The sequence below is a fragment of the Prunus avium genome, chromosome 8 (assembly GCF_965620075.1).
Source record: "Prunus avium chromosome 8, drPruAviu1.hap1.1, whole genome shotgun sequence".
NCBI lineage: Eukaryota > Viridiplantae > Streptophyta > Magnoliopsida > Rosales > Rosaceae > Prunus > Prunus avium.
In genome coordinates this window covers 11,664,580-11,808,758 of record NC_142291.1, presented here as the reverse complement: position 1 = coordinate 11,808,758, position 144,179 = coordinate 11,664,580, and the positions used below count along the sequence as shown (strand labels likewise).

General features: G+C 41.5%; 1 non-coding gene across 1 annotated transcript; it reads right to left on the bottom strand.

Annotated features, from left to right (window-relative positions):
• Positions 1–114,755: 114,755 nt before the first annotated feature.
• LOC148292273 (small nucleolar RNA R71) lies at positions 114,756–114,862 on the bottom strand. Its single transcript, XR_015827215.1, has one exon. It is a non-coding gene; the product is annotated as a small nucleolar RNA R71 (small nucleolar RNA).
• Between the last annotated feature and the right edge of the window lie 29,317 nt (positions 114,863–144,179).

Here is a 144,179-nt window from a genome sequence, read left to right as displayed (position 1 = left end):
AGCTTCCACCATTGATGACCTTGAAGCTCTCATCATTTTCTCAAAATCTGTAAACTCTTTCTAATTTTATTTTGAGTTTGTATTTGGAATAAGTATGAGCAACTAAACTCCATTGCTAGGGCTTAGGTTGAAGCCCTAAACATGATTACCTTATTGTTTTGATACTTGAGTGTATGAATTTCTAGATATTGTTGATGAATTCCAATTCACCAAATTAATCTATCCTTGATGTGTGTTTTTCCTTGGTTGGCCATCTTTGAAAGCATGCTTCTTGAGATTGTTGGGATTATGTGTATCTTCATGTTATCCTAAGCAATAAATGGATGAAGTAAGAATCATCCATGTGAATTGGTTTCTTGAATACCTAATGTAAACACCATGCTATTAGGATTCTTGTGATGTTCATATTCTCTTTGAACTTAATGGGTTCTCCTTGTAATTGAATCGAAGTACGAACCATACCTAGGTTCGGTTATGGGGAGGGCACAAGTATTGTAGCACGAACCATGCACTTTACGTATATTAGAGAGAATCAATGCGTCTTGAGCCACGACCCATGGTCTTGATTGCGAACATCTTCAACAACATGTTTAGAGTTCATCACTTGAGTATTCATGAACATAGGTAGAATTGTTTAGGGTGGATTCCAAAACCCTAGTGTTTGTTACATCTTGATTCCACTCTTTGATAATTCATCTCTGCCATTCTCATTTAAATTCAAAGTCCATTTACTTTCATGCATTAGAATTAGGTCACTTGAACCAAAACCAAACCCCCCCCCCCCCCCCCCCCCCAATGTGTGTGTGAGTTGCGTGTTTGACACGTTATGTGTCTTTGTTACTGAAGTTTATTTGTTTCCGTAATTGTTTTGGACTTTTGGTCCGCGCTGTGTTCTTTGTTTTTGTGTGCTGAATCCAACCGTATAAAGAACTTGAAATTTGGACAAACGGTTGGAAAGTTATAGGAAAAACACTGGACAGAGGTCGAAACTGGAAAAACAGAGAAACGAATCTGCCCAAAAACGACCGGTCGTCACTGTTCATTTTTCACAGGTGATAAATAGGTGATAAAATGGTGATAGAAAATGCTGTTTGTGTTTCTCTTTAGTTTTCTTGTGTTGTTCCATTTCTTTTACACTTCTTTACTCATTTCTAGTTTCCATTTTGCATTTGTGCATTTGTGGTGTGTTAAATAAGTGTTCTTTACGTACTCAAATTAGAACTTATAGGAAGCCGACAAGTTCTTCGTGGGATCGACCCCATACTTACATAATCTATACTTCGATAGATTCGTGCACTTGCGGGTATTTTTAATTGGTTGTTTGCACATTAATTTGTGTCCTTTTAGGAATGCAACAATTTTTGGCGCCGTTGCCGGGGAACTAGCACGGTTGCTTATCTGTTTTGTTTGAGTATGTTTAGAGTACTTAGTTTTATTTTTGTTTATTGATTGTTGTTTCATTTTATCTTGATTTGTTTTTGTTTCTTTTTCTTATAGGAACATCCGAGGAGTCACCTCCACCATCTCCAATGGCAGCCGCAACTGAAATTGTGGAACTTACTATGTAAGAATACTCCAATAAATTTGTGATGGAGGAAGCAAATGTTTTTGGCTCATTTCATAATGAGTTGCCTATGAATGAATATTTCCGACAAACATACAATCCGGAGTGGATAAATCATTCAAACTTCTGGTGGACCGACAATCCAAATTTTCAACAAGGGTCATATCAACCATATCAAGGCCAACATAATACTTGTCCACCTTATGGTCAACCCCAATATTATAATCCACCACCACTTAGTCAATCTCACCAACCACCTCAAGGACCAACTTTGGAAGAAATTGTTGCTTCAATGGTTAGAAACACAGATAATTTCATCATGCAAAGGAATGACACCCACATGCAGAGGAATGATACCCACATGCAGAAAATGGATAAGGCCATTGCCAATCTAGAAAATCAAGTGGGGCAAATTGCTACAGCTTTGAGTCAAAGGGAAGTTGGGATGATGCCTAACCAAACAGTGATACCAACCGGGCATGAGCATGTTCAAGCAATTATCTTGAGAACTGGTAAGGTAATTTGTGAGGTTAATAGTTCTGAAAGTCTAATTCAAAATAATGATGAGATGCAGGTTGAGCAAGTGATTGGGCCTAAGGAAAAGGATGAAATCAACAAGGGGGAAGATAAACAAGCAGCATCTTCACTTGAGTGGATCCCAAAGCATGAACTTGCAAGAAGGGCAAGAAGGGAGAAGGTATGTCGTGAACCTACTGATGAAGATATCTCACGTGCTCCTTTTCCTCACAGGTTGATGGGTTCTAAAAAAATTCAACATGCCAAGGACATATTGGAAACTTTCGAGCAAGTGCAAGTGTTCCTTGGATGCAAACAAGCTCAAGGAATACGAAACTGTTGCATTAACGGAAGATGTTTCTGCTGTTTTGCAAAAGAAGCTTCCTCCCAATTTACAAGATCCAGGAAGTTTCACAATTCCTTGTATAATTGGTGATAAATTGTTTGAGAAACCTTTACTTGATTTAGGTGCTTCAATTAATCTAATGTCTTATTCTATTTTTGAAGTACTAGAGGAAGACAAGCTGAACATCCATGTTCTAAGTACCAATCACATGGTCAATGTCATTCCTTCTACTCAAATGAGAAGGCCACCCAATCCTAAATATGTGCCTCATCCATCTAATCCACGTATTGAAGAGCGCTTAAAATTACTTTTGAAATCTACTCACGCGCATAAAAAGAAAAGAATACGAAATGGGTTGATTAGATGGCAAAGAGATTTGAAGAAACTTCATGTTCGGCACAAGGAGGCGATTGAGCCAAAGCCCCCCAAGTGACCATAGTATGTTGGAAGTCCAGCAAAAGACTTTAAACTTAGCGCTTCTTGGGAGGCAACCCAAGGTGAACAGAGAAGTTTGTTGTCGTCCTAATCGCTTCAAAGTGGAGTTTCTCTAGACTCAAACTTTCTTTTATTTTATTTTTATTTTTATTTTTATTTTTTGAGTTAGGGTTACAATTTTCCAACCAAGGTAATTAGGATTTTCTTGTTGTTTCTCTTTGTTTTTCTTACTTTTGCTTTCCTTTACTTGTTTGTGTTTCTAACTTGTTTTTCTTTGTTTTTCTTCTTTATTGAAGTTTGTGGTTGTTTATTTTCTTTTTGTCCATCCCAATTTTTCTATATGACATTGTTTAATCTTCAATCTCCTTTTTTTTTTTAAACAGTGTTTCATATAAGTTTGGGAAGTGTTTTCAATTCATTAATGCACAATCAGAATTGGGCGTGAATGCTTATTTTATTTTATAACATGTGATTACAAACACATTAATGAAAAGCGTACATAAAATTCCTAATCACATGTTCTTTGTTGCATTCTGCGCCACCTGAGGCCTCTGCTAATTGCCTTTGTCTGTTCTTGCTTGTAGAATCTGCAGCAGCTATACATGATCTTCATTCCTTTTTTGCAGCATCTCTACATGCTGATTGGCACTGTAGAGCCGCTTCTGCAGGTCCGCCACCAGAGCTTTCAGGGCCGCCACCTCCTCACTCAGTGCCCCGCACTCTCGTGTTCTCGTCAGTAGGCGCATGCCCAAATTTGTTGCCGAGACCGCGTTGAGCACGGTTAGATTGTGGGACTCGTCCACTGCCATCCTGTCAGACCTCTGCGCCACATGCAGATGATCTGCAACTGTAAGTCTGCTGACAGTCATGCCTTCCGGCAGTACTGCCCTACATGGCACCGCCTCAGAGAAGTTTGAGGCCGAGCCATGATGGTATGAGGAGTTTGGGAAGATAGGGTTTGGAGGAGCCCTTATCTCTGCATTTGGTGGTGCGAGCGACAACTCAAGGTTAAGGTCATCAATGAGCATAGCTGAGGATGCCATTGATTTTTATATCTGGACTATTTGATGGTTTTTCTTGAGTTTGCAGGATGAAATGCAAAGTACTCCTCCTTTCAACCGAGAAGTGGTTTAAATAGACTTATGCTCATAAGGGAGCCGACACCACTTTGCATTTCCGGAGCAATTTGCGGTTGCGTCAAGTTAAAAGGGAAGCATTTCTGCTTTCACTTTACTTTCTTTTCCTTCCTGTTTTCTGGTGCATTGTGTTTTGATTTCTTTTTAGTTTGTCGTCTTTGTTTTATTTCAGTTGGGGAACTGTGATTTGTTCTTTTTCGTTTGTCGCATTCCCTTTATTCCAGTTTGGGAAATGCGTTTTGTTTTTCTTCTTTGTCTTTTGCAACTTTCTTTTCTTTTATTTCATTTTCGAAAACGAAAAAAAAAAACAAATACACAGAAAGGGCAACGACAACCAGGCACACCACTAATACATTAGGAATTATTTTTTCTCAGTGCTCGGTGTCTCGACCATAGGACCTTTGAGTTTAGCCCTATGGCTATCCTCTTCCGGGGCTTCACGCACAGCCTCTTGGGGCTCATCACTCGAGCTCCCAAAGATCGCACTCTTAGCTTGAGCGTAACGACTCTCGCGATCTGTTTTCTTGCGCTTACCCGGTTGGTCCAGGTCCTCCAGCTGCTTTCTCATGTCATGGGCGTAAACACTTACCATCTTTGAGAGATTTTTGTTCTCTTCCCGCAACGCCTCCAGCTGGTGTGGATTCACCTCCACTATCCTTGCCCTTTCCCTTTTTAAGCTTTTAATAATACTCTGGCACTCTTCCACCATACTTCGCTCTGCCGCCAACTGACCTCTCAACACCTCTACCTCATGGGACTTCGCAAGTAGGCGATGACCCACACTTGCGACTGTTGCGGTGCTTTGCACGCTTAGTGCCAGAGCATCGCTCACGACCCGGTTGTCATCCCTTGCTCCCAGCACCCGTATATCCTTGGGAGTCACTAGATTTCTAGCAACTCCAAGGGCAACATCGTTGTCCAGCAGTATCGAGTCATTCACTGTCACGTGCCCCCGTGCGGAGGCAAAGTAGGGCATCCACACTGGTGCCACTGCTTGGCCCCGAGTCTGAGTCGGTGGAGCTAGGTTGAGATCCAACGAGAATGGGTAGGAAGAGGCCATTTGAACTTTCTTTTCTTTTGTTCTTTCTTTTCTCTGTTGTGTGTTTCTGAGTTTGTGTGTTTTTCCCCAACTCTTTCTCTTCTTCTTTTATAGAGTTAGTTTCTACGTAACCCTAGCCACTGCGCTTCTGCGTCTCGCGCGGCCCTTACGGCCTATCCCCCTATGTCACCTCACTTGTTCCCCAACCCCTTTAATTGCATTCCTGCCTTTCAGCGCTTTCGAGAAACAAAAGTCGTCACACCTTCCTATGAAGCCAATAATTCTGGCTTGGGAATGTGCGGGGGACCTCTGCTTGTCGACACGTCCCTCGCTTGGTTGCCCGTGACTCACAGGAGCCGAGACATCAGGGCCCACTTTTTTCTATTTTTCTGAGTTCTCGCTCTTTGTGCTTCTGACTTGGTTTCTTTGTTTTTTATACTTTCTTCGCTTTTGGGTTTTCGTTTGGGTTGGGCTTTCATTTTGGTTTGTGCATTTCTTTGGGTTTGATTTCTGCGTGCGTAGGACTATTGTTAGGGCTTACTGTTCCGTTTTATTTTGTTTTGTTCTGTTTTATTTTGTTTTGTTTTGTTTTGTTTTGCAACCGTGTTGTAATTGTATTTATTGTTTGTTCTTGTATTTACTTGCTTTATTCCCTTTATTTCTTGTTATAACATTGTTGATGCCTAAATTCTTTAACATTGAGGACAATGTTTATTTCTAAGTTTGGGAAGTGTTAGCAAGTCTTTTTCGTTTCACTTAAATTACTTTCTTTTATTTTGTTTTCTTTTCAGTTTTGAGTCTTTTTGTTTTCAAGTCACTTTCCGGACATATATGATGAGATTGTGATGAATGTTTATGTTGGCGCTAAATCTTGAACAGATAGAGATGAGTGCAACTTACAAATGGGATGGACGATCGAGAGATCGATTGAATATTGGATGCCGATTCTTCCTGTCCTTGGATGCTGATCCTGAATAGAAAGAAGTCGAGACTCGTAAGGTCTATGGAACCGGTGTGGAACCAGCCTAAGACCCTCCGATGCTGAAGTAAGTTTGTTGTTTTAAGAGCTCTTGCTGTTGACCATATAGAAGTATAAAAGTCAAGCTGAAAAGTCTTACCCCTGTATTGTAGTGGAAGGGGCCTATTTATAGAGGGCATTTAGTATGCTCTTAGTGCTCATTTTCGATGTGGGACTCGTGGGAGGGCCTTCTGAGGTTGACACGAGTCTTTAGATATTTTGGGCGGGTACTTCGAGGTTGATTCTCTACAATCGGTAAGGGATGCCGATTGTAGACGAGTTGGGCTCGTAACGGCTGTTCGCAGCTTTGAGACAATGCCATCGGTGCCCGATGCCGATTGTCCGAGGCCTTGGGTACTTGGGCGAGTTTATGAGATCCACGTGTCGTTGCACGAGTGGAGGGTCAGATATGGTACAAACAGTAGTCCCCCAAGTTGCCGATTGAGAAGCTTCTCGGTTGGGGACTTGAATGTGTATTCGGAGTTCTGACCCGGACACAATGGTCCCATAGTTGCCGATGGTGGTATGTAGTCCCCCAAGTGCCCAAGGGAGTGAGCTTGGAGAAGAGACGGCATGATGTGCCGATTGTTGCAAGAGGTGAGTGAAAACTCGTGAATATGCGGCTGTCGTTCGGCACGAGAGGTGAGTGAAAACTCAACGATGTGCGCCTGCCGTTCGGCACGAGAGGTGAGTGAAAACTCAACGATGTGCACCTGCCGTTCGGCACGAGAGGTGAGTGAAAACTCAACGATGTGTGCCTGCCGTTCGACACGAGAGGTGAGTGAAAACTCAACGATGTGCGCCTGCCGTTCGGCATGAGAGGTGAGTGAAAACTCAACGATGTGCGCCTGCCATTCGGCACGAGAGGTGAGTGAAAACTCAACGATGTGCGCCTGCCGTTAGCTAGTGGAGTTGTGCTCGAAGGTGGCTAGATCCGCCACGTTCGGGAAGTTGAAGCGTCTCTGAGGATTGGAAGCGTTGCAACTGACGTTTGGGCTCCCCCATGCATGCGTGACACGTGTCGGCATGGCTGTGAAGAGCCGCGGCATTTCGTATCCCGATGCGTCGCTTCGCTTCCCGATGCTAAATCGGCTCTATAAATGTGAGGAGGGGACGAGAGGACAAATACTTGGAATATTTGAGAGCGAAGAGAGCTTGTGAGAGGCGATTTTCGGCAACCGTGCGAAGGCTGAGCAGGCGATTTCCGGTGAGTGTGAACAAGGCGGAGGCGATTTCCGGCGAACTTGAACCACCGTGCAAACAAGGTATGTTGCCGTGTTTTGGCATTTGTATGAATCAAAGTGTTGGATTCGTTGATTTTTTGTTTGAACAAAGTATGAACAAGCATGAACAAGAATGAACAAGTATGAACATGAGTGTGTAAGGGTAGAACATGATTTTGATTCCAGCATAGCACTTAGTTTCCCTTCGTTTGTGTTTGTAGATGTCAGATACCGAATCCGAGGGTAGGCGTAGTCCGAGGGCTTATGAGGACGAATCGTCCTTGGGGAGTTCGTCCGAGTGGAGTGAGAGTGCCGATTCTGGGAGCTCTTCAAGCTGTGAAATAGTAGAGAGGGCAAGAGTGCGTGCCGAGGCTGGGGGCACTTCGACGAGAGTGCCTGAAGATGGGGAGCCTTCGACTTCGGGTCGGGAGGCCGATGGAGGTGGCGTGTCCGTTGCCGTCCCAGGGGAAGGGGTATTGAGGGTTGTGAGGGGGAGGCAACGGATTCCGATGGCGAAGCCCACGGAACCGTTGTTCGGAGTAGATGATTTAGAGCCGAACACGCTGACCGAGGCTGAGTTGGCGAAGATTCGGGCGGAGTTCAATATTCCGGAATCGGTAGGGATGCGGATCCCGGGGCCCTTGGAGTCGCTCAGTGATAATGACAAGGGCGTGGTCTTCTTCACTGATGTCTTCAAGCACGGGCTTCGGCTGCCATTGAAACATTCGGTGCAGAAGATATTGGCTGCGATCGGATATGCACCAGGGCAGTATAATCCAAACTTTTGGATTACGTTGCTTGGGACGATCGCAGCGTTCAGCTTGGCTGGCAAGGGGGAGCCGAGCTACGAACAATTTGCCCAACTATACAGTGTCACGAGGGCGAAGAGTGCCGATAATGGAGGGTGGGTGCAGTCCAACTGTCTATCGGCAGGTCAGCGTGGACACTTTGTGGTTGGGGTGCCGAGCTCCCAGAAGACCTGGCGTAAGCGTCGGGTCATTGTCTCTGGTGACTGGGAATCGGCACCAGGGGTGATCGTGGAGAGGAGGATTCCTACGTCTTTCCAGACAGTGGGTAGGGTAGAGCCTGCCGTTCGGCAGTTGGTTTTTTTTTTTTTTTTTTTTTTTTTTTTTTTTTTTTTTTGACCGTCTGATGTTTGTGTTTCAGTGTCCTTGAAACGGCCGTCTGCACCGATCAGAGAAGTGGAAGCGATCGAGAGGGTGAGGACGAAGATTGCCGAAGAAGATCGCTTCTTCAAGGAGTTGCTATACTTCCGGAACCTTTACAAGGCGGGCTTGATCGGCAAATCAGAGCACGACCGAAGGTTAAAGGAGGAAGAGGAAGAGGAGAAAAGGCAAAGTGAGTGATGCCGTTCGGCAGGCGTCGTGAGCGTCGCCCTTTTCATATCTACCGTTTCTGATATGACTTGTGTTTTTGCAGTGGCAGGTGGGCGTCCAATGAGCGAGGCGACCAGGAGGCGGCTGGAGGGTCATGGGGCGCCGAAGCCGAAGAAAGGGCAGTCCCCCAGGCCGAAGAAGAAGGCGGCAGGGGCCTCAGGTGATGAGCAGACGGTGGCGGATCGCCGCCGGGAGAAGCAGGCGGCTGAGGCTGAGGCTGTTCGGGAGGTGCACCTCCAAGTAACCGGAAAGAGGATGATTGAGGGTGCCCTCGACGCAACCCCGTTGCCGAAGCGGCCAAGGGGGCCGAATGAAGGGACATCGGTGGTGATTCCCGATGATGAAGGAGAGGGAGAGGAGGGGCCGGTGAACATTGCTTGCCCTCGGAAGGCTGTGCCGTTCATCAACAGCATGATCGATGGCGCTCAGATGGAGCTGTCAGAGATTGAGCAACTGTCGTTGAAGACGTTGCGCGAGCAGACCGGGCGAGCCTTCCGGCTTCAGGCTGCAGTAAGTGTTTAACTTGTTGTTTTTGGTTAAAGTGGTTATGCGTTCGGCATACTAACTTTGTATGTGTTATCAGGCTGATATGGAGATGTGGCTCTGCGTGAAGCGAGCCATCAATGCTGCCGAACGGTAGCAAAAGAAGTTTGAAGAGGGCCGTTCGAAGATCGCTGAAGCCGGAAAGCTCATTCAGGAGGCCGACCGGCGTGCTGAGGAAAATGCTGCGAAGATAGCGGAGCTGACATCGAAATTGGCAGCAACGGAGTTGGATTTGGTGGCGGCGCAGGAGGCGAAGGCAGCGGTGGAGGTGGCTATGGATGCGACCGAACGGTCGCATGGCAAGGAGGTAGAGGAGGCGAAGGCGAAAGCCGTAGCTGACTACCGAGCGTCGGAGGAGTTCACGCTGCTGGTAGACAAAGAAGTCATGGAGCAATGTGACGACTTCGTCTACCGATTCAAGCGGTACAATGCTGACAAAAAGCTGAACTTGAACTTCCTCCGGGATCCACCACCGCTGCCGGAAGGGGTGACCGAAGAGATGGTGGAGGCCTACAAGGGCGAGGATGCCGAGGCCGAGGAAACCGACGACACCGATTCAAGCAGTGGGGAGGAAGAAGGTCATCCCGGGCCGAGGGCTGCCATTGCGTCTACTGCCGAGCCGTCGACTGATCCTGTGCCTGCATCAGCTGATGCCGATGTTGTAGCGACCGAAGCCGATCCACCCACCTCGTAGACTTTTTGTTTTTGTTTCTTTTTTTAACCCAAGTATTGTTTGGGAATTGTATAACATTTTTTGAGCGTGCCGAATGGCATATTGTAAAGACAGATGGCCCTTCTGTGGCCTTTTATTTATCGATGGTAAGTTTGTTTTGGGTTAATGTGTTATGTCCCTTAATTCTGTATGTGTGCATGTCGTATGTAGAATATGTTCGATATAATATTGCTGAATGGTAATGCCGTATGTATAGAATAGGGAGTTCTAAAATAAACCGATTACAAAAGTGGATGACCGAAGGTGACGACCGAAGGTATGACCTTTGTGTACAGAGGTGATGACCGAAGGGGCGTTCACTTGTAGTAATATTTGAGATGTTCTACATTCCAAGGGTGGCCGAGGGTTTGACCATCGGTACCGCGCAAACGGTAAGTTCCTGGGCGGAAGATGGTGACAACTTCGTAAGGACCTTCCCAAGATGGACCAAGGGTGCCGTCGTTGGAGTCCTTGGTGGCGAGGGAGATTTTACGTAGTACCCAGTCCCCCACTTTAAATGATCGGCGTCTGACGCGCGAGTCATAGTAGCGGGAAGTCCGTTGTTTGTAGGCGGCATTCCGAAGCTGAGCCTGGGAACGGTGTTCCTCAATGAGGTCCAGGTTGAGAGTGAGCTGGGCTTCGTTTTGCTCTGGCTCGTAAGATGCCGTTTGGCACGAGGGTGCGTTGATCTCGACTGGAACAACGGCTTCGGAACCGAAGGCAAGGGAAAATGGCGTCTTGCCAGTCGACCGTCGGTAGGAGGTATTGATGGCCCATAGTGCTTCCGGCAGGAGATCGGGCCATGCTCCTTTAGCCGTCCCAAGCTTTTTCTTCAGCGTCCTCTTGATGATCTTGTTGATGGCTTCGACTTGGCCGTTCGACTGTGGATGTGCTGGGGAGGCGAAGAACAGGTTGATGCCAAATCGGTGGCATAGGTGCCGGAACTGAGAAGAGTCGAATTGTTTTCCGTTGTCGGTGATTATTGCGTTCGGGAGGCCGAATCGACAAATGATATTCTTCCATACGAAATGTTCAACCCTGGCTGCAGTGATTGTTGCCAAAGCTTCGGCTTCGGTCCATTTGGTAAAATAGTCGACGGTGACGGTGGCGAATTTGACCTGTCCCTTTCCCTGGGGCATAGGGCCGATGAGATCTAAACCCCATTGGGCAAAGGGCCATGGGCTAACAATCAGAGAGAGTGGTTCGGCAGGCAGCTTTGGAACGGAGCCGAAACGCTGGCATTGATCGCACTTCTGGACCAGGGTGGTGGCATGGGCATGGAGAGTCGGCCAGTAGTACCCTTGCCGAATGGTCTTGAAAGCCAATGATCGGGCCCCCGAATGGTTCCCACAGGCTCCCTCGTGAATCTCACGGAGGACGTAGTTTCCCTGCTGCGGGGTCACGCACCGAAGCAATGGTAAGGAGTGACCACGCCGATAGAGAATCTGATTCAGAAGGAGGTATCGTGCCGATCGGCGGCGGATAGTCGTTGCTTCAGATTTGTTGTCAGGCAACGTGCCGTTGGCGAGGTAGGCGTGGATAGGATCCATCCAACTGGGATCCTGCCGAACGGCATGTACTTCGAGGTCGGTGGTACTGCGCCGAGTGAGGACCTCGATCGGCACATGGCGCCCTATGTTGTCGTCGATCGCCGATGCAAGACGTGATAGAGCATCGGCGTGGCTGTTCTCGGATCTAGGGATCTGTTGAACTTGGTACGCAGTGAAGTGGTGTAGTAATCGGCGAGCGTGTGTCAAGTAGGCAACCATCGAAGTGTCCTTGGCCTCAAATTCAGTCAGTATCTGGTTGACGACAAGTTGTGAGTCGCTACAGATCCTGAGTTGTTGAGCGCCCATTTCTTTAGCGAGCCGAAGGCCTGCAAACAGAGCTTCATATTCGGCTTCGTTGTTGGAAGTCCGGAATTGGAATCGGATGGCATATTCGATGGTTGTCTGGTCAGGGGTCTTGAGTACCAAGCCGGCTCCGCTGCCCTGTCGGTTGGACGAACCGTCCACGTAGAGAGTCCAAAGTGGAATCTACGGATTAAAGATTCCTTCGGTCGGGTGGGCGACTGGTACCGTCGTAGATGAATCGGAGGCGGCGTCCTTCGGAACTGGCCCTTCGGATGTGGTAAACTCGGAGATGAAGTCGGCTACAGCCTGTCCTTTCTCGGCTGGACGAGGGTGGTAGTGGATGTCGAATTCGCCGAGCTCGATGGCCCATTTGACTAGCCGACCGGATGTCTCCGGTCTCTGGAGTATCTGGCGCAGAGGCTGATTGGTGAGGATGGTAACGCTGTGAGCCTGAAAATATGGCCGAAGCTTGCGTGCTGAAAGGATGAGAGCGTAGGCGAGTTTTTCCAGCTCGGGGTACCGAATCTCAGCGTCTTGCAAGGCATGGCTAGTGTAGAAAATGGGGAGTTCGATGCTGTTCGGCTTGCGAATGAGCACAGAACTAAGTGCCGTTGCCGAAACCGAAAGGTAGAGGATGAGTTCTTCGCCGGGAAGAGGAGTGGATAATAGGGGTGCTCTGCTCATGTAGGCCTTGAGATCCTGGAAGGCACGATCGCATTCGGCAGTCCAGACAATCTGTCGTTTGCTTCCTTTGAGGGCCTTGAAGAATGGAGCGCACCGATCGGTAGCCTTGGAGATGAACCGTTCCAGAGCGGCGACGCGCCCAGTCAGACTCTGAATTTCCTTCTGTGTCTTTGGAACCTGCATGTCGAGTAATGCCTTGATTTTTTCAGGGTTGGCCTCGATTCCTCGTTGGCTGATCATGAAGCCGAGAAATTTGCCCGAGGAAACGCCGAAGGCACACTTGCTCGGGTTGAGGCGCATGTTGTACTTTTTCAAGACGCCGAACATGAGCGAGAGGTTGTGGAGATGAGAATCGGCCGTTCGACTTTTGACCAGCATGTCGTCCACATAGACTTCCATCGAGGTGCCAATGAGGTCGGAAAAAATTTTGTTGACCAATCGCTGGTATGTCGCCCCAGCGTTCTTCAGGCCGAACGGCATGACTTTGTAGCAGTAAAGTCCCTTGTCGATGATGAATGTCGTGTGTTCGCGATCGGTAGGGCTCATGAATATCTGGTTGTAGCCTGAGTATGCATCCATGAAGCTGAGAAGTTCATGGCCTGCCGTGGCATCCACCATCTGATCGATTCGTGGCAGAGGAAAGTTGTCCTTTGGGCAAGCCTTGTTTAAATCGGTATAGTCTTGACACATTCTCCAGGCGCCGTTTGATTTTTTGACTAAAACCGAATTTGCCAGCCAAATTGGGTAGGTTACTTCCTGGATGAAGCCAATGGTCCTTAGTTTGTCCACTTCGAGCCTCATTGCTTCATACCGTTCGGCATCGTAGGCCCGCCGTTTCTGCCGGATGGGTTTGAAAGTGGGGCAGATGCTGAGCTTGTGACTGATGACGCTCGGGGCGATACCGGGCATATCGTCGTATGACCAGGCAAAGACTTCTGCATTGGTGCGCAGGAAGGTGATAAAATCGGCCCTCAGTGCCGAACTCAGGGTGGTACCGATTCGAACTTGTCTGTCCGGTTGTGCTTCGGAGAGGGTGACTGATTCTAAATCTTCGGCGGGTTGCACTTGAGGGGTTACGGCCTCATCTCGGGGGTCATCTGGTTTGTCCGTTCCCCTGCCGTTCGGTACGCCCAAGCCGGAGGCGACCGAGTATGTTTCGCGAAGCGCAGCCCTTGCCGATTCCTTGGTTGCCGAAACGTAACACGTCCGTGCACTCAATTAGTCCCCTCGCACTTGGCCGACGCCAGCGTGTGTGGGGAACTTGAGGAGGAGCATGTGTGGTGACAGCATGGCCTTCATTTTTGTGAGCGCCGTCCTGCCGATGATAGCGTTGTATGCCGTTGGGCAGTCGACTACCAAAAAATGAGTGTAGAGGACCGTTCGTCTGGGGATGGTTCCGACGGCGAATGGGAGCTGGACACTGCCGATCGGTTCAACCACGTCGCCAGAGAAGCTCAGGAGAGGGGTGATATCCTTGTTCAGATGCCGAGGGTCCACGCAGAGGGCGCTGAAAGCGTCGGCGAATAGCACATTGACTGAACTGCCGGTGTCTATGAGGATTCGGCCTACGTCGAAATCTGAGATATCGGCCCGTATGATCATAGGATCGGAGTGGGGGAAAATGATGCCTCGCTCTTCTTCTTCAGAAAAGGTGATAGGTTCCCAACCGTTTCGTTGAATTTTGTCATTGCGTCCTCCCGCTACGCTGAGGATCTGTGGATGCCGAACGGCACGAACGTAGTTTTTTACGGATCATTTGCTGGCTTCGGCAATAGGCGCCCCTCCACTGATCATATTGATCTGCCGATTCAGTGATTTATCCGTTGCTGGCTTGGTGTTTAAATACTGATCCAGCTTTCCGTCATTGATGAGGCGTTCAACAATTTTGCGCAGCGCGATGCATGATTCCGTATCGTGGCCGTTGTATTGGTGGTACCGACAGAAGACACCGGTGTCTTTTTCGCTCTGGCGAGGGAGTTTTCGGTTGTTCGGCTTCGGTATCATATCCCCTTCGGTCAGGAGAACATGCTCATAGGTGGTGTTGAGCAAAGTGAAGATTTCGTCTGGCCGATTCCCCTTGTGGTTACCCTTCTTGTTGTTGTCCTGCCGATCCCGGAAGTTGTCCTTCCGCTTATTTCGCTGAGTGGAAAAAGCAGGGACAGGGGGTGCCGTTCGGTAGGGGGCCTGGTTGGCCGATCGATCGACCGGGAATCGGTCGTAGTTTTGCACTGTAGGCTGATCGGTCGATGCCGTTTTGTTTATTGGGGTCGAAGCCGATCCCTTGGAGTTGAAGTGCTCGGCCTTGGCGTGGATAGCCGCCTGTTTCATTAATTCGGAGTAGGTGGTCCAGTTGCTGCTGTGGACTAGATACCGAAACTGAGACGACCGAAGGCCGCTTTTGAAGGCGCCGAAGGCTGCTCTGTCGTCAGTTTCTGGGCATCGGGAATACTCGTGGCTGAACCTAGCCGCATACTCTCTCAATGGCTCATCGTCCTGCTGCCGAACGGTGTAAAGGTCATCGGCAGAATATAGGCGATCGGTCTGAATCATAAAATGGTTGAGGAAGGTTTGCTTCAACTGATTAAAGGTGTCAACCGTATCTGGCTCCATCCGATAGAACCAATTCAGAGCGGCTCCGGTCAGGGTGGAGGGGAATAGCAAACATTGGCCTTCGTCCGTCAGTCCTTTGCAACCCAAAGCTGATTGGAAGGTATGAATGTGGGTAACGGGATCTTCCACCCCTGAATAGAACGATATGCGGAGTGCTTGGACCTCCTTCTCGTGTCTGAATGTCCGGATTCGATTGGTGAACGGCCCTGGCTGTACCGTTCCCCATGTTGGTGTCCGAGCCTGGTCTTGCTCCTTCTCGATGCGATTCATCTTCTGTAGGAGGAGACGAATAGTCGGATCGGTAGATGGAAGATCGTCACCAAAAGGTTCGACCGCTCGGTTCCCTGTGTGTTGGTCAGCATTGTGACCTCGCCTTCCTTGATCTGCCGTTCGGCCGGGGCTTCCCTCGTAATTTCCTTTTCGCCGAGCGTTGTCCTGGTTTGATCGGTGGCTGTGGCGTTGTGCAGGGGGCCCCGCTGATGAGATTGTGGTTCCTGGAGATGTTGGAACATAATCTGATTCGTCCGTCTCTTCCAGGCCGATCGCGCCGTACCTCTGGCGTAAGGGGGATTTTGGTCCAAGTACCTCCAGGCGTGGATCGTCTAGCTTCGCCCGGACCTGTATGGGCGATGACTGCCGTTCCCTGCGCCGATCGTTGATCCTCTCGCGGCAATCAGAATAAACGCGATATTCGGGATGGCGTTCCTTTGGAGTGGGCACGAACAGTCTTCGGGAGACAGTTGGTCCGTTCGCGGCCTGCTGCTTCCCTCTATCCTGGAAAGTGGGCTTTCGTACGCTTTTAAACGATTTCTCCTGCCGAAGCTGTGTGGTTGGTTCCCGATCGTTCTGCAACTGGGCGGAGAGTGTTTGTTGTTGATGCAGTTGCCTCTGGGTGTCATCCAGTTTGGAGGCGAGAACATTGTTGTGCTCCTGGATTCTTTCCATATCCTGCTGTAGGGTCTCCATGCGAGCCTCCAGGGTGGTCGGTCGAGCAGGTGTCTGAAGCAAGGGAGTTGGATTTGGCTCGCCACCGAGGCCGAGGATGGGGCCATCAGTAGGGAGGGCCGAAGATGGATTCATTTTTTGGTCTCAGAGTTCTTTGTTTTGAGATATGGGTTGATCGATAAGCGATTCCCACAGACGGCGCCAATCTGTTGGCGCTAAATCTTGAACAGATAGAGATGAGTGCAACTTACAAATGGGATGGACGATCGAGAGATCGATTGAATATTGGATGCCGATTCTTCCTGTCCTTGGATGCTGATCCTGAATAGAAAGAAGTCGAGACTCGTAAGGTCTATGGAACCGGTGTGGAACCAGCCTAAGACCCTCCGATGCTGAAGTAAGTTTGTTGTTTTAAGAGCTCTTGCTGTTGACCATATAGAAGTATAAAAGTCAAGCTGAAAAGTCTTACCCCTGTATTGTAGTGGAAGGGGCCTATTTATAGAGGGCATTTAGTATGCTCTTAGTGCTCATTTTCGATGTGGGACTCGTGGGAGGGCCTTCTGAGGTCGACACGAGTCTTTAGATATTTTGGGTGGGTACTTCGAGGTTGATTCTCTACAATCGGTAAGGGATGCCGATTGTAGACGAGTTGGGCTCGTAACGGCTGTTCGCAGCTTTGAGACAATGCCATCGGTGCCCGATGCCGATTGTCCGAGGCCTTGGGTACTTGGGCGAGTTTATGAGATCCACGTGTCGTTGCACGAGTGGAGGGTCAGATATGGTACAAACAGTTTACATGACTTGATTGAAAATGCTAAAAAAATATATATAATAATTTGTTATTCACTAAATGGCATCGTTCTAGCATGATATGTTTGAAACTCTCTATGCACTTGCCATTTGTTTCATAATTCTCCAGTTGAGGGACTTGCATGATCCAAAGAATTGTATCAAGCATGAATTAGACTTGTATGGTTATACAAGTCTAATGTGAGCTTTGAGCCTTTTGCTTCAATTCATGAGTGTTATACACGTATTCTTTTTTTTTTTTTTTCTTGTCATCCGAGTTGTTGTTTGATCTCATTATTTATTGACTTGGTTGAGCACTTAAAAGACATTCATTATTGTGCAATTTGATTACATGACATTTGAGAAATGATATTAAGGCCCTCTTTGGACCGTTTGTGCCTTTCAAGCTAACCCTATGCATGCTTAAGCATGATCTTCCATTGTTAACCACCTTGAGCCTATATGTATGCCTTTTCTTTCAAGTAACCAATTATTACTTCTAGCCTTAGCCTGAAAAACAAGAATTTACCTTTCTAAGGAACTAGTGAGCTTTAATTTAGATGTGTTTTTCATGCTAAGTTTGGGAAGGGTTATTACATTTCGAAAAAAAAAAAAAAAAAAAAAAAAAAAAAAGAGTACTTCACTCAAAGGGTGAAAGAAAAGAGAAAAGTTGTGGTTAAGTGGCAATGGTTTCAAATTCAATTCCATGTTTCTTGGTTGTTCGAATGGAAGGAAGGAGTGTGAATCAAATTTTTGTGGAGGTATAAGACTATGTGGTCTAATTGATCACACAAAAGAAAATGAATGAAAATCTCAAGCGTGATGTTTCAAAGTCTTTTAGTCAACGATTATATGCTCTTACATTATGAGTTCCTTGGACTTTGTTGTATCCTTATCCTTCATTTCTTACTCACCTTACACCCTTAGCCCCATTACAACCTATAATAAAGACCTAAATTGATCCTAAATGTCATGTGGTTGAATTGTACACATTCTGCTTTTAAGTGTTTGGCATCCTTCTTGAGATCATATTCATGCATGTTTTTCATCTTGCCAATTGTGAGTTAAGTCCCGTATGGTTTAACTCTATTCTCATATTTACTATTGAGTGATGCATTGTACCCCTCTTCCGAGTGATTCATTTGTGAGAGGACAACTTTTGTGAGATTTGAAGTTACATTTGTGCTTGGTATGATTTTTGAAGTTGTGTGAAAACTGAAATTGGAGAATGAGTTCCATTTGGCCATCACACTACTACACTTTGAACATGTTGTGTTCTGAACTTTGCTGCCATGTGAATAATGTCTAAACTAAGTTTTTCTTGTGAAAACTTTTAAGTCATTTGCATAAGTCGCTCTCTCTTTGGAAAGTGTTTGGAAAGTTTTGTTTCGAATCTTGTTTTAGTTTCTGTTTTGCTCGAGGACTAGCAAAAGATAAGTTTGGGAAGTTTGTTCGGTTCATTTTTACACATGATTTTTCATGTTATTCACCCACTATTTTGAGTTAGTTCTTGACATTTTATAGCTTTTTACTTCCTTTTTGTGTTTTCTTAGATTTTACCTTGGTTGGGATGAAAATGAGCTAAAAGTGCATTATTAGTTATAAATTCTGTTTTTGTTCATTTTCGTAGGTCAACTTCTTGGCCTGGGATCAACATACTCTGGTGCTCGGATGAGGTCATGATCTTCATGAGACTTGTTCCAATGGATATTAACTACAACATATCCAAATTTGAGCTCCATTGGACAAGTATTTCCTATCCAACCAATCCAGCATGTTACCACAGCTCTGGAAATCCGGATTTGGCCAGCTTTTACCTCCTTTGTGTCATCTTAATTTCTTGTTACCATAACTCTTGGTAACAAGGAATTACCTTTGTAAATGAGATATTTTCTGAAGCTTTTGGCATCTTTGTGAAGTCAAAGCTTCATCATGGCAAGGGGACAATGGGCAAAGGCTTTAGAGGAAAGAATGAGTTTTATATTAAAAGTGTGAGCTGGAAATGATGGGCAAAGGAGCAAAGGGAAGTGCAATCTGAAGTGGGAGAGGTTTTGAACGTGGGTAGCCTATCCATTCTATCATTCTACACATTGAGAGCAGATTTTGGAGAGTTTGGAGCTAGGAGAAAGCCAAGGTGCAGCCAAGCAAAGTGGAGAAGAAAGCTTCCACCATTGATGACCTTGAAGCTTTCATCATTTTCTCAAAATCTGTAAACTCTTTCTAATTTTATTTTGAGTTTGTATTTGGAATAAGTATGAGCAACTAAACTCCATAGCTAGGGCTTAGGTTGAAGCCCTAAACATGATTACCTTATTGTTTTGATACTTGAGTGTATGAATTTCTAGATATTGTTGATGAATTCCAATTCACCAAATTAATCTATCCTTGATGTGTGTTTTTCCTTGGTTGGCCATCTTTGAAAGCATGCTTCTTGAGATTGTTGGGATTATGTGTATCTTCATGTTATCCTAAGCGATAAATGGATGAAGTAAGAATCATCCATGTGAATTGGTTTCTTGAATACCTAATGTAAACACCATGCTATTAGGATTCTTGTGATGTTCATATTCTCTTTGAACTTAATGGGTTCTCCTTGTAATTGAATCGAAGTACGAACCATACCTAGGTTCGGTTATGGGGAGGGCACAAGTATTGTAGCACGAACCATGCACTTTACGTATATTAGAGAGAATCAATGCGTCTTGAGCCACGACCCATGGTCTTGATTGCGAACATCTTCAACAACATGTTTAGAGTTCATCACTTGAGTATTCATGAACATAGGTAGAATTGTTTAGGGTGGATTCCAAAACCCTAGTGTTTGTTACATCTTGATTCCACTCTTTGATAATTCATCTCTGCCATTCTCATTTAAATTCAAAGTCCATTTACTTTCATGCATTAGAATTAGGTCACTTGAACCAAAACCAAACCCCCCCCCCCCCCCCCCAATGTGTGTGTGAGTTGCGTGTTTGACACGTTATGTGTCAACGGCAGTTCGTTCCTAATTGGAGTGGTTGGTGTATTCCATACTTCTAGCGATTGGATTTCACTCAAAACACACCAAATGACTCCTCCCACCATATTATGATGTTGCCCAAGTTTTGGGCTCGATCCGAAATCAATAGGTGTTCCAAATTGGACAATTCAAGTTCAACGGCAGTTCGTTCCTAATTGGAGTGGTTGGTGTATTCCATACTTCTAGCGATTGGATTTCACTCAAAACACACCAAATGACTCCTCCCACCATATTATGATGTTGCCCAAGTTTTGGGCTCGATCCGAAATCAATAGGTGTGAGAAATTGGTCAATTCATGTTCAACGGCGGTTCGTTCCTAATTGGAGTGGTTGGTGTATTCCATACTTCTAGCGATTGGATTTCACTCAAAACTCACCAAATGACTCCTCCCACCATATTATGATGTTGCCCAAGTTTTGGGCTCGATCCGAAATCATTAGGTGTGAGAAATTGGACAATTCAAGTTCTACGGCAGTTCGTTCCGAATTGGAGTGGTTGGTGTATTCCATACTTCTAGCGATTGAATTTCACTCAAAACTCACCAAATGACTCCTCCCACCATATTATGATGTTGCCCAAGTTTTGGGCTCGATCCGAAATCAATAGGTGTTCCAAATTGGACAATTCAAGTTCAACGGCGGTTCGTTCCTAATTGGAGTGGTTGGTGTATTCCATACTTCTAGCAATTGGATTTCACTCAAAACTCACCAAATGACTCCTCCCACCATATTATGATGTTGCCCAAGTTTTGGGCTCGATCCGAAATCATTAGGTGTGAGAAATTGGACAATAAAAGTTCAACGGCAGTTCGTTCCTAATTGTAGTGGTTGGTGTATTCCATACTTCTAGCGATTGAATTTCACTCAAAACTCACCAAATGACTCCTCCCACCATATTATGATGTTGCCCAAGTTTGGGGCTCGGTCCGAAATCAATAGGTGTGAGAAATTGGACAATTCAAGTTCAACGGCAGTTCGTTCCTAATTGGAGTGGTTGGTGCATTCCATACTTCTAGCGATTGGATTTCACTCAAAACTCACCAAATGACTCCTCCCACCATATTATGATGTTGCCCAAGTTTTGGGCTCGATCCGAAATCAATAGGTGTGAGAAATTGGTCAATTCAATTTCAACGACAGTTCGTTCCTAATTGTATTGGTTGGTGTATTCCACACTTCTTGCGATTGGATTTCACTCAAAACTCACCAAATTACTCCTCCCACCATATTATGATGTTCCCCATGTTTTGGGCTCGATCCGATATCAATAGGTGGGAGAAATTGGACAATTCAAGTTCAACGGCAGTTCGTTCCTAATTGGAGTGGTTGGTGTATTCCATACTTCTAGCGATTGGATTTCACCCAAAACTCACCAAATGACTCCTCCCACCATATTATGATGTTGCCCAACTTTTGGGCTCAATCCGAAATCAATAGGTGTGTGAAATTGGACAATTCAAGTTCAACAGCAGTTCGTTCCTAATTGGAGTGGTTGCTGTATTCCATACTTCTAGCGATTGGATTTCACTCAAAACTCACCAAATTACTCCTCCCACCATATTATGATGTTGCCCAAGTTTTGGGCTCGATCCGAAATCAATAGGTGTTCCAAATTGGACAATTCAAGTTCAACGGCAGTTCGTTCCTAATTGGAGTGGTTGGTGTATTCCATACTTCTAGCGATTGGATTTCACTCAAAGCTAACCAAATGACTCCTCCCACCATATTATGATTTTACCCAAGTTTTGGGCTCGATCCGAAATCAATAGGTGTGAGAAATTGGACAATTCAAGTTCAACGGCAGTTCGTTCCTAATTGGAGTGGTTGGTGTATTCCATACTTCTAGCGGTTGGATTTCACTCAAAACTCACCAAATGACTCCTCCCACCATATTATGATGTTGCCCAAGTTTGGGGCTCGGTCCGAAATCAATAGGTGTGAGAAATTGGACAATTCAAGTTCAACGGCAGTTCGTTCCTAATTGGAGTGGTTGGTGTATTCCATACTTCTAGCTATTGGATTTCACTCAAAACTCACCAAATGACTCCTCCCACCATATTATGATGTTGCCCAAGTTTGGGGCTCGATCCGAAATCAATAGGTGTGAGAATTATGAAACAATTCTTTAGGTCATGCAAATCCTTTAATTGGAGAATTATGAAACAAATAGCAAGTGCGAAGAAGGTTTCAAACATATCATGCTAGAACGATGCCAAATTAATTTTTTTTTTTTTTTTACAATAAAAATTTACAGGGAAAAAAAAATAAATAATAAATAAATAAAATTCAATTTTCATTTAAGTCATGCAAACATTTATCACAATCTCATCAAATGTGTTCGGAAAGTGAATAAAATCAAAATCAAAATCAAAATCAAAACAAGACTTAAACAAAATAAAATAAAAATAAAAACAAGCAAATTTAAAAAAAAAAAATTAATTAAGGAAAAACCAAATTTACATGCTAAACTCCAATACCCCCAAACCTAGAAATGAACATTTTCCTCAATGTTTAAAATTTAGGCACAAGCAATGTCAAAAATAACAAATGAAGGTATTAAAGCAAATAAAAATCACAAAACACGCAAGAATTAAAATACAAAAATAAAATAATTACAAAATAAAAATTACAAAACAAACAAATAAAAGAAACGAAACAGTAAAACACTCGAAACAGAAAGCCCTAAACAGACAGTCTTACGCAAACAAGAACCCAAACGATTGAAAGCTCAACCCAAAAGAAAGTTAGCCCACTTTGAAACCTAAACAACGGTGAAAACCCGACCCACAAAGAAATCCGAAGCCCACACGTTTGTTATTATTATTATTATTATTATTTTTATTTATTTATTTATTTTTTTAAAAAAGAACGTGGGTCATGATGTCTCGGTTCAGTTGTAAGGGACCAACTGACAGGGCGAGACACGTGTCGACGCGTAGGGGCGCCGCAGACTCCACAAGCGCAAATTACGGGCGCCATGGAAAGGCACGAAGACTTCTTTGCTGAACGCGTCCGTTCAGAAAAGACACGTCGTGATAAATGAGTTGTGGGTATGGTTGGAAAGCGAGAAGGTTGTGGGACTCAAGGAATGCTGGAGATTCAGAAAATGCTCAAACGCTGCAATGGCTAGGGTTTGTCAAAGACTATGTCTATAAGAAGGAAAAAGAAGAAAGGGTGAAAAACACAAACTCAAACACACGAAAGAGAAAAGAAAGAAAGAAGAAAAGAGAGTGAGAAATCAAATGGCCTCTAACTACCCATTTTCGTTGGATCTCAACCTAGCTCCACCGACTCAGACACGAGGCCAAGCAGCGGCACCAGTATGGATGCCCTACTTTGCTTCCGCACGGGGGCCTGTGACAGTAACTGACTCAATACTCCTGGACAACGATGTTGCCATTGGAGTGGCTAGAAATTTAGTGACTCCTAAAGATATACGTGTGCTGGGGACAAGGGATGACAACCGGGTCGTGAGCGATGCCCAGGCACTGAGCGTGCAGAGTACGGCAACAGTCGCAAGTTTGGGTCATCGCCTACTTGCAAAGTCCCATGAGGTAGAGGTGCTAAAGGGTCAGTTGGCGGCGGAGCGAAGTATGGTTGAAGAGTGTTAGAGTGCTATAAAAAGCTTGAAAAGGGAGAGGGCAAGGATAGTGGAGGTGAATCGACACCAGCTAGAAGTACTACGGGACGAGAATAAAAACCTATCAAAGATGGTAGAGTTGTATTCTCGCGACATGCGAAAGCAGCTGGAGGACCTAGACCGACCGGGTAAACGCAAACAAGCAGATCGCGAGAGTAGTTACGCTCAAGCTAAGATTGCGATCTTTGGGAGCTCAAGTGATGAGCCCCAAGAGGCTGTGCGTGAAGCCCCGGAAGAGGATAGCCAGAGGGCCAAACTCAAAGCTCCAATGGTCGAGACACCGAGCACTGTGAAGAAATGATTTTCTACTGCATTATTGTTGTTTTTATTTTATTTTTTTGGTTGTTTTTGTTTTTGTTTTTTTTTTCGGAAATAAAAGAGTAAGGTTGCAGAACGAAAAAGAAAAAGAAAAAAAAAACACACTTCCCAACTAAAATAAAACAAAGACGACAAACGGAAAAGAAAACACATTTCCCTAACTAAAATAAGACAAAGACGACAAACGGGAAAGAAAACACATTTCCCTAACTAAAATAAGACAAAGATGATAGCCGAAAGGGAAAGGCAAAAATACAAAGCACTAGAAAATGGAAGTAACGGACAAAAACATAAAACACCAGAAAACACGGAAAAAAGAAAAGTAAAGTGAAAGTAAATGGTGCTCCCCCTTGAAGCGATTAGGTCGAGCATGCCCGGGAAATCCGAAATGGCGTTGGCACCCTCATCAACATATGTCTATTTAAAGCACGCCTCTACAAGCGGATGATACCCAGCATTTCTTCCTACAAACACAAAGAAAAACATCAAAAAATCCTGAAACAAAAAAAATGGCATCCTCATGCACTCACCTTGATGATCTCGACCTTGAATTGTCCCTTGCACCTCCGAATGCCCAGATAAGGGCTCCTCTAAACACTGTCTTCCCAAATTCCTCTAAACACATCCACTAGAAAAGATCATTTCCCCTTGCCTTTTATTGATCAAATGCTTGAACGTTTATCTGGCCATGCTTACTATTGTTTTCTTGATGGTTTTTCAGGTTATAATCAAATTCCCATTGCTCCGGAAGACCAAGAGAAAACCACATTCACATGCCCATTTGGTACGTTTGCTTATAGAAGGATGCCATTCGGTTTGTGCAATGCCCCAGCAACTTTCCAAAGATGCATGATGGCAATCTTTTCAGATATGGTGGAACGATTCATTGAGGTATTTATGGATGATTTTTCAGTTTTTGGTTCCTCTTTTGATGATTGTCTTCACCACTTGTCTCTAGTGCTTAAAAGATGCCAGGAAACAAATCTGATTTTGAATTGGGAAAAGTGTCACTTCATGGTGAGGCAAGGCATTGTGTTAGGCCATGTGATTTCAAGCAAGGGAATTGAAGTGGATAAAGCCAAGATCGATCTCATCTCAAATCTGCCACCCCCTACCTCTGTGAAAGGAGTTAGAAGCTTTCTGGGTCATGCTGGATTTTATAGAAGGTTCATCAAAAATTTCTCAAGCATTACAAGGCCATTGTGTAATCTCCTTGCTAAGGATGCTGTTTTTGAGTTTAATGAAGCTTGCATGGAAGCCTTTACTACCTTGAAGAGGGAGCTAACTTCAGCCCCTATTATCATAGCTCCAGATTGGTCTTTACCATTTGAAATAATGTGTGATGCCTCTGACTTTGCTATTGGTGCAGTTTTAGGTCAAAAGAAGAACAAGCTCCCCCATGTGATTCATTATGCTAGCCGGACCTTGAATGATGCTCAAATCAACTACTCCACAACAGAGAAGGAGTTCCTTGCTGTGGTTTTTGCTTTAGAAAAATTTCGTTCTTATCTTGTTGGTTCTAAAGTAATTGTTTATTCTGACCATGCAGCTCTTAGATACTTGCTCACTAAGAAGGACGCCAAACCGCGCTTGATTAGATGGATTCTCTTGCTGCAAGAGTTCGATTTGGAAATTCGAGACAAGAAGGGATGTGAGAATGTGGTAGCTGATCATTTGAGCAGAATTGTGGTTGAAGAAAAAGGAGAAGCTGTGCTACCCTTGAATGAGACTTTCCCTGATGAACAACTATATGCTGCCCAAGTCAAAGAACCATGGTATGCTGATTTTGTTAATTATCTTGCTTGTGGTGTTCTTAGAAATGATCTAACTTCTCAGGACAAGAAGAAGTTCTTTTCCATGGTGAAACATTATGTCTGGGATGAACCTTTCTTATTCAAGCATTGCCCGGATCAACTCATCAGAAGATGTGTTCCAGAAGAAGAGCAAGAAAGCATACTTAGGCATAGCCACGAATTGGCTTGTGGAGGTCACTTTGGAGCTAAGAAAACAGCACTTAAAATTCTCCAATCTGGTTTCTTTTGGCCCACTCTATTCAAAGATGCGTTTAATTTTTGAGTTAAGTGTGATAGGTGTCAAAGGATGGGGAACATAAGTCGCAGGAACGAAATGCCATTGAATAGCATACTTGTTGTGGAGCTCTTCGATGTGTGGGGTATTGATTTCATGGGACCATTCCCATCTTCCTTTGGTTGTACTTACATACTTGCTGTTGATTATGTGTCTAAATGGGTGGAAGCCATAGCCACCAAAACCAATGATCATAAGGTGGTGCTCAAGTTCTTGAAGGATAATATTTTCACAAGGTTTGGTACTCCAAGGGCTGTCATTAGTGATGGAGGCAGCCACTTCTGTAACAAGCCATTCGAAGCACTCATGAAGAAGTACAACATCACCCATCGAGTCTCTACACCATATCATCCGCAAACTTCTGGTCAAGTGGAAATAAGCAATAGAGAAATTAAGCACATCCTGGAGAAGGTGGTGAACAATACAAGGAAAGATTGGGCAGCCAAGCTCAATGATTCATTATGGGCTTATAGGACTGCATATAAGACTCCCATTGGAATGAGCCCTTATCGTCTTGTGTTTGGGAAAGCTTGTCACCTGCCAATGGAGCTTGAACACAATGCTTTTTGGGCCATCAAGAAGTTAAATTTTGATCTAGACAAGGCAGGCCATGCAAGAAAGTTTCAGCTCAATGAATTGGAAGAAATTAGACATGAGTCTTATGAGAATGCAAAGCTTTACAAAGAACGAACCAAGAGTTACCATGACAGAAACATTCAACGGAAAGAGTTCTCCAAAGGTATGTCAGTTCTTTTGTTTAACTCACGATTGCGTCTCTTTCCAGGAAAATTGAAGTCTAGATGGCAAGGCCCATTCACCGTGGTCAATGTTTCTCCCTATGGAGCTGTGGAGATTCAAAACCCTAAAGATGGCTCGACTTTCAAAGTAAATGGACAACGTTTAAAGCCATTCTATGAGGGAGTTTCAGCTGGCATCCAAACTGGCCATGTGGTAGATCAACTTCCCTTCGTACCATCAACTTAGCTGATTGCACAATGTCTTGCCAAGACAGTAACTAAGGCGCTTCTTGGGAGGCAACCCATGTGTTCAAGAAGAAGGTGCTTGGTAGCAATCGACCTAATCGCATCAAGGGGGAGCATTTCTATCCTTTCTCTTTACTTGTTTTGTTTTTATTTTAGTCATTTTAAGTTTCTGTTTCTTTAAATAAATAAATAAATAAATAAATTGAAAAAAAAAGAAGATTATTTTTTTTTTTTTCATATGAGCTAACTTTTGGTAACCCCAGTGAGCACCTCCGTCAATACAGTGTCTAGGAGTTCTTTAGGCGACACCTTCGGTGTCTAAGAAGTTTGGGTTTTAAGCGGGACCATTGTGACCCCTCCAACCTTCCCGAATCCCCTGGCTGTGTTTTCTAAAGCCCTTAACTGGTCGTCCGTGAGTTGCTTGTATATATATATTTTTATTTTATTTTATTTTATTTTCTAAACCTTTTTCTTAACTTTTCCCTTTATCATTTACTTGTTCTCAATCATCTTTACTTTGCTTTAACATTGAGGACAATGTTCAATTCAGGTCTGGGGGGAAGGTTTTCAAATTTCATTCATTTGTATTTTCAATTTTCGTTCATTTGTCACTAATTTTTTTTTTTAATGTCATACAATCGATGCTATGGAGCTGCCATTGAGGTTTCATATCAGAATTTTGCACTTCACAAAGCTTTGGCTCTTAGAATTCTGGTGGCTAAAGTACCATGCTCAAATTCTCAAAGGAGAATAGTGGAGACTACCCTAGTGAGCTATATTGAGCCTAATTGCTTTCTTGAGAGGGTTTAAAGTGTTTCTATTTCTCATCCCAATTTATTTTCTTCATTTCACTCTAAATGATCTCATTATTCATTTTGATTGAATACTAAGGATGATTCTCTTTTGCAGATATCATGTGCTTTCTCTCATTCATGAATGAACTCATTGAAGTGATGCTAGGCTATGTGTGCAAAATCATTCGATGTGCTTTCTTTTCACCCTACCTATATGTGTGTTCCATCAACCCTCTTGAAGCCAAACACTTAAAGCCTTTTCTTCTATCACCCTCATCATTTCCCTACCTTTGTATCTCAATCTGAGATACTTGACCTATTGTAGCCATACCCTATAGCTTAGAAATATACAAAGGTGTGCCAAGATAAAGTTTGAAGCAAGGAAGTTGCTGTCATGTGCCTAAATGAAAGATGGTGTGAATCTGTGCAATGAAGTTAATGAAGATGCAGATCAAATCAACGAAGATGAAAGTGTTTCGATTTGATCTAAGTGTAAAATAAATAAATAAATAAATAAAGTCTATGCCAGGTGGTACCATGAAGTTTGCAGCCATGCCATTATAAGTCAATGATACCTTGCAGATCAATGAAGAATGCAACCTTGGTATGTTCTTAAGTTACTTGTTTTTCCTTCCAATTCTTCCATTTCCCATAACCTTAGCCTTTCATTACAACCTTGTGAAAGACCTAGCTGATCTTTGAGGATGTATTCATGGGTGCCGGTAAGTATGTGTGTATCTCTATTCTTAGTATTTGATTCCCTTCTTGAGATCTAACCAAAACTTGTGTTTCTACTTCATACACTCACTTATGCTTTCTTGAGAAAATTAAACCTTAGGTTCTGAACGATTGAGTGTTATCTGTGAGAATTAGAGTCGAAGCATGTTCTTTCCTCAAGGCTATAGCTTCCACATTACACACTGATTGATCACCTATATTGGCAACTCTATGGTGTTGGAGGTATGACTAAAGTTTTCTTTCGTTCTCATTAGTTGATTTCAAGTTTTACTAACCACTTTGTTTTGTAGAGTTAGTAAAGCGTTTGTGGGTATCGTTTCTGTTAAACCCTCAGGAGACACAACTCCTCCTACTAGGGATGCCTAGAGGTTTAAAGGCTTGTTGCATGCGCTCAATGCAATCGAGTTACCTGCGGAAGTGGTTTAGTTAACTTCTTGTTTTGTTTTTAACTTTGTTTTGTGTTGTTTTGCTCGAGGACTAGCAAAATCTAGGTATGGGGGTATTTGATCAGTTCATAATTGTATATCATTTTGTACCCCTCTAGCTTATGATTTGGTTATGTTATTGAGTTAAACTTGTGCTTTTAATCCCTTTTCTGTTTATCATTCAGTTCATTGGGCCTTAGATAGCAATGGTGGCTTTGGATAGGAAAAGATGCAAAATGGTGCAAAAACAAGCAGACTGAGTTAGCAATTTGTTTCGGCCTTAACTTCCTCCTCCCAACATGTATTGGCCCAATTAATATGTGGTTAGAAAGAAGAGATTCTGAACTATAAGATGGACTGCTAAAACGTATCAATTGATGAAGCCAATCTCAATCCGTGGGCCCATCAAAATGCACACCATACATTCCAGTCTATTTTCGGCAGTCAACTTGCAAGGCCCAAAATGTACACTTGTATTGCTCAGATGGGAAGACATTGTTCATAGAAGTTGTTCCAATGGGTGTCTAGTATAACATATCCACATTTCAGCCCAATTGAACATATCTAGAGTCCTCAGCCCGTCCAACACTGAACCCTGCTCAGGAGGATTCGTTTTTCCAGCAACACATGTGCAACAGCAAAAGAACTTTATTAGCCAGCAACAAAGACTAGCAGCACATGGGTTGGCAGCAAATAAAGAGCCAGACCTCCATGCTAAAAGAAGAAACCAGCAATCCCATGTGAAGAAAGCTTGAGGTGCAACAAAAGAAGTATGGGATGGAGTTGATTCCAACCACACTAACATAGGCAAGATGAAGTAAGAGTTATGGGTTGTATTAAATGAGGAATGGTGATGTTGGATTTCATCATGATGTTCCTTCCTCTTAGCCCTATAAATAGAGAAGTCTTCAAGCTTCATAAATCACACCCCAAGGGGGGGAGCTCTCAAACACTTCTCTAGAGCTCCCTTCCCTTCTCTCCCTCAAATTCTCTTAGTTTCTCTTTCTAAGTTTTCAATTGTTGTAATGAAATTCTGAAATTTTGATTAAGTTTTTCTTAGTTTCACTTTACTTTTCATTGTAATGTACATTCTTTCTTAAGTTTCAAGTTTAATTAGTTTCCAAGTTTCAATTATGGTTTTTGTTCTTATTCATTATGCTTATAAGTTAATAGGCTAGTTTGAATGATTGATCACCATTTAGGCTTGCATGTTAGCTATCTTGGTTTGAATTAAGAGTAGACACCATGCTTTAATTCGAATTGAACTATGAATAGGAAGAGTATGTATGGACATTCGACAACAGGGATTAGATACATGCTTGGTTGTTTAAATTGTTCTTCTATGCTTAATGGGTTCCTAATGCTTAATTTTAGGATAGACAACAAATGATCAAATTAGGGAATTAGGAACACAAGGTTAGGACCAAACACCATGGCCTAATCATACTTTAGCTAGAATCAATCTTTGAATCTGAATTAGACTTGTTACTTGACTCCTTATAACCCAGAATTGAATTGTTATGGTGATTCGAATGCCCTAGTCTCCAAATCTTTTTTCCATCACTTAAAACCACTCTTTGTTACATTTGTTTACTTGTTTTTGTTTGCAATTTCATTTTGCTTATTTTGTTCAAGAATCACAACCACTCTTGCTTTAAATTCTGTTTTAGACATAACCTCCTACTTTCTTGAATTTGGTAAGCTACGAACATAACTAGTTTTAACTTCTCAGTCTTCGTGGGTACGACCTCGTACTTGTCTTGCTATACTACTAATTGCCCCGTACAATTGCGAGTTAACATAATAATTAACAACAATGATGCCCAAGTTTGGGGCTCGGTCCGAAATCAATAGGTGTGAGAAATTGGACAATTCAAGTTCAACGGCAGTTCGTTCCAAATTGGAGTGGTTTGTGTATTCCATACTTCTAGCGATTGGATTTCACTCAAAACTCACCAAATGACCCCTCAAACCATATTATGATGTTGCCCAAGTTTTGGGCTCGATCCGAAATCAATAGGTGTTCCAAATTGGACACTTCAAGTTCAACGGCAGTTCGTTCCTAATTGGAGTGGTTGGTGTATTACATACTTCTAGCGATTGGATTTCACTCAAAACTCACAAAATGACTCCTCCCACCATATTATGATGTTGCCCATGTTTTGGGCTCGATCCGAAATCAATAGGTGTGAGAAATTGGACAATTCAAGTTCAACGGCAGTTCGTTCCTAATTGGAGTGGTTGGTGTATTCCGTACTTCTAGCGATTGGATTTCACTCAAAACTAACCAAATGACTCCTCCCACCATATTATGATGATGCCCAAGTTTGGGGCTCGGTCCGAAATCAATAGGTGTGAGAAATTGGACAATTCAAGTTCAACGGCAGTTCGTTCCTAATTGGAGTGGTTGGTGTATTCCATACTTCTAGCGATTGGATTTCACTCAAAACTTACCAAATGACTCCTCCCACCATGTTATGGTGTTGCCCAAGTTTTGGGCTCGATCCGAAATCAATAGGTGTGAGAAATTGGTCAATTCAATTTCAACGACAGTTCGTTCCTAATTGGAGTGGTTGGTGTATTCCATACTTCTAGCGATTGGATTTCACTCAAAACTCACCAAATGACTCCTCCCACCATATTATGATGTTGCCCAAGTTTTGGGCTCGATCCGAAATCAACAGGTGTTCCAAATTGGACAATTCAAGTTCAACGGCAGTTCGTTCCTAATTGGAGTGGTTGGTGTATTCCATACTTCTAGCGATTGGATTTCACTCAAAACTCACCGAATGACTCCTCGCACAATATTATGATGTTGCCCAAGTTTTGGGCTCGATCCGAAATCAATAGGTGTTCGAAATTAGACAATTCAAGTTCAACGGCAGTTCGTTCCTAATTGGAGTGGTAGGTGTATTCCATACTTCTAGCGATTGGATTTCACTCAAAACTAACCAAAGGACTCCTCCCACCATATTATGATGTTGCCCAAGTTTGCGGTTCGATCCGAAATCAATAGGTGTGAGAAATTGGACAATTCAAGTTCAACGGCAGTGCGTTCCTAATGGGAGTGGTTGGTGTATTCCATACTTCTAGCGATTGGATTTCACTCAAAACCCAACAAATGACTCCACCCACCATATTATGATGTTGCCCAAGTTTTGGGATCGATCCGAAATCAATAGGTGTGAGAAATTGGACAATTCAATTTCAAGGGCAGTTCGTTCCTAATTGAAGTGGTTGGTGTATTCCATACTTCTAGCGATTGGATTTCACTCCAAACTCCCCAAATAACTCCTCCCACCATATTATGATGTTGCCCAAGTTTTGGGCTCGATCCGAAATCAATAGGTGTGAAAAATTGGACAATTCAAGTTCAACGGCAGTTCGTTCCTAATTGGAGTGGTTGGTGTATTCCATACTTCTAGCGATTGGATTTCACTCAAAACTCACCAAATAACTCCTCCCACCATATTATGATGTTGCCCAAGTTTTGGGCTCGATCCGAAATCAATAGGTGTGAGAAATTGGACAATTCAAGTTCAACGGCAGTTCGTTCCTACTTGGAGTGGTTGGTGTATTCCATACTTCTAGCGATTGGATTTCACTCAAAACTCACCAAATAACTCCTCCCACCATATTATGATGTTGCCCAAGTTTGGGGCTTATCCGAAATCAACAGATGTGAGAAATTGGACAATTCAAGTTCAACGACAGTTCGTTCCTAATGGGAGTGGTTGGTGTATTCCATACTTCTAGCGATTGGATTTCACTCAAAACTCACCAAATGATTCCTCCCACCATATTATGATGGTGCCCAAGTTTGGGCTCGTTCCGAAATCAATAGGTGTGAGAAATTGGACAATTCAATTTCAACGGCAGTTCGTTCCTAATTGGAGTGGTTATTGTATTCCATTCTTCTAGTGATTGTATTTCACTCAAAACTCACCCAATGAGTCTTCCCACCATATTATGATGTTGCCCAAGTTTTGGGCTCGATCCGAAATCAATATGTGTGAGAAATTGGACAATTCAAGTTCAACGGCAGTGCGTTCCTAATGGGAGTGGTTGGTGTATTCCATACTTCTAGCGATTGGATTTCACTCAAAACCCAACAAATGACTCCACCCACCATATTATGATGTTGCCCAAGTTTTGGGATCGATCCGAAATCAATAGGTGTGAGAAATTGGACAATTCAATTTCAAGGGCAGTTCGTTCCTAATTGGAGTGGTTGGTGTATTCCATACTTTTAGCGATTGGATTTCACTCCAAACTCCCCAAATAACTCCTCCCACCATATTATGATGTTGCCCAAGTTTTGGGCTCGATCCGAAATCAATAGGTGTGAAAAATTGGACAATTCAAGTTCAACGGCAGTTCGTTCCTAATTGGAGTGGTTGGTGTATTCCGTACTTCTAGCGATTGGATTTCACTCAAAACTAACCAAATGACTCCTCCCACCATATTATGATGATGCCCAAGTTTGGGGCTCGGTCCGAAATCAATAGGTGTGAGAAATTGGACAATTCAAGTTCAACGGCAGTTCGTTCCTAATTGGAGTGGTTGGTGCATTCCATACTTCTAGCGATTGGATTTCACTCAAAACTCACCGAATGACTCCTCGCACAATATTATGATGTTGCCCAAGTTTTGGGCTCGATCCGAAATCAATAGGTGTTCGAAATTGGACAATTCAAGTTCAACGGCAGTTCGTTCCTAATTGGAGTGGTAGGTGTATTCCATACTTCTAGCGATTGGATTTCACTCAAAACTAACCAAAGGACTCCTCCCACCATATTATGATGTTGCCCAAGTTTGCGGTTCGATCCGAAATCAATAGGTGTGAGAAATTGGACAATTCAAGTTCAACGGCAGTGCGTTCCTAATGGGAGTGGTTGGTGTATTCCATACTTCTAGCGATTGGATTTCACTCAAAACCCAACAAATGACTCCACCCACCATATTATGATGTTGCCCAAGTTTTGGGATCGATCCGAAATCAATAGGTGTGAGAAATTGGACAATTCAATTTCAAGGGCAGTTCGTTCCTAATTGAAGTGGTTGGTGTATTCCATACTTCTAGCGATTGGATTTCACTCCAAACTCCCCAAATAACTCCTCCCACCATATTATGATGTTGCCCAAGTTTTGGGCTCGATCCGAAATCAATAGGTGTGAAAAATTGGACAATTCAAGTTCAACGGCAGTTCGTTCCTAATTGGAGGGGTTGGTGTATTCCATACTTCTAGCGATTGGATTTCACTCAAAACTCACCAAATAACTCCTCCCACCATATTATGATGTTGCCCAAGTTTTGGGCTCGATCCGAAATCAATAGGTGTGAGAAATTGGACAATTCAAGTTCAACGGCAGTTCGTTCCTACTTGGAGTGGTTGGTGTATTCCATACTTCTAGCGATTGGATTTCACTCAAAACTCACCAAATAACTCCTCCCACCATATTATGATGTCGCCCAAGTTTGGGGCTCGATCCGAAATCAACAGATGTGAGAAATTGGACAATTCAAGTTCAACGACAGTTCGTTCCTAATGGGAGTGGTTGGTGTATTCCATACTTCTAGCGATTGGATTTCACTCAAAACTCACCAAATGATTCCTCCCACCATATTATGATGGTGCCCAAGTTTGGGCTCGTTCCGAAATCAATAGGTGTGAGAAATTGGACAATTCAATTTCAACGGCAGTTCGTTCCTAATTGGAGTGGTTATTGTATTCCATTCTTCTAGTGATTGTATTTCACTCAAAACTCACCCAATGACTCTTCCCACCATATTATGATGTTGCCCAAGTTTTGGGCTCGATCCGAAATCAATATGTGTGAGAAATTGGACAATTCAAGTTCAACGGCAGTGCGTTCCTAATGGGAGTGGTTGGTGTATTTCATACTTCTAGCGATTGGATTTCACTCAAAACCCAACAAATGACTCCACCCACCATATTATGATGTTGCCCAAGTTTTGGGATCGATCCGAAATCAATAGGTGTGAGAAATTGGACAATTCAATTTCAAGGGCAGTTCGTTCCTAATTGGAGTGGTTGGTGTATTCCATACTTCTAGCGATTGGATTTCACTCCAAACTCCCCAAATAACTCCTCCCACCATATTATGATGTTGCCCAAGTTTTGGGCTCGATCTGAAATCAATAGGTGTGAAAAATTAGACAATTCAAGTTCAACGGCAGTTCGTTCCTAATTGGAGTGGTTGGTGTATTCCATACTTCTAGCGATTGGATTTCACTCAAAACTCACCAAATAACTCCTCCCACCATATTATGATGTTGCCCAAGTTTTGGGCTCGATCCGAAATCAATAGGTGTGAGAAATTGGACAATTCAAGTTCAACGGCAGTTCGTTCCTACTTGGAGTGGTTGGTGTATTCCATACTTCTAGCGATTGGATTTCACTCAAAACTCACCAAATGATTCCTCCCACCATATTATGATGTTGCCCAAGTTTGGGCTCGTTCCGAAATCAATAGGTGTGAGAAATTGGACAATTCAATTTCAACGGCAGTTCGTTCCTAATTGGAGTGGTTATTGTATTCCATTCTTCTAGTGATTGTATTTCACTCAAAACTCACCCAATGACTCTGCCCACCATATTATGATGTTGCCCAAGTTTTGGGCTCGATCCGTAATCAATATGTGTGAGAAATTGGACAATTCAAGTTCAACGGCAGTCCGTTCCTAATGGGAGTGGTTGGTATATTCCATACTTCTAGCGATTGGATTTCACTCAAAACCCAACAAATGACTCCACCCACCATATTATGATGTTGCCCAAGTTTTGGGATCGATCCGAAATCAATAGGTGTGAGAAATTGGACAATTCAATTTCAAGGGCAGTTCGTTCCTAATTGGAGTGGTTGGTGTATTCAATACTTCTAGCGATTGGATTTCACTCAAAACTCCCCAAATAAATCCTCCCACCATATTATGATGTTGCCCAAGTTTTGGGCTCGATCCGAAATCAATAGGTGTGAAAAATTGGACAATTCAAGTTCAACGGCAGTTCGTTCCTAATTGGAGTGGTAGGTGTATTCCATACTTCTAGCGATTGGATTTCACTCAAAACTCACCCAATGATTCCTCCCACCATATTATGATGTTGCCCAAGTTTTGGGCTCGATCCGAAATCAATAGGTGTTCCAAATTGGAGAATTCAAGTTCAAAGGCAGTTCGTTCCTAATTGGAGTGGTTGGTGTATTCCATACTTCTAGAAATTGGATTTCACTCAAAACTCACCAAATGACTCCTCCCACCATATTATGATGTTGCCAAAGTTTTGGGCTCGATCCGAAATCCATAGGTGTGAGAAATTGGACAATTCAAGTTCAACGGCAGTTCATTCCTAATTGGAGTGGTTGGTGTATTCCATACTTCTAGCGATTCGCTTTCACTCATAACTCACCAAATGACTCCTCCCACCACATTATGATGTTGCCCAAGTTTGGGGCTCGATCCGAAATCAATAGGTGTGAGAAATGGGACAATTCAAGTTCAACGGCAGTTCGTTCCTAATTGGAGTGGTTGGTGTATTCCATGCTTCTAGCGATTGGATTTCACTCAAAACTCACCAAATGACTCCTCCCACCATATTATGATGTTGCCCAAGTTTTGGGCTCGATCCGAAATCAATAGGTGTTCCAAATTGGACAATTCAAGTTCAACGGCAGTTCGTTCCTAATTGGAGTGGTTGGCGTATTCCATACTTCTAGAAATTGGATTTCACTCAAAACTCACCAAATGACTCCTCCCACCATGTTATGATGTTGCCCAAGTTTTGGGCTCGATCCGAAATCAATAGGTGTTCCAAATTGGACAATTCAATTTCAACGGCAATTCGTTCGTAATTGGAGTGGTTGGTGTATTCCATACTTCTGGCGATTGGATTTCACTCAAAACTCACCAAATGACTCCTCCCACCTTATTATGATGTTGCCCAAGTTTTGGGCTCGATCCGAAATCAATAGGTGTGAGAAATTGGACAATTCAATTTCAACGGCAGTTCGTTCCTAATTGGAGTGGTTGGTGTATTCCATACTTCTAGCGATTGGATTTCACTCAAAACTCACCAAATGACTCCTCCCACCATATTATGATGTTTCCCAAGTTTGGGGTTCGATCCGAAATCAATAGGTGTGAGAAATTGGACAATTCAAGTTCAACGGCAGTTCATTCCTAATTGGAGTGGTTGGTGTATTCTATACTTCTAGCGATTGGATTTCACTCAAAACTCACCAAATGACTCCTCCCACCATATTATTATGTTGCCCAAGTTTGGGGCTCGATCCGAAATCAATAGGTGTGAGAAATTGGACAATTCAAGTTCAACGGCAGTTCGTTCCTAATTGGAGTGGTTGGTGTATTCCATACTTCTAGCGATTGGATTTCACGCAAAACTCACCAAAGGACTCCTCCCACCATATTATGATGTTGACCAAGTTTTGGGCTCGTTCCGAAATCAATAGGTGTTCGGAATTGGACAATTCAAGTTCAACGGCAGTTCGTTCCTAATTGGAGTGGTTATTGTATTCCGTACTTCTACTGATTGGATTTCACTCAAAACACACCCAATGACTCCTCCCACCATATTATGATGTTGCACAAGTTTGGGGTTCGATCCGAAATCATTAGGTGTGAGAAATTGGACAATTCAAGTTCAACGGCAGTGCGTTGCTAATGGGAGTGGTTGGTGTATTCCTTACTTCCAGCGATTGGATTTCACTCAAAACTCAGCAAATGACTCCTGCCACCATATTATGATGTTGCCCAAGTTTTCGGATCGATCCGAAATCAATAGGTGTGAGAAATTGGACAATTCAATTTCAACGGCAGTTCGTTCCTAATTGGAGTGGTTGGTGTATTCCATACTTCTAGCGATTGGATTTCACTCAAAACTCACCAAATAACTCCTCCCACCATATTATGATGTTGCCCAAGTTTTGGGCTCGACCCGAAATCAATAGGTGTGAGCAATTGGACAATTCAAGTTCAACGGCAGTTCGTTCCTAATTGGAGTGGTTGGTGTATTCCATACTTCTAGCGATTGGATTTCACTCAAAACCCAGCAAATTACTCCTCCCAACATATTATGACGTTGCCCAAGTTTGGGGATCGACCCGAAATCAATAGGTGTGAGAATTTGGACAATTCAAGTTCAACGTCAGTTCGTTCCTAATTGGAGTGGTTGGTATATTCCACACTTCTAGCGATTGGATTTCACTCAAAACTCACCAAATGACTCCTCCCACCATATTATGATGTTGCCCAAGTTTTGGGCTCGATCCGAAATCAATAGGTGTTCCAAATTGGACAATTCAAGTTCAACGGCAGTTCGTTCCTAATTGGAGTGGTTGGTGTATTCCGTACTTCTAGCGATTGGATTTCACTCAAAACTAACCAAATGACTCCTCCCACCATATTATGTTGTTGCACAAGTTTGGGGTTCGATTCGAAATCAATAGGTGTGAGAAATTGGACAATTCAAGTTCAACGGCAGTGCGTTCCTAATGGGAGTGGTTGGTGTATTCCATACATCTAGCGATTGGATTTCACTCAAAACTCAACAAATGACTCCTCCCACCATATTATGGTGTTCCCCAAGTTTTGGGCTCGATCCGAATTCAATAGGTGTGAGGAAATGGACAATTCAATTTCAACGGCAGTTCGTTCCTAATTGGAGTGGTTGGTGAATTCCGTACTTCTACTGATTGGATTTCACTCAAAACACACCCAATGACTCCTCCCACCATATTATGATGTTGCACAAGTTTGGGGTTCGATCCGAAATCAATAGGTGTGAGAAATTGGACAATTCAAGTTCAACGGCAGTGCGTTCCTAATGGGAGTGGTTGGTGTATTCCTTACTTCTAGCGATTGGATTTCACTCAAAATTCAGCAAATGACTACTCCCACCATATTATGATCTTGCCCAAGTTTTGGGATCGATCCGAAATCAATAGGTGTGAGAAATTGGACAATTCAAGTTCAACGGCAGTGCGTTCCTAATGGGAGTGGTTGGTGTATTCCTTACTTTTAGCGATTGGATTTCACTCAAAACTCAGCAAATGACTCCTCCCACCATATTATGATGTTGCCCAAGTTTTGGGCTTGATCCGAAATCAATAGGTGTTCGAAATTGGACAATTCAATTTCAACGGCAGTTCGTTCCTAATTGGGGTGGTTGGTGTATTCCATACTTCTAGCGATTGGATTTCACTCAAAACTCACCCAATGATTCCTCCCACCATATTATGATGTTGCCCAAGTTTTGGGCTCGATCCGAATTCAATAGGTGTGAGAAAATGGACAATTCAATTTCAACGGCAGTTCGTTCCTAATTGGAGTGGTTGGTGTATTCCGTACTTCTATTGATTGGATTTCACTCAAAACTCAGCAAATGACTCCTCCCACCATATTATGATGTTGCCCAAGTTTTGGGATCGATCCGAAATCAATAGGTGTGAGAAATTGGGCAATTCAATTTCAACGGCAGTTCGTTCCTAATTGGAGTGGTTGGTGTATTCCATACTTCTAGCGATTGGATTTCACTCAAAACTCACCCAATGATTCCTCCCACCATATTATGTTGTTGCACAAGTTTGGGGTTCGATCCGAAATCAATAGGTGTTCCAAATTGGACAATTCAAGTTCAACGGTAGTTCGTTCCAAATTGGAGTGGTTGATGTATTCCATACTTCTAGCGATTGGATTTCACTCAAAACTCACCAAATGACTCCTCCCACCATATTATAATGTTGCCCAAGTTTTGGGCTCGATCCGAAATCAATAGGTGTTCCAAATTGGACAATTCAAGTGCAACGGCAGTTCGTTTCTAATTGGAGTGGTTGGTGTATTCCATACTTCTAGCGATTGGATTTCACTCAAAACTCACCAAATGACTCCTCCCACCATATTATGATGTTGCCCAAGTTTTGGGCTCGATCCGAATTCAATAGGTGTGAGAAAATGGACAATTCAATTTCAACGGCAGTTCGTTCCTAATTCGAGTGGTTGGTGTATTCCATACTTCTAGAGATTGGATTTCACTCAAAACACACCCAATGACTCCTCCCACCATATTATGATGTTGCACAAGTTTGGGGTTCGATCCGAAATCAATAGGTGTGAGAAATTGGACAATTCAAGTTCAACGGCAGTGCGTTCCTAATGGGAGTGGTTGGTGTATTCCTTACTTCTAGCGATTGGATTTCACTCAAAACTCAGCAAATGACTCCTCCCACCATATTATGATGTTGCCCAAGTTTTGGGCTCGATCCGAAATCAATAGGTGTTCCAAATTGGACAATTCAAGTTCAACGGCAGTTCGTTCCTAATTGGAGTGGTTGGTGTATTCCATACTTCTAGAAATTGGATTTCACTCAAAACTCACCAAATGACTCCTCCCACCATATTATGATGTTGCCCAAGTTTTGGGCTCGATCCGAAATCAATAGGTGTGAGAAATTGGACAATTCAATTTCAACGGCAGTTCGTTCCTAATTGGAGTGGTTGGTGTATTCCATACTTCTAGCGATTGGATTTCACTCAAAACTCACCAAATGACTCCTCCCACCATATTATGATGTTGCCCAAGTTTTGGGCTCGATCCGAAATCAATAGGTGTGAGAAATTGGACAATTCAATTTCAACGGCAGTTCGTTTCTAATTGGAGTGGTTGGTGTATTCCATACTTCTAGCGATTGGATTTCACTCAAAACTCACCAAATGACTCCTCCCACCATATTATGACGTTGCCCATGTTTTGGGCTCGATCCGAAGTTAATAGATGTTCCAAATTGGACAATTCAAGTTCAACGGCAGTTCGTTCCTAATTGGAGTGGTTGGTGTATTCCGTACTTCTAGCGATTGGATTTCACTCAAAACTAACCAAATGACTCCTCCCACCATATTATGATGTTGCACAAGTTTGGGGTTCGATCCGAAATCAATAGGTGTGAGAAATTGGACAATTCAAGTTCAACGGCAGTTCATTCCTAATTGGAGTGGTTGGTGTATTCCATACTTCTAGCGATTGGATTTCACTCAAAACTCACCAAATGACTCCTCCCACCATATTATTATGTTGCCCAAGTTTTTGACTCGATCCGAAATCAATAGGTGTGAGAAATTGGACAATTCAAGTTCAACGCCAGTTCGTTCCTAATTGGAGTGTTTGGTGTATTCCATACTTCTATCGATTGGATTTCACGCAAAACTCACCAAAGGACTCCTCCCACCATATTATGATGTTGCCCAAGTTTTGGGCTCGATCCGAAATCAATAGGTGTTCGAAATTGGACAATTCAAGTTCAACGTCACTTCGTTCCTAATTGGAGTGGTTGGGGTATTACACACTTCTAGCGTTTGGAATTCACTCAAAACTCACCAAATGAATCCTCCCACCATATTATGATGTTGCCCAAGTTTGGGTCTTGGTCCGAAATCAATAGGTGTTCCAAAATGGACAATTCAATTTCAACGGCAGTTCGTTAATAATTGGGGTGGTTGGTGTATTCCATACTTCTAGCGATTGGATTTCACTCAAAACTCACCCAATGATTCCTCCCACCATATTATGATGTTGCCCAAGTTTTGGGCTCGATCCGAAATCAATAGGTGTTCCAAATTGGACAATTCAAGTGCAACGGCAGTTCGTTTCTAATTGGAGTGGTTGGTGTATTCCATACTTCTAGCGATTGGATTTCACTCAAAACTCACCAAATGACTCCTCCCACCATATTATGATGTTGCCCAAGTTTTGGGCTCGATCCGAAATCAATAGGTGTTCCAAATTGGACAATTCAAGTGCAACGGCAGTTCGTTTCTAATTGGAGTGGTTGGTGTATTCCATACTTCTAGCGATTGGATTTCACTCAAAACTCACCAAATGACTCCTCCCACCATATTATGATGTTGCCCAAGTTTTGGGCTCGATCCGAATTCAATAGGTGTGAGAAAATGGACAATTCAATTTCAACGGCAGTTCGTTCCTAATTGGAGTGGTTGGTGTATTCCTTACTTCTAGCGATTGGATTTCACTCAAAACTCAGCAAATGACTCCTCCCACCATATTATGATGTTTCCCAAGTTTTAGGCTCTATCCGAAATCAATAGGTGCGAGAAATTTGTCAATTCAATTTCAACGACAGTTCATTCCTAATTGGAGTGGTTGGTGTATACCATACTTCTAGCGATTGGATTTCACCCAAAACTCACCAAATGACTCCTCCCACCATATTATGATGTTGCCCAAGTTTTGGGCTCGATCCGAAATCAGTAGGTGTTCCAAATTGGACAATTCAAGTACAGCGGCAGTTCGTTCCTAATTGGAGTGGTTGGTGTATGCCATACTTCTTGCGATTGGATTTCACTCAAAACTCACCAAATGACTCCTCCCACCATATTATGATGTTGCCCAAGTTTTGGGCTCGATCCGAAATCAATAGGTGTTCCAAATTGGACAATTCAAGTTCAACGGCAGTTCGTTCCTAATTGGAGTGGTTGGTGTATTTAATACTTCTCGCGATTGGATTTCACTCAAAACTCACCAAATGACTCCTCCCACCATATTATGATGTTGCCCAAGCTTTGGGCTCGATCCGAAATCAATAGGTGTTCCAAATTGGACAATTCAAGTTCAACGGCAGTTCGTTCCTAATTGGAGTGGTTAGTGTATTCCGTACTTCTAGCGATTGGATTTCACTCAAAACTAACCAAATGACTCCTCCCACCATATTATGTTGTTGCACAAGTTTGGGGTTCGATTCGAAATCAATAGGTGTGAGAAATTGGACAATTCAAGTTCAACGGCAGTGCGTTCCTAATGGGAGTGGTTGGTGTATTCCATACATCTAGCGATTGGATTTCACTCAAAACTCAACAAATGACTCCTCCCACCATATTATGGTGTTGCCCAAGTTTTGGGATCGATCTGAAATCAATAGGTGTGAGAAATTGGACAATTCAATTTCAACGGCAGTTCGTTCCTAATTGGAGTGGTTGGTGTATTCCATACTTCTAGCGATTGGATTTCACTCAAAACTCACCAAATGACTCCTCCCACCATATTATTATGTTGCCCAAGTTTGGGGCTCGGTCCGAAATCAATAGGTGTTCCAAATTGGACAATTCAAGTTCAACGGCAGTTCGTTCCTAATTGGAGTGGTTGGTGTATTCCATACTTCTAGCGATTGGATTTCACGCAAAACTCACCAAAGGACTCCTCCCACCATATTATGATGTTGCCCAAGTTTTGGGCTCGATCCGAAATCAATAGGTGTTCGAAATTGGACTATTCAAGTTCAACGGCACTTCGTTCCTAATTGGAGTGGTTGGGGTATTCCACACTTCTAGCGTTTGGATTTCACTCAAAACTCACCAAATGACTCCTCCCACCATATTATGATGTTGCCCAAGTTTTGGGCTCGATCCGAAATCAATAGGTGTTCCAAATTGGACAATTCAATTTCAACGGCAGTTCGTTCCTAATTGGGGTGGTTGGTGTATTCCATACTTCTAGCGATTGGATTTCACTCAAAACTCACCCAATGATTCCTCCCACCATATTATGATGTTGCCCAAGTTTTGGGCTCGATCCGAAATCAATAGGTGTTCCAAATTGGACAATTCAAGTTCAACGGCAGTTCGTTCCTAATTGGAGTGGTTGGTGTATTCCGTACTTCTAGCGATTGGATTTCACTCAAAACTAACCAAATGACTCCTCCCACCATATTATGTTGTTGAACAAGTCTGGGGTTCGATCCGAAATCAATAGGTGTGAGAAATTGGACAATTCAAGTTCAACGGCAGTGCGTTCCTAATGGGAGTGGTTGGTGTATTCCATACATCTAGCGATTGGATTTCACTCAAAACCCAACAAATGACTCCTCCCACCATATTATGGTGTTGCCCAAGTTTTGGGATCGATCCGAAATGAATAGGTGTGAGAAATTGGACAATTCAATTTCAACGGCAGTTTGTTCCTAATTGGAGTGGTTGGTGTATTCCATACTTCTAGCGATTGGATTTCACTCAAAACTCACCCAATGATTCCTCCCACCATATTATGTTGTTGCACAAGTCTGGGGTTCGATCCGAAATCAATAGGTGTTCCAAATTGGACAATTCAAGTTCAACGGTAGTTCGTTCCTAATTGGAGTGGTTGGTGTATTCCATACTTCTATCGATTGGATTTCACTCAAAACTCACCAAATTACTCCTCCCACCATATTATGATGTTGCCCAAGTTTTGGGCTCGATCCGAATTCAATATGTGTGAGAAATTGGACAATTCAATTTCTATGGCAGTTCGTTCCTAATTGGAGTGGTTGGTGTATTCCATACTTCTAGCGATTGGATTTCACTCAAAACTCACCAAGTAACTCCTCCCACCATATTATGATGATGCCCAAGTTTTGGGCTCGATCCGAAATCAATAGGTGTGAGAAATTGGACAATTCAAGTTCAACGGCAGTGCGTTCCTAATGGGAGTGGTTGGTGTATTCCATACATCTAGCGATTGGATTTCACTCAAAACTCACCAAATGACTCCTCCCACCATATTATGATGTTGCCCAAGTTTTGGGCTCGATCCGAAATCAATAGGTGTTCGAAATTGGACAATTTAAGTTCAACGGCAGTTCGTTCCTAATTGGAGTGGTTGGTGTATTCCATACTTCTTGCGATTGGATTTCACTCAAAACTCACCAAATGACTCCTCCCACTATATTATGATGTTGCCCAAGTTTTAGGCTCGATCCGAAATCAATAGGTTTGAGAAATTGGTCAATTCAATTTCAACGACAGTTCGTTCCTCATTGGAGTGGTTGGTGTATTCCATACTTCTAAAAATTGGATTTCACTCAAAACTCACCAAATGACTCCTCCCACCATATTATAATGTTGCCCAAGTTTTGGGCTCGATCCGAAATCAATTGGTGTTCGAAATTGGACAATTCAAGTTCAACGGCAGTTCGTTCCTAATTGGAGTGGTTGGTGTATTCCATACTTCTAGTGATTGGATTTCACTCAAAACTAACCAAATGACTCCTCCCACCATATTATGATGTTGCCCAAGTTTGGGGCCTGGTCCGAAATCAGTAGGTGTGAGAAATTGGACAATTCAAGTTCAACGGCAGTTCGTTCCTAATTCGAGTGGTTGGTGTATTCCATACTTCTAGCGATTGGATTTCACTCAAAACTCACCAAATGACTCCTCCCACCATATTATGATGTTGCCCAAGTTTGGGGCTCGATCCGAAATCAATAGGTGTTCGAAATTGGACAATTCAAGTTCAACGGCAGTTCGTTCCTAATTGGAGTGGTTGGTGTATTCCATACTTCTAGCGATTGGATTTTACTCAAAACTCACCAAATGACTCCTAACACCATATTATTATGTTGCCCAAGTTTGGGGCGCGGTCCGAAATCAATAGGTGTGAGAAATTGGAAAATTTAAGTTCAACGGCAGTTCGTTCCTAATTGGAGTGGTTGGTGTATTCCATACTTCTAGCGATTGGATTTCACTCAAAACTCACCAAATGACGCCTCCAACCGTATTATGATGTTGCCCAAGTTTTGGGCTCGATCCGAAATCAATAGGTGTGAGAAATTGGACAATTCAAGTTCAACGGCAGTTCGTTCCTAATTGGAGTGGTTGGTGTATTCCATACTTCTTGCGATTGGATTTCACTCAAAACTCACCAAATGACTCCTCCCACCATATTATGATGTTGCCCAAGTTTTAGGCTCTATCCGAAATCAATAGGTGCGAGAAATTTGTCAATTCAATTTCAACGACAGTTCATTCCTAATTGGAGTGGTTGGTGTATACCATACTTCTAGCGATTGGATTTCACCCAAAACTCACCAAATGACTCCTCCCACCATATTATGATGTTGCCCAAGTTTTGGGCTCGATCCGAAATCAGTAGGTGTTCCAAATTGGACAATTCAAGTACAGCGGCAGTTCGTTCCTAATTGGAGTGGTTGGTGTATGCCATACTTCTTGCGATTGGATTTCACTCAAAACTCACCAAATGACTCCTCCCACCATATTATGATGTTGCCCAAGTTTTGGGCTCGATCCGAAATCAATAGGTGTGAGAAATTGGACAATTCAAGTTCAACGGCAGTTCGTTCCTAATTGGAGTGGTTGGTGTATTTAATACTTCTCGCGATTGGATTTCACTCAAAACTAACCAAATGACTCCTCCCACCATATTATGATGTTGCCCAAGTTTTGGGCTCGATCCGAAATCAATAGGTGTTCGAAATTGGACAATTCAAGTTCAACGGCAGTTCGTTCCTGATTGGAGTGGTTGGTGTATTCCATACTTCTTGCGATTGGATTTCACTCAAAACTCACCAAATGACTCCTCCCACCATATTATGATGTTGCCCAAGTTTTAGGCTCGATCCGAAACCAATAGGTGTGAGAAATTGGTCAATTCAATTTCAACGACAGTTCGTTCCTAATTTGAGTGGTTGGTGTATTCCATACTTCTAAAGATTGGATTTCACTCAAAACTCACCAAATGACTCCTCCCACCATATTATGTAATTGCCCAAGTTTTGGACTCGATCCGAAATCAATAGCTGTGAGAAATTGGACAATTCAAGTTCAACGGCAGTTCATTCCTAATTGGAGTGGTTGGTGTATTCCATACTTCTAGCGATTGGATTTCACTCAAAACTCACCAAATGACTCCTCCCACCATATTATGATGTTGCCCAAGTTTTGGGCTCGATCCGAAATCAAAAGGTGTGAGAAATTGGACAGTGAAAGTTCAATGGCAGTTCTTTCCTAATTGGAATGGTTGGTGTATTCCATACTTCTAGCGATTGGATTTCACTCAAAACTCACCAAATGACTCCTCCCACCATATTATGATGTTGCCCAAGTTTTGGGCTCGATCCGAAGTCAAAAGGTGTGAGAAATTGAACAGTTAAAGTTCAATGGCAGTTCGTTCCTAATTGGAATGGTTGGTGTATTCCATAATTCTAGCGATTGGATTTCACTCAAAACTCACCAAACGACTCATCCCACCATATTATGATGTCGCCCAAGTTTCGGGCTCGATCCGAAATCAATAGGTGTTCCAAATTGGACAATTCAAGTTCAACGGCAGTTTGTTCCTAATTGGAATGGTTGGTCTCTTCCATACTTCTAGCGATTGGATTTCACTCAAAACTCACCAAATGACTCCTCCCACCATATTATGATGTTGCCCAAGTTTTGGGCTCGATCCGAAATCAATCGGTATTCCAAATTGGACACTTCAAGTTCAACGGCAGTTCGTTCTTAATTGGATTGGTTGGTGTGTTCCATACTTCTAGCGATTGGATTTCACTCAAAACTCACCAAATGACTCCTCCCACCATATTATGATGTTGCCCAAGTTTTGGGATCGATCCGAAATCAATAGGTGTGAGAAATTGGACAATTCAAGTTCAACGGCAGTTCGTTCCTAATTGGAGTGGTCGGTGTATTCCATACTTCCAGCAATTGGATTTCACTCAAAACTCACCAAATGACTCCTCCCACCATATTATGATGTTGCCCAAGTTTTGGGCTCGATCCGAAATCAATAGGTCTTCCAAATTGGACAATTCAAGTTCAACGGCAGTTCGTTCCTAATTGGAGTGGTCAGTGTATTCCATACTTCTAGCGATTGGATTTAAATCAAAACTCACCAAATGACTCCTCCCACCATATTATGATGTTGCCCAAGTTTTGGGCTCGATCCGAAATCCATTGGTGTTCCAAATTGGACAATTCAAGTTCAACGGCAGTTCGTTCCAAATTGGAGTGGCTGGTGTATTCCATACTTCTAGCGATTGGATTTCACTCAAAACTCACCAAATGACTCCTCCCACCATATTACGATGTTGCCCAAGTTTTGGGCTTGATCCGAAATCAATAGCTGTTCCAAATTGGACAATTCAAGTTCAACGGCAGTTCGTTCCTAACTGGAGAGGTTGGTGTATTCCATACTTCTAGCGATTTGATTTCACTCAAAACTCACCAAATGACTCCTCCCACCATATTATGATGTTGCCCAAGTTTTGGGCTCGATCCGAAATCAATAGGTCTTCCAAATTGGACAATTCAAGTTCAACGGCAGTTCGTTCCTAATTGGAGGGGTTGGTGTATTCCATACTTTTAGCGATTGGATTTAAATCAAAACTCACCAAATGACTCCTCCCACCATATTATGATGTTGCCCACGTTTTCATCTCGATACGAAATCAATAGGTGTTCCAAATTGGACAATTCAAGTTCAACGGCAGTTCGTTCCTAATTGGAGTGGTTGGTGTATTCCATACTTTTAGCGATTGGATTTAAATCAAAACTCACCAAATGACTCCTCTTAACCATATTATGATGTTGCCCAAGTTTTCATCTCGATACGAAATCAATAGGTGTTCAAAATTGGACAATTCAAGTTCAACGGCAGTTCGTTCCTAATTGGAGTGGTTGGTGTATTTAATACTTCTCGCGATTGGATTTCACTCAAAACTCACCAAATGATTCCTCCCACGATATTATGATGTTGCCCAAGTTTTGCGCTCGATCCGAAATCAATAGGTGTTCCAAATTGGACAATTAAAGTTCAACGGCAGTTCGTTCCTAATTGGAGTGGTCGGTGTATTCCATACTTCTAGCAATTGGATTTCACTCAAAACTCACCAAATGACTCCTGCCACCATATTATGATGTTGCCCAAGTTTTGGGCTCGATCCGAAATCAATAGGTGTTCCAAATTGGACAATTCAAGTTCAACCGCAGCTCGTTCCTAATTGGAGTGGTTGGTGTATTCCACACTTCTAGCAATTGGATTTCATGACAAACTCACCAAATGACTCCTCCCACCATATTATGATGTTGCCCAAGGTTTGGGCTCGATCCGAAATCAATCGGTGTTCCAAATTGGACACTTCAAGTTCAACGGCAGTTCGTTCCTAATTGGAGTGGTCGGTGTATTCCACACTTCTAGCAATTGGATTTCACTCAAAACTCTCCAAATGACTCCTCCCACCATATTATGACGCTGCCCAAGGTTTGGGCTCGATCCGAAATCAATAGGTGTGAGAAATTGGACAATTCAAGTTCAACGGCAGTTCATTCCTAATTGGAGTGGTTGGTGTATTCCATACTTCTAGCGATTTGATTTCTCTCAAAACTCACCAAATGACTCCTCCCACCATATTATGATGTTGCCCAAGTTTTGGGCTCGATCCGAAATCAATAGGTGTTCCAAATTGGACAATTCAAGTTCAAGGGCAGTTCGTCCCTAATTGGAGTGGTTGGTGTATTCCATACTTCTAGCGATTGGATTTCACTCAAAATTCACCAAATGACTCCTCCCACCATATTATGATGTTGCCCAAGTTTTGGGCTCGATCCGAAATCAATAGGTGTTCCAAATTAGACAATTCAAGTTCAACGGCAGTTCATTCCAAATTGGAGTGGTTGGTGTATTCCATACTTCTAGCGATTGGATTTCACTCAAAAGTCACCAAATGACTACTCCCACCACATTATGATGTTGCCCAAGTTTTGGGCTTGAACCAAAATCAATAGGTGTTCGAAATTGGACAATTCAAGTTCAACGGCAGTTCGTTCCTAATTGGAGTGGTTGGTGTATTCCATACTTCTAGCGATTGGAGTTCACTCAAAACTCACCAAATGACTCCTCCCACCATATTATGATGTTGCCCAAGTTTTGGGCTCGATCCGAAATCAATAGGTGTTCCAAATTGGACAATTCAAGTTCAACGGCGGTTCGTTCCTAATTGGAGTGGTTGGTGTATTCCATACTTCTAGCGATTGGATTTCACTCAAAACACACCAAATGACTCCTCCCACCATATTATGATGTTGCCCAAGTTTTGGGCTCGAACCAAAATCAATAGGTGTTCGAAATTGGACAATTCAAGTTCAACGGCAGTTCGTTCCTAATTGGAGTGGTTGGTGTATTCCATTCTTCTAGCGATTGGATTTCACTCAAAACTCACCAAATGACTCCTCCGACCATATTATGTTGTTGCCCAAATTTTGGGCTCGATCCAAAATCAACAGTTGTGAGAAATTGGACAATTCGAGTTCAACGGCAGTTCGTTCATAATGGGAGTGGTTGGTGTATTCCATACTTCTAGCGATTGGATTTCACTCAAAACTCACCAAATGACTCCTCCCACCATATTATGATGTTGCCCAAGTTTGGGGCTCGATCCGAAATCAATAGGTGTGACAAATTGGAGAATTCAAGTTCAACGGCAGTTCGTTCCTAATGGGAGTGGTTGGTGTATTCCATACCTCTAGCGATTGGATTTCACTCCAAACTCACCAAATGACTCCTCCCACCATATTATGATGTTACCCAAGTTTTGGGCTCGATTCGAAATCAATAGGTGTGAGAAATTGGACAATTCAAGTTCAACTGCAGTTCGTTCCTAATTGGAGTGGTTGGTGTATTACATACTTCTTGCGATTGGATTTCACTCAAAACTCACCAAATGACTACTCCCACCAAATTATGGTGTTGCCCAGGTTTTGGGCTCGATCCGAAATCAATAGGTGTTCCAAATTAGACAATTCAAGTTCAACAGCAGTTCATTCCAAATTGGAGTGGTTGGTGTATTCCATACTTCTAGCGATTGGATTTCACTCAAAAGTCACCAAATGACTACTCCCACCACATTATGATGTTGCCCAAGTTTGGGGCTCGATCCGAAATCAATAGGTGTTCGAAATTGGACAATTCAAGTTCAACGGCAGTTCGTTCCTAATTGGAGTGGTTGGTGTATTCCATACTTCTAGCGATTGGAGTTCAGTCAAAACTCACCAAATGACTCCTCCCACCATATTATGATGTTGCCCAAGTTTTGGGCTCGATCCGAAATCAATAGGTGTTCCAAATTGGACAATTCAAGTTCAACGGCGGTTCGTTCCTAATTGGAGTGGTTGGTGTATTCCATACTTCTAGCGATTGGATTTCACTCAAAACTCACTGTTGTGTGGATTTCAGCTGCACCAAAATTGATTAAGCTGCATCCTCAACTTGTGATACTCGCAAGTGCACGAGCCGTTCGGTAGTATAGCGTATGTAAGTGCGAGGTCGATCCCACGAGGATTGGTGATTGAATGATTCAATTCATTTTCCCTACACAAAACAGAAATGAAAAAGAAAGGAAATAAATACAACAAGAAAAAAGGAAATAACTCAAGCAAATAAGTTCCCAAGTTCAATTAGATTAATGGATTGATTCTAGCTAAAGTATGATTACGCCATGGTGTGTGGTCATAACCTTGTGTTCCTAATTCCCTAATTTGATCATTTGTTGTCTAACCTAAAATTAAGCATTAGGAACCCATTAAGCATAGAAGAACATTTTAAACAACCAAGCATGTATCTAATCCCTGTTGTCGAATGTCCATACATACTCTTCCTATTCATAGTTCAATTCGAATTAAAGCATGGTGTATACTCTTAATTCAAACCAAGATAGCTAACATGCAAGCCTAAATGGTGATCAATCATTCAAACTAGCATATTAACTTATAAGCATAATGAATAAGAACAAAAACCATAATTGAAACTTGGAAACTAATTAAACTTGAATACTTAAGAAAGAATGTACATTACAAGAAAAATAAATTACAACTAAGGAAACATTAAAGAAAGCTAGAATTGAGAACTAGAAAGCAAAACTAAGAGAATTTGAGGGAGAGAAGGGAAGGGAGCTCTAGAGAAGTGTTTGAGAGCTCCCCCCCTTGGGGTGTGTTTACAAGCTTGGGAAACCTCACTATATATAGGCCTAAGGAAGCTGAAAATCTGAATTAAGTATGGCTAATGCATACAACACTTGTTTTATAAAATCTGAAATGGTTGATGCACTTCACTAATGCATACAACACTTCCATTATAAAATCTGAAATGGTTGATGCACTTCACTAATAAATCCCACCAGCAGCCCTAGCTCATCTTCATGTCACCATGACCAAGCTTCCAACCAGAAATAATAGCTCATCCTGAGGTCAGCATGACCAGCAATTTCAAGGGCTTACGAATTGGGCTTCCCTTAAGCAAATTAAGATTTTAAGCACTCAAACTTGAAGTTCAGAATGTCTTCTTTCCAGCCATATATCATTTGGGCCAATCCAAGGTCGGAGGAGGAAGTTAAGGCCAAAACAAATTGCTAACTCATTTTGCGCGCTGATAAAATCCATCCTGAGCATGGCTCTGTGTTTGCTAGGTAACAGACTCCATATTTATCCAATGGGGCTGAATTTTGGATATGTTATATTACACACCCATTGGAACAACTTTCATGAAGAATGTGGCCTCATCCGAGCTATGTAGGTTGCTGAAACAAAGCTTGCAATATGACCTACGAAACTGGGCTGGCAGGGGACTGTAGCCAAAATTGAGTTTGTCTTTAAGCTCTTCATCCATTCATCCAAATTAGGCCCTAACATGCATGGATTGCATCATTTACTATCCAAAGCCCTCATTATTACCTAAAGCTCAATGAACTGAAAGATAAACACAAAAAGGATTAAAAGCACAAGTTTAACTCAAAAACATAACCAAATCATAAGCTAGAAGGGTACAAAATGATATGTAAATATGCACCGATCAAATACCCCCAAACCTAGATTTTGCTAGTCCTCGAGCAAAACAAAAGGAAAACAAAGATAAAAACAAACAAGAAGTTAACTAGACCACTTTCGTAGGTAACTCGATTGCATTGAGCATATGCAACAAGCCTTTAAACCTCTAGGCATCCCTAGTAGGAGGAGTTGTGTCTCCTGAGGGTTTAACAGATACGATACCCACAAACGTTTTACTAACTCTGTAAAACAAGGTAATTAGAAAACTTAAAAGATTGTTAGTCTTTAAGCAAAATAAAAAACAAAAAAAAAAAAAATTACATTAACAAAAACAAAACAAAAAAAACAAAACAAAAAAATTACAAAAATAAAAAGAACTCAAAACAATCTTTCCGAACATTTTCTGAAGAGAAATGACTCATGCACATGACTCAAAAGTTTTAACAATAAAAGCTCAATTTTAAACATTATTCACAAAGCGGCAAAGTTCAAAACATAATATGCTCAAAGTGTGGTAGTGTGATAGCCAAATGCAACAAATTCCCCAATCTTAGTTTTCACACAATTTCAAAAATCATACAAAGCACAAGTTCAACTTCAAATCTCACCAAAGTTGTCCTCTCACAAATGAATCACTCGGAAGAGGGCTATAATGCAACACTCAGTTATAAACATGAGATTAGAGTTAAACCATAAAGACTTAACTCGAAATAGAAAGATGAAGAACTTGCATTAAAATGATCTCAAGAAGGATGCCAAACACTTAAAAGTAGAAAAATGAATGCAATTCAACCACATGACATTTAAGATCAATTTAGGTCTTTAACATAGGTTGTAATGGGGCCAAGGGTGTAAGGTGAGTAAGAAATGAAAGGTATGGATAAAACAAAGTCCAAGGAACTCAAAATATAAGAGCATAAAACAATTGTTTACAAGACTTCGAATCATCACAATGAGAATTTATTTTTCTTTTACATGATCAAAACTCCTTATACCTTCATTTACATTGATTCACTCCTTTCCTGAACAACCACCAATTTATTTTGAAGGCCCAAAAATGAAACCCAAAAATGAAATTTCATTCAACCACCACTTAATTACAACTTTTCTCTTTTCTTTCACCAATTGTGTGATTTTTTTTTTTTTTTTTTTTTTTGAAATGTAACACCCATTCCCTATGAGTTCCTTAGAAAGGTAAATATTTGTTTTTCGGGCTAAGGCGAGGAAATAAAATTGGTAAATGAAAGAAAAGGTTTACATGTAGGCTTAAAATGGTTAACAATGGAAAATCATGCTTAAGCATGCATAAGGTTAGCTTGAAAGGCACAAACGATCCAAAGAGGGCCTTAATATCATTTCTTAAATGTCATGAAATCGAATTGCAAAAGAATGAATGACTTTTAAGTATTCAACCAAATCAATGAATAATGAGATCAAACAACAACTTTGATGACAAGAAAATAAGAGTATGTGTATAACACTCATGAAATGAAGCACAAGGCTCAAAAGCTCACATTTATGGTTATATAAGTCTAATTTATGCTTGATACAATTCTTTGGGTCATGCAAATCCTTTAATTGGAGAATTATGAAACAAATGGCAAGTGCAAAGAAGGTTTCGAACATATCATGCTAGAACGATGCCAAATTAATCAATTAATTAATTTTTTTTTTTTTACAATAAAAATTTACAAGGAAAAAAAAAAATAATAATAAATAAAATTCAATTTTCATTTAAGTCATGCAAACATTTATCACAATCTCATCAAATGTGTTCGGAAAGTGAATAAAATCAAAATCAAAATCAAAATAAAAGCAAGACTTAACCAAAAAAAAAAAAACAAAAAAAAACAAGCAAATAAAAAAAAATTTAAATTAAATTAAGGAAAAACCAATTTTACATGCTAAACTCCAATACCCCCAAACCTAGAAATGAACATTGTCCTCAATGTTTAAAAATTAGCCACAAACAATGTCATAACAACAAATGAAAGGTATTAAAGCAAATAAAAAAAAATCACAAAATCACAAAAGAAAACAAAAACAAAATAATTATAAAATAAAAAATACAACACAAACAAACAAACAAACAAAAAAATGAAACAGTAAACCCTAATCACACAATTTCGAAACCCAAAAAAATTTTGAAGCCCAAAGCCCACAATTTCGAAACACAAACCACGGTGAATTTAACCCACTTTGAAACCAAAACAATGGTGAAAACCCGACCCACAATGAAATCTGAAGCCCACACGTTTGTTATTATTATTATTATTATTTTTTTAAATAAAATGAAACTTGAATTGGGAGAGCAAAGGCGGGATTTCTGAAAAGAAAGTGTGTGGTCCCTGATGCCTTGGTTCCTGGGAAGTCACGGGTGAAAGGGGTGAGGGACGTGTTGCCGCGCAGAAGCAGCTGTCACATCCCCCAAGCCAGAATTATTGCTTCTTGGGTGAAGCGGGACGACTTTTTCACTAGAAGGTGGTGAAAGGTGAAAATGCAATTAAGGGGGGTTGGGAAACGGGTGCGGCGACATATAGAGATAAGCCGTAAGGGCCGCACAGAACTCAGAACCGCAATGGCTAGGGTTAGCAAAAACTAAGTCTATAAAAGGTAAAAAAAAGAAAGGGTAAAAAACACAAACTCAGAAACACACAAAAGAGAAAAGAAAGAAGATAAGAAGTGAGAAATCAAATGGCCTCTTCCTACCCCTTTTCGTTGGATCTCAACCTAGCTCCACCGACTCAAACACGAGGCCAAGCAGCGGCACCAGTATGGATGCCCTACTTTGCTTCCGCACGGGGGCCTGTGACAGTAACTGACTCAATACTCCTGGACAACGATGTTGCCATTGGAGTGGGCAGAAATCTGGTGACTCCTAAAGATATACGTGTTCTGGGGACAAGGGATGACAACCGGGTCGTGAGCGATGCCCTGGCACTGAGCGTGCAGAGTACGGCAACAGTCGCAAGTTTGGGTCATCGCCTACTTGCGAAGTCCCATGAGGTAGAGGTGCTGAAAGGTCAGTTGGCGGCGGAGCGAAGTATGGTTGAGGAGTGTCAGACTGCTATAAAAAGCTTGAAAAGGGAGAGGTCAAGGATAGTGGAGGTGAATCGACACCAGCTAGAAGTATTGCGGGACGAGAATAGAAACCTATCAAAGATGGTAGAGTTGTACTCTCGCGACATGCGAAAACAGCTGGAAGACCTAGACCGACCGGGTAAACGCAAGCAAGCAGATCGTGAGAGTAGTTACGCTCAAGCTAAGATTGCGATCTTTGGGAGCTCAAGTGGTGAGCCCCAAGAGGCTGTGCATGAAGCCCAGGAAGAGGACAGCCAGAGGGCCAAACTCAAAGCTCCAATGGTCGAGACACCGAGCACTGTGAAGAAATGACTTCTACTGCATTATTGATGTTTTTATTTTAATTTAATATTTTTTTTTTTGGTTGTTTTTGTCTTTATTTTGTTTTGGAAATAAAAGAGTAAATTTGCAGAAGGAAAAAGAAAACGGAAAAGAAAGCACACTTTCCAAACTTAAATCAAACGAAGACGACAAACGGAAATGGAAGCACAGTTCCCTAACTAAAATAAAATAAAGATGGCAGCCGAAAGGAAAAAGCAAAAACACAAAGCTCTAGAAAATGAAAGTAACGGGCAAAAACATAAAACACCAGAAAACACGGAAAAAAGAAAAGTAAAGTGAAAGTAAAGGTGCTCCCCCTTGAAGCGATTAGGTCGAGCATGCCCGGGAAATCCGAAATGGTGTTGGCTCTCTCTCTCATCAGCGTATGTCTATTTAAACCACACCTCTGCAAGCGGATGATACCCAGCATTTCTTCCTGCAAACTCAAGGAAAAACATCAAAAAATTCAGAAGCAAAACAAATGGCATCCTCATGCACTCACCTTGATGATCTCAACCTTGAGCTCTCACTTGCACCACCGAATGCCCAGACAAGGGCTCCTCCAACTCCTGTCTTCCCAAACTCCACATATCATCACGGCACGGCCTCAAACTTTGCTGAGATAATACCAAACTTTTCTGAGGCAATGCCGAACAGAGCAGCGCTGCTGGGAGGCATGATTGGCAGCAAGCTCACACCGACAGATCATCTGCATGTTGCACAGAGGTCTGACAAGGCAGCGGTGGAGGAGTCCCACAATTTAACTGTGCTCCACGCGGTCTCCGCTACCAATTTGGGCATGCGCCTACTAGCGAGGACAAGGGAGTGTGCCGCGATGAGCGAGGAAATAGCTTCCTTGAAGGCTATGGTGGCGGACTTGCAGAAGCGGCTCTACTGTGCCAATCAGCACGTGGAAGCACTGCAGAGGAAAAATGAGGACCATGTCGAGCTGCTGCAGATTCTGCAAGTAAGAGAAAATAGAGGCAAGCCATTGGTGATGATGAAGAAGAAGAAGAAGAAGAAGAAGAAGTTTTTTTTTTTTTTTTGTTTTTTTTTTGTTTTTTTGTTTTGTTTTGTTTTTTGTTTTTAATGCAGCGTTTGAAATAAAAATGTGTTTTAACACTCAGAAATAAACTAACTAACCATACCACGTAAATAAATAAATAAACTAACTTAACAAAACAAAAACAAAGACTATACAGAAAAGAAAACAAAGAAAATAAATAAATAAATAAAACTTAATTTAAAAACACACGAATATACAAGCAACTCACGGATGACCAGTTAAGGGCCTCAGAAAACACAGCCAGGGGATCCGGGAAGGTTGGAGGGGTCACAATGGTCCCGCTTAAAACCCAAACTTCTTAGACACCGAAGGTGTCGCCTAAAGAACTCCTAGACACTGTATTAACGGAAGTGCTCACTGGGGTTACCATAAGTCGGCTCATATGAAAAATAATTTTTTTTTTCTTTTAAAATTTTTTTAAAAATATATTCTCGTAAGAAAAAGAAACAAAAACAAATTAAGATAACATGAAACAACAAACCATAAACGAAAATGAACTAAGTACTCTAAACAAACTCAAACAAACGATATAAATTATTGTACTAAAAGAAACAAACCAAGAAACCAAAGAAAAAAAAAACAAACAGCACTTTCTATCACCTATTTATCACCATTTGGACAGATTCGTTTCTATGTTTTTCAGCTTCGACCTATGTTCAGTTTTTAGGCTATAACTTTCCAACCGTAAGTCCAAATTTTACGTTCTTTATATGGTTGGATTCAGCATAGAAAAACAAAGAACTCAACGGGGACCAAAAGGCAAAAACAACTACGAAAATAAACAGAATTCAAAGAAGAGAAAGGATTGAAATGCTCCCCCTTGAAGCGATTAGGTCGAATGTGATGCACTTGGAGGTCGCGACTTCTCCCATTGCTCCACACTTCCTATTCTTATGATTGAGGTTGCCATCTCTCTCCATTTATTATTGAGCTATAATAAATTGCTAAAACAAACACACACAAAAACTTGAAACGGAATTAAAGGATTACGAAATATATAAAAAAAAAACTAAAAATGAAAAGGAAAAATCAACACAAGTCCAATTCCATGCTTCAAAGCAACAAGCATCAATGGGTTGTGTAAGCTGGGACTTAAACCCAGTTCTCTTGCTTGTTGGGCAATTGTCCTTTTCTGTTGGACTACAAACACAACTGGTCCATTAACGTCATTAACTTTAAAACAAGAAATTGTCTAGAAAAACATGAAAATGAAAAATAAAAATAAAACAAGTAGGGAAAAGAAATAGAACCAAACTATGTTGCCAATCCCCGGCAACGGCGCCAAAAACTTGTTGTGTGGATTTCAGCTGCACCAAAATTGATTAAGCTGCATCCTCAACTTGTGATACTCGCAAGTGCACGAGCCGTTCGGTAGTATAGCGTATGTAAGTGCGAGGTCGATCCCACGAGGATTGGTGATTGAATGATTCAATTCATTTTCCCTACACAAAACAGAAATGAAAAAGAAAGGAAATAAATACAACAAGAAAAAAGGAAATAACTCAAGCAAATAAGTTCCCAAGTTCAATTAGATTAATGGATTGATTCTAGCTAAAGTATGATTACGCCATGGTGTGTGGTCATAACCTTGTGTTCCTAATTCCCTAATTTGATCATTTGTTGTCTAACCTAAAATTAAGCATTAGGAACCCATTAAGCATAGAAGAACATTTTAAACAACCAAGCATGTATCTAATCCCTGTTGTCGAATGTCCATACATACTCTTCCTATTCATAGTTCAATTCGAATTAAAGCATGGTGTATACTCTTAATTCAAACCAAGATAGCTAACATGCAAGCCTAAATGGTGATCAATCATTCAAACTAGCATATTAACTTATAAGCATAATGAATAAGAACAAAAACCATAATTGAAACTTGGAAACTAATTAAACTTGAATACTTAAGAAAGAATGTACATTACAAGAAAAATAAATTACAACTAAGGAAACATTAAAGAAAGCTAGAATTGAGAACTAGAAAGCAAAACTAAGAGAATTTGAGGGAGAGAAGGGAAGGGAGCTCTAGAGAAGTGTTTGAGAGCTCCCCCCCTTGGGGTGTGTTTACAAGCTTGGGAAACCTCACTATATATAGGCCTAAGGAAGCTGAAAATCTGAATTAAGTATGGCTAATGCATACAACACTTATTTTATAAAATCTGAAATGGTTGATGCACTTCACTAATGCATACAACACTTCCATTATAAAATCTGAAATGGTTGATGCACTTCACTAATAAATCCCACCAGCAGCCCTAGCTCATCTTCATGTCACCATGACCAAGCTTCCAACCAGAAATAATAGCTCATCCTGAGGTCAGCATGACCAGCAATTTCAAGGGCTTACGAATTGGGCTTCCCTTAAGCAAATTAAGATTTTAAGCACTCAAACTTGAAGTTCAGAATGTCTTCTTTCCAGCCATATATCATTTGGGCCAATCCAAGGTCGGAGGAGGAAGTTAAGGCCAAAACAAATTGCTAACTCATTTTGCGCGCTGATAAAATCCATCCTGAGCATGGCTCTGTGTTTGCTAGGTAACAGACTCCATATTTATCCAATGGGGCTGAATTTTGGATATGTTATATTACACACCCATTGGAACAACTTTCATGAAGAATGTGGCCTCATCCGAGCTATGTAGGTTGCTGAAACAAAGCTTGCAATATGACCTACGAAACTGGGCTGGCAGGGGACTGTAGCCAAAATTGAGTTTGTCTTTAAGCTCTTCATCCATTCATCCAAATTAGGCCCTAACATGCATGGATTGCATCATTTACTATCCAAAGCCCTCATTATTACCTAAAGCTCAATGAACTGAAAGATAAACACAAAAAGGATTAAAAGCACAAGTTTAACTCAAAAACATAACCAAATCATAAGCTAGAAGGGTACAAAATGATATGTAAATATGCACCGATCAAATACCCCCAAACCTAGATTTTGCTAGTCCTCGAGCAAAACAAAAGGAAAACAAAGATAAAAACAAACAAGAAGTTAACTAGACCACTTTCGTAGGTAACTCGATTGCATTGAGCATATGCAACAAGCCTTTAAACCTCTAGGCATCCCTAGTAGGAGGAGTTGTGTCTCCTGAGGGTTTAACAGATACGATACCCACAAACGTTTTACTAACTCTGTAAAACAAGGTAATTAGAAAACTTAAAAGATTGTTAGTCTTTAAGCAAAATAAAAAACAAAAAAAAAAAAAAATTACATTAACAAAAACAAAACAAAAAAAACAAAACAAAAAAATTACAAAAATAAAAAGAACTCAAAACAATCTTTCAAGTTCAACGGAAGTTCGTTCCAAACTGGAGTGGTTGGTGTATTCCATACTTCTAGCGATTGGATTTCACTCAAAACTCACCAAATGACTCCTCCGACCATATTATGTTGTTACCCAAGTTTTGGGCTCGATCCGTAATCAATAGGTGTTCCAAATTCGACAATTCAAGTTCAACGGCAGTTCGTTCCTAATTGGAGTGTTTGGTGTATTCCACACTTCTAGCGATTGGATTTCACTCGAAACTCACCAAATGACTCCTCCCACCATATTATGATGTTGCCCTAGTTTTGGGCTCGATCCGTAATCAATAGGTGTTCGAAATTGGACAATTCAAGTTCAACGGCAGTTCGTTCCTAATTGGAGGGGTTGGTGTATTCCATACTTCTAGCGATTGGATTTCACTCAAAACTCAACAAATGACTCCTCCCACCATATTCTGATGTTGCCCAAGTTTTGGGCTCTATCCGAAATCAATTGGTGTGAGAAATTGGACAATTCAAGTTCAACGGCAGTTCGTTCCTAATTGGAATGATTGGTGTATTCCATACTTCTAGCGATTGGATTTCACTCAAAAGTCACCAAATGACTCCTCCCACCATATTATGATGTTGCCCAAGTTTTGGCCTCGATCCGTGATCAATAGGTGTTCGATACTGGAAAATTCAAGTTCAACGGCAGTTCGTTCCTAATTGGAGTGGTTGGTGTATTCCATTCCTCTAGCGAATGGATTTCACTCAAAACTCACCAAATGACTCCTCCCACCACATTATGATGTTGCCCAAGTTTTGGGCTCGATCCGAAATCAATAGGTGTGAGAAATTGCACAATTCAAGTTCAACGGCAGTTTGTTCTTAATTGGAGTGGTTGGTGTAGTCCATACTTCTAGCGATTGGATTTCACTCAAAACTTTCCAAATGACTCCTCCCACCATATTATGATGTTGCCCAAGTTTCGGGCTCGATCCGAAATCGATAGGTGTGAGAAATTGGACAATTCAAGTTCAACGGCAGTTCGTTCCTAATTGGAGTGGTTGGTGTATTCCATACTTCTTGCGATTGGGTTTCACTCAAAACACACCAAATGACTCCTCCCACCATATTATGATGTTGCCCAAGTTTTGGGCTCAATCCGAAATCAATAGGTGTTCCAAATTGGACAATTCAAGTTCAACAGCAGTTCGTTCCTAATTGGAGTGCTTGGTGTATTCCACACTTCTAGCGATTGAATTTCACTCAAAACTCACCAAATGACTGCTCCCACCATTTTATGATGATGCCTAAGTTTTGGGCTCGATCCGAAATCAATAGGTGTGAGAAATTGGACAATTCAAGTTCAACGGCAGTTCGTTCCTAATTGGAGTGGTTGGTGTATTCCGTACTTCTAGCAATTGGATTTCACTCAAAACTCACCAAATGACTCCTCCCACCGTATTATGATGTTGCCCAAGTTTTGGGCTCGATCCGAAATCAATAGGTGTGAGAAATTGGACAATTCAAGTTCAACGGTAGTTCATTCCTAATTGGAGTGGTTGGTGTATTCCATACTTCTTGCGATTGGATTTCACTCAAAAGTCACCAAATGACTCCTCCCACCATATTATGATGTTGCCCAAGTTTTGGGCTCTATCCGAAATCAATAGGTGGGAGAAATTGGACAATTCAAGTTCAACGGCAGTTCATTCCTTACTGGAGTGGTTGGTGTATTCCATACTTCTAGCGATTGGATTTCACTCAAAAGTCACCAAATGACTCCTCCCACCATATTATGATGTTGCCCAAGTTTTGGGCTCGATCCGAAATCAATAGATGTGAGAAATTGGACAATTCAAGTTCAACGGCAGTTCGTTCCTAATTGGAGTGGTTGGTGTATTCCATACTTCTTGCGATTGGGTTTCACTCAAAACTCACCAAATGACTCCTCCCACCATTTTCCGATGTTGCCCAAGTTTTGGGCTCGATCCGAAATCAATAGGTGTTCTAAATTGGACAATTCAAGTTCAACAGTAGTTCGTTCCTAATTGGAGTGGTTGGTGTATTCCATACTTCTAGCGATTGAATTTCACTCAAAACTCACCAAATGACTCCTCCCACCATATTATGATGATGCCTAAGTTTTGGGCTCGATCCGAAATCAATAGGTGTTCCAAATTGGACAATTCAAGTTCAACGGCAGTTCGTTCCTAATTGGAGTGGTTGGTGTATTCCGTACTTCTAGCAATTGGATTTCACTCAAAACTCACCAAATGACTCCTCCCACCGTATTATGATGTTGCCCAAGTTTTGGGCTCGATCCGAAATCAATAGGTGTTCTAAATTGGACAATTCAAGTTCAACAGTAGTTCGTTCCTAATTGGAGCGGTTGGTGTATTCCATACTTCTAGCGATTGGATTTCACTCAAAACTCACCAAATGACTCCTCCCACCATATTATAATCTTGCCCAAGTTTTGGGCTCGATCCGAAATCAATAGGTGTGAGAAATTGGACAATTCAAGTTCAACCTCAGTTCGTTCCTAATTGGAGTGGTTGGTGTATTCCATACTTCTAGCGATTGGATTTCACCCAAAACTCACCAAATGACTCCTCCCACCATATTATGATGTTGCCCATGTTTTGGGCTCGATCCGAAATCAATAGGTGTTACAAATTGGACAATTCAAGTTCCACGGCAGTTCGTTCCTAATGGGAGTGGTTGGTGTATTCCATACTTCTAGCGATTGGATTTCACTCAAAACTCACCAAATGACTCCTCCCACCATATTATGATGTTGCCCATGTTTTGGGTTCGATCCGAAATCAATAGGTGTGAGAAATTGGAAAATTCAGGTTCAACGGCAGTTCATTCCTAATGGGAGTGGTTGGTGTATTCCATACTTCTAGCGATTGGATTTCACTCAAAACTCACCAAATGACTCCTCCGACCGTATTATGATGTTGCAGAAGTTTGGGGTTCGATCCGAAATCAATAGGTGTTCCAAATTGGACAATTCAAGTTCAACAGCAGTTGGTTCCTAATTGGAGTGGTTGGTGTATTCCATACTTCTAGCGATTGGATTTCACTGAAAACTCACCAAATGACTCCTCCCCCCATATTATCCTGTTGCCCAAGTTTGGGGCTCGGTCCAAAATCAATAGGTGTGAGAAATTGGACAATTCAAGTTCAACGGCAATTCGTTCCTAAATGGAGTGGCTGGTGTATTCCATACTTCTAGCAATTGAATTTCACTCAAAACTCACCAAATGACTCCTCCCACCATATTATGATGATGCCTAAGTTTTGGGCTCGATCCGAAATCAATAGGTGTGAGAAATTGGACAATTCAAGTTCAACGGCAGTTCGTTCCTAATTGGAGTGGTTGGTGTATTCCATACTTCTAGCGATTGGATTTCACTCAAAACTCACCAAATGACTCCTCCCACCATATTATGATGTTGCCCAAGTTTTGGGCTCGATCCGAAATCAATAGGTGTGAGAAATTGGACAATTGAAGTTCAACGGCAGTTCGTTCCTAATTGGAGTGGTTGGTGTATTCCATACTTCTAGCGATCGGATTTCACTCAAAACTCACCAAAATGACTCCTCCCACCATATTATGCTGTTGCCCAACTTTTGGGCTCGATCCGAAATCAATAGGTGTTCCAAATTGGACAATTCAAGTTCAACGGCAGTTCGTTCCTCATTGGAGTGGTTGGTGTATTCCATACTTCTAGCGATCGGATTTCACTCAAAACTCAATAAATGACTCCTCCCACCATATTATGATGTTGACCAAGTTTGGGGCTCCGTCCGAAATCAATAGGTGTGAGAAATTGGACAATTCAAGTTCAACGGCAGTTCGTTCCTAATTGGAGTGGTTGGTGTATTCCACACTTCTAGCGATTGGATTTCACTCAAAACTCACCAAATGACTCCTCCCACCTTATTATGATGTTGCACAAGTTTGGGGTTCGATTCGAAATCAACAGGTGTGAGAAATTGGACAATTCAAGTTCAACGGCAGTTCGTTCCTCATTGGAGTGGTTGGTGTATTCCATACTTCTAGCGATCGGATTTCACTCAAAACTCACCAAATGGCTCCTCCCACCATATTATGATGTTGCCCAAGTTTATGGCTCGATCCGAAATCTATAGGTGTGCGAAATTGGACAATTCAAGTTCAACGGCAGTTGGTTCCTAATTGGAGTGGTTGGTGTATTCCATACTTCTAGCGATTGGATTTCACTCAAAACTCACCAAAATGACTCCTCCCACCATATTATGCTGTTGCCCAACTTTTGGGCTCGATCCGAAATCAATAGGTGTTCCAAATTGGACTATTCAAGTTCAACGGCAGTTCGTTCCTCATTGGAGTGGTTGGTGTATTCCATACTTCTAGCGATCGGATTTCACTCAAAACTCACCAAATGACACCTCCCACCATATTATGATGTTGCCCAAGTTTATGGCTCGATCCGAAATCTATAGGTGTGCGAAATTGGACAATTCAAGTTCAACGGCAGTTCGTTCCTAATTGGAGTGGTTGGTGTATTCCATACTTCTAGCGATTGGATTTCACTCAAAACTCAATAAATGACTCCTCCCACCATATTATGATGTTGCCTAAGTTTGGGGCTCCGTCCGAAATCAATAGGTGTGAGAAATTGGACAATTCAAGTTCAACGGCAGTTCGTTCCTAATTGGAGTGGTTGGTGTATTCCACACTTCTAGCGATTGGATTTCACTTAAAACACACCAAATGACTCCTCCCACCATATTATGATGTTGCACAAGTTTGGGGTTCGATTCGAAATCAACAGGTGTGAGAAATTGGACAATTCAAGTTCAACGGCAGTTCGTTCCTAATGGGAGTGGTTGGTGTATTCCATACCTCTAGCGATTGGATTTCACTCAAAACGCACCAAATGACTCCTCCCACCATATTATGATGTTGCCCAAGTTTTGGGCTCGATCCGAAATCAATAGGTGTGAGAAATTGGACAATTGAAGTTCAACGGCAGTTCGTTCCTAATTGGAGTGGTTGGTGTATTCCATACTTCTAGCGATCGGATTTCACTCAAAACTCACCAAAATGACTCCTCCCACCATATTATGCTGTTGCCCAACTTTTGGGCTCGATCCGAAATCAATAGGTGTTCCAAATTGGACAATTCAAGTTCAACGGCAGTTCGTTCCTAATTGGAGTGGTTGGTGTATACCATAGTTCTAGCGATTGGATTTCACTTAAAACTCACCAAATGACTCCTCCCACCATATTATTATGTTGCCCAAGTTTTTTGCTCGATCCGAAATCAATAGGTGTTCCAAATTGGACAATTCAAGTTCAACGGCAGTTCGTTCCTAATTGGGGTGGTTGGTGTATTCCATACTTCGAGCGATTTGATTTCACTCAAACCACACCAAATGACTCCTCCCACCATATTATGATGTTGCCCAAGTTTTGGGCTCGATCCGAAATCAATAGGTGTGAGAAATTGGACAATTCAAGTTCAACGGCAGTTCGTTCCTAAATGGAGTGGTTGGTGTATTCCATTCTCCTAGTGATTGGATTTCACTCAAAACTCACCAAATGACTCCTCCCACCATATTATGATGTTGCCCAAGTTTTGGGCTCGATCCGAACTCAATAGGTGTGAGAAATTGGACAATTCAAGTTCAACGGCAGTTCGTTCCTAATGGGAGTGGTTGGTGTATTCCATACCTCTAGCGATTGGATTTCACTCAAAACTCACCAAATGACTCCTCCCACCATATTATGATGTTGCCCAAGTTTTGGGCTCGATCCGAAATCAATAGGTGTAAGAAATTGGACAATTCAAGTTCAACGGCAGTTCGTGCCTAATTGGAGTGGTTGGTGTATTCCATAGTTCTAGGGATTGGATTTCACTCAAAACTCACCAAATGACTCCTCCCACCATATTATGATGTTGCCCAAGTTTTTTGCCCGATCCGAAATCAATAGGTGTTCCAAATTGGACAATCCAAGTTCAACGGTGGTTCGTTCCTAATTGGAGTGGTTGGTGTATTCCATACTTCTAGCGATTGGATTTCACTCAAAACTCACCAAATGACTCCTCCCACCATATTATGATGTTACCCAAGTTTTGGGCTCGATCCGAAATCAATAGGTGTTCCAAATTTGACAATTCAAGTTCAACGGCAGTTCGTTCCTAATTGGAGTGGTTGGTGTATTCCATACTTCTAGAGATTGGATTTCACTCAAAACTCACCAAATGAATCCTCCCCCATATTATGATGTTGCCCAAGTTTTGGGCTCGATCCGAAATCAATAGGTGTTCCAAATTGGACAATTCAAGCTCAACGGCAGTTCGTTCCTAAATGGAGTGGTTGGTGTATTCCATACTTCGAGGGATTGGATTTCACTCAAAACTCACCAAATGACTCCTCCCACCATATTACGATGTTGCCCAAGTTTTGGGCTCGATCCGAAATTAATAGGTGTGAGAAATTGGACAATTCAAGTTCAACGGCAGTTCGTTCCTAATTGGAGTGGTTGGTGTATTCCACACTTCTAGCGATTGGATTTCACTTAAAACTTATCAAATGACTCCTCCCACCATATTATGATGTTGCACAAGTTTGGGGTTCGATTCGAAATCAATAGGTGTGAGAAATTGGACAATTCAAGTTCAACGGCAGTTCGTTCCTAAATAGAGTGGTTGGTGTATTCCATTCTTCTAGTGATTGGATTTCACTCAAAACTCACCAAATGACTCCTCCCACCATATAATGATGTTGCCCAAGTTTTGGGCTCGATCCGAAATCAATAGGTGTTCCAAATTGGACAATTCAAGTTCAACGGCAGTTCGTTCCTAATTGGAGTGGTTGGTGTATTCCGTACTTCTATCGATTGGATTTCCCTCAAAACTCACCAAATGACTCCTCCCATCATATTATGATGTTGCCCAAGTTTTGCGCTCGATCCGAAATCAATAGGTGTGAGAAATTGGACAATTCAATTTCAACGGCAGTTCGTTCCTAATTGGAGTGGTTGGTGTATTCCATACTTCTAGCGATTGGATTTCACTCAAAACTCACCAAATGACTCCTCCCACCATATTATGATGTTTCCCAAGTTTTGGGCTCTATCCGAAATCAATAGGTGTGAGAAATTGGACAATTCAAGTTCAACGGTAGTTCGTTCCTAATTGGAGTGGTTTGTGTATTCCATACTTCTAGCGATTGGATTTCACTCAAAACTCACCAAATGACTCCTCCCACCATATTATGATATGGCCCAAGTTTTGGGCTCGAACCGAAATCAATAGGTGTGAGAAATTGGACAATTCAAGTTGAACGGCAGTTCGTTCCTAAATGGAGTGGTTGGTGTATTCCATACTTCTAGCGATTGGATTTCACTCAAAACTCACCAAATGACTCCTCCCACCATATTATGATGTTGCCCAACTTTTGGGCTCGATCCGAAATCAATAGGTCTTCGAAATTGGACAATTCAAGTTCAACGGCAGTTCGTTCGTAATTGGAGTGGTTTGTGTATTCCGTACTTCTATCGATTGGATTTCCCTCAAAACTCACCAAATGACTCCTCCCACCATATTATGATGTTGCCCAAGTTTTGGGCTCGATCCGAAATCAATAAGTGTGAGAAATTGGACAATTCAATTTCAACGGCAGTTCGTTCCAAATTGGAGTGGTTGGTGTGTTCCATACTTCTAGCGATCGGATTTCACTCAAAACTCACCAAATGACTCCTCCCACCATATTATGATGTTGCCCAAGTTTTGGGCTCGATCTGAAATCAATAGGTGTGAGAAATTGGACAATTCAAGTTCAACGGCAGTTCGTTCCTAATTGGAGTGGTTGGTGTATTCCATACTTCTAGCGATTGGATTTCACTCAAAACTCACCAAATGACTCCTCCCACCATATTATGATGTTGCCCAAGTTTTGGGCTCGATCCGAAATCAATAGGCGTTCGAAATTGGACAATTCAAGTTCCACGGCAGTTCGTTCCTAATTGGAGTGGTTGGTGTATTCCGTACTTCTAGCGATTGGATTTCACTCAAAACTCAATAAATGACTCCTCCCACAATATTATGATGTTGCCCAAGTTTTAGGCTCGATCCGAAATCAATAGGTGTGAGAAATTGGACAATTCAATTTCAACGGCAGTTCGTTCCAAATTGGAGTGGTTGGTGTATTCCATACTTCTAGCGATTGGATTTCACTCAAAACTCACCAAATGACTCCTCCCACCATATTATGACGTTGCCCAAGTTTGGGGCCTGATCCGAAATCAATAGGTGTGAGAAATTGGACAATTCAAGTTCAAAGGCAGTTCGTTCCTAAATGGAGTGGTTGGTGTATTCCATACTTCTAGCGATTGGATTTCACTCAAAACTCTCCAAATGACTCCTCCCACCATATTATGATGTTGCCCAAGTTTTGGGCTCGATCCGAAATCAATAGGTGTTCGAAATTGGACAATTCAAGTTCCACGGCAGTTCGTTCGTCATTGGAGTGGTTGGTGTATTCCGTACTTCTAGCGATTGGATTTCACTCAAAACTCACCAAATGACTCCTCCCACAATATTATGATGTTGCACAAGTTTGGGGTTCGATCCGAAATCAACAGGTGTGAGAAATTGGACAATTCAATTTCAACGGCAGTTCGTTCCAAATTGGAGTGGTTGGTGTATTCCATACTTCTAGCGATTGGATTTCACTCAAAACTCACCAAAAGACTCCTCCCACCATATTATGATATTGCCCAAGTTTTGGGCTCGTTCCGAAATCAATAGGTGTGAGAAATTGGACAATTTACGTCCAACGGCACTTCTTTCCTAATTGGAGTGGTTGGTGTATTCCATACTTCTAGCGATTGGATTTCACTCAAAACTCACCAAATGACTCCTCCCATCATATTATGATGTTGCACAAGTTTGGGGTTCCATCCGAAATCAATAGGTGTGAGAAATTGGACAATTCAAGTTCAACGGCAGTTCGTTCCTAATTGGAGTGGTTGGTGTATTCCGTCCTTCTAGAGATTGGATTTCACTCAAAACTCACCAAATGACTCCTCCCACGATATTATGATGTTACCCAAGTTTTGGGCTCGATCCGAAATCAATAGGTGTTCCAAATTGGACAATTCAAGTTCAACGGCAGTTCGTTCCTAATTGGAGTGGTTGGTGTATTCCATACTTCTAGCGATTGGATTTCACTCAAAACTCACCAAATGACTCCTCCCACCGTATTATGTTGTTGCCTAAGTTTGGGGCTCGATCCGAAAACAATAGGTGTGAGAAATTGGACAATTCAAATTGAAGGGCAGTTCGTTCCTAATTGGAGTGGTTGGTGTATTCCATACTTCTAGCGATTGGATTTCACTCAAAACTCACCAAATGACTTCTCCCATCATATTATGATGATGCACAAGTTTGGGGTTCCATCCGAAATCAATAGGTGTTCCAAATTGGACAATTCATGTTCAACGGCAGTTCGTTCCTAATTGGAGTGGTTGGTGTATTCCATACTTCTAGCGATTGGATTTCACTCAAAACTCACCAAATGACTCCTCCCACCATATTATGTTGTTGCCCAAGTTTTGGGCTCGATCCGAAATCAATAGGTGTGAGAAATTGGACAATTCAAGTTCAACGGCAGTTCGTTCCTAATTGGAGTGGTTGGTGTATTCCATACTTCTAGCGATTGGATTTCACTCAAAACTCACCAAATGAATCCTCCCCCATATTATGATGTTGCCCAAGTTTTGGGCTCGATCCGAAATTAATAGGTGTTCCAAATTGGACAATTCAAGTTCAACGGCAATTCATTCCTAAATGGAGTGGTTGGTGTATTCCATACGTCGAGCGATTGGATTTCACTCAAAACTCACCAAATGACTCCTCCTACCATATTAGGATGTTGCCCAAGTTTTGGGCTCGATCCGAAATCAATAGGTGTGAGAAACTGGACAATTCATGTTCAACGGCAGTTCGTTCCTAGTTGGAGTGGTTGGTGTATTCCATACTTCTAGCGATTGGATTTCACTCAAAACTCACCAAATGACTCCTCCCACCATATTATGATTATGATGTTCCAAATTGGACAATTCAAGTTTAACGGCAGTTCGTTCCTAATTGGAGTGGTTGGTGTTTTCCAACCTTCTAGCGATTGGATTTCACTCAAAACTCACCAAATGACTCCTCCCACAATATTATGTTGTTGCCCAAGTTTTGGGCTCGATCTAAAATCAAGAGGTGTTCCAAATTGGACAATTCAAGTTCAACGGCAGTTTGTTCCTAATTGGAGTGGTTGGTGTATTCCATACTTCTAGCGATTGGATTTCACTCAAAACTCACCAAATGACTCCACCCACCATATTATGATGTTGCCCATGTTTTGGGCTCGATCCGAAATCAATAGGTGTTCCAAATTGGACAATTCAAGTTCAACGGCATTTCGTTTCTAATTGGAGTGGTTGGCGTATTCCATACTTCTAGCGATTGGATTTCACTCAAAACTCACCAAATGACTCTTCCCACCATATTACGATGTTGCCCAAGTTTTGGGCTCGATCCGAAATCAATAGGTGTGAGAAATTGGACAATTCAAGTTCAACGGCAGTTCGTTCCTAATTGGAGTGGTTGGTGTATTCCATACTTCTAGTGATTGGATTTCACTCAAAACTCACCAAATGACTCCTCCCACCATATTACGATGTTGCCCAAGTTTTGGGCTCGATTCGAAATCAATAGGTGTGAGAAATTGGACAATTCATGTTCAACGGCAGTTCGTTCCTAATTGGAGTGGTTGGTGTATTCCACACTTCTAGCGATTGGATTTCACTCAAAACTCACCAAATGACTCCTCCCACCATATTAGGATTATGATGTTGCCCAAGTTTTGGGCTCGATCCGAAATCAATAGGTGTTCCAAATTGGACAATTCAAGTTCAACGGCAGTTCGTTCCTAATTGGAGTGGTTGGTGTATTCCATACTTCTCGCGATTGGATTTCACTCAAAACTCACCAAACTACTCCTCCCACCATATTATGATGTTGCCCAAGTTTTGGGCTAGATCCGAAATCAATAGGTGTTCCAAATTGGACAATTCAAGTTCAACGGCAGTTCGTTTCTAAGTGGAGTGGTTGGTGTATTCCATACTTCTAGCGATTGGATTTTACTCAAAACTCACCAAATGACTCCTCCCACCATATTACGATGTTGCCCAAGTTTTGGGATCGATTCGAAATCAATAGGTGTGAGAAATTGAACAATTCATGTTCAACGGCAGTTCGTTCCTAATTGGAGTGGTTGGTGTATTCCACACTTCTAGCAATTGGATTTCACTCAAAACTCACCAAATGACCCCTCCCACCATATTATGATGTTGCCCATGTTTTGGGCTCGATCCGAAATCAATAGGTGTGATTGGACAATTCATGTTCAACGGCAGTTCGTTCCTAATTGGAGTGGTTGGTGTATTCCACACTTCTAGTGATTGGATTTCACTCAAAACTCCCCAAATGACTCCTCCCACCATATTACGATGTTGCCCAAGTTTTGGGCTCGATTCGAAATCAATAGGTGTGAGAAATTGGACAATTCATGTTCAACGGCAGTTCGTTCCTAATTGGAGTGGTTGGTGTATTCCACACTTCTAGTGATTGGATTTCACTCAAAACTCACCAAATGACTCCTCCCACCATATTATGATGTTGCCCAAGTTTTGGGCTCGTTCCGAATTCAATAGGTGTGAGAAATTGGACAATTCAAGTTCAACGGCAGTTCGTTCCTAATTGGAGTGGTTCGTGTATTCCGTACTTCTAGCGATTGGATTTCACTCAGAACTCACCAAATGACTCCTTCCATCATATTATGATGTTGCACAAGTTTGGGGTTCCATCCGAAATCAATAGGTGTGAGAAATTGGACAATTCAAGTTCAACGGCAGCTCGTTCCTAATTGGAGTGGTTGGTGTATTCCATACTTCTAGCGATTGGATTTCACTCAAAACTCACCAAATGACTCCTCCCACCATATTATGATGTTGCCCAAGTTTTGGGCTCGTTCCGAAATCAATAGGTGTGAGAAATTGGACAATTTACGTCCAACGGCACTTCTTTCCTAATTGGAGTGGTTGGTGTATTCCATACTTCTAGCGATTGGATTTCACTCAAAACTCACCAAATGACTCCTCCCATCATATTATGATGTTGCACAAGTTTGGGGTTCCATCCGAAATCAATAGGTGTGAGAAATTGGACAATTCAAGTTCAACGGCAGTTCGTTCCTAATTGGAGTGGTTGGTGTATTCCGTCCTTCTAGAGATTGGATTTCACTCAAAACTCACCAAATGACTCCTCCCACGATATTATGATGTTACCCAAGTTTTGGGCTCGATCCGAAATCAATAGGTGTTCCAAATTGGACAATTCAAGTTCAACGGCAGTTCGTTTCTAATTGGAGTGGTTGGCGTATTCCATACTTCTAGCGATTGGATTTCACTCAAAACTCACCAAATGACTCCTCCCACCATATTATGTTGTTGCCCAAGTTTTGGGCTCGATCCGAAATCAATAGGTGTGAGAAATTGGACAATTCAGGTTCAACGGCAGTTCGTTCCTAATTGGAGTGGTTGGTGTATTCCATACTTCTAGCGATTGGATTTCACTCAAAACTCACCAAATGAATCCTCCCCCATATTATGATGTTGCCCAAGTTTTGGGCTCGATCCGAAATTAATAGGTGTTCCAAATTGGACAATTCAAGTTCAACGGCAATTCGTTCCTAAATGGAGTGGTTGGTGTATTCCATACGTCGAGCGATTGGATTTCACTCAAAACTCACCAAATGACTCCTCCTACCATATTAGGATGTTGCCCAAGTTTTGGGCTCGATCCGAAATCAATAGGTGTGAGAAACTGGACAATTCATGTTCAACGGCAGTTCGTTCCTAGTTGGAGTGGTTGGTGTATTCCATACTTCTAGCGATTGGATTTCACTCAAAACTCACCAAATGACTCCTCCCACCACATTATGATTATGAAGTTCCAAATTGGACAATTCAAGTTTAACGGCAGTTCGTTCCTAATTGGAGTGGTTGGTGTTTTCCAACCTTCTAGCGATTGGATTTCACTCAAAACTCACCAAATGACTCCTCCCACCATATTATGTTGTTGCCCAAGTTTTGGGCTCGATCCAAAATCAAGAGGTGTTCCAAATTGGACAATTCAAGTTCAACGGCAGTTTGTTCCTAATTGGAGTGGTTGGTGTATTCCATACTTCTAGCGATTGGATTTCACTCAAAACTCACCAAATGACTCCACCCACCATATTATGATGTTGCCCATGTTTTGGGCTCGATCCGAAATCAATAGGTGTTCCAAATTGGACAATTCAAGTTCAACGGCATTTCGTTTCTAATTGGAGTGGTTGGCGTATTCCATACTTCTAGCGATTGGATTTCACTCAAAACTCACCAAATGACTCTTCCCACCATATTACGATGTTGCCCAAGTTTTGGGCTCGATCCGAAATCAATAGGTGTGAGAAATTGGACAATTCAAGTTCAACGGCAGTTCGTTCCTAATTGGAGTGGTTGGTGTATTCCATACTTCTAGTGATTGGATTTCACTCAAAACTCACCAAATGACTCCTCCCACCATATTACGATGTTGCCCAAGTTTTGGGCTCGATTCGAAATCAATAGGTGTGAGAAATTGGACAATTCATGTTCAACGGCAGTTCGTTCCTAATTGGAGTGGTTGGTGTATTCCACACTTCTAGCGATTGGATTTCACTCAAAACTCACCAAATGACTCCTCCCACCATATTAGGATTATGATGTTGCCCAAGTTTTGGGCTCGATCCGAAATCAATAGGTGTTCCAAATTGGACAATTCAAGTTCAACGGCAGTTCGTTCCTAATTGGAGTGGTTGGTGTATTCCATACTTCTCGCGATTGGATTTCACTCAAAACTCACCAAACTACTCCTCCCACCATATTATGATGTTGCCCAAGTTTTGGGCTAGATCCGAAATCAATAGGTGTTCCAAATTGGACAATTCAAGTTCAACGGCAGTTCGTTTCTAAGTGGAGTGGTTGGTGTATTCCATACTTCTAGCGATTGGATTTTACTCAAAACTCACCAAATGACTCCTCCCACCATATTACGATGTTGCCCAAGTTTTGGGCTCGATCCGAAATCAATAGGTGTGAGAAATTGGACAATTCAAGTTCAACGGCAATTCGTTCCGAATTGGAGTGGTTGGTGTATTCCATACTTCTAGCGATTGGATTTCACTCAAAACTAACCAAATGACTCCTCCCACCATATTATGATGTTGCACAAGTTTGGGGTTCGATCCGAAATCAATAGGTGTGAGAAATTGGACAATTCAAGTTCAACGGCAGTTCGTTCCTAATTGGAGTGGTTGGTGTATTCCATACTTCTAGCGATTGGATTTCACTCAAAACTCACCAAATGACTCCTCCCACCGTATTATGTTGTTGCCTAAGTTTGGGGCTCGATCCGAAAACAATAGGTGTGAGAAATTGGACAATTCAAATTGAAGGGCAGTTCGTTCCTAATTGGAGTGGTTGGTGTATTCCATACTTCTAGCGATTGGATTTCACTCAAAACTCACCAAATGACTTCTCCCATCATATTATGATGTTGCACAAGTTTGGGGTTCCATCCGAAATCAATAGGTGTTCCAAATTGGACAATTCATGTTCAACGGCAGTTCGTTCCTAATTGGAGTGGTTGGTGTATTCCATACTTCTAGCGATTGGATTTCACTCAAAACTCACCAAATGACTCCTCCCACCATATTATGTTGTTGCCCAAGTTTTGGGCTCGATCCGAAATCAATAGGTGTGAGAAATTGGACAATTCAAGTTCAACGGCAGTTCGTTCCTAATTGGAGTGGTTGGTGTATTCCATACTTCTACCGAGTGGATGTCACTCCAAACCCACCAAATGACTCCTCCCACCATATTATGATGTTGCCCAAGTTTTGGGCTCGATCCGAAATCAATAGTTGTTCCAAATTGGACAATTCATGTTCAACGGCAGTTCGTTCCTAATTGGAGTGGTTGGTGTATTCCATACTTCTAGCGATTGGATTTCACTCTAAACTCACCAAATGACTCCTCCCACCATATTACGATGTTGCCCAAGTTTTGGGCTCGATCCAAAATCAATAGGTGTGAGAAATTGGACAATTCAAGTTCAACGGCAGTTCGTTCCTAATTGGAGTGGTTGGGGTATTCCATACTTCTAGAGATTGGATTTCACTCAAAACTCACTAAATGACTCCTCCCACCATATTATGATGTTGCCCGAGTTTTGGTCTCGATCCGAAATTAATAGGTTTTCCAATTGGACAATTCAAGTTCAACGGCAATTCGTTCCTAATTGGAGTGGTTGGTGTATTCCACACTTCAAGCGATTGGATTTCACTCAAAACTCTCCAAATGACTCCTCCCACCATATTACGATGTTGCCGGAGTTTTGGGCTCGATCCGAAATCAATAGGTGTGAGAAATTGGACAATCCAAGTTCAACGGCAGTTCGTTCCTAATTGGATTGGTTGGTGTATTCCATACTTCCAGCGATTGGATTTCACTCAAAACTCACCGAATGACTCCTCCCACCATATTATGATGTTGCCCAAGTTTTGTGCTCGATCCGAAATCAATTGGTGTGAGAAATTGGACAATTCAAGTACAACGGCAGTTCGTTCCTAATTGGAGTGGTTGGTGTATTCCATACTTCTCGCGATTGGATTTCACTCAAAACTCACCAAACTACTCCTCCCACCATATTATGATGTTGCCCAAGTTTTGGGCTAGATCCGAAATCAATAGGTGTTCCAAATTGGACAATTCAAGTTCAACGGCAGTTCGTTTCTAAGTGGAGTGGTTGGTGTATTCCATACTTCTAGCGATTGGATTTTACTCAAAACTCACCAAATGACTCCTCCCACCATATTACGATGTTGCCCAAGTTTTGGGCTCGATCCGAAATCAATAGGTGTGAGAAATTGGACAATTCAAGTTCAACGGCAATTCGTTCCGAATTGGAGTGGTTGGTGTATTCCATACTTCTAGCGATTGGATTTCACTCAAAACTAACCAAATGACTCCTCCCACCATATTATGATGTTGCACAAGTTTGGGGTTCGATCCGAAATCAATAGGTGTGAGAAATTGGACAATTCAAGTTCAACGGCAGTTCGTTCCTAATTGGAGTGGTTGGTGTATTCCATACTTCTAGCGATTGGATTTCACTCAAAACTCACCAAATGACTCCTCCCACCGTATTATGTTGTTGCCTAAGTTTGGGGCTCGATCCGAAAACAATAGGTGTGAGAAATTGGACAATTCAAATTGAAGGGCAGTTCGTTCCTAATTGGAGTGGTTGGTGTATTCCATACTTCTAGCGATTGGATTTCACTCAAAACTCACCAAATGACTTCTCCCATCATATTATGATGTTGCACAAGTTTGGGGTTCCATCCGAAATCAATAGGTGTTCCAAATTGGACAATTCATGTTCAACGGCAGTTCGTTCCTAATTGGAGTGGTTGGTGTATTCCATACTTCTAGCGATTGGATTTCACTCAAAACTCACCAAATGACTCCTCCCACCATATTATGTTGTTGCCCAAGTTTTGGGCTCGATCCGAAATCAATAGGTGTGAGAAATTGGACAATTCAAGTTCAACGGCAGTTCGTTCCTAATTGGAGTGGTTGGTGTATTCCATACTTCTACCGAGTGGATGTCACTCCAAACCCACCAAATGACTCCTCCCACCATATTATGATGTTGCCCAAGTTTTGGGCTCGATCCGAAATCAATAGTTGTTCCAAATTGGACAATTCATGTTCAACGGCAGTTCGTTCCTAATTGGAGTGGTTGGTGTATTCCATACTTCTAGCGATTGGATTTCACTCTAAACTCACCAAATGACTCCTCCCACCATATTACGATGTTGCCCAAGTTTTGGGCTCGATCCAAAATCAATAGGTGTGAGAAATTGGACAATTCAAGTTCAACGGCAGTTCGTTCCTAATTGGAGTGGTTGGGGTATTCCATACTTCTAGAGATTGGATTTCACTCAAAACTCACTAAATGACTCCTCCCACCATATTATGATGTTGCCCGAGTTTTGGTCTCGATCCGAAATTAATAGGTTTTCCAATTGGACAATTCAAGTTCAACGGCAATTCGTTCCTAATTGGAGTGGTTGGTGTATTCCACACTTCAAGCGATTGGATTTCACTCAAAACTCTCCAAATGACTCCTCCCACCATATTACGATGTTGCCGGAGTTTTGGGCTCGATCCGAAATCAATAGGTGTGAGAAATTGGACAATCCAAGTTCAACGGCAGTTCGTTCCTAATTGGATTGGTTGGTGTATTCCATACTTCCAGCGATTGGATTTCACTCAAAACTCACCGAATGACTCCTCCCACCATATTATGATGTTGCCCAAGTTTTGTGCTCGATCCGAAATCAATTGGTGTGAGAAATTGGACAATTCAAGTTCAACGGCAGTTCGTTCCTAATTGGAGTGGTTGGTGTATTCCATACTTCTAGCGATTGGATTTCACTAAAAACTCGCCAAATGACCCCTCCCACCATATTATGATGTTGCCCAAGTTTTGGGCTCAATCCGAAATCAATAGGTGTTCCAAATTGGACAATTCAAGTTCAACGGGAGTTCGTTCCTAATTGGAGTGGTTGGTGTATTCCATACTTCTAGTGATTGGATTTCACTCAAAACTCACCAAATGACTCCTCCCACCATATTATGATGTTGCCCAAGTTTTGGGCTCGATCCGAAATCAATAGGTGTGAGAAATTGGACAATTCAAGTTCAACGGCGGTTCGTTCCTAATTGGAGTGGTTGGTGAATTCCATACTTCTAGCGATCTCTCAAAACTCACCAAATGACTCCTCCCAACATATTATGATGTTGCCCAAGTTTTGGGCTCGAAACGAAATCAATAGGTGTGAGAAATTGGACAATTCAAGTTCAATGGCAGTTCGTTCCTAATTGGAGTGGTTGGTGTATTCCATATTTCTAGCGATTGGATTTCACTCAAAACTCACCAAATGACTCCTCCCACCATATTATGATGTTGCCCAAGTTTTGGTCTCGATCCGAAATTAATAGGTTTTCCAATTGGACAATTCAAGTTCAACGGCAATTCGTTCCTAATTGGAGTGGTTGGTGTATTCCATACTTCTAGCGATTGGATTTCACACAAAACTCACCGAATGAATCCTCCCGCCATATTATGATTTTGCCCAAGTTTTGGGCTCGATCCGAAATCAATAGGTGTGAGAAATTGGACAATTCAAGTTCAACGGCTGTTCGTTCCTAATTGGAGTGGTTGGTGTATTCCACAGTTCTAGCGATTGGATTTCACTCAAAACTCTCCAAATGACTCCTCCCACCATATTACGATGTTGCCGGAGTTTTGGCCTCGATCCGAAATCAATAGGTGTGAGAAATTGGACAATCCAAGTTCAACGGCAGTTCGTTCCTAATTGGATTGGTTGGTGTATTCCATACTTCCAGCGATTGGATTTCACTCAAAACTCACCAAATGACTCCTCCCACCATATTATGATGTTGCCCAAGTTTTGTGCTCGATCCGAAATCAATTGGTTTGAGAAATTGGACAATTCAAGTTCAACGGCAGTTCGTTCCTAATTGGAGTGGTTGGTGTATTCCATACTTCTAGCGATTGGATTTCACTCAAAACTCGCCAAATGACCCCTCCCACCATATTATGATGTTGCCCAAGTTTTGGGCTCAATCCGAAATCAATAGGTGTTCCAAATTGGACAATTCAAGTTCAACGGGAGTTCGTTCCTAATTGGAGTGGTTGGTGTATTCCATATTTCTAGCGATTGGATTTCACTCAAAACTCACCAAATGACTCCTCCCACCATATTATGATGTTGCCCAAGTTTTGGGCTCGATCCGAACTCAATAGGTGTGAGAAATTGGACAATTCAAGTTCAACTGCAGTTCGTTCCTAATTGGAGTGGTTGGTGTATTCCATACTTCTAGCGGTTGGATTTCACTCAAAACTCACTAAATGACTCCTCCCACCATATTATGACGTTGCCCAAGTTTTGGTCTCGATCCGAAAACAATAGGTGTTCCATATTGGACAATTCAAGTTCAACGGCAGTTCGTTTCTAATTGGAGTGGTTTGTGTATTCCATACTTCTAGCGATTGGATTTCACTCAAAACCCACCAAATGACTCCTCCCACCATATTATGATGTTGCCCAAGTTTTGGGCTCGATCCGAAATCAATAGGTGTTCCAAATTGGACAATTCAAGTTCAACGGCAGTTCGTTCCTAATTGGAGTGGTTGGTGTATTCCATAGTTCTAGCGATTGGATTTCACTAAAAACTCACCAAATGACTCCTCCCACCATATTATGATGTTTCCCAAGTTTTGAGCTCGATCCGAACTCAATAGGTGTGAGAAATTGGACAATTCAAGTTCAACGGCAGTTCGTTCCTAATTGGAGTGGTTGGTGTATTCCATAGTTCTAGCGATTGGATTTCACTAAAAACTCACCAAATGACTCCTCCCACCATATTATGATGTTGCCCAACTTTTGGGCTCGATCCGAAATCAACAGGTGTTCCAAATTGGACAATTCAAGTTCAACGGCAGTTCGTTCCTAATTGGAGTGGTTGGTGTATTCCGAACTTCTAGCAATTGGATTTCACTCAAAACTCACCAAATGACTCCTCCCAACATATTATGATGTTCCCCAAGTTTTGGGCTCGATCCGAAATCAATAGGTGTGAGAAATTGAACAATTCAAGTTCAACGGCACTTCGTTCCAAATTGGAGTGGTTGGTGTATTCCATACTTCTAGCGATTGGATTTCACTCAAAACTCTCCAAATGACTCCTCCCACCATATTATGATGTTGCACAAGTTTGGGGTTCCATCCGAAATCAATAGGTGTGAGAAATTGGACAATTCAAGTTCAACGGCAGTTCGTTCCTAATTGGAGTGGTTGGTGTATTCCATACTTCTAGGGATTGGATTTCACTCAAAACTCACCAAATGACTCCTCCCACCATATTACGATGTTGCCCAAGTTTTGGGCTCGATCCGAACTCAATAGGTGTGAGAAATTGGACAATTTAAGTTCACCGGCAGTTCGTTCCTAATTGGTGTGGTTGGTGTATTCCATACTTCTAGATCTTGGATTTCACTCAGAACTCACCAAATGACTCCTCCCACCATATTATGATGTTGCACAAGTTTGGGGTTCCATCCGAAATCAATAGGTTTGAGAAATTGGACAAGTCATGTTGAACGGCAGTTCGTTTCTAATTGGAGTGGTTGGTGTATTCCATACTTCTAGCGATTGGATTTCACTCAAAACTCACCAAATGACTCCTCCCAGCATATTATGATGTTGCCCAAGTTTTGGGCTCGATCCGAAATCAATAGGTGTTCCAAATTGGACAATTCAAGTTCAACTGCAGTTCGTTCCTAATTGGAGTGGTTGGTGTATTCCATACTTCTAGCGATTGGATTTCACTCACAACTCCCCAAATGACTCCTCCCACCATATTATGATGTTGCCCAAGTTTTGGGCTCGATCCGAAGTCAATAGGTGTGAGAAATTTTACAATTCAAGTTCAGCGGTAGTTCGTTCCTAATTGGAGTGGTTGGTGTATTCCATAGTTCTAGCGATTGGATTTCACTGAAAACTCACCGAATGACTCCTTCCACCATATTATGATGTTGCCCAAGTTTTGGGCTCGATCCGAAATCAATAGGTGTAAGAAATTGGACAATTCAAGTTCAACGGCAGTTCGTTCCTAATTGGAGTGGTTGGTGTATTCCATACTTCTAGCGATTGGATTTCACTCAAAACTCACCAAATGACTCCTTCCACCATATTATGATGTTGCCCAAGTTTTGGGCTCGATCCGAAATCAATTGGTGTTCCAAATTGGACAATTCAAGTTCAACGGCAGTTCGTTCCTAATTGGAGTGGTTGGTGTATTCCATACTTCTAGCGATTGGATTTCACTCAAAATTCACCGAATGACTCCTCCCACCATATTATGATGTTGCCCAAGTTTTGGGCTCGATCCGAAATCAATAGGTGTGAGAAATTGGACATTTCAAGTTCAACGGCAGTTCGTTCCTGATTGTAGTGGTTGGTGTATTCCATAGTTCTAGCGATTGGATTTCACTCAAAATTCACCGAATGACTCCTCCCACCATATTATGATGTTGCCCAAGTTTTGGGCTCGATCCGAACTCAATAGGTGTGAGAAATTGGACAATTCAAGTTCAACGGCAGTTCGTTCCTAATTGGAGTGGTTGGTGTATTCCACACTTCTAGCGATTGGATTTCACTCAAAACTCACCAAATGACTCCTCCCACCATATTATGGGGTTTCCCAAGTTTTGGGCACGATCGGAAATCAATAGGTGTTCCAAATTGGACAATTCAAGTTCAACGGCAGTTCGTTCCTAATTGGAGTGGTTGGTGTATTCCATACTTCTAGCGATTGGATTTCACTGAAAACTGTCCAAATGACTCCTCCCAACATATTATGATGTTGCCCAAGTTTTGGGCTCGATCCGAAATCAATAGGTGTGAGACGTTGGACAATTCAAGTTCAATGGCAGTTCGTTCCTAAGTGGAGTGGTTGGTGTATTCCATACTTCTAGCGATTGGATTTCACTCAAAACTCACCGAATGACTCCTCCCACCATATTATGTTGTTGCCCAAGTTTTCGGCTCGATCCGAAATCAATAGGTGTGAGAAATTGGACAATTCAAGTTCAACGGCAGTTCGTTCCTAATTGGAGTGGTTGGTGTATTCCATACTTCTAGCGATTGGATTTCACTCAAAACTCACCAAATGACTCCTCCCACCATAATGTGATGTTGCAAAAGTTTGGGGTTCGATCCGAAATCAATAGGTGTGAGAAATTGGACAATTCAAGTTCAACGGCAGTTCGTTCCTAATGGGAGTGGTTGGTGTATTCCATACTTCTAGCGATTGGATTTCACTCAAAACTCACCAAATGACTCCTCCCACCATATTATGATGTTGCCCAAGTTTTGGGCTCAATCCGAAATCAATAGGTGTGAGAAATTGGACAATTCAAGTTCAACGGCAGTTCGTTCCTAATGGGAGTGGTTGGTGTATTCCTTACTTCTAGCGATTGGATTTCACTCAAAAGTCACCAAATGACCCCTGCCACCATATTATGATGTTGCCCAAGTTTTGGGCTCGATCCGAAATCAATAGGTGTTCCAAATTGGACAATTGAAGTTCAACGGCAGTTCGTTCCTAAATGGAGTGGTTGGTGTATTCCGTACTTCTAGCGATTGGATTTCACTCAAAACTCACCAAATGACTCCGCCCACCATATTATGATGTTGCCCAAGTTTTGGGCTCGATCCGAAATCAATAGGTGTTCCAAATTGGACAATTCAAGTTCAACGGCAGTTCGTTCCTAATGGTAGTGGTTGGTGTATTCCATACTTCTGGCTATTGGATTTCACTCAAAACTCACCGAATGACTCCTCCCACCATATTATGATGTTGCCCAAGTTTTGGGCTCGATCCGAAAGCAATAGGTGTTCCAAATTGGACAATTCAAGTTCAACGGCAGTTCGTTCCTAATTGGAGTGGTTGGTGTATTCCATACTTCTAGCGATTGGATTTCACTCAAAACTCACCAAATGACTCCTCCCACCATATTATGATGTTGCCCAAGTTTTGGGCTCGATTCGAAATCAGTAGGGGTGAGAAATTGGACAATTCAAGTTCAACGGCACTTCGTTCCTAATGGAAGTGGTTGGTGTATTCTATACTTCTAGTGATTGGATTTCACTCTAAACTCACCAAATGACTCCTCCCACCATATTATGTCGGTGCCCAAGTTTTGGGCTCGATCCGATATCAATAGGTGTTCCAAATTGGACAATTCAAGTTCAACGGCAGTTTGTTCCTAAATGGAGTGGTTGGTGTATTCCATACTTCTAGCGATTGGATTTCACTCAAAGTCACCAAATGACTCCGCCCACCATATTACGATGTTGCCCAAGTTTTGGGCTCGATCCGAAATCAATAGGTGTTCCAAATTGGACAATTCAAGTTCAACGGCAGTTCGTTCCTAATGGGAGTGGTTGGTGTATTCCATACTTCTAGCTATTGGATTTCACTCAATACTCACCGAATGACTCCTCCCACCATATTATGATGTTGCCCACGTTTTGGGCTCGATCCGAAATCAATAGGTGTTCCAAGTTGGACAATTCAAGTTGAACGGCAGTTCGTTCCTAATTGGAGTGGTTGGTGTATTCCATACTTCTAGCGATTGGATTTCACTCAAAACTCACCAAATGACTCCTCCCCCCATATTATGATCTTGCCCAAGTTCTAGGCTCGATCCGAAATCAATAGGTGTGAGACATTGGACAATTCAAGTTCAACGGCAGTTCGTTCCTAATTGGAGTGGTTGGTGTATTCCATACTTCGAGCGATTGGATTTCACTCAAAACTCACCAAATGACTCCTCCCACCGTACTATGATGTTGCAAAAGGTTTGGGCTCGATCTGAAATCAATAGGTGTGAGAAATTGGTCAATTCAATTTCAACGATAGTTTGTTCCTAATTGGAGTGGTTGGTGTATTCCATACTTCTAGCTATTGGATTTCACTCAAAACGCACCAAATGACTCCTCCCACCATATTATGATGTTGCCCAAGTTTTGGGCTCGATCCGAAATCAATAGGTGTTCCAAATTGGACAATTCAAGTTCAACTGCAGTTCGTTCCTAATTGGAGTGGTTGGTGTATTCCATACTTCTAGCGATTGGATTTCACTCAAAACTCAGCAAATGACTCCTCCCACCATATTATGATGTTGCCCAAGTTTGGGGCTCGATCCGAAGTCAATAGGTGTGAGAAATTGGACAATTCAAGTTCAACGGCAGTTCGTACCTAATTGGAGTGGTTGGTGTATTCCATACTTCTAGCGATTGGATTTCACTCAAAACTCACCAAATGACTCCGCCCACCATATTATGATGTTGCCCAAGTTTTGGGCTCGATCCGAAATCAATAGGTGTGAGAAATTGGACAATTCAAGTTCAACGGCACTTCTTTCCTAATTGGAGTGGTTGGTGTATTCCATACTTCTAGCGATAGGATTTCACTCAAAACTCACCAAATGACTCCTCCCACCATATTAGGATGTTGCCCAAGTTTTGGGGTCGATCCGAAATCAATAGGTGTTCCAAATTGGACAATTCAAGTTCAACGGAAGTTCGTTCCTAATTGGAGTGGTTAGTGTATTCCATACTTCTACCGATTGGATTTCACTCAAAACTCACCAAATGACTCCTCCCACCATATTATGTTGTTGTCCAAGTTTTGGGCTTGATCCGAAATTAATAGGTGTGAGAAATTGGACAATTCAAGTTCAACGGCAGTTCGTTCCTAATTGGAGTGGTTGGTGTATTCCATAATTCTAGCGATTGGATTTCACTCAAAACACACCAAACGGCTCCTCCCACCATAATATGATGTTGCCCAAGTTTTGGGCTCGATACGAAATCAATAGGTGTTCGAAATTGGACAATTCAAGTTCAACGGAAGTTCGTTCCCAATTGGAGTGGTTGGTGTATTCCATACTTCTAGCGATTGGATTTCACTCAAAACTCATCAAATAACTCCTCCCACCATTTTATGATGTTGCCCAAGTTTTGGGCTCGATCCGAAATCAATAGGTGTTCCGAATTGGACAATTCAAGTTCAACGGCAGTTCGTTCCTAATTGGAGTGGTTGGTGTATTCCAAACCTCTAGCGATTGGATTTCACTCAAAACTCCCCAAATGACTCCTCCCACCATATTATGAAGTTGCCCAAGTTTTGGGCTCGATCGGAAATCAATAGGTGTGAGCAATTCGACAATTCAAGTTCAACGGCAGTTCGTTCCTAATTGGAGTGGTTGGTGTATTCCATACTTCTGGCGATTGGATTTCACTCAAAACTCACCAAATGACTCCCCCCACCATATTATGATGTTGCCCAGGTTTTGGGCTCGATCCGAAATCAATAGGTGTTCGAAATTGGAAAATTCAAGTTCAACGACAGTTCGTTCCAAATTGGAGTGGTTGGTGTATTCCATACTTCTAGCGATTGGATTTCACTCAAAACTCACCAAATGACTCCACCCACCATATTATGATGTCGCCCAACTTTTGGACTCGATCCGAAATCAATAGGTGTGAGAAATTGGACAATTCAAGTTCAACGGCAGTTCGTTCCTAATTGGAGTGGTTGGTGTATTCCACACTTCTAGCGATTGCATTTCACTGAACACTAACCAAATGACTCCTCCCACCATATTATGATGTTGCCCGAGTATTGGGCTCGATCCGAAATCAATAGGTGTGAGAAATTGGACAATTGAAGTTCAACGGCAGTTCGTTCCTAATTGGAGTGGTTGGTGTATTCCATACTTCTAGCGATTGGATTTCACTCAAAACTCACCAAATGACTCCTCCCACCATATTATGATGTTGCCCAAGTTTTGGGCTCGATCCGAAATCAATAGGTGTGAGAAATGGGACAATTCAAGTTCAAAGGCAGTTCGTTCCTAATTGGAGTGGTTGGTGTATTCCATACTTCTAGCGATTGGATTTCACTCAAAACTCACCAAAAGACTCCTCCCACCATATTATGATGTTGCCCAAGTTTTGGGCTCGATCCGAAATCAATAGGTGTAAGAAATGGGACAATTGAAGTTCAACGGCAGTTCGTTCCTAATTGGAGTGGTTGGTGTATTCCATACTTCTAGCAATTGGATTTCACTCAAAACTCACCAAATGACTCCTCCCACCATCTTATGATGTTGCCCAAGTTTTGGGCTCGATCCGAAATCAATAGGTGTGAGAAATTGGACAATTGAAGTTCAACGGCAGTTCGTTCCTAATTGGAGTGGTTGGTGTATTCCATACTTCTAGCAATTGGATTTCACTCAAAACTAACCAAATGACTCCTCCCACCATATTATGATGTTGCCCAAGTTTTGGGCTCGATCCGAAATCAATAGGTGTAAGAAATGGGACAATTCAAGTTCAACGGCAGTTCGTTCCTAATTGGAGTGGTTGGTGTATTCCATACTTCTAGCGATTGGATTTCACTCAAAACTCACCAAAAGACTCCTCCCACCATATTATGATGTTGCCCAAGTTTTGGGCTCGATCCGAAATCAATAGGTGTAAGAAATGGGACAATTCAAGTTCAACGGCAGTTCGTTCCTAATTGGAGTGGTTAGTGTATTCCATACTTCCCAGCGATTGGATTTCGCCCAAAAGTCCCCAAATGACTCCTCCCACCATATTATGATGTTGTCCAAGTTTTGGGCTCGATCCGAAATCAATAGGTGTGAGAAATTGGACATTTCAAGTTCAACGGCAGTTCGTTCCTAATTGGAGTGGTTCGTGTATTCCATACTTCTAGCGATTGGATTTCACTCAAAACTAACCAAATGACTCCTCCCACCATATTATGATGTTGCCCAAGTTTTGGGCTCGATCCGAAATCAATAGGTGTGAGAAATTGGACAACTGAAGTTCAACGGAAGTTCGTTCCGAATTGGAGTGGTTGGTGTATTGCAAACCTCTAGCGATTGGATTTCACTCAAAACTCACCAAATGACTCCTCCCACCATATTATGAAGTTGCCCAAGTTTTGGGCTCGATCGGAAGTCAATAGGTGTGAGCAATTGGACAATTCAAGTTCAACGGCAGTACGTTCCTAATTGGAGTGGTTGGTGTATTCCATACTTCTAGTGATTGGATTTCACTCAAAACTCCCCAAATGACTCCCCCCACCATATTGGATTTCACTCAAAACTCCCCAAATGACTCCCCCCACCATATTATGATGTTGCCCAAGTTTTGGGATCGATCCGAAATCAATAGGTGTTCGAAATTGGACAATTCAAGTTCAACAGCAGTTCGTTCCTTATTGGAGTGGTTGGTCTATTCCATACTTCTAGCGTTTGGATTTCACTCAAAACTCACCAAATGACTCCTCCCACCATATTATGTTGTTGCCCAAGTTTTCGGCTCGATCCGAAATCAATAGGTGTTCGAAATTGGACAATTCAAGTTCAACGGCAGTTCGTTCCTAATTGGAGTGGTTGGTGTATTCCATACTTCTAGCAATTGGATTTCAGTCAAAACTAACCAAATGACTCCTCCCACCATATTATGATGTTGCCCAAGTTTTGGGCTCGATCCGAAATCAATAGGTGTGAGAAATTGGACAATTCAAGTTCAACGGCAGTTCGTTCCTAATTGGATTGGTTGGTGTATTCCATACTTCTAGCGATTGGATTTCACTCAAAACTCTCAAAACTCTGAATTCAATATGGCTAATGCATACAACACTTGTTTTATAAAATCTGAAATGGTTGATGCACTTGTATTAGAAAATTTGAATTGGTTGATGCACTTCACCAATAAATCCCACCAGAAATCCTAGCTCATCTTCATGTCACCATGACCAAGCTTCCAACCAGCTCAATAGCTCATGCCTAGCTCACCATGACCAAGCTTCCAACCAGAAACAATAGCTCATCCTGAGGTCAGCATGACCAGCACCTTCAAGGGCTTACGAATTGGGCTTCCCTTAAGCAAATTAAGACTTTAAGCACTCAAACTTGAAGTTCAGAATGTCTTCTTTCCAACCATATATCATTTGGGCCAATCCAAGGTCGGAGGAGGAAGTTAAGGCCAAAACAAATTGCTAACTCATTTTGCGCGCTGATAAAATCCATCCTGAGCATGGCTCAGTGTTTGCTAGGTAACAGACTCCATATTTATCCAATGGGGCTGAATTTTGGATATGGTATAGTACCCACCCATTGGAACAACGTTCATGAAGAATGCGGCCTCATTCGAGCTGTGTAGGTTGCTGAAACAAATCTTGTAATGTGACCTACGGAACTGGACTGGCAGGGGGCTGTAGCCAAAATGAGTTTGTCTTTAAGCTCTTCATCGATTCATCCAAATTAGGCCTTAACATGCTTGAATTGCATGAATTATGCTCTCTTGCTCTTTTTGCCTACAAAACACACAAAGAGAGGCAAATAGCATAGAAATCTAGGAAACTAAGCAAAAGAAGTAAGTAAATTTGGGCATGTATATGTATGAAATTATGCGCTTAACAGTTGGTGTATTCCACACTTCTAGCAATTGGATTTCACTCAAACCTCACCAAATGACTCCTCCCACCATATTATGATGTTGCCCAAATTTTGGGCTCGATCCGAAATCAATAGGTGTAAGGAATTGGACAATTCAAGTTCAACGGCAGTTCGTTCCTAATTGATGTGGTTGGTGTATTCAATACTTCTAGCGATTGGATTTCAATCAAAACACACCAAATGACTCCTCCCACCATATTATGATGTTGCCCATGTTTTGGGCTCGATCCGATATCAATAGGTGTAGGGAATTGGACAATTCAAGTTCAAAGGAAGTTCATTCCAAATTGGAGTGGTTGGGGTAATTCATAGTTCTGGCGATTGGATTTCACTCAAAACACACCAAATGACTCCTCCCACCATATTATGCTGTTGCCCAACTTTTGGGCTCGATCCGAGATCAATAGATGTGAGAAATTGGACAATTCAAGTTGAACGGCAGTTCGTTCCTAATTGGAGTGGTTGGTGTATTCCATACTTCTATCGATTGGATTTCACCCAAAACACTCCAAATGACTCCTCCCGCCGTATTCTGTTGTTGCCCATGTTTTGGGCTCGATCCGAAATCAATAGATGTGAGAAATTGGACAATTCAAGTTCAAAGGTAGTTCGTTCCTAATTGGAGTGGTTGGTGTATTCCATACTTCTAGCGATTGGATTTCACTCAAAACTCACCAAATGACTCCTCCCACCATATTATGATGTTGCCCAAGTTTTGGGCTCGATCCGAAATCAATAGGTGTAAGAAATTGGACAATTCAAGTTCAACGGCAGTTCGTTCCTGATTGGAGTGGTTGGTGTATTCCACACTTCTAGCGATTGGATTTCACTCAAAACACACCAAATGACTCCTCCCACCATATTATGATGTTGCCCAAGTTTTGGGCTCGATCCGAAATCAATAGGTGTAAGTAATTGGACAATTCAAGTTCAAAGGAAGTTCGTTCCAAATTGGAGTGGTTGGGGTAATTCGCAGTTCTAGCGAATGGATTTCACTCAAACCACACCAAATGACTCCACCCACCATATTTTGTTGTTGTCCAAGTTTTGGGCTCGATCCGATATCAATAGGTGTAAGAAAATGGACAATTCAAGTTCAAAGGCCGTTCGTTCCAAATTGGAGTGGTTGGGGTAATTCATAGTTCTGGCGATTGGATTTCACTCAAAACACACCAAATGACTCCTCCCACCATGTTATGTTGTTGCCCAAGTTTTGGGCTCGACCAGATATCAATAGGTGTAAGAAATTGGACAATTCAAGTTCAAAGGCAGTTCGTTCCAAATTGGGGTGGTTGGGGTAATTCGTAGTTCTGGCGATTGGATTTCACTCAAAACACACCAAATGACTCCTCCCACCATATTATGATGTTGCCCAAGTTTTGGGCTCGATCCAAAATCAATAGGTGTGAGAAATTGGACAATTCAAGTTCAACGGCAGTTCGTTCCTAATTGGAGTGGTTGGTGTATTCCATACTTCTAGCGATTGGATTTCACTCAAAACTCACCAAATGACTCCTCCCACCATATTATGATGTTGCCCAAGTTTTGGGCTCGATCCGAAATCAATATGTGTTCCAAATTGGACAATTCAAGTTCAAAGGCAGTTCGTTCCTCATTGGAGTGGTCGGGACAATTCAAAGTTCTGGCGATTGGATTTCATTCAAAACACACCAAATGACTCCTCCCACCATATTATGATGTTGCCCAAGTTTTGGGCTCGATCCAAAATCAATAGGTGTGAGAAATTGGACAATTCAAGTTCAACGGCAGTTCGTTCCAAATTGGAGTGGTTGGTGTATTCCATACTTCTAGCGATTGGATTTCACTCAAAACTCGCCAAATGACTCCTCCCTCCATATTATGTTGTTGCACAAGTTTTGGGCTTAGTCCGAAATCAATAGGTGTTCCAAATTGGACAATTCAAGTTCAACGGCAGTTCGTTCCTACTTGGAGTGGTGGGTGTATTCCATACTTGTAGCGATTGGATTTCACTCAAAACTCACCAAATGACTCCCCCCACCATATTATGATGTTGCCCAAGTTTTGGGCTCGATCCAAAATCAGTAGGTGCGAGAAATTGGACAATTCAAGTTCAACGGCAGTTCGTTCCCAATTGGATTGGTTGGTGTATTCCATACTTCTAGCGATTGGATTTCACTCAAAACTCACCAAATGACTCCTCCCACCATATTACGATGTTGCCCAAGTTTTGGGCTCGATCCGAAATCAATAGGTGTTCCAAATTGGACAATTCAAGTTCAACGGCAGTTCGTTCCTAATTGGAATGGTTGGTGTATTCCGTACTTCAAGCGATTGTATTTCACTAAAAACTCACCAAATGACTCCTCCCACCATATTATGATGTAGCCCAAGTTTTGGGCTCGATCCGAAATCAATAGGTGTTCCAAATTGGACAATTCAAGTTCGACGGCAGTTCGTTCCTAATTGGAGTGTTTGGTATATTCCATACTTCTAGCGATTGGATTTTACTCAAAACTCACCAAATGACTCCTCCCACCATATTATGATGTTGCCCAAGTTTTGGGCTCGATCCGAAATCAATAGGTGTGAGAAATTGGACAATTCAAGTTCAACGGCACTTCTTTCCAAATTGGAGTTGTTGGTGTATTCCATACCTCTAGCGATCAAATTTCACTCAAAACTCACCAAATGACTCCTCCCACCATATTATGATATTGCCCCAGTTTTGGGCTCGATCCGAAATCATTAGGTGTGAGAACTTGGACAATTCAAGTTCAACGGCAGTTCGTTCCTAATTGGAGTGGTTGGTGTATTCCATACTTCTAACGTTTGGATTTCACTTAAAACTCACCAAATGACTCCTCCCACCATATTATGATGTTGCCCAAGTTTTGGGATCGATCCGAAATCAATACGTGTTCGAAATTGGGCAATTCAAGTTCAACGGCAGTTCGTTCCTAATTGGAGTGGTTGGTATATTCCGTACTTCTAGCGATTGGATTTTACTCAAAACTCACCAAATCACTCCTCCCACCATATTATGATGTTGCCCAAGTTTTGGGCTCGATCCGAAATCAATAGGTGTGAGAAATTGGACAATTCAAGTTCAACTGCAGTTCGTTCCTAATTGGAGTGGTTGGTGTATTCCATACTTCTAGCGATTGGATTTTACTCAAAACTAACCAAATGACTCCTCCCACTATATTATGATGTTGCCCAAGTTTTGGGATCGATCCGAAATAAATAGGTGTCAGAAATTGGACAATTCAAGTTCAACGGTAGTTCGTTCCAAATGGGAGTGGTTGGTGTATTCCATACTTCTAGCCATTGGATTTCACTCAAAACTCACCATCTGACTCCTCCCACCATATTATGATGTTGCCCATGTTTCGGGCTCGATCCGAAATCAATAGGTGTGAGAAATTGGACAATTCAAGTTCAACGGCATTTCGTTCCTAATTGGAGTGGTTGGTGTATTCCATACTTGTAGCGATTGGATTTCACTCAAAACTCACCAAATGACTCCTCCCACCATATTATGCTGTTGCCCAAGTTTTGGGCTCGATCCGAAATTAATAGGTGTGAGAAATTGGACAATTCAAGTTCAACGCCAGTTCGTTCCTAATTGGAGTGGTTGGTGTATTCCATACTTGTAGCGATTGGATTTCACTCAAAACTCACCAAATGACTACTCCCACCACATTATGCTGTTCCCCAAGTTTTGGGCTCAATCCGAAATCAATAGGTGTGAGAAATTGGACAATTCAAGTTCAACGGCAATTCATTCCTAATTGGAGTGGTTGGTGTATTCCATACTTCTAGCGATTGGATTTCACTCAAAACACACCAAATTACTCCTCCCACAATATTATGATGTTGCCCAAGTTTTGGGATCGATCCGAAATCAATAGGTGTGAGAAATTGGACAATTCAAGTTCAACGGCAGTTCGTTCCTAATTGGAGTTGTTGGTGTATTCCATACTTCTAGCGATTGGATTTCACTACAAACTCACCAAATGACTCCTCCCACCATATTATGATGTTGCCCAAGTTTTGAGCTCGATCCGAAATCAATAGGTGTTCCAAATTGGACAATTCAAGTTCAACGGCAGTTCGTTCCTAATTGGAGTGGTTGGTGTATTCCACACTTCTAGCGATTGGATTTCACTCAAAACTCACCAAATGACTCCTCCCACCATATTATGATGTTGCCCAAGTTTGGGGCTCGATACGAAATCAATAGGTGTGAGAAATTGGACAATTCAAGTTCAATGGCAGTTCGTTCCTAATTGGAGTGGTTGTTGTATTCCATACTTCTAGCGATTGGATTTCACTCAAAACTCACCAAATGACTCGTCCCACCATATTATGATGTTGCCCAAGTTTTGGGCTCGATCCGAAATTAATAGGTGTGAGAAATTGGACAATTCAAGTTCAACGGTAGTTCGTTCCAAATGTGTGTGGTTGGTGTATTCCATACTTCTAGCGATTGGATTTCACTCAAAACTCACCATCTGACTCCTCCCACCATATTATGATGTTGCCCAAGTTCGGGGCTCGATCCGAAATCAATAGGTGTGAGAAATTGGACAATTCAAGTTCAACGGCAGTTCGTTCCTAATTGGAGTGGTTGGTGTATTCCATACTTGTAGCGATTGGATTTCACTGAAAACTCACCAAATGACTCCTCCCACCATATTATGATGTTACCCTAGTTTTAGGCTTGATCCGAAATTAACAGGTGTTCCAAATCGGACAATTCAAGTTCAACGGCAGTTCATTCCTAATTGGAGTGGTTGGTGTATTCTATACTTCTAGCGATTGGATTTCACTCAAAACTCACCAAATGACTCCTCCCACTATATTACGATGTTGCCGAAGTTTTGGGCTCGATCCGAAATCAATAGGTGTTCCAAATTGGACAATTCAAGTTCAACGGCAGTTCGTTCCTAATTGGTGTGGTTGGTGTATTCCATACTTCTAATGTTTGGATTTTACTCAAAACTCCCCAAATGACTCTTCCCACCATTAAATGATGTTGCCCAAGTTCGGGGCTCGGTCCGAAATCAATAGGTGTGAGAAATGGGACAATTCAAGTTCTACGGCAGTTCGTTCCTAATTGGAGTCGTTGTTGTATTCCATACTTCTAGCGATTGGATTTCACTCAAAACTCACCAAATGCCTCCTCCCACAATGTTATGATGTTGCCCAAGTTTTCGGCTAGATCCGAAATCAATAGGTTTTCCAAATTGGACAATTCAAGTTCAACGGCAGTTCGTTCCTAATTGGAGTGGTTGGTGTATTCCATACTTCTAGCGATTGGATTTCACTCAAAACTCACCAAATGACTCCTCCCACCATATTATGATGTTGCCCAAGTTTTGGCTCGATCCGAAATCAATAGGTGTTCGAAATTGGACAATTCAAGTTCAACGGCAGTTCGTTCGTAATTGGAGTGGTTGGTGTATTCCACACTTCTAGCGGTTGGATTTCACTCAAAACTCACCAAACGACATCCCACCATATTATGATGTTGCCCAAGTTTGGGGCTTAATCCGAAATCCATAGGTGTTCGAAATTGGACAATTCAAGTTCAACGGCAGTTCGTTCCTAATTGGAGTGGTTGGTGTATTCCATACTTCTAGCGATTGGATTTCACTCAAAACTCCCCAAATGACTCTTCTCACCATATTATGATGTTGCCCAAGTTTGGGGCTCGATCCGAAATCAATAGGTGTGAGAAATTGGACAATTCAAGTTCAACGGCAGTTCGTTCCAAATTGGAGTGGTTGGTGTATTCCATACTTCTAGCGATTGGATTTCACTCCCCAAAACCCTAAACCCTCCCCAAATGACTCTTCCCACCATTAAATGATGTTGCCCAAGTTCGGGGCTCGGTCCGATATCAATAGGTGTGAGAAATTGGACAATTCAAGTTCTACGGCAGTTCGTTCCTAATTGGAGTCGTTGGTGTATTCCATACTTCTAGCGATTGGATTTCACTCAAAACTCCCCAAATGACTCTTCCCACCATATTATGATGTTGCCCAAGTTTGGGGCTCGATCCGAAATCAATAGGTGTGAGAAATTGGACAATTCAAGTTCCACGGCAGTTCGTTCCAAATTGGAGTGGTTGGTGTATTCCATACTTCTAGCGATTGGATTTCACTCAAAACTCACCAAATGACTCCTCCCACCATATTATGATGTTGCCCAAGTTTTGGCTCGATCCGAAATCAATAGGTGTTCGAAATTGGACAATTCAAGTTCAACGGCAGTTCGTTCCTAATGGGAGTCGTTGGTGTCTTCTATACTTCTAGCGATTGGATTTGACTCAAAACTCACCAAATGACTCCTCCCACCATATTATGATGTTGCCCAAGTTTTGGGCTCGATCCGAAATCAATAGGTGTGAGAAATTGGACAATTCCAGTTCAACGGCAGGTCGTTCCTATTTGGAGTGGTTGGTGTATTCCACACTTCTAGCGATTGGATTTGACTCAAAACTCACCAAATGACTCCTCCCACCATATTATGATGTTGCCCAAGTTTGGGGCTCGATACGAAATCAATAGGTGTGAGAAATTGGACAATTCAAGTTCAATGGCAGTTCGTTCCTAATTGGAGTGGTTGTTGTATTTCATACTTCTAGCGATTGGATTTCACTCAAAACTCACCAAATGACTCGTCCCACCATATTATGATGTTGCCCAAGTTTTGGGCTCGATCCGAAATTAATAGGTGTGAGAAATTGGACAATTCAAGTTCAACGGTAGTTCGTTCCAAATGGGAGTGGTTGGTGTATTCCATACTTCTAGCGATTGGATTTCACTCAAAACTCACCATCTGACTCCTCCCACCATATTATGATGTTGCCCATGTTCGGGGCTCGATCCGAAATCAATAGGTGTGAGAAATTGGACAATTCAAGTTCAACGGCAGTTCGTTCCTAATTGGAGTGGTTGGTGTATTCCATACTTGTAGCGATTGGATTTCACTCAAAACTCTCCAAATGACTCCTCCCACCATATTATGATGTTACCCTAGTTTTGGGCTTGATCCGAAATTAACAGGTGTTCCAAATCGGACAATTCAAGTACAACGGCAGTTCATTCCTAATTGGAGTGGTTGGTGTATTCTATACTTCTAGCGATTGGATTTCACTCGAAACTCACCAAATGACTCCTCCCACCATATTATGATGTTGCCCAAGTTTGGGGCTTAATCCGAAATCCATAGGTGTTCCAAATTGGACAATTCAAGTTCAACGGCAGTTCGTTCCTAATTGGAGTGGTTGGTGTATTCCATACTTCTAGCGATTGGATTTCACTCAAAACTCACCAAATGACTCCTCCCACCATATTATGATGTTGCCCAAGTATTGGGCTCGATCCGAAATCAATAGGTGTGAGAAATTGGTTAATTGAATTTCAACGACAGTTCGTTCCTAATTGGAGTGGTTGGTGTATTCCATACTTCTAGCAATTGGATTTCACTCAAAACTCACCAAATGACTCCTCCCACCATATTATGACGTTGCCCAAGTTTGGGGCTCGATCCGAAATCAATAGGTGTGACAAATTGGACAATTCAAGTTCAACGGCAGTTCGTTCCTAATTGGAGTGGTTGGTGTATTCCATACTTCTGGCGATTGGATTTCAATCAAAACACCCCAAATGACTCCTCCCACCATATTATGATGTTGCCCAAGTTTTGGGCTCGATCCGAAATCAATAGGTGTAAGAAATTGGACAATTCAAGTTCAAAGGCATCTCGTTCCAAAATTTCAGTGGTTGGGGTAATTCATAGTTCTATCGAATGGATTTAATTCAAAACACACCAAATGACTCCTCCCACCATATTACGATGTTGCCCAAGTTTTGGGCTCGATCCGAAATCAATAGGTGTGAGAAATTGGACAATTCAAGTTCAACGGCAGTTTGTTCTTAATTGGACTGGTTGGTGTATTCCATACTTTTAGCGATTGGATTTCACTCAAAACTCACCAAATGACTCCTCCCACCATATTATGATGTTGCCCAAGTTTTGGGCTCGATCCGAAATCAATAGGTGTAAGAAATTGGACAATTCAAGTTCAAAGGCAGTTCGTTCCAAAATTTCAGTGGTTGGAGTAATTCATAGTTCTATCGAATGGATTTAATTCAAAACACTCCAAATGACTCCTCCCACCATATTACGATGTTGCCCAAGTTTTGGGCTCCATCCGAAATCAATAGGTGTGAGAAATTGGACAATTCAAGTTCAACGGCCGTTTGTTCTTAATTGGAGTGGTTGGTGTATTCCATACTTTTAGCGATTGGATTTCACTCAAAACTCACCAAATGACTCCTCCCACCATATTACGATGTTGCCCAAGTTTTGGGCTCGATCCCAAATCAATAGGTGTGAGAAATTAGACAATTCAAGTTCAACGGCAGTTCGTTCCTTATTGGAGTGGTTGGTGTATGACATACTTCTAGCGATTGGATTTCACTCCAAACTCACCAAATGACTCCTCCCACCATATTATGATGTTGCCCAAGTTTTGGGCTCGATCCGAAATCAATAGGTGTAAGAAGTTGGACAATTCAAGTTCAAAGGCAGTTCGTTCCGAATTTGTGTGGTTGGAGTAATTCATAGTTCTAGCGAATAGATTTCATTCAAAACAAACCAAATGACTCCTCCCACCATATTATGATGTTGCCCAAGTTTTGGGCTCGATCCGAAATCAATAGGTGTAAGAAATTGGACAATTCAAGTTCAACGGCAGTTCGTTCCTAATTGGAGTGGTTGGTGTATTCCATACTTCTAGCGATTGGATTTCACTCAAAACTCATCAAATGACTACTCCGACCATATTATGATGTTGCCCCAAAATGGATTCAGCTGTATCCTCAACTTGTGATACTCGCAAGTGCACGAACCGTTGGTAGTTTAGCGTATGTAAGTGCGAGGTCGATTCCACAGGGATTGGTGATTGAATGATCCAATTCAGTTTTCCTACACAAAACAGAAACAAAAACAAAGAACATGAAAGAAGGAAGAAAATAAGAAAGTAACTCAAGCAAATAAGTTCCCAAGTTCAATTTAGATTAATGGATTGATTCTAGCTAAAGTATGATTAAGCCATGGTGTGTGGTCATAACCTTGTGTTCCTAATTCCCTAATTTGATCATTTGTTGTCTAACCTAAAATTAAGCATTAGGAACCCATTAAGCATAGAAGAACATTTTAAACAACCAAGCATGTATCTAATCCCTGTTGTCGAATGTCCATACATACTCTTCCTATTCATAGTTCAATTCGAATTAAAGCATGGTGTATACTCTTAATTCAAACCAAGATAGCTAACATGCAAGCCTAAATGGTGATCAATCATTCAAACTAGCATATTAACTTATAAGCATAATGAATAAGAACAAAAACCATAATTGAAACTTGGAAACTAATTAAACTTGAATACTTAAGAAAGAATGTACATTACAAGAAAAATAAATTACAACTAAGAAAACATTAAAGAAAGCTAGAATTGAGAACTAGAAAGCAAAATTAAGAGAATTTGAGGGAGAGAAGGGAAGGGAGCTCTAGAGAAGTGTTTGAGAGCTCCCCCCCTTGGGGTGTGTTTACAAGCATAGAGAACCTCCCTATTTATAGGCCTAAGGAAGTGAAAAATCTGAATTCAATATGGCTAATGCATACAACACTTGTTTTATAAAATCTGAAATGGTTGATGCACTTGTATTAGAAAATTTGAATTGGTTGATGCACTTCACCAATAAATCCCACCAGAAATCCTAGCTCATCTTCATGTCACCATGACCAAGCTTCCAACCAGCTCAATAGCTCATGCCTAGCTCACCATGACCAAGCTTCCAACCAGAAACAATAGCTCATCCTGAGGTCAGCATGACCAGCACCTTCAAGGGCTTACGAATTGGGCTTCCCTTAAGCAAATTAAGACTTTAAGCACTAAAACTTGAAGTTCAGAATGTCTTCTTTCCAACCATATATCATTTGGGCCAATCCAAGGTCGGAGGAGGAAGTTAAGGCCAAAACAAATTGCTAACTCATTTTGCGCGCTGATAAAATCCATCCTGAGCATGGCTCAGTGTTTGCTAGGTAACAGACTCCATATTTATCCAATGGGGCTGAATTTTGGATATGGTATAGTACCCACCCATTGGAACAACGTTCATGAAGAATGCGGCCTCATTCGAGCTGTGTAGGTTGCTGAAACAAATCTTGTAATGTGACCTACGGAACTGGACTGGCAGGGGGCTGTAGCCAAAATGAGTTTGTCTTTAAGCTCTTCATCGATTCATCCAAATTAGGCCTTAACATGCTTGAATTGCATGAATTATGCTCTCTTGCTCTTTTTGCCTACAAAACACACAAAGAGAGGCAAATAGCATAGAAATCTAGGAAACTAAGCAAAAGAAGTAAGTAAATTTGGGCATGTATATGTATGAAATTATGAGCTTAACAGTTGGTGTATTCCACACTTCTAGCAATTGGATTTCACTCAAACCTCACCAAATGACTCCTCCCACCATATTATGATGTTGCCCAAATTTTGGGCTCGATCCGAAATCAATAGGTGTAAGGAATTGGACAATTCAAGTTCAACGGCAGTTCGTTCCTAATTGATGTGGTTGGTGTATTCAATACTTCTAGCGATTGGATTTCAATCAAAACACACCAAATGACTCCTCCCACCATATTATGATGTTGCCCATGTTTTGGGCTCGATCCGATATCAATAGGTGTAGGGAATTGGACAATTCAAGTTCAAAGGAAGTTCATTCCAAATTGGAGTGGTTGGGGTAATTCATAGTTCTGGCGATTGGATTTCACTCAAAACACACCAAATGACTCCTCCCACCATATTATGCTGTTGCCCAACTTTTGGGCTCGATCCGAGATCAATAGATGTGAGAAATTGGACAATTCAAGTTGAACGGCAGTTCGTTCCTAATTGGAGTGGTTGGTGTATTCCATACTTCTATCGATTGGATTTCACCCAAAACACTCCAAATGACTCCTCCCGCCGTATTCTGTTGTTGCCCATGTTTTGGGCTCGATCCGAAATCAATAGATGTGAGAAATTGGACAATTCAAGTTCAAAGGCAGTTCGTTCCTAATTGGAGTGGTTGGTGTATTCCATACTTCTAGCGATTGGATTTCACTCAAAACTCAACAAATGACTCCTCCCACCATATTATGATGTTGCCCAAGTTTTGGGCTCGATCCGAAATCAATAGGTGTAAGAAATTGGACAATTCAAGTTCAACGGCAGTTCGTTCCTGATTGGAGTGGTTGGTGTATTCCACACTTCTAGCGATTGGATTTCACTCAAAACACACCAAATGACTCCTCCCACCATATTATGATGTTGCCCAAGTTTTGGGCTCGATCCGAAATCAATAGGTGTAAGTAATTGGACAATTCAAGTTCAAAGGAAGTTCGTTCCAAATTGGAGTGGTTGGGGTAATTCGCAGTTCTAGCGAATGGATTTCACTCAAACCACACCAAATGACTCCACCCACCATATTTTGTTGTTGTCCAAGTTTTGGGCTCGATCCGATATCAATAGGTGTAAGAAAATGGACAATTCAAGTTCAAAGGCCGTTCGTTCCAAATTGGAGTGGTTGGGGTAATTCATAGTTCTGGCGATTGGATTTCACTCAAAACACACCAAATGACTCCTCCCACCATGTTATGTTGTTGCCCAAGTTTTGGGCTCGACCAGATATCAATAGGTGTAAGAAATTGGACAATTCAAGTTCAAAGGCAGTTCGTTCCAAATTGGGGTGGTTGGGGTAATTCGTAGTTCTGGCGATTGGATTTCACTCAAAACACACCAAATGACTCCTCCCACCATATTATGATGTTGCCCAAGTTTTGGGCTCGATCCAAAATCAATAGGTGTGAGAAATTGGACAATTCAAGTTCAACGGCAGTTCGTTCCTAATTGGAGTGGTTGGTGTATTCCATACTTCTAGCGATTGGATTTCACTCAAAACTCACCAAATGACTCCTCCCACCATATTATGATGTTGCCCAAGTTTTGGGCTCGATCCGAAATCAATATGTGTTCCAAATTGGACAATTCAAGTTCAAAGGCAGTTCGTTCCTCATTGGAGTGGTCGGGACAATTCAAAGTTCTGGCGATTGGATTTCATTCAAAACACACCAAATGACTCCTCCCACCATATTATGATGTTGCCCAAGTTTTGGGCTCGATCCAAAATCAATAGGTGTGAGAAATTGGACAATTCAAGTTCAACGGCAGTTCGTTCCTAATTGGAGTGGTTGGTGTATTCCATACTTCTAGCGATTGGATTTCACTCAAAACTCGCCAAATGACTCCTCCCTCCATATTATGTTGTTGCACAAGTTTTGGGCTTAGTCCGAAATCAATAGGTGTTCCAAATTGGACAATTCAAGTTCAACGGCAGTTCGTTCCTACTTGGAGTGGTGGGTGTATTCCATACTTGTAGCGATTGGATTTCACTCAAAACTCACCAAATGACTCCCCCCACCATATTATGATGTTGCCCAAGTTTTTGGCTCGATCCAAAATCAGTAGGTGCGAGAAATTGGACAATTCAAGTTCAACGGCAGTTCGTTCCCAATTGGATTGGTTGGTGTATTCCATACTTCTAGCGATTGGATTTCACTCAAAACACACCAAATGACTCCTCCCACCATATTACGATGTTGCCCAAGTTTTGGGCTCGATCCGAAATCAATAGGTGTTCCAAATCGGACAATTCAAGTTCAACGGCAGTTCGTTCCTAATTGGAATGGTTGGTGTATTCCGTACTTCAAGCGATTGTATTTCACTAAAAACTCACCAAATGACTCCTCCCACCATATTATGATGTAGCCCAAGTTTTGGGCTCGATCCGAAATCAATAGGTGTTCCAAATTGGACAATTCAAGTTCGACGGCAGTTCGTTCCTAATTGGAGTGTTTGGTATATTCCATACTTCTAGCGATTGGATTTTACTCAAAACTCACCAAATGACTCCTCCCACCATATTATGATGTTGCCCAAGTTTTGGGCTCGATCCGAAATCAATAGGTGTGAGAAATTGGACAATTCAAGTTCAACGGCACTTCTTTCCAAATTGGAGTTGTTGGTGTATTCCATACCTCTAGCGATCAGATTTCACTCAAAACTCACCAAATGACTCCTCCCACCATATTATGATATTGCCCCAGTTTTGGGCTCGATCCGAAATCATTAGGTGTGAGAACTTGGACAATTCAAGTTCAACGGCAGTTCGTTCCTAATTGGAGTGGTTGGTGTATTCCATACTTCTAACGTTTGGATTTCACTTAAAACTCACCAAATGACTCCTCCCACCATATTATGATGTTGCCCAAGTTTTGGGATCGATCCGAATTCAATACGTGTTCGAAATTGGGCAATTCAAGTTCAACGGCAGTTCGTTCCTAATTGGAGTGGTTGGTATATTCCGTACTTCTAGCGATTGGATTTTACTCAAAACTCACCAAATCACTCCTCCCACCATATTATGATGTTGCCCAAGTTTTGGGCTCGATCCGAAATCAATAGGTGTGAGAAATTGGACAATTCAAGTTCAACTGCAGTTCGTTCCTCATTGGAGTGGTTGGTGTATTCCATACTTCTAGCGATTGGATTTTACTCAAAACTAACCAAATGACTCCTCCCACCATATTATGATGTTGCCCAAGTTTTGGGATCGATCCGAAATAAATAGGTGTCAGAAATTGGACAATTCAAGTTCAACGGTAGTTCGTTCCAAATGGGAGTGGTTGGTGTATTCCATACTTCTAGCCATTGGATTTCACTCAAAACTCACCATCTGACTCCTCCCACCATATTATGATGTTGCCCATGTTTGGGGCTCGATCCGAAATCAATAGGTGTGAGAAATTGGACAATTCAAGTTCAACGCCAGTTCGTTCCTAATTGGAGTGGTTGGTGTATTCCATACTTGTAGCGATTGGATTTCACTCAAAACTCACCAAATGACTACTCCCACCACATTATGCTGTTCCCCAAGTTTTGGGCTCAATCCGAAATCAATAGGTGTGAGAAATTGGACAATTCAAGTTCAACGGCAATTCATTCCTAATTGGAGTGGTTGGTGTATTCCATACTTCTAGCGATTGGATTTCACTCAAAACACACCAAATTACTCCTCCCACCATATTATGATGTTGCCCAAGTTTTGGGATCGATCCGAAATCAATAGGTGTGAGAAATTGGACAATTCAAGTTCAACGGCAGTTCGTTCCTAATTGGAGTTGTTGGTGTATTCCATACTTCTAGCGATTGGATTTCACTACAAACTCACCAAATGACCCCTCCCACCATATTATGATGTTGCCCAAGTTTTGAGCTCGATCCGAAATCAATAGGTGTTCCAAATTGGACAATTCAAGTTCAACGGCAGTTCGTTCCTAATTGGAGTGGTTGGTGTATTCCACACTTCTAGCGATTGGATTTCACTCAAAACTCACCAAATGACTCCTCCCACCATATTATGATGTTGCCCAAGTTTGGGGCTCGATACGAAATCAATAGGTGTGAGAAATTGGACAATTCAAGTTCAATGGCAGTTCGTTCCTAATTGGAGTGGTTGTTGTATTCCATACTTCTAGCGATTGGATTTCACTCAAAACTCACCAAATGACTCGTCCCACCATATTATGATGTTGCCCAAGTTTTGGGCTCGATCCGAAATTAATAGGTGTGAGAAATTGGACAATTCAAGTTCAACGGTAGTTCGTTCCAAATGTGTGTGGTTGGTGTATTCCATACTTCTAGCGATTGGATTTCACTCAAAACTCACCATCTGACTCCTCCCACCATATTATGATGTTGCCCATGTTCGGGGCTCGATCCGAAATCAATAGGTGTGAGAAATTGGACAATTCAAGTTCAACGGCAGTTCGTTCCTAATTGGAGTGGTTGGTGTATTCCATACTTGTAGCGATTGGATTTCACTCAAAACTCACCAAATGACTCCTCCCACCATATTATGATGTTACCCTAGTTTTAGGCTTGATCCGAAATTAACAGGTGTTCCAAATCGGACAATTCAAGTTCAACGGCAGTTCATTCCTAATTGGAGTGGTTGGTGTATTCTATACTTCTAGCGATTGGATTTCACTCAAAACTCACCAAATGACTCCTCCCACTATATTACGATGTTGCCGAAGTTTTGGGCTCGATCCGAAATCAATAGGTGTTCCAAATTGGACAATTCAAGTTCAACGGCAGTTCGTTCCTAATTGGTGTGGTTGGTGTATTCCATACTTCTAATGTTTAGATTTTACTCAAAACTCCCCAAATGACTCTTCCCACCATTAAATGATGTTGCCCAAGTTCGGGGCTTGGTCCGAAATCAATAGGTGTGAGAAATGGGACAATTCAAGATCTACGGCAGTTCGTTCCTAATTGGAGTCGTTGGTGTATTCCATACTTCTAGCGATTGGATTTCACTGAAAACTCACCAAATGACTCTTCCCACCATAGTATGATGTTGCCCAAGTTTGGGGCTCGATCCGAAATCAATAGGTGTGAGAAATTGGACAATTCAAGTTCAACGGTAGTTCGTTCCAAATTGGAGTGGTTGGTGTATTCCATACTTGTAGCGATTGGATTTCACTCAAAACTCACCAAATGACTCCTCCCACCATATTATGATGTTGCCCAAGTTTTGGCTCGATCCGAAATCAATAGGTGTTCGAAATTGGACAATTCAAGTTCAACGGCAGTTCGTTCGTAATTGGAGTGGTTGGTGTATTCCACACTTCTAGCGGTTGGATTACACTCAAAACTCACCAAACGACATCCCACCATATTATGATGTTGCCCAAGTTTGGGGCTTAATCCGAAATCCATAGGTGTTCCAAATTGGACAATTCAAGTTCAACGGCAGTTCGTTCCTAATTGGAGTGGTTGGTGTATTCCATACTTCTAGCGATTTGATTTCACTCAAAACACACCAAATGACTCCTCCCACCATATTATGATGTTGCCCAAGTTTTGGCTCGATCCGAAAACAATAGGTGTTCGAAATTGGACAGTTCAAGTTCAACGGCAGTTCGTTCCAAATTGGAGTGGTTGGTGTATTCCATACTTCTAGCGATTGGATTTCACTCCCCAAAACCCTAAACCCTCCCCAAATGACTCTTCCCACCATTAAATGATGTTGCCCATGTTCGGGGCTCGGTCCGATATCAATAGGTGTGAGAAATTGGACAATTCAAGTTCTACGGCAGTTCGTTCCTAATTGGAGTGGTTGGTGTATTCCATACTTCTAGCGATTGGATTTCACTCAAAACTCCCCAAATGACTCTTCCCACCATATTATGATGTTGCCCAAGTTTGGGGCTCGATCCGAAATCAATAGGTGTGAGAAATTGGACAATTCAAGTTCAACGGCAGTTCATTCCAAATTGGAGTGGTTGGTGTATTCCATACTTCTAGCGATTGGATTTCACTCAAAACTCACCAAATCACTCCTCCCACCATATTATGATGTTGCCCAAGTTTTGGCTCGATCCGAAATCAATAGGTGTTCGAAATTGGACAATTCAAGTTCAACGGCAGTTCGTTCCTAATGGGAGTCGTTGGTGTCTTCTATACTTCTAGCGATTGGATTTGACTCAAAACTCACCAAATGACTCCTCCCACCATATTATGATGTTGCCCAAGTTTTGGGCTCGATCCGAAATCAATAGGTGTGAGAAATTGGACAATTCCAGTTCAACGGCAGGTCGTTCCTAATTGGAGTGGTTGGTGTATTCCACACTTCTAGCGATTGGATTTGACTCAAAACTCACCAAATGACTCCTCCCACCATATTATGATGTTGCCCAAGTTTGGGGCTCGATACGAAATCAATAGGTGTGAGAAATTGGACAATTCAAGTTCAATGGCAGTTCGTTCCTAATTGGAGTGGTTGTTGTATTTCATACTTCTAGCGATTGGATTTCACTCAAAACTCACCAAATGACTCGTCCCACCATATTATGATGTTGCCCAAGTTTTGGGCTCGATCCGAAATTAATAGGTGTGAGAAATTGGACAATTCAAGTTCAACGGTAGTTCGTTCCAAATGGGAGTGGTTGGTGTATTCCATACTTCTAGCGATTGGATTTCACTCAAAACTCACCATCTGACTCCTCCCACCATATTATGATGTTGCCCATGTTCGGGGCTCGATCCGAAATCAATAGGTGTGAGAAATTGGACAATTCAAGTTCAACGGCAGTTCGTTCCTAATTGGAGTGGTTGGTGTATTCCATACTTGTAGCGATTGGATTTCACTCAAAACTCTCCAAATGACTCCTCCCACCATATTATGATGTTACCCTAGTTTTGGGCTTGATCCGAAATTAACAGGTGTTCCAAATCGGACAATTCAAGTACAACGGCAGTTCATTCCTAATTGGAGTGGTTGGTGTATTCTATACTTCTAGCGATTGGATTTCACTCGAAACTCACCAAATGACTCCTCCCACCATATTATGATGTTGCCCAAGTTTGGGGCTTAATCCGAAATCCATAGGTGTTCCAAATTGGACAATTCAAGTTCAACGGCAGTTCGTTCCTAATTGGAGTGGTTGGTGTATTCCATACTTCTAGCGATTGGATTTCACTCAAAACTCACCAAATGACTCCTCCCACCATATTATGACGTTGCCCAAGTTTTGGGCTCGATCCGAAATCAATAGGTGTGATAAATTGGTCAATTCAATTTCAACGACAGTTCGTTCCTAATTGGAGTGGTTGGTGTATTCCATACGTCTAGCGATTGGATTTCACTCAAAACTCACCAAATGACTCCTCCCACCATATTATGATGTTGCCCAAGTATTGGGCTCGATCCGAAATCAATAGGTGTGAGAAATTGGTTAATTCAATTTCAACGACAGTTCGTTCCTAATTGGAGTGGTTGGTGTATTCCATACTTCTAGCAATTGGATTTCACTCAAAACTCACCAAATGACTCCTCCCACCATATTATGACGTTGCCCAAGTTTGGGGCTCGATCCGAAATCAATAGGTGTGACAAATTGGACAATTCAAGTTCAACGGCAATTCGTTCCTAATTGGAGTGGTTGGTGTATTCCATACTTGTTGCGATTGGATTTCACTCAAAACTCACCAAATGACTCCTCCCACCATATTATGATGTTGCCCAAGTTTTGGGCTCGATCAGAAATCAATAGGTGTTCCAAATTGGACAATTCAAGTTCAACGGCAGTTCGTTCCTAATTGGAGTGGTTGGTGTATTCCGTACTTCTAGCAATTGGATTTCACTCAAAACTCACCAAATGACTCCTCCCACCTTATTATGATGTTGCCCAAGTTTTGGGCTCGATCCGAAATCAATAGGTGTTCGAAATTTGAAAATTCAAGTTCAACGGCAGTTCGTTCCAAATTGGAGTGGTTGGTGTATTCCATACTTGTAGCGATTGGATTTCACTCAAAACTCACCAAATGACTCCTCCCACCATATTATGATGTTGCCCAAGTTTTGGGCTCGATCCGAAATCAATAGGTGTGAGAAATTGGATAATTCAAGTTCAACGGCAGTTCGTTCCTAATGGGAGTCGTTGGTGTCTTCTATACTTCTAGCTATTGGATTTGACTCAAAACTCACCAAATGACTCCTCCCACCATATTATGATGTTGCCCAAGTTTTGGGCTCGATCCGAAATCAATAGATGTGAGAAATTGGACAATTCCAGTTCAACGGCAGGTCGTTCCTAATTGGAGTGGTTAGTGTATTCCACACTTCTAGCGATTGGATTTCACTCAAAACTCACCAAATGACTCCTCCCACCATATTATGAAGTTGCCCAAGTTTTGGGATCGATCCGAAATCCATAGGTGTTCCAAATTGGACAATTCAAGTTCAACGGCAGTTCGTTCCTAATGGGAGTGGTTGGTGTATTCCATACTTCTAGTGATTGGATTTCACTCAAAACTCACCAAATGACTCCTCCCACCATATTATGATGTTGCCCAAGTTTTGGGCTCGATCCGAAATCACTAGGTGTGAGAAATTGGACATTTCAAGTTCAACGGCAGTTCGTTCCTAATTGGAGTGGTTGGTGTATTCCATACTTCTAGCGATTTGATTTCACTCAAAACTCTCCAAATGACTCCTCCCACCATATTATGCTGTTGCCCCAGTTTTGGGCTCGATCCGAAATCACTAGGTGTAAGAAATTGGACAATTCAAGTTCAACGGCAGTTCGTTCCTAATTGGAGTGGTTGGTGTATTCCATACTTCTAGCGATTGGATTTCACTCAAAACTCACCAAATGACTCCTCCCACCATATTATGATGTTGCCCAAGTTTTGGGCTCGATCCGAAATCAATAGGTGTGAGAAATTGGACAATTCAATTTCAACAGCAGTTCGTTCCTAATTGGAGTGGTTGGTGTATTCCATACTTCTAGCGATTGGATTTCACTCAAAACTCACCCATTGACTCCTCCCACCATATTATGATGTTGCCCATGTTTTGGGCTCGATCCGAAATCAATAGGTGTGAGAAATTGGGCAATTCAATTTCAACGGCAGTTCGTTTCTAATTGGAATGGTTGGTGTATTCCATACTTCTAGCGATTGGATTTCACCCAAAACTCCCCAAATGACTCCTCCCACCATATTTTGACGTTGCCCAAGTTTGGGGCTCGATCCGAAATCAATAGGCGTGAGAAATTGGACCATTCAAGTTCAACGGCAGTTCGTTCCTAATGGGAGTCGTTGGTGTATTCCATACTTCTAGCGATTGGATTTCACTCAAAACTCACCAAATGACTCCACCCACCATATTATGATGTTGCCCAAGTTTTGGGCTCGATCCGAAATCAATAGGTGTTCCAAATTGGACAATTCAAGTTCAACGGCAGTTCGTTCCTAATTGGAGTGGTTGGTGTATTCCATACTTCTAGCGATTGGATTTCACTCAAAGCTAACCAAATGACTCCTCCCACCATATTATGATTTTACCCAAGTTTTGGGCTCGATCCGAAATCAATAGGTGTGAGAAATTGGACAATTCAAGTTCAACGGCAGTTCGTTCCTAATTGGAGTGGTTGGTGTATTCCATACTTCTAGCGATTGGATTTCACTCAAAACTCACCAAATGACTCCTCCCACCATATTATGATGTTGCCCAAGTTTGGTTCTCGGTCCGAAATCAATAGGTGTGAGAAATTGGACAATTCAAGTACAACGGCAGTTCGTTCCTAATTGGAGTGGTTGGTGTATTCCATACTTCTAGCTATTGGATTTCACTCAAAACTCACCAAATGACTCCTCCCACCATATTATGATGTTGCCCAAGTTTGGGGCTCGATCCGAAATCAATAGGTGTGAGAATTATGAAACAATTCTTTAGGTAATGCAAATCCTTTAATTGGAGAATTATGAAACAAATAGCAAGTGCAAAGAAGATTTCAAACATATCATGCTAGAACGATGCCAAATTATTTTTTTTTTTTTTTTTACAATAAAAATTTACAGGGAAAAAAAAATAAATAATAAATAAATAAAATTCAATTTTCATTTAAGTCATGCAAACATTTATCACAATCTCATCAAATGTGTTCGGAAAGTGAATAAAATCAAAATCAAAATTAAAATAAAAACAAGACTTAAACAAAATAAAATAAAAATAAAAACAAGCAAATTAAAAAAAAAAAATTAATTAAGGAAAAACCAAATTTACTTCTAAACTCCAATACCCCCAAACCTAGAAATGAACATTGTCCTCAATGTTTAAAATTTAGGCACAGGCAATGTCAAAAATAACAAATGAAGGTATTAAAGCAAATAAAAATCACAAAACACGCAAGAATTAAAATACAAAAATAAAATAATTACAAAATAAAAATTACAAAACAAACAAATAAAAGAAACGAAACCGTAAAACACTCGAAACAGAAAGCCCTAAACAGACAGTCTTACGCAAACAAGAACCCAAACGATTGAAAGCTCAACCCAAAAGAAAGTTAGCCCACTTTGAAACCTAAACAACGGTGAAAACCCGACCCACAAAGAAATCCGAAGCCCACACGTTTGTTATTATTATTATTATTATTATTATTAATTTTTTTTTTAAAAAGAACATGGGTCATGTTATCTCGGTTCAGTTGTAAGGGACCAACTGACAGGGCGAGACACGTGTCGACGCGTAGAGGCGCCGCAGACTCCACAAGCGCAAATTACGGGCGCCATGGAAAGGCACGAAGACGACTTTGCTTAACGCGTCCGTTCAGAAAAGACACGTCGTGATAAATGAGTTGTGGGTATGGTTGGAAAGTGAGAAGGTTGTGGGACTCAAGGAATGCTGGAGATTCAGAAAATGCTCAAACGCTGCAATGGCTAGGGTTTGTCAAAGACTATGTCTATAAGAAGGAAAAAGAAGAAAGGGTGAAAAACACAAACTCAAACACACGAAAGAGAAAAGAAAGAAAGAAGAAAAGAGAGTGAGAAATCAAATGGCCTCTAACTACCCATTTTCGTTGGATCTCAACCTAGCTCCACCGACTCAGACACGAGGCCAAGCAGCGGCACCAGTATGGATGCCCTACTTTGCTTCCGCACGGGGGCCTGTGACAGTAACTGACTCAATACTCCTGGACAACGATGTTGCCATTGGAGTGGCTAGAAATTTAGTGACTCCTAAAGATATACGTGTGCTGGGGACAAGGGATGACAACCGGGTCGTGAGCGATGCCCAGGCACTGAGCGTGCAGAGTACGGCAACAGTCGCAAGTTTGGGTCATCGCCTACTTGCAAAGTCCCATGAGGTAGAGGTGCTAAAGGGTCAGTTGGCGGCGGAGCGAAGTATGGTTGAAGAGTGTCAGAGTGCTATAAAAAGCTTGAAAAGGGAGAGGGCAAGGATAGTGGAGGTGAATCGACACCAGCTAGAAGTACTACGGGACGAGAATAAAAACCTATCAAAGATGGTAGAGTTGTATTCTCGCGACATGCGAAAGCAGCTGGAGGACCTAGACCGACCGGGTAAACGCAAACAAGCAGATCGCGAGAGTAGTTACGCTCAAGCTAAGATTGCGATCTTTGGGAGCTCAAGTGATGAGCCCCAAGAGGCTGTGCGTGAAGCCCCGGAAGAGGACAGCCAGAGGGCCAAACTCAAAGCTCCAATGGTCGAGACACCGAGCACTGTGAAGAAATGATTTCCTACTGCATTATTGTTGTTTTTATTTTATTTTTTTGGTTGTTTTTGTTTTTGTTTTTGTTTTTCGGAAATAAAAGAGTAAGGTTGCAGAACGAAAAAGAAAAAGAAAAAGAAAACACACTTCCCAACTAAAATAAAACAAAGACGACAAACGGAAAAGAAAACACATTTCCCTAACTAAAATAAGACAAAGACGACAAACGGGAAAGAAAACACATTTCCCTAACTAAAATAAGACAAAGATGATAGCCGAAAGGGAAAGGCAAAAATACAAAGCACTAGAAAATGGAAGTAACGGACAAAAACATAAAACACCAGAAAACACGGAAAAAAGAAAAGTAAAGTGAAAGTAAATGGTGCTCCCCCTTGAAGCGATTAGGTCGAGCATGCCCGGGAAATCCGAAATGGCATTGGCACCCTCATCAGCATATGTCTATTTAAAGCACGCCTCTACAAGCGGATGATACCCAACATTTCTGCCTACAAACACAAAGAAAAACATCAAAAAATCCTGAAACAAAAAAAATGGCATCCTCATGCACTCACCTTGATGATCTCAACCTTGAATTGTCCCTTGCACCTCCGAATGCCCAGATAAGGGCTCCTCTAAACACTGTCTTCCCAAATTCCTCTTATCATCATGGCTCGGCCTCAAACTTCTCTGAGGCGGTGCCAATTCAAGCTGTACTGCCGGAAGGCATGACTGTGAGAAGGCTCACACCGGCGGTTCATCTGCATGTGGCACAGCGGTCGGATAAGGTGGCTGTGGAGGAGTCCCATACTTTACCCGTGCAACACGCGGTCTCCGCCACAAATCTAGGCTTGCGCCTACTAGCGAGGACACAGGAGTGTGTAGCGCTGACTAAGGAAGTAGCTTCCTTGAAGGCTCAGGTGGCGGACTTGCAGAAGCGGCTCTACTGTGCCAATCAGCATGTGGAAGCACTGCAGAGAAAGAATGAGGACCATGTAGAGCTGCTGCAGATTCTACAAGTGCGAGATAATAGAGGCAAGCCATGATGATGAGGAAGAAGATGATGATGATGATGTTGTTGTTTTTTTTTAAAAAATTTACTTGAATGTTTTTTTTTTTAATGCAAAGTTTGAAGTGAAATAAAGATGTGTTTTTAACACTCAGAAATAAACTAACTAACCAAACCACGTAAATAAATACATAAACTAACTTAACAAAACAAAAACAAAAACAAAGACTCAACAGAAAAGATAACAAAGAAAATATAAAAAAAACTTAATTTAAAAACACACGAATATACAAGCAACTCACGGATGACCAGTTAAGGGCCTCAGAAAACACAGCCAGGGAATCCGGGAAGGTTGGAGGGGTCACAATGGTCCCGCTTAAAACCAAACTTCTTAGACACCGAAGGTGTCGCCTAAAGAACTCCTAGACACTGTATTGACGGAAGTGCTTACTGGAGTTACCATAAGTCAGCTCATATGAAAAATCTTTTTTTTTTCTTATAAAAGAAATAGAAAATTAAAATTATTGAAATAATAACAAAACAACTAAAGAGAAAGGATTGGAATACTCCCCCTTGAAGCGATTAGGTGGAGCGTGATGCATTTGGAGGTCGCGACTTCTCCCACTACTCCACACTTCCTATCTTTATGATTGAAGTTGCCTTCTCTTTCCCTTTATTATTGACCTATAATAAATTGCTAAAACAAACACAGAAAACTTGAAATAGAATTAAAAGGATGAGGAAATAAAAACTAAAATGAAAAGGAAAATCAACACACATCCAATTTCATGCTTCAAAGTAACAAACACCAATGGGTTGTGTAAGCTGGGACTTAAACCCAGTTCTCTTGCTTGTTGGGCAATTGTCCTTTTCTGTTGGACTACAAACACAACTTGTCCATTAACGTCATTAACTTTAAAACAAGAAATTGTCCAGTTAAGAAAAAAAATAATAATAAAGTAGGAAAGCCAAATAGAATCAAACAATGTTACCAATCCCCGGCAACGGCGCCAAAAACTTGTTGCTTCAATTCAGCTGCACCAAAATGGATTCAGCTGCATCCTCAACTTGTGATACTCGCAAGTGCACGAGCCGTTTGGTAGTATAGCATATGTAAGTGCGAGGTCGATCCCACAAGGATTGGTGATTGAATAATCCAATTCAGTTTTCCTATACAAAACAGAAGAACAAGAAAGAAAATAAATAAAACAAGAAAGAAAGAAAAGAAAATAACTCAAGTAGATAAGTTCCCAAGTTCAATTAGATTAACGGATTGATTCTAGCTAAAGTATGATTAAGCCATGGTGTTTGGTCAAAACCTTGTGTTCCTAATTCCCTAATTTGATCATTTGTTGTCTAACCTAAAATTAAGCATTAGGAACCCATTAAGCATAGAAGAACAATTTAAACAACCAAGCATGTATCTAATCCCTGTTGTCGAATGTCCATACATACTCTTCCTATTCATAGTTCAATTCGAATTAAAGCATGGTGTCTACTCTTAATTCAAACCAAGATAGCTAACATGCAAGCCTAAATGGTGATCAATCATTCAAACTAGCGTATTAACTTATAAGCATAATGAATAAGAACAAAAACCATAATTGAAACTTGGAAACTAATTAAACTTGAATACTTAAGAAAGAATGTACATTACAAATAAAATTAAAGTAGAACTTGAAAACTTGAAGGAAAATTTAGTAAAATCATTTTGTTACAACAATTGACAACTTGAAAAGAAACTAAGAGAATTTGAGGGAGAGAAGGGAAGGGAGCTCTAGAGAAGTGTTTGAGAGCTCCCCCCATTGGGGTGTGATTTGAAGCTTGAAGGCTTCTCTATTTATAGGGCTAAGAGGGAGGAACATCATGATGGATTTCCACACCATCCTTCATCTTTTGCTGCTGTACCTCAAGCATCTTCACATGGGTTCAAAGGTGATCAGTTGTGGCTGCCTTTGCTGCCAACCCATGTGGTTGCCTTTTGCTGCCAACCCATGTGGTTGCCTTTTGGTTGCTGAAAAATGAGTTTTCTGAACCAGGCTTGGTGTAGGAAGGCCAGAGGTTTCAAAATGTATTCAATTGGGCTGAATTTTGGATATGTTATACTAGACACCCAATTGAACAACTTCTATGAAAAATGTCTCCTCATCCGAGTTGTGCAGATTGCTGAAATCAGACCTGTAAGGTGACTTACGAAACTGGACTGACAAGAAGTGTGGCCCAACTTTGGTTTTGTCTTTAAGCTCTTGCTCTTATCCCAATCAGCCCTTAACATGCATGGATTGCATCAAATGTGATCTCTTGCTATCTTAACCTACAAAACACACAAACAGAGGTAAGTGACTCAAAATAAAGAGAAACTAAGCAAAATCACTAAGTAAAGAAGGCAAGCAAGTGTATGAAATTATGGACTTATCAAAACAGAAAATGGATTAAAAGCACAAGTTTAACTCAATAACATAACCAAATCATGAGCTAAAAGGGTACAAAATGATATACAATTATGAACCGATCACAACCCAGACGAGTGACCTCTGAAATTCAGAGTCGTCTAGAAAGAGAGTTGTCAATTGCAAAAGAGCAAGCTCTGGCCACATTTTCAAGTCTTGCTCTCCACACTGAACTTCCTAGTTCTTCACTTTCAAATTCGGAAGCAAGTTCAGACCAAGAAGAAGAAGAAGAGATGGCTGCCAATGAGTTCATGGGAGAACTTGATATCCCAACAATTCCAGCATCTCCTTCAAGCATTTTGCTGCCCACTGTAGCTCGAAATTATGAGCTTAAATCTTCTCATCTTAATATGCTGCCTTCCTTTTATGGTTTACCTAATGAAGATCCATTAACTCATATAAAGGATATTTTTAATGTTGTGAGTTCTTTTCCCTTGACAGGTGTGACAGAAGATCAACTTCGAATGAGAGTGTTTCCATACACTTTGAAGGATAAGGCAAAATATTGGTTGAATTCTTTGAAGCCTGGTTCACTCACTACATGGGCTACCATTCAAAAGAAGTTCTTGGAGAAATACTTCTCCACGCAAAAGACCGACATGCTTAGGGATAAGATCTTGTTATTTGCACAGTAAGATGACGAGTCGTTTTGTGAAGCACGGGAGAGGTTCAATGGGCTGCTCAATCAATGTCCTCATCATGGGATTCCATTGAAGCTTCAAATGCGTTTGTTTTATAAAGGACTAACCCCTTCTAGTCATAATATTGTCACGAATTTTGCAGGTGGTTCTTATAAAACCAAAACTCCAGAAGAAACGTACAAACTCTTTTAGGAGATAGCAATGGAGACCCAACATACGGATACAAGAGGTAAACGTGTTGTTAGTGGTTCTAATGATGCTTCTAGTGTGCAAATTTCAAAACTGGAACAGAAGCTAGATGCTCTTCTTGCATTAAACTCAAGAAGCCCTCCGAAGGAAGTGTGTAGTATTTGCGAAACTCCTAACCATGCTACCATAGCTTGTCCACTTGGGGCTGGATATCCAGAATTTGTGCAAGAGCAAGCTAAGTTGGTAAATTCCTACAACCAAGGTCCAAGAAATGATCCATACTCTCAAAGTTATAATCCAGGTTGGAGGAATCATCCAAACTTTTCATGGAGGAATACTCAGAATCAAGCCAATCCCCCTTCATTCCAAAAGCCACAACAAACATCATCATTGGAGGATATAGTTAAGCAGATGGCAATCAACCAATCCAATTTCCAGCAAACTACACAAGCTGCCATTGCCAAATTGGAAGTTCAAATAGGCCAATTAGCTGCTGAAATAACTCAAAGAGAACCTGGGAAATGGCCAAGCCAAACCGAGATCAATCCAAAGAACCAAGAAGCCAAGGCCATTCATGTGCTCAGAACAGGTAAGATCATTGATAATAAAGTTGATTCTAATCTTTCAAATGATGTTGTGATTGTAGAAGATGAAGAGGAGGAGACCACGGCTACAGAAGGGGAACATCTCAAAACTTCTCAATCTGCTCCTAATGCCAAATCAGATTCTCAGGAATCCAAACAATTCCAATTGCATAAGAGAGATGACAAATTTGTGCCACCACATCTGTTAAGCTCATAATTTCATACATATACATGCCCAAATTTACTTACTTCTTTTGCTTAGTTTCCTAGATTTCTATGTTATTTGCCTCTCTTTGTGTGTTTTGTAGGCAAAAAGAGCAAGAGAGCATAATTCATGCAATTCAAGCATGTTAAAGCCTAATTTGGATGAATCGATGAAGAGCTTAAAGACAAACTCATTTTGGCTACAGCCCCCTGCCAGTCCAGTTTCGTAGGTCATATTTCAAGCTTTGTTTCAGCAACCTACATAGCTCGGATAAGGCAACATTCTTTATGAAAGTTGTTCCAATGGGTGTATACTATAACATATCCAAAATTCAGCCCCATTGGATAAATATGGAGTCTGTTACCTAGCAAACACAGAACCATGCTCAGGATGGATTTTGTCAGCGAGCAAAAACGAGTTAGCAATTTGTTTTGGCCTTAACTTCTTCATCCGAGCTTGGATTGGGCCAATACTTGTGTGGTTGGATCAGACACATTCTGAACTTCAATTTGGAGTGCTTAAAGTCGTCATTTGCTTAAGAGAAGCCCAATTTGTACGCCCTTGAAGTTGCTGGTCATGCTGACCTCAGGATGAGCTATTGTTTCTGGTTGGAAGCTTGGTCATGGTGACATGAAGATGAGCTAGGGCTGCTGGTGGGATTTATTGGTGAAGTGCATAAACCAATTCTGATTTTCTAATACAAGTGCATCAACCAATTCAAATTTTCTAATACAAGTGCATCAACCAATTCAAGATTTTATAATACAAGTGTTGTATGCATTAGCCATATTGAATTCAGATTTTCACTTCCCCTAGGCCTATAAATAGGGATGTTCTCTAAGCTTGTAAACACACCCCAAGGGGGGGAGCTCTCAAACACTTCTCTAGAGCTCCCTTCCCTTCTCTCCCTCAAATTCTCTTAGTTTCTCTTTCAAGCCTTCAATTGTTATAATGAAATATTTGTGCTGAAATTTTCCTTAAGTTTTTCTTAGTTCCACTCTACTTTTCATTATGTAAATTCTTTTCTTTAGTTTTTCAAGTTTGATTAGTTTCCAAGTTTCAATTATGGTTTTTGTTCTTATTCATTATGCTTCTAAGTTAATATGCTAGTTTGAATGATTGATCACCATTTAGGCTTGCATGTTAGCTATCTTGGTTTGAATTAAGAGTATACACCATGCTTTAATTCGAATTGAACTATGAATAGGAAGAGTATGTATGGACATTCGACAACAGGGATTAGATACATGCTTGGTTGTTTAAATTGTTCTTCTATGCTTAATGGGTTCCTAATGCTTAATTTTAGGTTAGACAACAAATGATCAAATTAGGGAATTAGGAACACAAGGTTATGACCACACACCATGGCTTAATCATACTTTAGCTAGAATCAATCCATTAATCTAATTGAACTTGGGAACTTATTTGCTTGAGTTATTTCCTTTTTTCTTGTTGTATTTATTTCCTTTCTTTTTCATTTCTGTTTTGTGTAGGGAAAATGAATTGAATCATTCAATCACCAATCCTCGTGGGATCGACCTCGCACTTACATACGCTATACTACCGAACGGCTCGTGCACTTGCGAGTATCACAAGTTGAGGATGCAACTGAATCCATTTTGGTGCAGTTGTATCTACACAACAACATCTTCAAGAAGATAGATACGTGCCACCCGCTCCATATGTTCCACCGATTCCATTTCCAGGCCGTCTTAAGAAAGCAAAGCAAGATAAGGCTTTTAAAGAGATTTATGATATTTTGAGTAAAGTTAATATCAATTTGCCTTTGCTTGATGTTATTGAACAGATTCCTGCATATGGAAAGTTCATCAAGGACTTGAAAACTCACAAGCTCAATTTCGCTCCAAATGAAGATGTAAAGCTTGACCAGAATGTAAGTGCTGTGTTGCAAAGGAAGCTTCCACCAAAACTAGTTGATCCTGGCAGCTTTGACATTCCCATTAACATTGGAGGCAAGAAGGTTGAAAGAGCCATGTTGGACTTGGGAGCAAGTGTCAACCTAATGCCATATTCATTGTATCAAAAGCTTGGCTTAGAAGGGATGAAGAAGACTTCAATACGACTTGAACTAGCTGATCATTCTATAAAATATCCAAAAGGTATTGTAGAAGATATTTTAGTTCAAGTTAATACACTAATTCTCCCTGCTGATTTTGTAGTGATGGACATGGAAGACAATCCAAATGGAGATCATGTTGATCGCATTCTCCTAGGCAGGCCATTCATGGACACTGCAGACACAGTTATCAAAGTGAAAGATAGCACCCTTTCCATGACTGTTCTGGGTGAAACTGTTGAATTTAAAATGCTTAATGCTCTATCTCAACCTTCTATCTCTCTTGATTCTTGCTTTTCAATTGATGTTGTGGATCATGAGGTTTCTTCCAAAATTTTGCAGAGAAAGTCTAATGATGCTCTAGAAGCTGTCTTAACACAAGAAGAGGAAGATCTTTGTGAACCGGAGTTCCAAGAAGTGGTGGCTGCCTTAGAAGTGTTTCAACCATACCCACCATCCTTTAGGCCACCACTCGAGCCTCTTGGACCATCATCCACGAAATTGGAGCCATCCATTATCACCCCACCAAAGCTAGAACTTAAACCACTGCCCAATCATCTTAAATATACTTATTTGGGTGCTAACAAAACTCTCCCTGTTATAATTGCTGCAGGTCTCACCTCACATGAAGAAGACAGCTTAATTAAGGTTCTAAAAGAGCATAAAACAGCCATTGGGTGGACCATAGCAGACATCAAAGGAATTAGTCCAAGCATGTGCATGCACCGGATTCTAATGGAAGAAGACAGCAAACCATCCCGTGATGCCCAAAGGAGGCTAAATCCCAACATGAAAGAGGTGGTTAGAGCTGAAGTTTTAAAGCTACTCGATGTAGGAATCATCTACCCAATTTCAGATTCTAAGTGGGTGAGCCCTGTACAAGTTGTTCCGAAGAAGTCCAGAATCACCGTTGTGAAGAATGAGAAGAATGAGATAGTTCCTACACGAACTATCACTGGTTGGAGAGTTTGCATTGATTACAGGAAGTTGAACACATCCACTAGAAAAGATCATTTCCCCTTGCCTTTTATTGATCAAATGCTTGAACGTTTATCTGGCCATGCTTACTATTGTTTTCTTGATGGTTTTTCAGGTTATAATCAAATTCCCATTGCTCCGGAAGACCAAGAGAAAACCACATTCACATGCCCATTTGGTACGTTTGCTTATAGAAGGATGCCATTCGGTTTGTGCAATGCCCCAGCAATTTTCCAAAGATGCATGATGGCAATCTTTTCAGATATGGTGGAACGATTCATTGAGGTATTTATGGATGATTTTTCAGTTTTTGGTTCCTCTTTTGATGATTGTCTTCACCACAAATCTGATTTTGAATTGGGAAAAGTGTCACTTCATGGTGAGGCAAGGCATTGTGTTAGGCCATGTGATTTCAAGCAAGGGAATTGAAGTGGATAAAGCCAAGATCGATCTCATCTCAAATCTGCCACCCCCTACCTCTGTGAAAGGAGTTAGAAGCTTTCTGGGTCATGCTGGATTTTATAGAAGGTTCATCAAAAATTTCTCAAGCATTACAAGGCCATTGTGTAATCTCCTTGCTAAGGATGCTGTTTTTGAGTTTAATGAAGCTTGCATGGAAGCCTTTACTACCTTGAAGAGGGAGCTAACTTCAGCCCCTATTATCATAGCTCCAGATTGGTCTTTACCATTTGAAATAATGTGTGATGCCTCTGACTTTGCTATTGGTGCAGTTTTAGGTCAAAAGAAGAACAAGCTCCCCCATGTGATTCATTATGCTAGCCGGACCTTGAATGATGCTCAAATCAACTACTCCACAACAGAGAAGGAGTTCCTTGCTGTGGTTTTTGCTTTAGAAAAATTTCGTTCTTATCTTGTTGGTTCTAAAGTAATTGTTTATTCTGACCATGCAGCCCTTAGATACTTGCTCACTAAGAAGGACGCCAAACCGCGCTTGATTAGATGGATTCTCTTGCTGCAAGAGTTCGATTTGGAAATTCGAGACAAGAAGGGATGTGAGAATGTGGTAGCTGATCATTTGAGCAGAATTGTGGTTGAAGAAAAAGGAGAAGCTGTGCTACCCTTGAATGAGACTTTCCCTGATGAACAACTATATGCTGCCCAAGTCAAAGAACCATGGTATGCTGATTTTGTTAATTATCTTGCTTGTGGTGTTCTTAGAAATGATCTAACTTCTCAGGACAAGAAGAAGTTCTTTTCCATGGTGAAACATTATGTCTGGGATGAACCTTTCTTATTCAAGCATTGCCCGGATCAACTCATCAGAAGATGTGTTCCAGAAGAAGAGCAAGAAAGCATACTTAGGCATAGCCACGAATTGGCTTGTGGAGGTCACTTTGGAGCTAAGAAAACAGCACTTAAAATTCTCCAATCTGGTTTCTTTTGGCCCACTCTATTCAAAGATGCGTTTAATTTTTGAGTTAAGTGTGATAGGTGTCAAAGGATGGGGAACATAAGTCGCAGGAACGAAATGCCATTGAATAGCATACTTGTTGTGGAGCTCTTCGATGTGTGGGGTATTGATTTCATGGGACCATTCCCATCTTCCTTTGGTTGTACTTACATACTTGTTGCTGTTGATTATGTGTCTAAATGGGTGGAAGCCATAGCCACCAAAACCAATGATCATAAGGTGGTGCTCAAGTTCTTGAAGGATAATATTTTCACAAGGTTTGGTACTCCAAGGGCTGTCATTAGTGATGGAGGCAGCCACTTCTGTAACAAGCCATTCGAAGCACTCATGAAGAAGTACAACATCACCCATCGAGTCTCTACACCATATCATCCGCAAACTTCTGGTCAAGTGGAAATAAGCAATAGAGAAATTAAGCACATCCTGGAGAAGGTGGTGAACAATACAAGGAAAGATTGGGCAGCCAAGCTCAATGATTCATTATGGGCTTATAGGACTGCATATAAGACTCCCATTGGAATGAGCCCTTATCGTCTTGTGTTTGGGAAAGCTTGTCACCTGCCAATGGAGCTTGAACACAATGCTTTTTGGGCCATCAAGAAGTTAAATTTTGATCTAGACAAGGCAAGCCATGCAAGAAAGTTTCAGCTCAATGAATTGGAAGAAATTAGACATGAGTCTTATGAGAATGCAAAGCTTTACAAAGAACGAACCAAGAGTTACCATGACAGAAACATTCAACGGAAAGAGTTCTCCAAAGGTATGTCAGTTCTTTTGTTTAACTCACGATTGCGTCTCTTTCCAGGAAAATTGAAGTCTAGATGGCAAGGCCCATTCACCGTGGTCAATGTTTCTCCCTATGGAGCTGTGGAGATTCAAAACCCTAAAGATGGCTCGACTTTCAAAGTAAATGGACAACGTTTAAAGCCATTCTATGAGGGAGTTTTAGCTGGCATCCAAACTGGCCATGTGGTAGATCAACTTCCCTTCGTACCATCAACTTAGCTGATTGCACAATGTCTTGCCAAGACAGTAACTAAGGCGCTTCTTGGGAGGCAACCCATGTGTTCAAGAAGAAGGTGCTTGGTAGCAATCGACCTAATCGCATCAAGGGGGAGCATTTCTATCCTTTCTCTTTACTTGTTTTGTTTTTATTTTAGTCATTTTAAGTTTCTGTTTCTTTAAATAAATAAATAAATAAATAAAATTTTAAAAAAAAGAAGAATTTTTTTTTTTTTTTTTCATATGAGCTAACTTTTGGTAACCCCAGTGAGCACCTCCGTCAATACAGTGTCTAGGAGTTCTTTAGGCGACACCTTCGGTGTCTAAGAAGTTTGGGTTTTAAGCGGGACCATTGTGACCCCTCCAACCTTCCCGAATCCCCTGGCTGTGTTTTCTGAGGCCCTTAACTGGTCATCCGTGAGTTGCTTGTATATATATATTTTTATTTTATTTTATTTTATTTTCTAAACCTTTTTCTTAACTTTTCCCTTTATCATTTACTTATTCTCAATCATCTTTACTTTGCTTTAACATTGAGGACAATGTTCAATTCAGGTCTGGGGGGAAGGTTTTCAAATTTCATTCATTTGTATTTTCAATTTTCGTTCATTTGTCACTAATTTTTTTTTTTAATGTCATACAATCGATGCTATGGAGCTGCCATTGAGGTTTCATATCAGAATTTTGCACTTCACAAAGCTTTGGCTCTTAGAATTCTGGTGGCTAAAGTACCATGCTCAAATTCTCAAAGGAGAATAGTGGAGACTACCCTAGTGAGCTATATTGAGCCTAATTGCTTTCTTGAGAGGGTTTAAAGTGTTTCTATTTCTCATCCCAATTTATTTTCTTCATTTCACTCTAAATGATCTCATTATTCCATTTTGATTGAATACTAAGGATGATTCTCTTTTGCAGATATCATGTGCTTGCTCTCATTCATGAATGAACTCATTGAAGTGATGCTAGGCTATGTGTGCAAAACCATTCGATGTGCTTTCTTTTCACCCTACCTATATGTGTGTTCCATCAACCCTCTTGAAGCCAAACACTTAAAGCCTTTTCTTCTATCACCCTCATCATTTCCCTACCTTTGTATCTCAATCTGAGATACTTGACCTATTGTAGCCATACCCTATAGCTTAGAAATATACAAAGGTGTGCCAAGATAAAGTTTGAAGCAAGGAAGTTGCTGCCATGTGCCTAAATGAAAGATGGTGTGAATCTGTGCAATGAAGTTAATGAAGATGCAGATCAAATCAACGAAGATGAAAGTGTTTCGATTTGATCTAAGTGTAAAATAAATAAATAAATAAATAAAGTCTATGCCAGGTGGTACCATGAAGTTTGCAGCCATGCCATTATAAGTCAATGATACCTTGCAGATCAATGAAGAATGCAACCTTGGTATGTTCTTAAGTTACTTGTTTTTCCTTCCAATTCTTCCATTTCCCATAACCTTAGCCTTTCATTACAACCTTGTGAAAGACCTAGCTGATCTTTGAGGATGTATTCATGGGTGCTGGTAAGTATGTGTGTATCTCTATTCTTAGTATTTGATTCCCTTCTTGAGATCTAACCAAAACTTGTGTTTCTACTTCATACACTCACTTATGCTTTCTTGAGAAAATTAAACCTTAGGTTCTGAACGATTGAGTGTTATCTGTGAGAATTAGAGTCGAAGCATGTTCTTTCCTCAAGGCTTGAGTGTGCTTGCTTTGAAACCGTGTGCCTTTGAGCTATAGCTTCCACATTACACACTGATTGATCACCTATATTGGCAACTCTATGGTGTTGGAGGTATGACTAAAGTTTTCTTTCGTTCTCATTAGTTGATTTCAAGTTTTACTAACCACTTTGTTTTGTAGAGTTAGTAAAGCGTTTGTGGGTATCGTTTCTGTTAAACCCTCAGGAGACACAACTCCTCCTACTAGGGATGCCTAGAGGTTTAAAGGCTTGTTGCATGCGCTCAATGCAATCGAGTTACCTGCGGAAGTGGTTTAGTTAACTTCTTGTTTTGTTTTTAACTTTGTTTTGTGTTGTTTTGCTCGAGGACTAGCAAAATCTAGGTATGGGGGTATTTGATCAGTTCATAATTGTATATCATTTTGTACCCCTCTAGCTTATGATTTGGTTATGTTATTGAGTTAAACTTGTGCTTTTAATCCCTTTTCTGTTTATCATTCAGTTCATTGGGCCTTAGATAGCAATGGTGGCTTTGGATAGGAAAAGATGCAAAATGGTGCAAAAACGAGCAGACTGAGTTAGCAATTTGTTTCGGCCTTAACTTCCTCCTCCCAACATGTATTGGCCCAATTAATATGTGGTTGGAAAGAAGAGATTCTAAACTATAAGATGGACTGCTAAAACGTATCAATTGATGAAGCCAAGCCCAATCCGTGGGCCCATCAAAATGCACACCATACATTCCAGTCTATTTTCGGCAGTCAACTTGCAAGGCCCAAAATGTACACTTGTGTTGTTCAGATGGGAAGCCATTGTTCATAGAGGTTGTTCCAATGGGTGTCTAGTATAACATATCCAAATTTCAGCCCAATTGAACATATCTAGAGTCCTCAGCCCCTCCAACACTGAACCCTGCTTAGGAGGATTCGTTTTTCCAGCAACACATGTGCAACAGAAAAAGAACTTTATTAGCCAGCAACAAAGACTAGCAGCACATGGATTGGCAGCAAATAAAGAGCCAGACCTCCATGCTAAAAGAAGAAACCAGCAATCCCATGTGAAGAAAGCTTGAGGTGCAACAAAAGAAGTATGGGATGGAGTTGATTCCAACCACACTAACATAGGCAAGATGAAGTGGGAGTTATGGGTTGTATTAAATGAGGAATGGTGATGTTGGATTTCATCATGATGTTCCTTCCTCTTAGCCCTATAAATAGAGAAGTCTTCAAGCTTCATAAATCACACCCCAAGGGGGGGAGCTCTCAAACACTTCTCTAGAGCTCCTTTCCCTTCTCTCCCTCAAATTCTCTTAGTTTCTCTTTCTAAGTTTTCAATTGTTGTAATGAAATTCTGAAATTTTGATTAAGTTTTTCTTAGTTTCACTTTACTTTTCATTGTAATGTACATTCTTTCTTAAGTTTCAAGTTTAATTAGTTTCCAAGTTTTAATTATGGTTTTTGTTCTTATTCATTATGCTTATAAGTTAATAGGCTAGTTTGAATGATTGATCACCATTTAGGCTTGCATGTTAGCTATCTTGCTTTGAATTAAGAGTAGACACCATGCTTTAATTCGAATTGAACTATGAATAGGAAGAGTATGTATGGACATTCGACAACAGGGATTAGATACATGCTTGGTTGTTTAAATTGTTCTTCTATGCTTAATGGGTTCCTAATGCTTAATTTTAGGTTAGTCAACAAATGATCAAATTAGGGAATTAGGAACACAAGGTTAGGACCAAACACCATGGCCTAATCATACTTTAGCTAGAATCAATCTTTGAATCTGAATTAGACTTGTTACTTGACTCCTTATAACACAGAATTGAATTGTTATGGTGATTCGAAGGCCCTAGTCTCCAAATCTTTTTTCCATCTCTTAAAACCACTCTTTGTTACATTTGTTTACTTGTTTTTGCTTGCAATTTAATTTTGCTTATTTTGTTCAACAATCACAACCACTCTTGCTTTAAATTCTGTTTTAGACATAACCTCCTACTTTCTTGAATTTGCTATACTACTAATTGCCCCGTACAATTGCGAGTTAACATAATAATTAACAACAATGATGCCCAAGTTTGGGGCTCGGTCCGAAATCAATAGGTGTGAGAAATTGGACAATTCAAGTTCAACGGCAGTTCGTTCCTAATTGGAGTGGTTTGTGTATTCCATACTTCTAGCGATTGGATTTCACTCAAAACTCACCAAATGACTCTTCAAACCATATTATGATGTTGCCCAAGTTTTGGGCTCGATCCGAAATCAATAGGTGTTCCAAATTGGACACTTCAAGTTCAACGGCAGTTCGTTCCTAATTGGAGTGGTTGGTGTATTACATACTTCTAGCGATTGGATTTCACTCAAAACTCACCAAATGACTCCTCCCACCATATTACGATGTTGCCCATGTTTTGGGCTCGATCCGAAATCAATAGGTGTTCCAAATTGGACAATTCAAGTTCAACGGCAGTTCGTTCCTAATTGGAGTGGTTGGTGTATTCCGTACTTCTAGAGATTGGATTTCACTCAAAACTCACCAAATGACTCCTCCCACCATATTATGATGATGCCCAAGTTTGGGGCTCGGTCCGAAATCAATAGGTGTTCGAAATTGGACAATTCAAGTTCAACGGCAGTTCGTTCCTAATTGGAGTGGTTGGTGTATTCCATACTTCTAGCGATTGGATTTCACTCAAAACGCAACAAAAGACTCCTCCCACCATATTATGATGTTGCCCAAGTTTTGGGCACGATCCGAAATCAATAGGTGTGAGAAATTGGACAATTCATGTTCAACGGCAGTTCGTTCCAAATTGGAGTGGTTGGTGTATTCCATACTTCTAGCGATTGGATTTCACTCAAAACTCACCAAATGAATCCTCCAACCATATTATTATGTGGCCAAAGTTTGGGGCTCGATTCGAAATCAGTAGGTGTGAGAAATTGGACAATTCAAGTTCAACGGCAGTTCGTTCCTAATTGGAGTGGTTGGTGTATTCCATACTTCTAGCGATTGGATTTCACTCAAAACTCACCAAATGACTCCTCCCACCATATTACGATGTTGCCCAAGTTTTGGGCTCGATCCGAAATCAATAGGTGTGAGAAATTGGACAATTCAAGTTCAACTGCAGTTCGTTCCTAATTGGAGTGGTTGGTGTATTCCATACTTGTAGCGATTGGATTTCACTCAAAACTCACCAAATGACTCCTCCCACCATATTATGATGTTGCCCAAGTTTTGGGCTCGATCCGAAATCAATAGGTGTGAGAAATTGGACAATTCAAGTTCAACGGCAGTTCGTTCCTAAATGGAGTGGTTGGTGTATTCCACACTTCTAGCGATTGGATTTCACTCAAAACTCACCAAATGACACCTCCCACCATATTATGTTGTTGCCCAAGTTTTGGGCTCGATTCGAAATCAATAGGTGTTCGAAATTGGACAATTCAAGTTCAACGGCAGTTCGTTCCTAATTGGAGTGGTTGGTGTATTCCGTACTTCTATCGATTGGATTTCCCTCAAAACTCACCAAATGACTCCTCCCACCATATTATGATGTTGCCCAAGTTTTGGGCCCGATCCGAAATCAATAGGTGTGAGAAATTGGACAATTCAATTTCAACGGCAGTTCGTTCCAAATTGGAGTGGCTGGTGTATTCCATACTTCTAGCGATTGGATTTCACTCAAAACACAATAAATGACTCCTCCCATCATATTATGATGTTGCACAAATTTGGGGTTCCATCCGAACTCAATAGGTGTGAGAAATTGGACAATTCAAGTTCAACGGCACTTCGTTCCTAATTGGAGTGGTTGGTGTATTCCATACTTCTAGCGATTGAATTTCACTCAAAACTCACCAAATGACTCCTCCCACCGTATTATGATGTTGCCCAAGTTTTGGGCCCGATCCGAAATCAATAGGTGTGAGAAATTGGACAATTCAAGTTCAACGGCAGTTCGTTCCTAATTGGAGTGGTTGGTGTATTCCATACTTCTAGCGATTGGATTTCACTCATCACTCACCAAATGACTCCTCTCACCATATTATGTTGTTGCACAAGTTTGGGGTTCCATCCGAAATCAATAGGTTTGAGAAATTGGACAATTCAAAATTTCAACGGCAGTTCGTTCCTAATTGGAGTGGTTGGTGTATTCCATACTTCTAGCGATTCGATTTCACTCAAAACACACCAAATGACTCCTCCCACCATATTATGATGTTGCCCAAGTTTTGGGCTCGATCCGAAATCAATAGGTGTGAGAAATTGGACAATTCAAGTTCAACGGCAGTTCGTTCCTAATTGGAGTGGTTGGTGTATTCCATACTTCTAGCAATTGGATTTCACTCAAAACTCACCAAATGACTCCTCCCAACATATTATGATGTTGCCCAAGTTTTGGGCTCGATCCGAAATCAATAGGTGTGAGAAATTGGACAATTCAAGTTCAACGGCAATTCGTTCCGAATTGGAGTGGTTGGTGTATTCCATACTTCTAGCGATTGGATTTCACTCAAAACTAACCAAATGACTCCTCCCACCATATTATGATGTTGTCCAAGTTTTGGGCTCGATCCGAAATCAATAGGTGTGAGAAATTGGACTATTGAAGTTCAACGGCAGTTCGTTCCTAATTGGAGTGGTTGGTGTATTCCATACTTCTAGCGATTGGATTTCACTCAAAACTCACCAAATGACTCCTCCCACCATATTATGATGTTGCCTAAGTTTGGGGCTCGATCCGAAATCAATAGGTGTGAGAAATTGGACAATCCAAATTCAAGGGCAGTTCGTTCCTAATTGGAGAGGTTGGTGTATTCCATACTTCTGGCGATTGGATTTCACTCAAAACTCACCAAATGACTCCTCCCATCATATTATGATGTTGCACAAGTTTGGGGTTCCATCCGAAATCAATAGGTGTGAGAAATTGGACAATTCAAGTTCAACGGCAGTTCGTTCCTAATTGGAGTGGTTGGTGTATTCCATACTTCTAGCGATTGGATTTCACCCAAAACTCACCAAATGACTCCTCCCACCATATTATGATGTTGGCCAAGGTTTGGGCTCGATCCGAAATCAATAGGTGTGAGAAATTGGACAATTCAAGTTCAACGGCAGTTCATTACTAATTGGAGTGGTTGGTGTATTCCATACTTCTAGCGATTGGATTTCACTCAAAACCCACCAAATGACTCCCCCCACCATATTATGATGTTGCCCAAGTTTTGGCCTCGATCCGAAATCAATAGGTGTTCCAAATTGGACAATTCAAGTTCAACGGCAGTTCATTCCTAATTGGAGTGGTTGGTGTATTCCATACTTCTAGCGATTGGATTTCACTCAAAACTCACCAAATGACTCCTCCCACCATATTATGATGTTGCCCAAGTTTTGGGCTCGATCCGAACTCAATAGGTGTGAGAAATTGGACAATTTAAGTTCAACGGCAGTTCGTTCCAAATTGGAGTGGTTGGGGTATTCCATACTTCTAGCGATTGGATTTCCCTCAAAACTCACCAAATGACTCCTCCCACCATTTTATGATGTTGCACAAGGTTGGGGTTCCAACCGAAATCAATAGGTGTGAGAAATTGGACAATTCAAGTTCAACGGCAATTCGTTCCTAATTGGAGTGGTTGGTGTATTCCATACTTCTAGCGATTGGATTTCACTCAAAACTCACCAAATGACTCCTCCCAACATATTATGATGTTGCCCAAGGTTTGGGCTCGATCCGAAAACAATAGGTGCTCCAAATTGGACAATTCAAGTTCAACGGCAGTTCGTTCCTAATTGGAGTGGTTGGTGTATTCCATACTTCTAGCGATTGGATTTCACTCAAAACTCACCAAATGACTCCTCCCAACATATTATGATGTTGCCCAAGTTTTGGGCTCGATCCGAAATCAATAGGTGTTCCAAATTGGACAATTCAAGTTCAACGGCAGTTCGTTCCTAATTGGAGTGGTTGTTGTATTCCGTACTTCTAGCGATTGGATTTCACTCAAAACTCACCAAATGACTCCTCCCACCATATTATGATGTTGCCCAAGTTTGGGGCTCGATCCGAAATCGATAGGTGTGAGAAATTGGACAATTCAAGTTCAACGGCAGTTCGTTCCTAATTGGATTGGTTGGTGTATTCCATACTTCTAGCGATTGGATTTCACTCAAAACTCACCAAATGACTCCTCCCACCATATTATGATGTTGCCCAAGTTTTGGGCGCGATCCGAAATCAATAGGTGAAAGAAATTTGACAATTCAAGTTCAACGGCAGTTCGTTCCTAATTGGAGTGGTTGGTGTATTCCATACTTCTAACGATTGGATTTCACTCAAAACTCACCAAATGACTCCTCCCACTATATTATGATGTTGCCCAAGTTTTGGGTTCGATCCGAACTCAATAGGTGTGAGAAGTTGGACAATTTAAGTTCACCGGCAGTTCGTTCCTAATTGGAGTGGTTCGTGTATTCCATACTTCTAGATCTTGGATTTCTCTCAAAACTCACCAAATGACTCCTCCCACCATATTATGATGTTGCACAAGTTTGGGGTTCCATCCGAAATCAATAGGTGTGAGAAATTGGACAAGTCAAGTTGAACGGCAGTTCGTTCCTAATTGGAGTGGTTGGTGTATTCCATACTTCTAGCGATTGGATTTCACTCAAAACTCACCAAATGACTCCTCCCACCATATTATGATGTTGCCCAAGTTTTGGGCTCGATCCGAACTCAATAGGTGTGAGAAATTGGACAATTTAAGTTCAACGGTAGTTCGTTCCTAATTGGAGTGGTTGGTGTATTCCATACTTCCAGCGATTGGATTTCACTCAAAACTCACCAAATGACTCCTCCCACCATATTATGATGTTGCAGAAGTTTGGGGTTCCATCCGAAATCAATAGGTGTGAGAAATTGGACAGTACAAGTTCAACGGCAGTTCGTTCCTAATTGGAGTGGTTGGTGTATTCCATACTTCTAGCGATTGGATTTCACTCAAAACTCTCTAAATGACTCCTCCCACCATATTATGATGTTGCCCAAGTTTTGGTCTCGATTCGAAATCAATAGGTGTTCCAAATTGGACAATTCAAGTTCAACGGTAGTTCGTTTCTAATTGGTGTTGTTGGTGTATTCCATACTTCTAGCGATTGGATTTCACTCAAAACCGACCAAATGACTCCTCCCACCATATTATGCTGCCCAAGTTTTGGGCCCGATCCGAAATCAATAGGTGTTCCAAATTGGACAATTCAAGTTCAACTGCAGTTCGTTCCTAATTGGAGTGGTTGGTGTATTCCATACTTCTAGCGATTGGATTTCACTCACAACTCACCAAATGACTCCTCCCACCATATTATGATGTTGCCCAAGTTTTGGGCTCGATCCGAAATCAAGAGGTGTGAGAAATTTTACAATTCAAGTTCAACGGTAGTTCGTTCCTAATTGGAGTGGTTGGTGCATTCCATACTTCTAGCGATTGGATTTCACTGAAAACTCACCAAATGATTCCTCCCAAGATATTACGATGTTGCCCAAGTTTTGGGCTCGATCCGAAATCAATAGGTGTGAGAAATTGAGCAATTCAAGTTCAACGGCAGTTCGTTCCTAATTGGAGTGGTTGGTGTATTCCATACTTCTAGCAATTGGATTTCACTCAAAACTCACCGAATGACTCCTTCCACCGTATTATGATGTTGCCCAAGTTTGGGGCTCGATCCGAAATCAATAGGTGTAAGAAATTGGACAATTCAAGTTCAACGGCAGTTCGTTCCTAATTGGAGTGGTTGGTGTATCCAATACTTCTAGCGATTGGATTTTACTCAAAACTTACCAAATGACTCCTTCCACCGTATTATGATGTTGCCCAAGTTTTGGGCTCGATCCGAAATCAATTGGTGTTCCAAATTGGACAATTCAAGTTCAACGACAGTTCGTTCCTAATTGGAGTGGTTGGTGTATTCCATACTTCTAGAGATTGGATTTCACTGAAAACTGTCCAAATGACTCCTCCCACCACATTATGATGTTGCCCAAGTTATGGGCTCGATCCGAACTCAATAGGTGTGAGAAATTGGACAATTTAAGTTCAACGGCAGTTCGTTCCTAATTGGAGTGGTTGGTGTATTCCATACTTCTAGCGATTGGATTTCACTCAAAACTCACCAAATGACTCCTCCCACCATTTTATGATGTTGCACAAGTTTGGAGTTCCATCCGAAATCAATAGGTGTGAGCAATTTGGCAATTCATGTTCAACGGCAGTTCGTTCCTAATTGGAGTGGTTGGTGTATTCCATACTTCCAGCGATTGGATTTCACTCAAAACTCACCAAATGACTCCTCCCACCATATTATGTTGTTGCCCTCCTCCCACCATATTATGTTGTTGCCCAAGTTTTGGGCTCGATCCGAAATCAATAGGTGTTCCAAATTGGACAATTCAAGTTCAACGGCAGTTCGTTCCTAATTGGAGTGGTTGGTGTATTCCATACTTCTAGCGATTGGATTTCACTCAAAACTCACCGAATGACTCCTCCCACCATATTATGATGTTGCCCAAGTTTTGGGCTCGATCCGAAATCAATAGGTGTGAGAAATTGGACAATTCAAGTTCAACGACAGTTAGTTCCTAATTGTAGTGGTTGGTGTATTCCATACTTCTAGCAATTGGATTTCACTCAAAACTGTCCAAATGACTCCTCCCATCATATTATGATGTTACCCTTGTTTTGGGCTCGATCCGAAATCAATAGGTGTGAGAAATTGGACAATTTAAGTTCAACGGCAGTTCGTTCCTAATTGGAGTGGTTGGTGTATTCCATACTTCTAGCGATTGGATTTCACTGAAAACTCACCAAATGACTCCTCCCAACATATTATGATGTTGCCCAAGTTTTGGGCTCGATCCGAAATCAATAGGTGTGAGAAATTGAGCAATTCAAGTTCAACGGCAGTTCGTTCCTAATTGGAGTGGCTGGTGTATTCCATACTTCTAGCGATTGGATTTCACTCAAAACACAATAAATGACTCCTCCCATCATATTATGATGTTGCACAAATTTGGGGTTCCATCCGAACTCAATAGGTGTGAGAAATTGGACAATTCAAGTTCAACGGCACTTCGTTCCTAATTGGAGTGGTTGGTGTATTCCATACTTCTAGCGATTGGATTTCACTGAAAACTGTCCAAATGACTCCACCCACCATATTATGATGTTGCCCAAGTTTTGGGCTCGATCCGAAATCAATAGGTGTGACAAATTGGACAATCCAAGTTCAGCGGCAGTTCGTTCCTAATTGGAGTGGTTGGTGTATTCCACACTTCTAGCGATTGGATTTCACTCAAAACTCTCCAAATGACTCCTCCCACCATATTATGATGTTGCCCAAGTTTGGGGCTCGATCCGAAATCAATAGGTGTGAGAAATTGGACAATCCAAGTTCAGCGGCAGTTCGTTCCTAATTGGAGTGGTTGGTGTATTCCATACTTCTAGCGATTGGATTTCACTGAAAACTGTCCAAATGACTCCTCCCACCATATTATGATGTTGCCCAAGTTTTGGGCTCGATCCGAACTCAATAGGTGTGAGAAATTGGACAATTCAAGTTCAACGGCAGTTCGTTCCTAAGTGGAGTGGTTGGTGTATTCCGTACTTCTAGTGATTGGATTTCACTCAAAACTCACCAAATGACTCCTCCCACCATATTACGATGTTTCCCAAGTTTGGGGCTTGATCCGAAATCAATAGGTGTGAGAAATTGCACAATTCAAGTTCAATGGCAGTTCGTTCCTAATTGGAGTGGTTGGTGTATTCCACACTTCTAGCGATTGGATTTCACTCAAAACTCACCAAATGACTCCTCCCAACATTTTATGGTGTTTCCCAAGTTTTGGGCTCGATCCGAAATCAATAGGTGTTCCAAATTGGACAATTCAAGTTCAACGGCAGTTCGTTCCTAAATGGAGTGGTTGGTGTATTCCATACATCTAGCGATTGGATTTCACTCAAAACTCACCAAATGACTCCTCCCAACATATTATGATCTTGCCCAAGTTTTTCGCTCGATCCGAAATCAATAGGTGTTCCAAATTGCACAATTCAATTTCAACGGCAGTTCGTTCCTAATTGGAGTGGTTGGTGTATTCCATACTTCTAGCGATTGGATTTCACTCAAAACTCACCAAATGACTCCTCCCACCATATTATGATGTTGCCCAAGTTTTGGGGTCGATACGAAATCAATAGGTGTGAGAAATTGGACAATTCAAGTTCAACGGCAGTTCGTTCCTAATTGGAGTGGTTGGTGTATTCCATACTTCTAGCGATTGGATTTCACTCAAAACTCACCAAATGACTCCTCCCACCATATTATGATGTTGTCCAAGTTTGGGGCTCCATCCGAAATCAATAGGTGTGAGATATTGGACAATTCATGTTCAACGGCAGTTCGTTCCTAATTGGGGTTGTTGGTGTATTCCACACTTCTAGCGATTGGATTTCACTCAAAACTCACCAAATGACTCCTCCCACCATATTTTGATGTTGCCCAAGTTTTGGGCTCGATCCGAAATCAATAGGTGTGAGAAATTGGACAATTCAAGTTCAACGGAAGTTCGTTCCTAATTGGAGTGGCTGGTGTATTTCATACTTCTAGCGATAGGATTTCACTCAAAACTCACCAAATGACTCGTCCCACCATATTATGATGTTGCCCAAGTTTTGGGCTCGATCCGAAATCAATAGGTGTTCGAAATTGGACAATTCAAGTTCAACGGCAGTTAGTTCCTAATTGGAGTGGTTGGTGTATTCCGTACTTCCAGCGATTGGATTTCACTCAAAACTCACCAAATGACTCCTCCCACCATATTATGATGTTGCCCAAGTTTTGGGTTCGATCCGAAATCAATTTGTGTGAGAAATTGGACAATTCAAGTTCAACGGCAGTTCGTTCCTAATTGGAGTGGTTGGTGTATTCCATACTTCTAGCGATTGGATTTCACTCAAAACTCACCAAATGACTCCTCGCACCATATTATGATGTTTCCCAAGTTTTGGGCTCGATCCGAAATCAATAGGTGTTCCAAATTGGACAATTCAAGTTCAACGGCAGTTCATTCCTTATTGGAGTGGTTGGTGTATTCCATACTTCTAGCGATTGGATTTCACTCAAAAATCCCCAAATGACTTCTCCCACAATCTTATGATGTTGCCCAAGTTTTGGGCTCGATCCGAAATCAATAGGTGTTCCAAATTGGACAATTCAAGTTCAACGGCAGTTCATTCCTAATTGGAGTGGTTGGTGTATTCCATACTTCTAGCGATTGGATTTCACTCAAAACGCACCAAATGACTCCTCCCACCGTATTATGATGTTGCCCAAGTTTTGGGCTCGATCCGAAATCAATAGGGGTGAGAAATTGGACAATTCAAGTTCAACGGCTGTTCGTTCCTAATTGGAGTAGTTGGTGTATTCCATACATCTACCGATTGGATTTCACTCAAAACTCACCAAATGACTCCTCCCACCATATTATGATGTTGCCCAAGTTTTGGGCTCGATCCGAAATCAATAGGTGTGTGACGTTGGACAATTCAAGTTCAATGGCAGTTCGTTCCTAAATGGAGTGGTTGGTGTATTCCACACTTCTAGCAATTGGATTTCACTCAAAACTCACCAAATGACTCCTCCCACCAAATTATGGTGTTTCCCAAGTTTTGGGCTCGATCCGAAATCAATAGGTGTTCCAAATTGGACAATTCAAGTTCAACGGCAGTTCGTTCCTAATTGGAGTGGTTGGTGTATGCCATACTTCTAGCGATTGGATTTCACTCAAAATTCACCAAATGACTCCTCCCACCATATTATGATGTTGCCCAAGTTTTGGGCTCGATCCGAAATCAATAGGTGTGAGAAATTGGACAATTCAAGTTCAACGGCAATTCGTTCCTAATTGGAGTGGTTGGTGTATTCCATACTTCTAGAGATTGGATTTCACTCAAAACTCACCAAATGACTCCTCCCACCATATTATGATGTTGCCCAAGTTTTGGGCTTGATCCGAAATCAATAGGTGTGAGAAATTGGACAATTCAAGTTCAACGGAAGTTCGTTCCTAATTGGAGTGGCTGGTGTATTTCATACTTCTGGCGATAGGATTTCACTCAAAACTCACCAAATGACTCCTCCCACCATATTATGATGTTGGCCAAGTTTTGGGCTCGATCCGAAATCAATAGGTGTTCCAAATTGGACAATTCAAGTTCAACGGCAGTTCATTCCTTATTGGAGTGGTTGGTGTGCTCCATACTTCTAGCGATTGGATTTCACTCAAAAATCCCCAAATGACTTCTCCCACCATCTTATGATGTTGCCCAAGATTTGGGCTCGATCTGAAATCAATAGGTGTTCCAAATTGGACAATTCAAGTTCAACGGCAGTTCGTTCCTAATTGGAGTGGTTGGTGTATTCCATACTTCTAGCGATTGGGTTTCACTCAAAACTCACCAAATGACTCCACCCACCTTATTATGTTGTTGCCCAAGTTTTGGGCTCGATCCGAAATCAATAGGTGTTCCAAATTGGACAATTCAAGTTCAACGGCAGTTCGTTCCTAATTGGAGTGGTTGGTGTATTCCACACATCTAGCGATTGGATTTCTCTCAAAACTCCCCAAATGACTCCTCCCACCATATTATGATGTTGCCCAAGTTTTGGGCTCAATCCGAAATCAATAGGTGTGAGACGTTGGACAATTCAAGTTCAATGGCAGTTCGTTCCTAAATGGAGTGGTTGGTGTATTCCACACTTCTAGCGATGGGATTTCACTAAAAACTCACCAAATGACTCCTCCCACCATATTATGGTGTTTCCCAAGTTTTGGGCTCGATCTGAAATCAATAGGTGTTCCAAATTGGACAATTCAAGTTCAACGGCAGTTCGTTCCTAATTGGAGTGGTTGGTGTATTCCATACTTCTAGCGACTGGATTTCACTCAAAACTCACCAAATGACTCCTCCCACCATTTTATGATGTTGCCCAAGTCTTGGGCTCGATACGAAATCAATAGGTGTTCCAAATTGGACAATTCAAGTTCAACGACACTTCGTTCCTAATCGGAGTGGTTGGTGTATTCCATACCTCTAGCGATTGGATTTCACTTAAAACTCACCAAATGACTCCTCCCACCATATTATAATGTTGCCCAAGTTTTGGGCTCGATCCGAAATCAATAGGTGTTCCAAATTGGACAATTCAAGTTCAATGGCAGTTCGTTCCTAATTGGAGTGGTTGGTGTATTCCATACTTCTAGTGATTGGATTTCACTCAAAACTCACCAAATGACTCCTCCCACCATATTATGATGTTGCCCAAGTTTTGGGTTCGATCCGAAATCAATAGGTGTGAGAAATTGGACAATTCAAGTTCAACGGCAGTTCGTTCCAAAATGGAGTGGTTGGTGTATTCCATACTTCTAGCAATTGGATTTCACTCAAAACTCACCAAAAGACTCCTCCCAACATATTATGATGTTGCCCAGGTTTTGGGCTCGATCCGAAATCAATAGGTGTGAGACGTTGGACAATTCAAGTTCAACGGCAGTTCGTTCCTAATTGGAGTGGTTGGTGTATTCCATACTTCTAGCGATTAGATTTCACTCAAAACTCACCAAATGACTCCTCCCACCATATTATGATGTTGCCCAAGTTTTGGGTTCGATCCGAAATCAATAGGTGTGAGAAATTGGACAATTCAAGTTCAACGGCAGTTCGTTCCAAAATGGAGTGGTTGGTGTATTCCATACTTCTAGCAATTGGATTTCACTCAAAACTCCCCAAATGACTCCTCCCACCATATTATGATGTTGCCCAAGTTTTGGGCTCAATCCGAAATCAATAGGTGTGAGACGTTGGACAATTCAAGTTCAATGGCAGTTCGTTCCTAAATGGAGTGGTTGGTGTATTCCACACTTCTAGCGATGGGATTTCACTAAAAACTCACCAAATGACTCCTCCCACCATATTATGGTGTTTCCCAAGTTTTGGGCTCGATCTGAAATCAATAGGTGTTCCAAATTGGACAATTCAAGTTCAACGGCAGTTCGTTCCTAATTGGAGTGGTTGGTGTATTCCATACTTCTAGCGATTGGGTTTCACTCAAAACTCACCAAATGACTCCACCCACCTTATTATGATGTTGCCCAAGTTTTGGGCTCGATCCGAAATCAATAGGTGTTCCAAATTGGACAATTCAAGTTCAACGACACTTCGTTCCTAATCGGAGTGGTTGGTGTATTCCATACCTCTAGCGATTGGATTTCACTTAAAACTCACCAAATGACTCCTCCCACCATATTATAATGTTGCCCAAGTTTTGGGCTCGATCCGAAATCAATAGGTGTTCCAAATTGGACAATTCAAGTTCAATGGCAGTTCGTTCCTAATTGGAGTGGTTGGTGTTTTCCATACTTCTAGCGATTGGGTTTCACTCAAAACTCACCACATGACTCCTCCCACCATATTATCTTGTTGCCCAAGTTTTGGGCTCGATGCGAAATCAATAGGTGTGAGAAATTGGGCAATTCAATTTCAACGGCAGTTCGTTCCAAAATGGAGTGGTTGGTGTATTCCATACTTCTAGCAATTGGATTTCACTCAAAACTCACCAAATGACTCCTCCCAACATATTATGATGTTGCCCAGGTTTTGGGCTCGATCCGAAATCAATAGGTGTTCCAAATTGCACAATTCAAGTTCAAAGGCAGTTCGTTCCTAATTGGAGTGGTTGGTGTATTCCATACTTCTAGCGATTGGATTTCACTCAAAACTCACCAAATGACTCCTTCCACCATATTATGATGTTGCCCAAGTTTTGGGCTCGATCCGAAATCAATAGGTGTGAGAAATTGGACAATTCAAGTTCAACGGCAGTTCGTTCCTCATTGGAGTGGTTGGTGTATTTCATACTTCTTGCGATTGGATTTCACTCAAAACTCACCAAATGACTCCTCCCACCATATTATGATGTTGCCCAAGTTTTGGGCTCCATCCGAAATCAATAGGTGTGAGAAATTGGGCAATTCAATTTCAACGGCACTTCGTTCCAAAATGGAGTGGTTGGTGTATTCCATACTTCTAGCGATTGGATTTCACTCAAAACTCACCAAATGACTCCTCCCACCATATTATGATGTTGCCCAAGTTTGGGGCTCGATCCGACATCAATAGGTGTGAGAAATTGGACAATTCAAGTTCAACGGCAGTTCGTTCCTAATTGGAGTGGTTGGTGTATTCCATACTTCTAGCGATTGGATTTCACTCAAAACTCACCAAATGACTCCTCCCACCATAATATGATGTTGCAAAAGTTTGGGGTTCAATCCGAAATCAATAGGTGTGAGAAATTGGACAATTCAAGTTCAATGGCAGTTCGTTCCTAATGGGAGTGGTTGGTGTATTCCATACTTCTAGCGATTGGATTTCACTGAAAACTCACCAAATGACTCCTCCCACCATATTATGATGTTGCCCAAGTTTTGGGCTCGATCCGAAATCAATAGGTGAGAGAAATTGGACAATTCAAGTTCAACGGCAGTTCGTTCCTAATTGGAGTGGTTGGTGTATTCCATACTTCTAGCGATTAGATTTCACTCAAAACTCACCAAATGACTCCTCCCACCGTATTATGATGTTGCACAAGTTTTGGGCTCGATCTGAAATCAATAGTTGTGAGAAATTGGTCAATTCAGTTTCAACGATAGTTTGTTCCTAATTGGAGTGGTTGGTGTATTCCATACTTCTAGCGATTGGATTTCCCTCAAAACGCACCAAATGACTCCTCCCACCATATTATGATGTTGCCCAAGTTTTGGGCTCGATCCGAAATCAATAGGTGTGAGAAATTGGACAATTCAAGTTCAACGGCAGGTCGTTCCTCATTGGAGTGGTTGGTGTATTTCGTACTTCTAGCGATTGGATTTCACTCAAAACTCACCAAATGACTCCTCCCACCATAATATGATGTTGCAAAAGTTTGGGGTTCGATCCGAAATCAATAGGTGTGAGAAATTGGACAATTCAAGTTCAACGGCAGTTCATTCCTAATGGGAGTGGTTGGTGTATTCCATACTTCTAGCGATTGGATTTCACTCAAAACTCACCAAATGACTCCTCCCACCATATTATGATGTTGCCCAAGTTTTGGGCTCGATCCGAAATCAATAGGTGAGAGAAATTGGACAATTCAAGTTAAATGCATTTCGTTCCTTATGGGAGTGGTTGGTGTATTCCACACTTCTAGCGATTGGATTTCACTCAAAACTCACCAAATGACTCCTCCCACCATATTATGATGTTGCCCAAGTTTTGGGCTCGATCCGAATTCAATAGGTGTGAGAAATTGGACAATTCAAGTTCAACGGCAGTTCGTTCCTCATTGGAGTGGTTGGTGTATGTTAAGCTCATAATTTCATAAATATACATGCGCTATTTACTTACTTCTTTTGCTTAGTTTCCTATAATTCTGAGTTATTTGCCTCCCTTTGTGTGTTTTGTAGGCAAATAGAGTAAGAGAGCATAATTCATGAAATTAAAGCATGTTAAGGCCTAATTTGGATGAATGGATGAAGAGCTTAAAGACAAACTCATTTTGGCTACAGCCCCTTGCCAGTCCAGTTCCGTAGGTCACATTGCAATATTTGTTTCAGCAACCTACACAGGTCGGATGAGGCCGCATTCTTCATGAAAGTTGTGCCAATGGGTGTGTACTATAACATATCCAAAATTCAGCCCCATTGGATAAATATGGAGTCTGTTACCTAGCAAACACAGAGCCATGCTCAGGATGGATTTTATCAGCGCGCAAAATGAGTTAGCAATTTGTTTTGGCCTTAACTTCCTCCTCCGACCTTGGATTGGCCCAAATGATATATGGCTGGAAAGAAGACATTCTGAACTTCAAGTTTGAGTGCTTAAAGTCTTATTGGTGAAGTGCATCAACCAATTCAAATTTTCTAATACAAGTGCATCAACCATTTCAGATTTTTTAAAACAAGTGTTGTATGCATTAGCCATATTGAATTCATATTTTCATCTTCCTTAGGCCTATAAATAGTGAGGTTTCCCAAGCTTGTAAACACACCCCAAGGGGGGGAGCTCTCAAACACTTCTCTAGAGCTCCCTTCCCTTCTCTCCCTCAAATTCTCTTAGTTTTGCTTTCTAGTTCTCAATTCTAGCTTTCTTTAATGTTTTCTTAGTTGTAATTTATTTTTCTTGTAATGTACATTCTTTCTTAAGTATTCAAGTTTAATTAGTTTCCAAGTTTCAATTATGGTTTTTGTTCTTATTCATTATGCTTATAAGTTAATATGCTAGTTTGAATGATTGATCACCATTTAGGCTTGCATGTTAGATATCTTGGTTTGAATTAAGAGTATACACCATGCTTTAATTCGAATTGAACTATGAATAGGAAGAGTATGTATGGACATTCGACAACAGGGATTAGATACATGCTTGGTTGTTTAAAATGTTCTTCTATGCTTAATGGGTTCCTAATGCTTAATTTTAGGTTAGACAACAAATGATCAAATTAGGGAATTAGGAACACAAGGTTATGACCACACACCATGGCTTAATCATACTTTAGCTAGAATCAATCCATTAATCTAAATTGAACTTGGGCACTTATTTGCTTGAGTTACTTTCTTATTTTCTTCCTTCTTTCATGTTCTTTGTTTTTGTTTTTGTTTTGTGTAGGAAAATTGAATTGGATCATTCAATCACCAATCCCTGTGGAATCGACCTCGCACTTACATACGCTAAACTACCAACGGTTCGTGCACTTGCGAGTATCACAAGTTGAGGATGCAGCTGAATCCATTTTGGTGCAGCTGAAATCTACACAACAGTGTATTCCACACTTCTAGCGATTTGATTTCACTCAAAACTAACCAAATGACTCCTCCCACCATATTATGATGTTGCCCAAGTTTTGGGCTCGACGCGAAATCAATAGGTGTGAGAAATTGGACAGTTCAAGTTCAACGGCAGTTCGTTCCTAATTGGAGTGGTTGGTGTATTCCGTACTTCTAGCGATTGGATTTCACTCAAAACTCACCAAATGACTCCTCCCACCATATTATGACGTTGCCCAAGTTTTGGGCACGATCCGAAATCAATAGGTGTTCGAAATTGGACAATTCAAGTTCAACGGCAGTTCGTTCCTAATTGGAGTGGTTGGTGTATTCCATACTTCTAGCGATTGGATTTCACTCAAAACTAACCAAATGACTCCTCCCACCATATTATGATGTTGCCCAAGTTTTGGGATCGATGCGAAATCAATAGGTGTGAGAAATTGGACAATTCAAGTTCAACGGCAGTTCGTTCCTAATTGGAGTGGTTGGTGTATTCCATACTTCTAGCGATTGGATTTCACTCAAAACTCATCAAATGACTCCTCCCACCATATTATGATGTTGCCCAAGTTTTGGGCACGATCCGAAATCAATAGGTGTTCGAAATTGGACAATTGAAGTTCAACGGCAGTTCGTTCCTAATTGGAGTGGTTGGTGTATTCCATACTTCTAAAGATTGGATTTCACTCAAAACTCACCAAATGACTCCTCCCACCATATTATGATGTTGCCCAAGTTTTGGGCTCGATCCAAAATCAATAGGTGTGAGCAATTGGACAATTCAAGTTCAACGGCAGTTCGTTCCTAATTGGAGTGGTTGGTGTATTCCATACTTCTAGCGATTGGATTTCACTCAAAACTCACCAAATGACTCCTCCCACCATATTATGATGTTGCCCAACTTTTGGGCGCGATCCGAAATCAATACGTGTGAGAAATTGGACAATTTAAGTTCAACGGCAGTTCGTTCCTAATTGGAGTGGTTGGTGTATTCCATACTTCTAGCGATTGGATTTCTCTCAAAACTCACCAAATGACTCCTCCCACCATATTATGATGTTGCCCAAGTTTTGGGCTCTATCCGAAATCAATAGGTGTTCCAAATTGGACAATTCAAGTTCAACGACAGTTCGTTCCTAATTGGAGTGGTTGGTGTATTCCATACTTCTAGCGATTGGATTTCACTCAAAACTCACCAAATGACTCCTCCCACCATATTATTATGTTGCCCAAGTTTGGGGATCGATCCGAAATCAATAGGTGTTCGAAATTGGACAATTCAAGTTCAACGGCAGTTCGTTCCTAATTGGAGTGGTTGGTGTATTCCGTACTTCTAGCGATTGGATTTCACTCAAAACTCACCAAATTACTCCTGTCACGATATTATGATGTTGCCCAAGTTTTGGGCTCGATCCGAAATCATTAGGTGTTCGAAATTGGACAATTCAATTTCAACGGCAGTTCGTTCCTAATTGGAGTGGTTGGTGTATTCCATACTTCTAGCAATTGGATTTCACTCAAAACTCACCAAATGACTCCTCCCACCATATTATGATGTTGCCCAAGTTGTGGGCTCGATCCGAAATCAATAGGTGTGAGAAATTGAACAATTCAAGTTCAACGGCAGTTCGTTCCTAATTGGAGTGGTTGGTGTATTCCATACTTCTAGCGATTGGATTTCACTCAAAACCCACCAAATGACTCCTCCTACCATATTATGATGTTGCCCAAGTTTGGGGCTAGGTCCGAAATCAATAGGTGTGAGAAATTGGACAGTTCAAGTTCAAGGGAAGTTCGTTCCTAATTGGAGTGGTGGGTGTACTCTATACTTCTAGCGATTGGATTTCACTCAAAACTCAACAAATGACTCCTCCCACAATATTATTATGTTGCCCAAGTTTTGGGGTCGATCCGAAATCAATAGGTGTGAGAAATTGGACAATTCAATATCAACGGCAGTTCGTTCCTAATTGGAGTGGTTGGTGTATTCCATACTTCTAGCGATTGGATTTCACTCAAAACTCACAAATGACTCCTCCCACCAAATTATGATGTTGCCCAAGTTTTGGGATCGATCCGAAATCAATAGGTGTTCCAAATTGGACAATTCAAGTTCAACGGCAGTTCGTTCCTACTTGGAGTGGTTGGTGTATTCCATACTTCTAGCGATTGGATTTCATTCAAAACTCTCCAAATGACTCCTCCCTACATATTATGATGTTGCCGAAGTTTTGGGCTCGATCCGAAATCAATAGGTGCGAGAAATTGGACAATTCAAGTTCAACGGCAGTTCGTTCCTAACTGGAGTGGTTGGTGTATTCCATACTTCTAGCGGTTGGATTTCACTCAAAACTCACCAAATGACTCCTCCCACCATATTATGATGTTGCCCAAGTTTATGGCTCGATCCGAAATCCATAGGTGTGCGAAATTGGACAATTCTAGTTCAACGGCAGTTCGTTCCTAATTGGAGTGGTTGGTGTATTCCATACTTCTAGCGATTGGTTTTCACTCAAAACTCACCAAATGACTCCTCCCACCATATTATGATGTTCCCCAAGTTTTGGGCTCGATCCGAAATCAATAGGTGTTCCAAATTGGACAATTCAAGTTCAACGGCAGTTCGTTCCTAATTGGAGTGGTTGGTGTATTCCATACTTCTAACGATTGGATTTCCCTCAAAACTCCCCAAATGACTCCTCCCACCATATTATGATGTTGCCCAAGTTTGGGGCTCGATCCGAAAACAATAGGTGTGAGAAATTGGACAATTCAAGTTCAACGACATTTCGTTCCAAATTGGAGTGGTGGGTGTATTCCATACTTCTAGCGATTGGATTTCACTCAAAACTCACCAAATGACTCCTCCCACCATATTATGTTGTTGCCCAAGGTTGGGGCTCGATCCGAAATCAATAGGTGTGAGAAATTGGACAATTCTAGTTCAACCGCAGTTCGTTCCTAACTGGAGTGGTTGGTGTATTCCATACTTCTAGCGATTGGATTTCACTCAAAACTCACCAAATGACTCCTCCCACCATATTATGATGTTGAGTGGTTGGTGTATTCCATACTTCTAGCGATTGGATTTCACTCAAAACTCACCAAATGACTCCTCCCACCATATTATGATATTGCCCAAGTTTATGGCTCGATCCGAAATCTATAGGTGTGCGAAATTGGACAATTAAAGTTCAACGGCAGTTCGTTCCTAATTGGAGTGGTTGGTGTATTCCATACTTCTAACGATTGGATTTCCCTCAAAACTCCCCAAATGACTCCTCCCACCATATTATG